The sequence below is a fragment of the Styela clava genome, chromosome 3, assembly GCF_964204865.1.
Source record: "Styela clava chromosome 3, kaStyClav1.hap1.2, whole genome shotgun sequence".
Classification (NCBI taxonomy): domain Eukaryota; kingdom Metazoa; phylum Chordata; class Ascidiacea; order Stolidobranchia; family Styelidae; genus Styela; species Styela clava.
This window is the reverse complement of record NC_135252.1, coordinates 13849470-13950453: the sequence shown is the minus strand read 5'-3', so window position 1 is coordinate 13950453 and position 100984 is coordinate 13849470. Positions and strand designations below refer to the sequence as shown.

Sequence of the window (100984 nt, the reverse complement as noted above, 5' to 3'; positions counted from 1 at the left end):
TTACTATCAATAGTTTCCAAAATGAGCAGTTGTACTTGTCAACCGTGGAAATTTAGATAAAAATCTCATCAATTATAAAATCTACAAATATAACGATTACTTCATGATAGCGATTCCGTAAGGTCAAGTCTGACGAGATTTACTTAGATAAGTTCGCGTTTAATTTAAAGGGAGAATGTATCTTCTCTTTGTCGAAGTTTATAAGAAACAGGATAATAATCGATTTGGAGATCCGCGGTCTGGGAATTCTCATATATATATATTTAAGATAGGGTAAAAAATCATTGACACTCCGGAGTCATACTTTATCGCCATCGTGACACCCAACTTATATCAAACCATTTTCCGTTGTTGATTGTATTGATGCATTATCGTGCACGGACTCCATGAATAGGAAATGCTGTGTATCGCAATACTCACATAACAATACAATTCATTATCACAAGCTTATTGAAATTAGTTGAAGGGCGTATAATTCCATGCGTGTGTAAACAGTATTTATCACTATAGTGAAAATTTCGTTGGAACAGACGGGGAAGCCAAAAATAATCCGAAAATGCAATATTTGTTGACAACAAAATTTAACCAATTTAGTATTTTCATTCTATCATTGGATAAAGAGTTTGATTGCATTTGTTTTCCTCGTCTATCCGGAATCAAAGGAAAATTAGCAACATATTAAAATTAGATTATGGGGGATTAACGCCAAATTATCCCCAAAAAATTGGGGAATCGTTATCATATCGATTTCATGCTATAATTACAGATTATTGTGAAATGGAATAAATACAAATCCCGTCAAGTTATCCACTCAGTACAAATTATTGGTCCAAATTGTAACAATACCAAATTAAACCTGAAATTTACCTACGATGTTGTTTTTCCCATTTCCCATTTATTTAATATAAAATTCTACTAAATTGAAATAAGCGTATTCGGGAAAATATCGTTCATTTAGATTTAAATATGCTGTGGATTAGCTATGTAAGTTACGTTGATGATGGGTGTGGCTTTAAATTTTTTTACAAAACACGTCATTCGCTATACATTTTTAAACTATGCATGAATTTGTCCTGTTTCCTTTCCCGGATTACAACTCGACCGGACATGCTATGTGACATCATGTATATAAAATTATAAGATTTAAAAATAACTGTGAATTATTGGGGCGTCACGCAACATTTGAATATGAAATTCAAGTTTTGTGACGTCATGACGGCGTAAATCATTTTTTAAACGAATTTGATATTTATGATATCACACACATCACGTACTGTCGTACCGTATATAAAATACACACAAATATTGATTGGATTTTCCTTGTAATTAATTAAAACGTCTTGTCTCAGCCAATGTAGGCGCCTAATGAGAAATGCTGAAAGAGTGCGGTTCAAATACGTTCACACGGTCTCAACGTTTTATTGAAAGTATTATAATTAACGTGTTCACGGAAGGCAATTTTCCTTCAAGCTTAGACAAGCTCTAACCTCAATAACTAGTTGTCATTTGCATCAACACTGCTGTATGGTAATTGGGAATATAATATGAGAAATGTTTTGTCCGATGAAATATCTAAGAGCACGTATGATACAAATGTGTTTTGTTCAGATTTGCTATTCTATTCTATTCAATTTTGGATAGCCAGCGTATTTCTACTCTTCATGTTTTGCTGTATTTAGATTAGATATTCACAGATCGACGGATACATTTAGTTTAGTTATAAACCTTTTTTCAAAATATGCCCTCTTGAGGTAGATTTTCCAGCTGCAACATATATCATGGTATCTGAAATCTCTACACATGTGTGGTCTTTTAATTGCTTGTAATTCTACGAAAAATAGATTTGTCAAATGTTGCACTAGTAGATCATTCTTTGCCGAGTATGACCTATAGATTTATGCGTTGATTTACGCTGGGCAACACATTTTCTATTGATCTCAATGTGACGTTCAAGGTTATTTCGATTCGTGACAAAATTTTGTTTAAAGCAGATGCATGAAACCATTTTACGGCGTTTTGCAATTTTGTCGCGTGTCTCACATGCTAATTAAAGCTGAAATTTTGTGTGTCGTCTTTAAATGATTACTTCCTTTGGAAAACCCAATAGAATGATTCATAGGATGTTAAATACTTATTACACTTACGAGCTAAGTGGTGATTAATGATTAGGTTTCCCGACATTTCATTTGGAATACCTAATTTGAATCATATGGTTATTCTTATGTACAACTATTATCTTCACATACACTAATGATTTTAGATATCTGATTTTCAGTAGCTATTCTTAGCTTAAGATTTAATGTTAATTATAGTGCCTAATTAAACATGAAAATTAAATGCTGCATTAGGGAGACATATATACTATTTGAAATTTGTAATACAACAACCAATGCGAGGAACGTCGAAGTTTGGTGCATTATGAGTCTGATCAATGTAACTTTTTTCTCAATTTGAAAACTTCAATATTTTAGAAATAAGGCAACGCTTTTCTTTTTCAAAAATCATTTACAATTCACGACAAAACACTTCAAGATAAGGTCAAAAGATGAACCAGCTCAGTTTGGGTAATAAAAGAAACGGCGTTTCTTCGGTTGTGGAGATTATTTCCATAACGTATAGAGCATTTTATGTAATTTTTAGCTATAATCGTGTTATATATGACCATTTTTCTTTGTTTTGGGCATAAATTTGTGAAACAAAACCCGACATAATACCTTTCCTGTAGAAACAATTTTAGCACATTAAAGTCTAGCATTCCAAATTGCTATCTTCAAACTGAATCTTCTATTCATAGATTATTGCTGCAAACAGGACAACGTGATGACAACGATGCTATAATAAATCATAGATTCCAATTTTAAAATATTCGTAAGCGTTTTTGAAAGTATTATTTCTGTATCGGTTCAATATGAAATCATTTTATTATTTTCAAAATATTGATTCCAGGATTCGGCTTCATGCTTTCACATCACTGGGTGTGGGTAATTACTAACTTTTATCTCCTTTTTCAAATGGGTAATTCCCATATTTATCTCCCACTGCCAAACGAATCAATTAGCTATGATATAATCAACCTCGTTTTTACCTAAACTAAAACTGTGTATCTAAATTTAAAAAATAGTATTAATGTGTTAAATAAGCTTTAACTCTAGTATTTCTTCTTTGATTTCTGAGGGCTTGTTTCCCCCGAATTTTCTAATACTATCGAACTTGAGAATGATGTACTGGTGATAATTTCTTCTTTATTTCTGAGGCAATTGTAAAACTTCAGTCATAGGCTGTTTATGATTCAGTTATTATCTTTAGTGACCACGCTCTTTTAAACTATCCTTTATCTTGTCCCTATTCAACTTTATACAATAAATGTTAGTCTCAATCAATTTTTCTAGGCTACTTGAATAGTTTGTTGATCACGACAATCAAAATTATATGGCATACTATGAATTAGTGCTATGAAGTTATAATATACGAGTACTTTGATTATTGCTAAAAAAATTTTAACAAATTGGGTGTAGCCTACAACTGTAATTTGGTCATACGTTATACCCATACAGTTTTTCTCCTAACTTTATATCATTTTTTGGAATTGCGTATTACAAAATAAATTTGTGTTGTTTTTAAAATTTGTCCTTTTTTTGAGTTACATAATACCTATTTTGCTTCATTTTCATCAATGAGATAGACATCATTAATTCTAATGTTAAAAAATCGAAGTGCACATATGGCTTAATTGCATGATAGTTTTCAATTTTGGAGGCTGTTAATGCTCGCACAATTTTGAACCTATGCTTTAGCATTTATTGTTTTCCGCCAAACCGATTACCTAAAAAGCGCACTTTCTTTTAAATTTACCTTGATCGTTTACTTAGCCTTGGCCATTACAAATTTGAAGCATTTTTGTTAAAATTGAATTTAATCTTCAGGTTGCAATAAAATGATTAAAGCTCTGTTGAACAATGAGAACATGTTTGCAGCAAATTGCTCTCTGTGATAAATATGCTTGAATGCAATTGGAGCAACTCGTTATTACTGTCTTTTTTGTTAGTTTCGGGTTGGATAGAACTCTTGCGCATACCTATTATATATACATATATTTTGTAGACTGTAAAATATCTGATCAAACTTTTTCTTTCATCGAATGGTCGTTTCCGATTGTAAAACCAGTATTCTTCATAGCGCCCTCTATATGCAATATGGAGTTCCACAAGGCTCAATTACCAGACTCGCATTGCGTTTCATTAACGACCTCGGATTGAAATTCGCTCTAGATGGCATAAGACTCATAGCATCACTTTATATTCATATCTCGATGTCATATTAAATTAGCAGCAATACTTACCTTGCTCAAATTTTTTTTTTTTTTTTTTTTTTCAACAGTTAAGCATGTATTGCCAATATCGCAAAAATTTAGCGAGGAAATCAGTGCTTATGGATCTTTCCCCGACATCTAAACATCCGCATCCTCAACCAATCACAAGCGAGCAGATGTAAACAAACATTCTCCGCTGAAATGTCGCTCAGACAACTTTGGACGCGATCGCACAGTTTGCTGGTGGTTTAGGCAGATCTTTGTCCTTTTTTTCGCTTTTTGTTTTCTTCACAGGGCTGCGAAAATTAGAAAGCTGTAATACTGTATGTTACTTGTTGCAAATCACGTTCACGAAATCTATATATCTACACTAAAAGGCTGTACCCGTTGCAGGCACCTTACATCAGTACAGGTACCGTACAGGTCAACCAACTGCTATTTCGAACCAAAAATAGTAGAAAGTCATGTTGATGCAATCAAGGGTACCGGTAGCCAACCGTATGTCAGTACGGAAGAATTCGCCTTCGATACGATGCTGCATTTTTATTAAACAGAATCTATTACTGTAGTAGTGAATTATTTTGGTAGACCAACTATGTGTAAACGCTGCGCATATGGTATTTGTGTATTTGCCCGCCTGAAAACCTGTACGGTACCCCTGTCGTTCAAATGGAGTAAGATTTGTAACTTTTCCGAAGCCACATATTGACCGCCAAAAAGCAATGAGATGGATAAAGATATGCAACAGGCCTCACAGTCAATTTTATCTTGGAAAAAATCACCAGAAATACCTACGTGTGTACCAAAGTAGACCAACATAAATATTGTTTTCGATACCAATGATATATTCAGTATGTTAATTCTTACATAAAACAAATTTTCATACAAGCAATGTGTTCCATCATGCATTTTCATGGAGGCTATGGACCAACTGATGAATACCCTGACCCTATATCAGATTCTTGTCGCCCAACAAAAAAGCACCATCAAATTGTAAGGTAAGGATTACTTATACCATAATTTAACTTTGTATCATAATTGAATAGGATCTGTCACCAGATACTTCGTTTGATACAGAGACATGCGAATCTGACAAAAGTGAGAAAGAATTGTCAGGAATCCAACCAGGTCTGCCCCCAGACTCTTTAGTTGAAACTACCTCAAGTGCCGCTGATGAAAATGACAGCGCTCTGTCAGACAGCAGAAAAATGTAAGCAAGCATCATCATCATCATGGTTCTCTGGCATAAAACAACATAAAAAGTCAACATACAAACAAAATGCAGAGAAAACTGGAACTCGAGCATAACTTAAAATAGATTTCAAAAAGGACGCGGCTACCTACTAGAAAAAGAAAAAATAAAAGGGCACGAAAGAATTAACAAGATTCAGAAACGGGCAACACTTTTAACGTAATTCAAAATGAGAAAACACATACTTCTTACAGAATTGTTGTCATATTTGTCGACTGTAAAAATGATGAATAAAGAAGGAAAATTAATATTGAAGACTTAGGTCTTCATGCAGAATCTTTTACAGTCCATTGGTGATAAAATGATGTTACTTTACGGAGGATGCTTCGCATGCATGCCATGTCCGGTGTGACCCTGGTGATTGCAATATCATTTTTTGTGCGAACTGCAAAGTCTGCTGCTCCTGATACCAGAAGTTGGCCCTGCTCTTGGTAGTAACTGTGGTGTGTGATAAATATCCTTATTTTGTTAGGTTGTTTTGCATTTATCACTGTCATATAAATTACAACTTGTTCATGATCACCTGATAGCTTTAGAACCGAATCAAGTGGTGGGTGTTTGCCCATCTGACTATATAACAATGAGGTATGGCTCAGTGAGCGCAATTCTTCCATATTATCAGAAGATGAAACTAGACAGCTTTAATAAAATAACTCAGCAGTAAAATCATTGTAATACATTATGTCTGTGAATGGAATTGTGAAATGAATTTAATTCTAACATTTTGACGTTTCATGGTTTTTGTTTGTTGTGCCCAAAAGCATATATCTGGTGTGTATTTTAAACCTATACAACACAATATCTGGAAAACTGTATAACTTGTAGTAATTTTCTTTCTTGTTCCTTCATCATATATTTTTTATAATCTGTTATATTCTATTTCTACACTGAATGAATAAACTATATTGTAAAACCTATCAGATACCCGACTGTTTTTGGTTGAACCGGTATGATTGGAACTCTGGCTCGATCTAACTTTGTGGGATTAGCACCAACTACAGACGACAAAACTGTTGGATCTATTTTGTTCCCTCCATATAGGTTGTTACCAATGCTGGGGAACTCTTGTACATGCTTGGCTCAGCGGAAAATCTTTTATTCCCCTCAATTTCATCTGTTGGATAGTCTTGGTTAGTCCAACGATATGGAAACAAGCACCAGTAGTTCTGATGAATATGTAACAATTTTTAAACCATATTTATCACTATAACATTATTGGTCTCGTAATTTTATGTGGTATGTAATCGATACATCAATAAACCTGTTGAATTTAATGTTTCGATAGTATATTTGCACCCATCTCACTGAGCTAATAAATCTGTGTTTCTATGATACGACATAAACTTAAGTGCCCTCACCATGCCTAGCATGTACAAATTGCATCAGAGACTTGGTGACTATCCAGCGACACCACTATTTGAAGATGATGTGGTGGCAGAGACTCCTGAACTTATTTATAGCACTTGTCTTTAAAATCTAGCGTTGAACCATCATGAATGTATCTGAAAAAAATATTCACCTGTTCATAATTACAGATTGCTGTAGCTTGTGCAATTTATCCAAGAATGCATTCAAAAGACTTTTTAACCTGCCCCTGCATTTTATTTGTTTCTATACTAAACCCACCAATTCAGTCCTAACTTGGACGTTATCTATTAGTCTATGAACCATGGGATACCGGTACGGTACCGGTAGTCACGCTGGTCTCCCAGTCCTCTAACATTCTTCAACCATTTCTCGCCATCACCAGAGAAATGCCATTCGAAGGCCTTTAAAACGAGCAACGTACCACTCTATCGCCCTACACAAACCTGAATATTTGCAATGTTTGTCTGAGCGACCAACTTCAAAACGATAAAGGTCGGGGAAAGGTCCATTCTTTGTGAAATCGGAAGAAACTACAATTTCGTTATCAATCATATAAAAATTGTTATTGTTAATTCTATCCAATTCAATATTTTATGAAATAAATAAGTTGTGTATAGTTATGAGTAATTATAAATGAAAATCTGTTTCTGTTAATGTGTGAAAGTGATCGCATTAAAGCATCGTGCCATCGGTTACATGGGACTTTTTTACCAATGCTCATCCCATTTTGATTGCAATAGTTTTAATCCTCATTCTGTAATACACGTTTAATTGCAATATTTTAAAAGAACGTGTTCAAAGAAGGAGAAAAATAAAATTCTCAAATAGAAAGAGAATCATCACTAGCGCATATAAGTTTGCTCTACATCACCTCTAGTGTTCGTGGTTTTAGCTTATTTAATTCTTAAAGTTTCCTTTTTTTGAAAAAAAAATAACAAAGCGTGTCAAACCTCCACACGTAACAGTAAAAATAAAAAGAGCTGTCTAAAACTTTCATACCCAAATAAATCAACGACAAATGTATACATCATTTAGTAGGGATTTGTAATATTATCCTTGAAATAGGAAAAATAAATTAAAATTGAATATTGGACTAGGATCGAATAAAAAAAATGTATATTCAAATACATTATTATTTTGGTGATTAAAAAAGTAAGAAAGTACGAGGCGAAAACGAAGTAGTATGGGTATGCAATCTTCCACAGTAGACTACCGGTAACGCAGCTTCCACGACTTCGCCTGACCACCAGATCGCGAACGCGGAACGCCAATTTTTTCATTTTAATGACGTCTCGAACAAATTACCGAATGTCTTAAAGCCCGCAGATACTCTTGAAATATATAAAAGTAATAACCTTCTAGCGAAAAATTGAATCGCGAAGCAATTGGAGCTGTAGATGAAAAGGAAGGCGATTTTTTCATACGGTAACAACAAGAATACATAACGACAACATCACAACACGATTCATGGATTCATTTCGTGTCCAATAAACGTTTCCAGTTGATATGGAAGATAGTTTTTATAATGTCGATAAGGCTTTGTCGTGTCAACAAAATTAAATATATTCTCGCTTGTGTTTTCAAGAACTTTCGCAGTGATGTTCCAGTCAGTTTTTTTTTTACAGTGTTGACAGCAACAGTTTCCTGAATGCAATGTCATGTGTCCCAACAGAGATTACAATTCACCACTTATAAAAGTCCATAGTTAATTGAAGAAGAATATTAGCAGTTTTCTGCAATAAACTTCAATCAAACATTCTTTTTGTGAAATTCTCTCGCAACAAACTGTTTCCATGGTTACAATTTCCCTAATAAACTCTAAGATAAAATATCGGCGCTAGATGTAGATAAAGAGTTCTCATTTTCAATTTTCACTCAATTTATTGTAATCATAAATATGAGTTGAAGATGATTGTAACAAAAAGATACAGCTAGAGAAAAAAGTTCAAACCAGTTGGAAGTTGTCAATGTGTATATCATGCACTTATGGAAAAAAGAATAATTATCCAACAAATGTCCTCAAGAAAAACATAACAATCTGTAGCAATGTCCATATTTGAAAAACTGCAGCAACATGAAACTTATATTGGAACAAGTGACCGTAAATTAAACAGAAATATTCGTATTATTTTACTTTCGAGTCGTATTATTTTATTTTGCCTTTTAAATGATCCGACCTCTTGGGTACAAAGTCATTTGAAAGACAGTACTATAAAGTATACAGATTCAAATTGTCATGTTAAAAATACCAAGTAATACTTGTATCATTTCTATCAGAATTATAATAATAAAAAAAACAAATCGAGTTATTTTAAAAGTAACCTAATTACACAAATATAGCAACATTGCAAACATGCAAAAATTGAGATTTTCTGTGTACTAGTTTCACAACAACATTTCAAATAAACCATGAAATTTGAAAATTGTACATCTGGAAAAATAAGCATTCATACGGCCCATGTTGTAACTCATGAGAAAATGCATAAAATGAATAGGGAATTCACATTCTAAGCAACATCATAAAACGGTTTTTGAAAATTCGTTTACTGCTTGTATACATCCCGATCTAATAAAATATTTTAAAGAGAGGTGTTATGCCAAAGTAAAAGTTTCAATAAATTTTTTTCGTCATCCATCAATTAAAATATGAAAAGAGATTTATTTTATGGTAAATTGGCCCATTAATTCTACCAATAGCAATTCATTCATTTAGATAGTTGCAACCTGGTCTCTCAAAATAAGAACTCCGTAATCCAGTGTGAATGGCTGAGAAATACATTTGTGTGTGAAAAGATTCTGCTTGAAACTGACAAAAAAAATCCTAAATCTTTAAATTGCCATCATTTCTAGTAACTGCATCTCAATCGATGATTTAAAAAAAAATTAGAACCAGGAGTTGAAAGCTGTTAAGGTGCAGATCATGCATTGCCCCATCATAATGTGTATATTTTACCTACTAAGTGTGACGGTGTATGTAATCAAAAACAATTATCTTCAAAATCCAACAGAAAAACACGGCAGTCTGTGGAAACGTTGATCATTAAAAATATATAGCAACATGAAACTGAAGCAAAGTACACAGAAACAGTGTTTCCCTGTGGTTTTGTGTCCGTTCAGTTGTAAAATCATTTAAAAGACAAGAAGATACAGAATCTAATTTTTAAAGCAGTAATTGTATTATACCTATCAAAATTCGTATCAGAATGATACTTAAAAAACCGAAATTAAGTTATCTAGTAACACAAATATTGCAATATTGCAAATATACATTATTGCAAATTTTCAAAAATAATGATATTAGGCTGAAGTGAAACTTTCATTTGATTTTTTATATTTAACAATGTCTTTTACACGAGCAAATTCTGGTAGGTTAAGATGGGTGTAGAATAGGCATTCCAGTATGAGATGACCAGCTTTTTATTTCATTATCACCTAAAATAAGAAAATGTTTCATGTTACAGTATAATATTATACTTCATATCACACAGGACTGAGGCTGCATGACCCGTTGGATAATTCATTCTGGCCCGCCTGATGCTACAACAACCAAACTAAAACTATATTTCGATGTTTTAGCTAAAAAATAGCTCAGGGAATTTGTTGAACTTGCAGATTAAATGTAGTTTTGCCACGAGGCTTATGTATCACACTTTTTCTTTTATAGCACGTTGAATAAAATTACATAAAATATAACATTTTACTTCACAATAGCACGGCCTGTTAGTCTAGTTGTAGAAAAATTTTGTCCCATGGTCAAAAAACTCTGCCCGTCCCTGCACTTTAGCACATAGAAATTTTGAATAAATGTTTCGCCCGACTTTCTTTTCCGCCGTGAAACGGAAATCACGTATTACGTCATGCTCATATGTAGAATAATGCAGCTTTGGAGAATAATGCAGAATTTGATGAAAAGATAGACACTTACTTATCAACGACCATGCTTGTTTCTGAATACAAAATGATAGATTACGTTAGGGTTAGATGATAATGTGAATATTATACCATTGCCTCATTTATTTTATTCACTTATTTAATTCGTCATCCATTTTCAAGGTGAATTGACGGATATGACAGTTGATTTATTGTTTGTACACAAAGACTAAACAGAAATTAGAAATATGTCAATTACAAAATAAATGATTGTAAACTCGTATATTTTATAGCGACAATTTAAAACCTATTCCCTTTTGGTATGAAAAGAAGCACATATTTCGCACATTTTCAACGAAAACCTGGATCATGTAATTTAACAATTATTAACTTTGTATCTTTGGCGAGACAACTTAGTTGCATTGTGATTTACATCTGAGTGAGTTACATTGTATATATATATATGTGTGTTTTTAAATTTTATTTTCTCAATATGTTGTTGACTATAACTATCTCCACAGCACAGATGAAAATAAAATTCAGTTTTTGTATATTTTTCGAAAAAATAACGACACTTACCAGTAGAATCTTGATAAACCTTGGTTCATAATTATTTCTTCTCAAATCAGCAGCATACAAAGCAAATTCTTTCAAGGATGGGAAGATCGGGATAGTCTGTGTAAAAACACAAATTTCACTTTCAGACATGTTATATCATATATATATACCTATATTATGGATGGCGGAAGCAAAATGACACACTGTACAATTTTCAAATAGTTGCGCTGTTTACGTGCCAGTATTACATTTTTTTGCATGCCTATTGAGTGTTTTGTGTAACGGTGTCATATCTGATCTGGTATATTCACTCTGCTAAATATGAACTAAGTAGAGACATTTGCTGAATCCTCATACTAGAATAACTAGATTGATACTTGAAATGTGAAATTGAAATGAAAACTCAGACAAAAGATGTTGAATTATGACAGAGCAACTCAGGGAGGCTAATCGGTTGCAAATTCTTTCTTTTTTGTAATACAGGGTGTCTCAAAAGTAGGTATACAAATTTGATTTCCTTTTCAGATACTCATCAATTTTTTCAAGGAACATAATATGGATAAGCAGTAAAATTTAGGTATCGTTTGCATTTTTCATCAACCCACAGAATGACAAGGTTATTAAGACAAAAATGAGGTGCAAAATTGCTACTTTGCAAGAAGCATATAAATTAGTAAGGCAAACTCAGCACCTCCTTAACAGAGAATTTGGAACTATACCGCAGTCACTGAAGTGGCGAAAAATTACCAATATCAATTGTATTGTATTGTTATGTCATAATCGCTGTAACTGCAGTATCTGCGTGCCAGTATAATATACCGGTAATTTAGTGGTGGTTTCCCTTATTGTCAGACTGGAATAAAGTTGGTTTTATTACCGATTTCTGTCACTGAAATGGTAGTATGTTTTCTTCCTTAATTCGTAAGTTGGTAGATCAATCGATGTAAAAAGTATGTTTAATTAATAAATTTTCCATTGTACTAAAATAAATTGTTCTCATCAAAAATCACGAAAAAAACTATATTTAGCTTAGCCTTCAATTAAAAATGATTACAGAAAAACTTACATATTCAATTTCATTAACATAGAACAACAATTTCATTTTCAATAATTTTAAATATAGGGCACCAACCAAAGTTCAAGTGCTCAGTGCATCTAAAATGCATGATCCGGTACGGGGTAGACACCATTAAAAGTAAAAATGTAAAATATGTCGGTCATACTATATATATAAATCAATTAATTTTGTGAATGGTCCAATATAATACAGTTTGGACCTGATAGTTTGTTTGGAAACCCCACAATAATATATTTACAACAGACGGAGATCTAATAAGATACGAACTATATCGTTCGAGTTTACTACCTAATACAGGGAGTTTCAAAATAAATGAAACCCATTAATTCGATTACTAATTTTGTTGGTTTCATTTATTTTGAAACGTCCTATATATTAAAATCTTATAAAAAGATATTTGAATAAATTATTGAATAAATAAGTGTCGATTTCTTTACCATAAACCTGCAACCCCGTATAAAGACAATTTGTGAATTCATTATAATATAACACAGAACTTACCATTTTGTTTTCCCCGGTTATGAAAATCTCCGGCAATAAAAATGAATTCTGATCTATTTACATAAAACACAAAACTCCGCGAGCCTTTGTTCACAGAGAAGTACTAACTGACATTGATGATAAATAAAACAAAAATTGAGAGGACACTATGGCCTACTTATATGCACACGAACTTTAAGTTCCAATGCTCAGGGTAGGTTTACATCTGCTACGCTTATGCGAGTGTCGCGACAGATTAAAAATGCTATTTTGAACGTCGGACATACTACGGGAGTCACTTGGCTAGTCTCCGAACTCGTAATAGAACTATAATAAGAAAAATTGTCAGTCTTATAAAAACAAATTTCAAAATTCTATTTCAATTAATTATGTTGATTTATAATTTTCAGCATAAGCATGCAGTCTATGTAAAAAGCTGAGTTGCAATTCATTGTAATATAACACCTAACCTCAACTTCTCGTTTTCTTCGGAAATAAAATTTAACTCTGAGCTTTTTAAACGGAACAAAAAATATAAGCCTTCATATACAGAATACAGATGCGTACTAACATGGATGATGAATAGAACAAAATTTGAGAGGCAGTACTATGGCTTGCTTACTTGTATGCACAACTGAGTTTACACATGGTGTAACTTTTTTCAAATTTATCATGTGAATCAGAAATGACAACACACCTAAAAAAGTTAAAAATATTGGAACTTCATTAATATCAATTTTTGTTATACCGCAATATAATCAGTCAATATCAGTATCTATTAGTCCAAAAGCGTAACAAACGAACATACAAATTTTAATAATAACCTGCTATATTCGCCGTTGTTTAAAAAATGATCATGTCTTGATGCACATTAATACCTATTCTCTCTTACGATGCGTGAAGAAATTCAAATATGTCACACGTCATATACGTTTGCTAAAGGCTGCTGGCATATGAACGAAAGTTTTGCGGCAGTTAGTGTCGATATATCAGTGGTTTGCAAATTTATTTGTATTGTGACACCCCGTGATAAATGTCAATAAAAGGAAAAATAGTCATCATCAAACGAAATCCAAAGACTACTTGCGAATCTCCTTTTCAGAATTTATTGTTCAGTATAATTATTTCTATTGTGTACTTCTGCAGTACAAGTTAATATTTAACCCATTTCGACTCCACGCGCGTCAAACAGGTGCGAATCCGCTAAAAACGACCTCCACTTTGAGAACCATGGTATTACGTATTAGTCATCACAAAAAAAGCGGTATGCTTATAAATGACAATTTCCCTTCTGCGTTTAGACCTGAGCAACTTTGAAATCAACGTTTTTTATTGTGTTAAAAACATCTCAAACAGACCGTAAATTGTGAAAAAGCAAGGTGAATGGCTCGCGTTAATATTGAAATAATGCTATTACAATAACAGATGATTGCTTCGATTGTGCCAAATTATTAAATTAAACATGAAATTACCGGGATGCACAAACCGTACAATCATTCCGCTTCATTCAAATTAGTGATATGCTATTTTATTTCATTTGTAAATAGCAAGAACATTTTGAGGATAGTTTTAATTTCTGTGTTATTTTTTGTGTTTTTTGTTATCTATGTGTTAACATAAACCTACAACCCTGTATAAAGCAAATTTGTAAATTCATCATAATATAACACAGAACTTTTGTTTTCTCCAGTTATAAAAATCTCCAGCAATAAAAATGAACTCTGAGCTTTTTGAATGAAACGAAAAATGCTGCGAGCCTCTGTTCACAATAACTAACATTCATGATACATAGAACAAAAATATGGAGCTTTTACTATAGCTTACGCTACATGTATGTACGTACACTAAGTTTAAGTTCCAATGCCCAAAAATGGGCTTACAACCGCTACACTTACGCGTTATGGCTGATTTCTCCCAATATATCACCACGATGGAACCGTTTATACACACATATTTTTTTTTTCAATTTCTGTAACTCTTCTTGCAGATCAGAGATTACAACACATATAAGAAAGTTGAAAATAAATAAACCGCATTAACTGCTATATCGCATTAATCATTCTTCAAATAAAATTATTATTCTCCGAGTCCAGAATGTGTAACAAACATATCTGTAACGATGTCCATCTACTAGTTTTAGATCCTGTTTGCAGAAAATGCAGATTACGCATTATATAAGGTTTTCACTCGCATGTGGAATATCTATTTGTTTAAACGCACTTTTCTCTACTTTCCACATAACACAATTAAACTTAATAGTGCCGGAATCTGCGTGCCTGCCTGGGAAAAACTAGAATGATCAAACTCGTACACGAAGTCATACCAGCAAACGCCCGAAAGTTCAATTCAAGCAGCAATTTCACTATGCTTTAACATTGATCCAACATCTCGAAAATGGTGCGTTCGATCAACAGTCTTTTCCACTTAAACTACGTTTTCAACAATTTTTTTTCGAATCGCTTTACCAAATCACTCCACTGACTGCGAGTCATCACACTGTCGTGGGTAAAATACAATGGCACCATAGATTTTGTTTTAGAACTCGTAATAGAACTAAAACAAGAGTGATACGCCCATATATATTGACACGTCTGTTCGCAGTACAGTACGGTTTACCGTACCGTCGATCAGCGTCATAGCAAACAAAAACAAATCTCACAGAGCTAACAGAAATATTTGAAATAAATAAAAGTAATAGTCTTCTGGAGAAAAATTTCGCTCTAAGTAAACAATGAATCTGTGATGTCAATTTTGAGATTCCCAGAGCATTACCCGTTTCTATACTGGAGAAGCCAGTTAAATTCTGCCAAATGTATTGCAATAAAATTACATAAATATATTCTATGAAGATTAGAATGTAAAGTGATTGTACTGGAAATTTACATAAAGTTGTATGCATTTGTGTTGGTTATGAAGAACATTGTTTCGAGTATGGAATAATTAATAAAATTCACAAACTCTGCTACAATTTCACAAAACATGTGTGGTGACAGCTTGCAGCTTTATATTGCAATACTAGTGTTATCGGATGTATTACTACCTTTGTTCTCAAAGTAAACATATCAGAATATTTTTTGAACATTTAGTATAATCAATATCATTCTGCAATGTAATTCATGCGCATTACAAAAGAAAGAAGGATAAATATTACCCTGCTACATTTTACACACTTACACATTTTTTCGCGTATGTCGCGTTTCGATTACTGTGATATTTCTGGTAGATATAATCACCCGACTTGAATATTAATCACCATATTACTACTAGAGACATTGCAAAGTAAATAGAGAATTGCCATTGCCAAATGTAAATAAAAAATTGATTTTCTTTCTTAAAGAGCTTGAATAACACTGATTGAAATGAAATAAAACTGGTTTGTATATGTCGAAAACGTACTTCATAAGAAATTGAAATTATAACGAAAGTTATAAATAATAATAAACTTATAAATTAAATCGATGTATTAAAGGTAAATTGTGAATCTGAATAATTAGGAATCGTCCACAGATTATACAAAAAACACAATCAATTTTTCAATAAGAGCATAGTCAAATAAATATCATCAGTGTACAGCTACACATTACGCATGTTTTATTGTGTCTATTAACATGGTAGAATAGTAGAGCTTCTGATGTCGGTTCCATTACATTTGAACCCATAAGCATGCAGTTTGTGGAAGAAGTCTGTGCAATTCATTATAATATACCATATTACTCAACATCTGTTTTTTTTTTCTGCAGTAAAATTTTCCAAAAATAAAAATTAGCTCTGAGCTTTTGAATTGAAACAAAAATAAAAGCAGTCGTAGGGATGGGCAATGTAGAATAATTTACTATTCTAGAACAGGGGTTCTCAAACTTTTGGTGTCGCGGAGCCCTCGAAATTGTTGACTATTATTCACGGAGCCCCAAAATAAATTTTAAAATTGTTGCTTTCAGAAATATTCTTGAGCAAGTTAAAAGTACTTTACTCAATTTAAATAGGGTTAATACAAGTCATAAATATATCTAAATTTCAAACATAAATTATATATACTAAAGCTGTAAATTTGACACTTGACAAACATACTAATATATTAGGGGTCGAATCTTTTCCCTTTTGACATTATTGGAAGACTTGAAAGGCCGCTAATAATGTGCGCAATTGCATTTTGTTACAATCGCCGATTTTTTTCTCAGCACGGCGGCGTGTTTTTGAATCTACAATCTTTACGCCGGTGTTTATTCTCCCTTAATCAAAAATTTCCCTCAGCATATACATGTATTGTTACACAATGACGACGTTAATTGCTTTTTTGTTCTGTGGGGAATTATGAGTTCAATGTGAAAAATATGTTACCTTTTTTTAGTCATCGGCGACGAAATGCTTAAAATAATAATTAATGAAGAGAACCGCAACTCAAATTTCTTGATTGAAAAGCGGCATTCCAAAATCATAAAACTAAAACTTAAAATGGGAGATCACAAAATTTGCTGTTATGTTGGATTTTCATCGTAGTAACTGCGAAATCGTCAATTGTGCGTGCGATGTACTTTTTTTTCCCATTTTGAAACTGCCATGGAGCCGCACCAATGAATTGTGCGCGCGATCGGCGATGTACCTTTTTTCATTCCGAAACGTTCGTTATCCATTTTTTAATCGCGAATGTTGCGCGGAAATTTCCGATTCTAATTTCGAACCACCTCCCTCTTAAGAATCCTGGCTGCGCTCCTGCTTACAAATAATGTCATTTTTTAATTCCGCCTCTTTGCCATATTTCGAGGCTATATTGTTGTTAGATTTTATCAAAGCTGTTATTGCTTCTTTGAACAATTACAAAATTAGTCAGTATTTTGAAAAGTAATCGAATAGCTCGCGGAGCCCCTGGGTTTCTCTCGCGGAGCCCTGGGGCTCCGTACGGAGCACTTTGAGAACCTATGTTCTAGAATATTCTAGAATAGTTAAATCGAATCCAGAATACCGAATCCTATTCTATTTTCATATTTGTTCAAATAGTGGGAATTTCCACATTGCTGGATTTAGATGTTGTAAAATTGCAAATATATTACTTACTAATTACTATGAATGTATAATTTATTTGGAAATGTCCTGAACATTGGATTTCATTTGATAGTAAACAGGCATTTCCCAGGACAATAAATTGAGAAATATTACAATCTTTTTTGCCTCCAATTGTTCCAAATGTATGTAATCCCTAAATACTGATATCCTAAATTAAGACACGCTTTACACACTTTAATAGTAAGCGGTTAAATACAAAAATAGTCATGAAACGGCGTTAAATCATTATTAATGTAAGTCTGCCGAGTGTACTGAAACGGTGACCGTACATTTGAACCCATGTACATTTGAACCCATGCGTATATCCACGGGTTCAATCTATATGCGGGTGCTAAAACCCATGGGTTAGGGTTAGTATGGGTTTAACTATCCGTGTAACAAAAAAATTCCATAGGTGCAATAGCATACAGGTGCAATTGTCATGGGTTCAAATGTACGTGGGTTCAAATGTAATGGAACCTACTGAAACACACCCGATGAGAATTAATTAGATGCAGAACCAGCGTGTGTCCACTGCAACCTAAGCGCCGTTGTAAAATATGAGAGAGATAACGAGAGAGATTTCCACGCGAGAAAAACGCTCGTCTATAATTGTTAAATTAGAAAGCCGAAATACAAAAATTGCCGCAAGGCGCCGGAGAGACGGAAACCGAATCCTGTTATCGAATCCCGTTGGATTCGAATACTTTGGGATTCGAATCCTCCGGATTCGGTATTCTATATTGCCCATCCCTAAGCAGTCGTATACAAAGGCGCACTTAATGAATAAAATAGAACGAAAATTGAGAGGTATTACTATTTGTATCTATGCACACTAACTTTACACATGATCCACATCCACTTCCTTTGATTTTATTACTGATTTCTCTCAATATTTCACCACGATGAAAGCGTTTATGTATCTAACTTTTTTCAAATTCATCATGTGAATCAGAGATTACAACACACATACATAATAAGATTAGAAATAAGGGAACCCCATTAATATCGATTTGTGCTATACCTTAATATCATCGGTTAAAATCAAAAAGCGTAACAAACGAACATACAAAATTAAATAATACCGTAACCTCCTATATTACCCATTGTTTGAAAAATTGCTATCTCTTGATGTACATTAATACCTATCCTATCTCTCTCTCGACGCGTGATAGCGAGATGTATTTTCACGACTGACTCTTTTACGTTCGCACTGGGATACAGGCAGAAATTTTTCTTTTATACGCAGCATACGGTAGGGAGAAATTGCGTGTCGTATCTTTGAATACTGTTAGTAAAATGCGACAAAAAACTCTTTCCAGCGGGATATTGGGGGCGTTTCTTGTACGTTTGATTAACTAGTTATTACATATTATAAAATGGGTACAAAAGTCTACTTGGAACAGCGGAAAAAGTGGGTTGCTAACCTTCCTAGTAGTTGAAGGTACAGAAAATTGTCCTTTCTGTGTTAATGATCTCACGGGGGCGTTATGGTTGAGGGTATGGGTGCTTGGAGGTTACTGCGGTAATTCAAATCAAAGCAGTAATTGTGTCTTTTAATTGCAAATGGAAAATAGAATAGGCTCTAATACCCTCAACTATAAAATCCCATATTTATTTCCCTTTTTCTACGAATTATGAACATTAATAAGTACGTATTGGAAATAGATTACCGGTACCACATACCGTAGCTGTGAACATTGCTCCACATCTTTAAAAGGGAAATATTGTTGTTATAGAAAAAAAAATGTTCATAATTTTATATGGGATATAGATTTTTTCAGGATGGAGACAGCAGCGCATGTGTATGTTATATGTGGTTTAGGGAAATTGTAAGGAAAGATGACGGTAAACGCCACTTTTATTGTCAATATATTCTTGTCGCATAATTATCTGCAAAAAAGCAAGCTCATTGGAGTCAATACCTTCTACGATTCGATACAAACTTTTAATAGGTAAATTCGTTGAAAATCAACACTCCATCCATCATTATCAGGAACTAAATAAGATATATAGATTAAAAAAAATTATTTGTTCTGTAATGTAAACCATGGCTCATAGTCATGAAAAGATCTCACTGAGACCGTACTGCATATACAAAGACGCGATGCGACTGGCCATAGATAAAATAATGTACATCCCTGATTTTGTGAGCCTCTTTTTCTTGTCAAATTTTTCGTGTAATTTTTTGAGCCCTGAAAGCAGTGGACCAGTCTTAGCTTTGAAACTGTACTTTACTTACTAAGTTTGTTACTTTGTTTTTACTATGATGTGGCCGAGTGGTTAATGCAATGAACTTGCATTGATTACCAGCAAAGCCTTTAGCGTATCATAGTATTCACCCGCAATCTCAAATACATTCTAATCAGTAATTTATTTCATTTATATCTTAGTAAAATGGTGAAGCACGGCAATTGGTAAACGAATTTTTTCGCTCAATTTATGGTTAAAAACTTTACCTGTATTGTTTATCAATATAGAAAATTGCCCAGTCCGTGAAGAGCGTTGAAGAGATTAAAATTAAGATTATTTCTATACAGGAAGCTGAGGCTGTAAATTTGTGTCCTGGATTTGGATGCTAAGTCAGTATAAAAACGTGACAGTGGATTGACGACGTCCGTTCTTATGTTGCATAAATACAGTAAAACACAATTTTATGTTTAATTCACTTTTAGTGTTTAGCAGTTCTGCTCTTATTTAGAACAACATTTTACTCATGTAACACTTCCCGTCCCTAACTGCACCGTCACAGCCGCTTCTGTGCTCAAGCATCAAAAAGGGGTTAACTATGAAATATGTGGCTGTGTGATTCCTATAAATCAAGACAAATGCTTTATTAAATTAATATGAAAACCCTGATAGGTTATTATCTGACACACAGTATCTCACGACATGGCATGTTTGCATTTATTTTACTAAAAAACACAGTAATCTCAGAATTTCAAAGAATATATGTTCGTTCTATTTGCAAAAGAAATGAGATAGAATATCGCTAATTTGAATGAGGCGTAATGATTGTACGGTTTCTGCACCCCGTTAATTTCATGTCCATAGATCTTCCTGTCTGCTTGAGATGTTTCTATCACAAAAAAAAAAACGCTGATACATAAGTTGCATACTGCATTTTTGTCCTGACCATTACAATAGATCTTCGACACGCCCCTGCGTCTCGGTCAGGAAACGACGACACTTCCGCCTGTATCCCAGTGCAAACGTAAAAGAGTCAGTCGTGAAAATACATCTCGCTATCACGCGTCGAGAGAGAGAGATAGGATAGGTATTAATGTACATCAAGAGATAGCAATTTTTCAAAAAAACCTAATTCGGCATGAAAATGGTTGATATAGTTCCAGTTTTTTCAATGTCAAAGGTGTATGAACATACAGAATGATATGAGATAATGGGCTGACTTATATCGAATTTTGATCAGATGAATTTTCCCATTTTATCCTTCATCAGTTTTGATTAAGCCATATAAGATTCATGTGAATTGCAGTAACATTTTTTGCAGAACAGAAGGCCAACTCTTGATATTCTTATCGGCCGTATTGTTTCTAGACTAATTGAGAAACAGTACTTCCTTACAAACAGTTTCTTCCCAAATGTTAAAACAAACATATCTTGGGCGAGGTATAGAAAATCAATCTGGTCAAATTAGTAATATTTCATATCTTTTGCAAATTGGAACATTATATATATTTATAGATAAGTTTATTATTCTTTTGGGGTAAGTATACTTCGCTTTTTGTTATTTCTTGAATAAGATGACAAAAGTTTTATCATTTTAAAGTAGATTACGCATAAAACGACCACTATTACGGTTTAATACAAATTAAGCTGGATTGAGACACACATACCCAGGGCACGCAATTGCAGCCTTAGATTCCTGAATTTAACCCCTTGGGTAGATTTCTTCGTTTGGACTGCTCCGCGTCTGAATATAATCTAAACAATTTAATGTCCTAAAAACTACTGGAGTAAATAGAGATGCTAGAGTTGCCACATTTTTGCCACTGCCATTCAATAGCTCAATCTGTGGGCCATTACTCCCTAAATTACCCAATTGCGTGAAAGACAAAATTTTAGTTCAGCAATTCGAGGCTGTGATAAAACTTTAGAGGAATAGAAAACCCGACGTCATACCCGTTTCCAGTCGGGAAGAATTATTAACCTGAATATAGAATTAAACGAATATCGGTTTTGTAATTTTTTTCAACCATTTTATTTTTAAAGAAGTCTTTAGAATTTAAAAGCGACTAAAACTGAATTATAGTTTAATAAATGTCAAAGCTTCTAAGGCAGGGGTGGGCAACCTTTTATGGATCGCGTGTCGCGTTAAATTTAACGACAAAATTCTACCGCGTGCCGACCAAAATTAAAAACAATTCTTTGCTACTTTCAAAACAAAGATACACAATAATAAACCTTTTGAACATGTACAGACAGATTCACTATTCGAGAAAATATCAGTCCGACAAATAGATTTCATTATTTTTCCTATTCTATATCTGTGAGACTTCTGCTGCTGCATTAACGTTGATAGAGATTTTACATTGGGTATATATTCTGTAACATTCAGAGAAATACACAAACTACTAGTTTCATCTTCAGGCTACCCCTATTACGAGACCTAATAAAGTTCATAACTGAGAACATAGATTCACAATCATATGTAGATGAAAACATGGGGAGTAAGGCAAGTTTTTAAGACATGAAAAATTTTCGGGAATGGCATCCCAATCACGCAATAGTTCGTTTTCTGCACTTCTCTCTTGTATTCCCTTCCCTATCGCTTATTTTCTTTCGAAATCAATTTATAACAGTAAGTTAGCAAGTAACTCTAATCAACATGAGCTTTACAACTCCACAAATCAAGCAGAAATGGAGAAAAAGGGTGGCACAGACGAATTATATTATGTAAGAATGCGACCAAATGAATGCTGCGCTATTCTTGAGAGATTACTCCATTGTTACGTCCTAATATATTTCTTTGTAGCCATACCGCCGGATGAGAACAGAACAGGCCTAAGTCACAATTTTGAGTTTTGAGAAAAACGCAACAAACAATTTGAAATTTTTTTATTTTTGAATTTCTAGATATTCACTCTTAGTAAAGACCTGAGCTCTGGTTATTTTAATGTGGATGTGAATATCTATGTAATCAATATTTTTTGGCACTTCAGCTTCAATTCCTTCCCGCATTTTTAACCCCATAATGGACTTTGGTTCATTCTGTTCTCAACAACTTCTGAATTTTTTTGTATGGTATGCAAGGTAAAACAAGGTGACTTAGGCCTAAGTTGCACTGAGGAAAGTAATGTAAGTTTCGGACATTTCATTTCTGATGTTCATGCCCATCATATTGGAACTTGGGACTATATTTTCCCAGTATTTTAGGGTTTTGAGCCATGCTCTACAATTGAAATTCTCAATAATAAAAATTTTAGCTGGACTTAGGACTGTAGAAGTTAAGAACAGAATGGGCCTAAGTCCGGCTAAAATTTTTAATATTATTAAATTCATAATTTCAAGACCGCCACCTCAAATTGACTTTTGACTTTTGACAAATTTGAGAATAGAATAAATTGTTAAATCAACTGTCCAATATTACAATACTTAATGAAGCAACTTTTGACGAATTTGAGAATAGAATAAATCGTTAACTCGACTGCCCGATATCACTTTACTTGATAAAGCAACCTGTGACAATTTGAGAAGAGAATAAATCGTTAACTCGACTGTCGGATATTGCTTTACACAAAAGGGAACTAGAAAAAGATAATAAAATCCATTATCACGTGTACTGCCTACCTCATATATTTGCAAAATTTTCTGCATACCGGTATCTCTTATACGCCAAACTTTTGCCAATAATTCTATGTATCTCCTAACATTCACGAATTTATGAGCTATTTCTGATAATATGACCTATCATATTGAATTTAACAGCAAAAATATTCATTACAAATGGTTCGAAAAGGCTGAAAAATGAGGAACATCAAAATACAAAATGGCGATCGATACTGACGATAGTAAATCGGCGACCCTTGCGAATGTATGATTATGATTTACGTTGCTGAATAGCAGCCTCTGGTGGCAGATGTTTGACAGAAAAACATGTTTCAACTACTTGGTATTCAGAGACGGAATAAGCCGCGAGTAAGATCTTTATTTTTGAATTATTTGTTTGCCCTATAGAGCCCGATATTTAAGTTTTATCTTAATTGTCACCCTTGTCCGCCAAATTATTCGGCAAAGTCGGTGCCCTGCTCATCGGTCTCAACTTTATGCTACTATAAATGATGAGAAAATTTATTTCGAACTCCGCCATTGTACAAAAAATGACAATTCAGGAGACAAGAACATGGGACGGAAAATCAGAAAAGCTGTCAAAACTTCGAACGAGGTTCAAACACATATCTTATATATTATATATCATATTAAATGTACCACATAGGCAATCTCAGGACGTGATACAGTATATAAATAAACAAAACACAATTAGTTACTCTTTAATCGCTTTTTAAAATTGTAGGAACTGAGATAATTGGTAATCGGAGTTTGAACTCAAGAACATTTTGACAATATGTGAATACAAACCCCAAAAAATACACACCGAGATGCTGTCGATGCGTGATTTTCGTGTTCATTTATTTTAGCATTGCTTCCTTTATAAAATTTTAATTCACACACGTTATTATTCAATATAATAAGACAAAGTCAGTCAGATCTAGTATCGAAATGTACTTGATAGCTGAAATAGATTTTTAACTAGTGTTTAGTGATTTAACAATGAAGGACATGTTGTTTTAGATCACCTAAAACAGAAAAATGCCGGCTGGTGCCTAGACAAGATAACACACAGAAAAAAATACAGGAATGTGGCATGAATCATTGAAATGCACTGTAAAACTAGGAGTGCCAACTGTGAAAATTTTACCTGTCACGCTGTTCCATTCAGTTGCGTCTGTTGGATTGCTGATGAAAAACCAAAAATCTATAAGAATATAATAAAATGTAGTTAGTGGTTAGTTGGCATATTCATGAAACTAAACGAAGATAAATATGGACAGGCAAGACACCGATTCTGATATAAGAATCGCATGATAACTCAGGTTATCCATTTGAGATGCAATATGCCAGCTACGTTCGCCGATTATTGCAAATTTGCAACTATCCGATTTAATCGACTCACCATTGCCAACTAACGGCTCAAAACTATGTCTAACCAATAAAACTATGTCTGGTTTTGTAGTAGTTGAATATTGTAATATTGTCTGACAGTTTTGTCACAGACAGTTATCTGTGTACTACTTGCATTTATCATTGCCAACAACATGTATAAGTATCCGGATATCGCACAAACACGCACAATGCTCAGATAAAACCTTAATATGCTCTTACAGGGGTCGGAGCGAAGGCCGTATTGTTACATCGAGAATCGCATTCACTTGATTTTTGTATTGACTTAAACATTGCGTCCGTTCAACTTGTGTAGTTATTACTTATCGATCAACTCTTTGAACCCTGAAAGCCGCTATAGCGGCTTTCCCGAGAAAGTCTTCTGACGCTGAAAGCCGCTTTAGCGGCTTTCGCATCCCGTAAGAGGTATGCAACTTTGAAACCTCATATCTCGCGAACCATTTAATATACTTAGACAAGTTTTACATCGTGTGAAAGATAATCTACAGGACTAAGTATAATTTTAAAATTGAGATAAAATATTGTGATCATCTTATGAAAATTGGCAAAATTAAAAAGCATAAAAAACTTCTGAAAATTGCTCAAATCTAATTGACAAAACTTCAATTTGTTTTCGATTAAACCTAGTACATTATCGACAAAATTTGTAGATTTTGAAGATAGCTTTCCAGTGATACCATTAGATTGAACTTATGTTGCACCATTCAAATTTTAGAAGCATTTTTATTCGTGATTTCCTTTGTCGCAAGATCGAGGCGACGTCATAACACATTTACGTCGTTACGCAGCAACGTTAACTCTTTGAACTCTGAATCAATCCCCAGAACGACGCTACCCTCTCACCCTGACCTTTGATGTTTCCTTGATGTTTCCGGCGGAACCTCATAAATGCATGAGGATCAAATATTTCGTTTTGGCCATTCATTTTCGTCCCATATCCAAATAGTAAACGTATATAAAATGGCCTTTATATTCTAGCAATTTTACTATGTTCGATCAAAATTCGTCTGAAAGGGTTTTATCTGCGGCTGAGGATATGATACTGATGCAATGATGACACAATCTGCACTCAAGCTGTGAACGACCAGATGTGCAATTGCGCAATATACCTCACGCAAAGAGTTACGCACGATACGTCGCATGAACGTTATCACGACAATGTCGTCGTCGCCCTTTGCGTCCTTACGCAAACTTGGCGTCAAAATAGTTGATCAATTTTGTTCGCAAACCATTTGAATCGATAGTACAAATTCTGCACTAAAATGAGTTATGCGTATGTTAAGAAAGTCATCCGTATATTCTCCGAAAGGTAATTTTGTATACTTTTCAAAATTTTACTTATATTGATGATACATTTCTAAAAAATGTATTAAATATTACCAAAATACAAAAAAATAGTAGATGGGGCTAAAAATATGCTTACACATCTCATCAAAACATCTCGTGAAAAATAATGCCAGTTAAAAATAAAAGACTAGGTAAGCTTTTATATGACACATTACAGACCATCTGATATCTAATGGTTTAGAAGTTATTTTGATTTGAAATTAGGGATATTACAATTTTTTAACACGTCAAATCGATGCGACGGCGTGGGAGGTCAGGGTGAGAGAGTAGCATCGTTCTGGGGATTCAGAGTTCAAAGAGTTAAGACTTGGGGCTTGAAAGACCGCGTTATTGAACTGTTAATAAATATCTAGTGTGCAGTCGGTGTCGTCCAGGTCACAAAGAACGGCTGTTACAGTATACTATAGACCAGGGATGGCGAACCACTGACCCACCGCGTTTTATTCGTGACCCGCCAAGGCACGAATAAAATAAAATGCTAATATAACAGTGATAAAAATTGATCAAACCGGCCTTAAATTAATCTAACAATAACTGAACTATTACAATGTACCGTCAGTTTGGTAGCCAGGTCTGCGATCGCTCATACTCAAATTGTTAATTTTCGGGCCGGTATGGTAATTTTCAAAACTCCTAATCTGGATGCCGTGTCTGCACTCTGCACCGCTGTGAAACGTTATTCAGCTATTGGCTCTGAGATCGTTTATGACATAACAATGCAATTGATCTGTTTATTTCTCACAACATCTCGTCTTTTTCGGAGGTCCATTTGCAGATTGTTTTAGGGGTTATACGAGAACCAGATGCTACTTTGCAGTTTATTAGTTTCTCGCCTACAATGCGGTTGAGAAAACAAAATCTTTCAGATTTGAAATAAAAACCTAGAAATCTGAAATAACAATGGGGCGGTACAAAATGCCCTAATGTGGTTGAAAGCTGATCGAAAAATATAACACTATCAGAATGGAATTTCCTCCAAACCCTTTGGAACCGTAAAATAATTTGCCGCATCATCCTAAACGTTTTCGTTAACTCATATGCGTGAATTCGTACTCTAATTTCATAAAATCGAGAGCCATAAAAAATCCCTGATAAAAGTGCTGCATAAATAAAGCCCAAAACTACACCAAAAGAAGATAAGATTTGTTTCGGAAGTTTCCTATTGACATACCATTGATTATATATCTGGGACCCACTCCATTCTGTTCCGCGATAAAAATATATTTTTTGACCCATTCATTGAAAAAGGTTCGCCATCCCTGCTATAGACTGGGAGGGTTGTATAAAAAAAAACTTCGAAAGAACCTCTGTTGGGTATATGGTCTTATTATATCTACTTTGAAACACATTTATTATTAGATTTTGTGCTTTGTTATCTAATTGATAATAATACTTGAGTCAAAGTAAATTTTTATTATGCTTATTTGTTTAACTAAAAGTGTTTATTTTCATTGTGACGGAAGTACGGACTGACATTGATTATTCTACTTACGTTTATTTTTCTATATTGACTTTTAGTGCTTTATACAGGGTGCTCCATAATATATGAAACCCACAAAATTGGTAATCGAATTATTGGGTTTCATTTATTTTGGGACACCCTATATCAGAACCTACGATTGAAAATAATAAAAATACCTCATTTCCACGTATTCTGTAATATCATATTCAGATTTCAGCTACGTCCGAAAGATTCATATTTTGATATTTTATTTCTATATCTGCAGGAAGAAGTCTGACAATTACCATATATTAAATTACATGAATATATTTATACTAGTCTAACAAAGAAACAAAGATAGAAGCGTACACTTGTTAATAACGTAATTTTGTGTAACCTAGAGTGAATACAGGCTTTCAATAGAGCAGTCAATATGCTAATTTGCTGTTGCAATTCCATGAAACGAGTCATAACGTCAAGACATAAATGTATTCACCAAAAGGAAGTGACTCAAGTCGAAGAAAGTGATTCAACGTCGACATTATAGTTTACCATGTTTTTAAAGAAATACCATATGTTATATTACACAGAAAATTACATAAATCAAATAGAGCCTGAAAGGTGTCAACCTAATACAACATAGAACCCATGCAAACCGTATAGAAGAAAATTTTATATATATATAGAATTTTATTCGTGATCTCATCTAGTTTTTATGAAACAGTAAATCGTATTAGACGCATTCATCAACATATTTATTAAATCTGTCGAAAAAAATCCAAAATATTTTACTAATACAAGAACGTTTTCGACATATGATCAATTTCCATCAACCCATCTAATATAAACATAACAACAGGTATTCAATTAAATAACATAGGCCATCAGTAGTAAGTAATCATCTCCATCTTTCCAATAACCAAATAACTATTTGTCATTTAAGAACAGACAAAACCCTTGGTCGAGTTACTTTTTTTCCCCGAAGATACAAAATTTATAACCGCTTTATAATAATAAGTATTTTACTGTGAACTTATTTCAATTGGTGCGAACATGGTGGAAGCTGACTCTGATGACCGCATGGTCGTATCGCTCCCTCCAGTCCAAACCGAAGAAACGTTATTCCTATTGCTTTATATTTATTATTATTATTACCATTGTATTATGTTTTTTCTGGTTGACAAATAATAAATCTCTCTCTCTCTCTCCATTACTTATATATATACTTCTCCTATATACGATTGTGACAGGGCCAATACACCCAAAAATGAGGTATAAAGAATCACTGTACCGATCGAAAAACAAAGGGGGAGGTATAATATAACTATGTATCCGTTACTACTTCGTGTACACCAAAGTGACTTTGAATAGAAGGGACAATAGATTGCGTGCGAACTTCCAAAGACTGTGTTTCTGGTAGACTGTTTCACAGTCTAGTAGGCTAAATAGCTTGCTTTTTATGGGCCAGCTGAAATTTTCCCATGAAATGACCACACCAATTTTTCAAACAAGGCAAATAGTTTTGACGTTTTACTGTTCTACACAAACTGATTAATAGCAAAATACATTGACAAATGAAGCAATCTGCCAAAGCATTATCTGCTGACTAAATCGCTATAGGTATTATGCTCTTAAAATAGGAACTCGAATTTAATTAAATGCTTTTTAATCGGAAGTTTAACATGTTTAATTTTTCGAAACATTATTTAGCAGCTAAGACCAATCATCTATTTGCTCGTATAATATTTAATACAATAAATTTAACAATCAAAAGTAAAGTTAAATCATTAGATTATAAATCACATCATTATAAATTACCTCAGATAGGGAAATACTCGATCGCCATCATGTTCAGCTAAAATGGTAATTTGTCGGTTGAACTCAACTAATTGATTTTGTTTTGTAATCCTCTAAAATTTTCTACCCGCTCGGCTCTTCCTCTTCATTTGTAAGTTTTTTGAAAAAAGTAAAGACTTCCAGACCAATCAGAAACTGTTCGTTTTCTTTGAGAGAAATTTTAGATCGAGAAATGATGATTTGTTTCACGCCAATTTGCCATTGGTATCGAAGTCTGGCATTGCATCAAATTGTTACTTCATTACGTAATCGAGAAAATTCAGATTCAGAGACAAATTGAAGTTATAGTTATAGTTCAATATCCAATTTATAATGACAAATAAGCGATACACCTGTTACAAAAAACACATTAGGTTAACTCGTATCATAGTGCCGTGTATAAACTTTTGTTTATTTATCAAATACTTAATTACTGCTTATTAAAAGCGTTTTTTTTTACACGGATGTGAATATCTTCCACGTGTCATGTATTTCTGAAGAAACATATTAATTTCATTAGAATGTAAATTTCCCCCCATAGTCCACTTTGATATCATCGAATGCAGTACGGTTACCATCGACCGCTAACTGTCGTTAAGGTTCAATGGGTTATATTTAAATGCGTAAAATTTCCGAGCTCTGATTTTATGTCTTATCGTTTGTCATTCCACCTAGATATCAATTTTAGATATATTAACACTTAGATATATATTTTGTTTTTCTATACCACCAATACACACTATTATGTATGGTACTATGCCATCCTATTAGCCCAAAATTGCTCTTCTTGAATTGCAATTCAGATACATATGATCGGGGTTCTACAAGCATAAATTTATTACATTATTATTTGTTGTGGAACGTTTAATTTCCTTGCTATTTTTTTTAAACTTATCCTATATATTTTAACTTGTATATAGAAGAAGGTAACAGAAAATAGATTAAATGTTTTGACTCATATACTGTACTTATAAATTAATAAAGGGTATTAAATTCTTAATTTTTGGAATATTTGCTTCAGGAATTAGAAATTCGTTTAATAAAATTCCCTGTCCTGATTAGATTACTCCGAAATTCGTCTTCTCCCAATCAAATCACGTTTTTGTACATAGTGTAAATAGATTTTAATAAACCAAGAGTGCTGGAACCAAACAAAACCTGTGTTTATCTATTTATTTATTTATTGGACACGTAGTGGACATAACGATCGTTTCAAAATTTTGGTATTGTTATTATTATTTGTCTCCATCATTTTTGAATCGCTTTTCTCTTCGAATACTGAATTCGAATTTTGAAATTTTCAGTGGTTGAAGATAAAATTTTTCCCCAGAAGGCTATTACTTTTATTCATTTTAAATATTTCTGTTAGCTCTGTGAGATTTGTTTTTGTTTGCTATGACGTCATTAAACGTTCCTGGATATCGGACGCCATTTTGTGTCCTACTGTACTGCTTCGCTTGGTGTGAATATATTTGCAGACTGCGATCTGACGGTACGGTAAACCGCACTGTACTGCGAACAGACGTGTTCATATATTTGGGCGTAGCTCTCTTGTTTATTCATGTGTTTGTAGTGAGTGGGAACTGACTCAGATGACCGTGAATGGCCGTATCTTTACCATTCAGCCAACTACCGAAAACTCTCGAATCTCTTGTTTTATTCTCATTTATATTTATTATATGTTTTCTGGTTTGACAGAAAAAATAAATTTCCCCTATCTTTCTCTAACCAAAGCCTCTCGTAAGGTTAGCAGTCCATGACGGGTATGAGAGTAGTTATAAGGGATTACATCGTCAAGGTATAAATCTTTTTCCAATTTATTCCAGTTTTTTCTTTCAAATGTTTTTGTTATTGTTTGGTATGTTGTTTGTTTGGTACAAAAGTGTCTGAGCGACCGCTGGACCTCTATTGTTACAACTTTTTTTTTGTATTTTGCTGATTAGCCAATGTTACGGAAGAAAAACAAAGAAGTCGATGCTCGGGGGGAACACCCATACTCAAAAATTAGTCTCATAAAATATCTGGTATTCTAGGCTAAAAGTAGCTATGAATACTTGTAATCGGCATGTGGTCGAATGGATTTCTAGAATATGATAGATTTGATGAACATTTAAAACAGTTTTTAACCCCCTACTCACTAAAACACTATCGAAGTAAGCGTTTCCAATTTTTCAATTGTCAAGTAAAGGGATAAGTTTTCTGTGGGTAAGAGTCGGCAGAGCGACTCCGGTAAAGTATTGTTCACGGAGAATTTTATGGAGTCGATGGTCGGAAAAACAACCCTGAGAGAATTCCGAATACTTGTTCAACCGTAAATGAATAACTACTGTTTTTAACTCGACCGCCAGATGACGCTCAATAGGCAAACAAACTACGGGAATGCCCCGATAGTGTGCAGCAAATCCAAAGATGTGAAATGGTCATAATGCTAATTCAGTAATTGGTGTATTCATAGAGAAAGGTAAACCGATAATACCGCAAAGACGTAAATAAAAGAAAAATATTTAAGGCTTATCTTTATTTTTGGATACTTGGTAATCTGGTGGGGTACTGTAATACAGTAATGTACTAATTTTTCCGAGGAAATTGATACCCGTACGGAATACGGTATTGATTTTGTACACGACCAGCAGGCGTACTCTGTAGTGTACAGACTGACAGATGTAGGAACTATCTACATTGTGACAGTTGTAACCTCCAAGTTACCGTTTTTCTGTTTGTACGGTACCGGTACTTATTATGAATCAGCTTTCAACTTCGTTTCAGTTTATTTTTAAATGTTGTTTTGTTATTCAATCAAAAAATTTTACCGGTACCAATTGCAAATGTAATCAATTTATAATGTCATGAATTTATAATATAGATTGATTTGGAAAGTCATTTTTTATTCTTGAAACAATTAACTGATTTATTCCATTTTATAAAGCTAAGAATATTCAGCGTTCATCAGGACTTATAGCAATGATCTATTATTCAGATATGACTCGTTAAACAACCACAACACTACCGTACAACATTTATAAATATGCCGATATTATTAACAAAATATCAAGGAATGAATGCAAAAAAATAGTTCCTTGTATAATTTCCATTTCACTTCAACTAAATCCCTGATATTTTATAATAATATAGACTTATCTATTTTGAACTTTGTCAATTTTATCTCCTTTTTAATGATTCTTCCAAAATCCTGGCATCATCGCTGGTACTGTTTGTTTCCATTTTTTTTTTTGAAAAGTAGGAGTAAATTAAATCTCTGACTTCTACTTCTAGTGTTGTTTAAATTCTGTCATCCAACTGCAATTGTGTGTATTCTTCTCTTAACACATGAAATAAAGGATCTGAGTAGTTGAAAAGTTCATTTTAATAAAGCCAGTAAGAGACAGTGTGAGAGAGAATTTAATCTGTTCAACAAGTATTCAAATGCCAACACATATTCCCTTTTCAGTTCTCGGTACCTTAAACTTAAATTATTGTATTTCTAATTTGATTCTGCGGACCTAATCTCAGCAAGCACAAATTTGAAGCATATGTCGTCTGTCTTAGGTAGAGATTTGTGAAAATGTCCCAGCAACTAAGGGAATTTCTTTATTAAGGATGGACTGAATGAACTTTCAGAATTTATTCTACTTAAGGTGAGTGATATGTTCTATTTCTTGATTTGCCATCTTAGGTCCTATTAAGTTTATGGGTGACGGTGTGGATTATGATACCAGAATAAACCTGAAATAATTATATTTGATACGAAGCGTAAGTCTCGTCAAAGTTTAATTGATTTTTATCATTTTGTCTGTCTACTATTTAAACTCATATTTACATTTATTTGTTTAGGAACTCACGTTAACATCAGTTAATCAGTCTACTGTAACTTGTTTTTGTAGAGTCAATCTTAGATGAAGTTATGTTTCATCCTGTTGAAATTTCACTCTTTCCACCTATGATGACAAGGAGACCATTTATCAAGAATTGCACTGTATCACAAGAATTGCAAGATCTTACTGATGACAGGTAATAAAATTTAGATAATTTGTGAATTACCGGAAATTTAATATGATATATGTGGAGCTAGTAGACTGTGGTAGTATATACCATACTTTTTCTGCTTGGAGGTGACTTACCAATCCTATTTCTTATGAGAATTTGTAGTTTGACAACATTATTTCTCCTAATTCTTTTGACCAGTCTGTTTCTGACCCTTTGATTTAATAAAATGAAGAATTATTAATTGACGAGAACGAAATAAAAACAATTACCATTTTTCTTATGACAAAAAAGTTTTGGTACTCAGATCAGAAAATCAGTATTTAAACACCAATCCAGAATGAATTATCGTATGTTCGACTACCGAGGGATTACTGTTATTAGAAAGACAGTAGGGCGATATTTGTAACAGAGAAATCTATAATTTACAATACATTGAAGAAATTTTTAATAGCAACTACTTTCATTCTACTACCTTTCTGTCACCATTGAACAAATAAAACTACCATAGTACCATAACGCCCACTCAACACATCTTGGTGTTTCTTGCCCTAACTTTTTTTTTCAAATTGTGTAGAGTAACATTCTTCCCCTCCCTACATATCTATTGGAATTTTAATTCGCCGATGTGAGACGAGTTTTATTTATTCACAATTGCATGTGTTTGTGATGTATATTCCAATGCTAACATAAAAAATTTTCATTCAGATATCGAGATTTGCGAAGACCACGGGTTGTAACATTTTACAAAAATGGAGACAGGTAGTCTGTTTGTGTTGTCTCATTTATTTTTTTCTAGTTGGTAACAATAACATGCTATACCCAACCTGCTAGCCTGATTTTCTTGGAATTTCTAAGACAAAGTAAAGTGCCTATTGTCTGATAAAAAAAAATATTGTTGTCCGGGAAATTTTTCATATTATTTAGAGCAGTGATTCCCAACCTGTGGTACGCGAAGGTCTTCCAGGTGGTACGCGAGTACATTCTGTTAGATCCCTGGCTGCTAATTTTCCATTCTACGCGGAAGTACGAGCAAAGATTTTCATCCCAGGTGTTGTTCAAGTCGAAAAACGAGATCGACATGTTGAGCTTATGCATGAATTTCGATGCGCTGTGAGCAAATGTATGCCACAAATCGTCCAGCTAGTGGATAATAAAAAGAATGCAATCAATGCAGAAAATAAAGTAACATTTCTAGTTATTTCATTATGTTGTTCTTCTTGTGACTGGCGGAGAAAAAATATTCCTATCAACCTTGAATGATGTTGCTTATAGTTTAAAGAATTGTAATTACCCTTCTATGGATCCAATGTGTGATTATGACATCATAAAGGTTGGAGAAATTTGACCTACTTCGGCGCGCAAAATCTATGTAGCTGGTACGAGAGTGCTACATAGATGGAATAAGGTTGGGAAACACTGATTTAGAATAAGATTAAACAATGTACAATATAGAAACTTTATTTGGGCCATTAAGAACCCCTGAATACTTTACCCCCCTGTTTATACTTTACTGTTTTAGGGTCATGAAAAGCCTCGGATGAATATTATTTTCCTCAACATGATTGTATAAATTTATCTCCAAAAAAAGACAGAGCAATGTTCAATATGAGTCTATGCTCAACTGTACTTGTTATTATATCAATCCGATTTAAATATACTATTTTATCTACTAATACTACTATTAATCAATTATTACCTTTAAAATTGATATTCCAGATATTTCAAAGGCAAAACTCTTCATATAACTCCACATCGGTATTTGCATTTTGATGAATTGCTTGCTGATCTGACAAAATCGATGTCACTTCCGTATGGTGTTCGAAGAATTTATACCCCAATAGGCAAGTGAATTTTCCCCCATTTTTGAAGCTTTTTCACATATCATTGCTCTCTACGAATGATGACCTGAAAGTTGTAAAATAAAAATTAATAGACATTTCTATGAATGACTGTGATTAATGGTAAACTATTCTAAATGTACTTATTTTTACAGAAAAAAAAATCTATCACAAATTTTTGTTTGGCTCTGATTAAATTTTGTTTTTCCTTTGCTACCATTTAAATGTGAAATTTTATTCTTTTTTATTACAGGTGGAACTCTCATTGAAGACATAGAAGATTTAAAAGATGGGGAATCATATGTGTGTGCCTCCTTCGAAAAATTTCAGCGAATCAAATATGGTGCAATGGAAAAAGATGCATTCGCAACTTTCAGTAAGTTGCAGTTGTACTAAGTGCATGAGTAGGCCTACAGCTCACAAGTTACATTTTAATGGTCCGGTATGGCAGTATCGAATTTTGAAGCAGAAGGATTTTAGGTGGAATGTTTCTATTTAAAGCAAATATTGTAGGCCTCATTAGTTGAACATGGAAACTTGGAAAATGATGAATTTTTCATCATGTGTATGATTAAGAACTTGAAGGCTCTCCTATATTAAATGGAATTAAATAGCCCATAACAATGGAAGTTTTCAACTTTGATTCGGTTTTTCTATTTCATGAGTTTATTTTTACTAATTCATTAAATAAGGCAATCAATTGTTAAATATAGAGAGATTATTTGAGTTTTGAAAGATACTTGGCATTCGTTTTATAATAATTTTGATGATTCATTATAACATGATTTTTATACTTGACGCAGAATAAGGGCTATTCATCTCAGTTTTTTAAAAAAACTTGATTTATATCAATATTGTGCAGTACTAGTCAATATAAAATTGATGACTTTATAATCCCCATCACCGAGTGCCTAAATAATCTTTTGAAGAGGGAGCAAGAATCAAGTTCATGACATCAAGACAGACAGCGGTTATCAAACTTTCATGTTCCCTGGTCCCCTTCTGAAGACTCTCAACCCCTTGCTTTTCTTTGAAAATATTCAGTTTTGTTTTTAACGAATTTTCATCAGGTATTTTATATAGGCTATGCAACGTGACTATCTGATATGAAAAAGTCAACAAACGAAACAAAATAAGAATAGCATTATGGTCAAATAATTTAACTACAGTCAATTTACTTTAAATTATTGTATGCATCATGATTACCCCATAGGGGAGCTCAGAGGCAAATTTGAGTTTCTGTTGTTCGACGGGGCCAATTTCTCAGTTTGCGAAGTCCTGATCCAGACTAAGGTTCGAGATTGTTTGTTATAAAAACATCACAGATTGATAATTTGTTTCTTTTGCCGATTGTGGGTAATACGGTTGCCCTTGCTATCCTATAAATCTAGATGATTTTATAGTTTTTTTTATTCTTTATTGTTTTTTGAGAATCATTCAGTCTGGAATGGAGGATTTTGCCACATGATGAATAATAATTTGTTACCGGTACTTGTTGTCAATTCTGAGTTGTGGCAAATATTTAGGAATGAATAAATACCTCTCCTTTATGATGGTTAGTGGATATATATTGAAGGCATTCTTTTCTATTTAAACCAACCGTTTATCATTGACCACCTGACATTTTAGAGTTTGGTTGTTTCTTGATTCAAATCTCATTCGATGAGGGAATAAACTTGTGTCTTATCGTTACATCAACCTCTCTTTGGTTTTAACTAAGCAACAATGACAATTGCGTTATAGAGTGGATTGAGTTCTTGATAAACATGTTGTTGTTTTATCTAGTAGAAAATCGTTTTGTTAACTTTGTTCCTTTTTGCTGGGGGTAAAAGCAACAACGCTTGATTCCGCGCCGATAAACCGATTAACGAGTACTTGGGACAAGGTTGCCAAGGCACTGATGTTCATTTTAAATATAAATGCTTTTATCTTCCGAATATATTCCCCTTTTTCAATATTTTACAACCAAACCGTAATAAGCTCGTTGTTAATCGAAAATTTTCATTGCATTTGATCGCGTGTAATTTCATGTTCACAGCCTGTTGTCATGGCTAGCGCCAAAATTACTTCCAATTAAGTTGTTTTTTCGTTGGGGATAATAACGTTCGAGAAGATTGCTGGGATATTCGCCGTAGTCGGCGGTTCGCGTAATCGTTGTTTGTTTACGGCTTCTTCACCACCGAGTCCGTGCATATGAAACCAATACCTGGTTATAGTTATTACCAAACCCGATTAAGATAAACTGGTTAAACGGGCGGGAGGCCGTGCTTTGGGGTAACATGAAAATCCTCTATCTTTTCAAGCGAAAGTCGAGTTTATATTCGTTTTTGTCAAAAGAAATTAGAACGGTCAACTTGTTAGTGAGTTCAAAACGTTAAAATTGTAAAAAAAAAATTGAAATATATTAATGGATATTCTCATATAATCCTATTTGCTTTTTCTTGACAAAGACTTCAACAGAAATCACAATGTTGGTGCGGTTTGATCGTTGTCCAACATGTTTCAAAAGTTAAAAACAACAAAGTAGCCATGACGCTTGTGATGATATATTGAAGTGATATAATTGCGAATTCGGGTAGCCCAATATCACCAAATTCAACCACCAAACAAACCTATTTTCGTCATATAAAAGCTTGTTTCTATCAGTTTATAATGCAAAATATTTGCTATATCCTAGTAGAGCGTCCATTCTAGTTTTACCGTATTTAAAAATAAATGGATTAAAATATGTAATCGAATACGAAGTACCGAACTTCAATGGAATGAGTTCAGGGACAATTTGATGATTTAGTTTAGTGGTTCCCCAACTATTCGTCGCGAAATATCAATACATTTCCTCAAAGAGCCAGTATTCTTATCTGCTCACTTCTAGGACTTGGCATGATATGATTAAAAATTTCGACATTTGATAGATGAGTAGGACTGATTATATCTGGCATAAAGTTATGGTCGTTTTCACAAAAAAAATCACAGGTCCAGTTAGTTTAATGGGCGATCCAGATGTGTGTGTACCAAGATGATAACTAATTTTGTTCGCCTACTTCACATCAAGTTGTGTAAAAGGACTGAAAACTATGGGAAGTGGTATATTCACTTGACTATCACAGACAGCCCCGAACTCGTAATGGAACTAAAATAAGGAAATCGGAATAAAATTATGGCTTAGCCCTAACCTGGTACACAAACTAAAGGAGTGCCAATATGTTGTGTGTATGAAACTTATTCTTGTTGTTATGTTATTGAAGTAAAATTTCTTTCTAAAAAGTCCGCAATTTTTGCGTCGGAGAAAATGAGTTTGAAAAGTTTGGGAACCTCTTGTCGAATAGCATGTATGTTCACTGAGTGATTAATCTACTCTTTTAAAACTATTTTTATGTACTCTTGCAGAAGCTAGATTCATCAAGTAGATTATCTAAGGCTAATGTATTAATTTTTAAGCTATATGTTGTGATGTTATGTAGTTAATATTTTACAATGTACTTGAAAGAGATTTAGTTTCAACGCAATTCAAGGCAATTGAAGCGGAATTAACAATTAATCACCCCTGATTAATAGAAACGACGCGATTCAAATCGGTGTGAACGTATTATCTCCTTATGTTGATGGCGCGTTACTTGCGTGAATTCCCATATCACATGCCTACTACGGGTTTAGCGGCGAAGTTTTCTCGTTTGAAGTGGATGCCCCTTTCAATACCGAGTCCTCGACGAGAAACACGTAGTTGATAGCTTAATACAATAATAAGGACGACTCTATAGATCGTCATCGCTTTTTAACTGTGGCCAGAAATATTTTGTGCCCTTAAAATATTGAGTTGTGACCACAAAGGCGGTCATCGTTGTCATGGTAACAAGTTTGTGTGTTAATCATAAGCGGTATGAGTCGAGGCGATCGTAGTGATTTGAACCGCTTATGACTTTTATTGTATTGTGATATCGATAAAATATGATCGAATGAAACTCTGATACATTTACACAAATAACAAAACGACATCGACATTGTCTTATACAGCATCATTAATCACCTGCTATCTGTTAGAATATTTCTCATTTGTGCAATAAAATTGAAAAATAAAAGGAATTGTACATTTTGATGTTTTCAATGTGACCTCTGAAAAGCAATATCTGAACAACTAAGGATTGCGAATTTCTAGTTTTATCGCTGAAAATTTTAAAGCATTTTAGTACTTCATGTATTCACTCCTCCTCAACTTCCCGTGTTTCACCTTTGCTATTTCCTAAATAAGAAAATAGATTTCGTAATTTTTCAATTTTCAAATTTTCAAATTTTGGCAACGGCAATTTTTTGAACGATCATTTAAAACATGAAAGATATCTCCTCAAAATACAATTTGAACATGATCCACGCATCGTTGTTTATAAACTTGATTTTGAGAATAGAAACATTATGGCTCATAGGCAAGATTCTCATAACTAGTATTGGTAAGATTTTAAGAACGGTTTTTCTTATCCGTGATAAATTATTGCCTTCTGTTTATAAAAATATTTGTATTTCACGTGTAATTAAGGAAATTTGCTATTTTCTCTTAAGCCGAACTGTTTCGAAAACGCTGCAAAATCTAAACTAAATCTGAATATAGTTAACAGCATCGCTGTCTGTCGCTTTATTATAACAAGGTAGCATTTGTGGAGATCGTTTTTCCAAAATATATTCTTACTTTTTTATTTATTTCAAAATACTTAATAATGGCGTCGCTTATTGATCGAAAGATACAGTTTCGAGCTCATTATCATCATCTAGCGACATTGGTTCCTCTCTTTTATAATCTGTGAATTTTTTCAACGCCGAGGGAAGTGTTGTTATATTATTACGAGCTTGTACAAAGCAAGGTACTAATCAGTTACCCACGTAAAAAGCTTAGCCAAAAGCAAGCCGTATATAAGTACCAATTGTACCTCGTACAGATATACACCGTTCCGTGCGCTAGTCTAGCCCAAATCTAGACCAGTAAGACGTGCTGGCAATGAAAACTTCCCTTTTAAGGGACACGAAGTGTACCTATGGATGGTTTTGTTATTATTATGTTGTGTTGTTTATTATTTAGTTGATTATTTAACTAAATTTTCTAGTATGTACTATACTTTTAACTTCTTACTAAAACGCTACAAAAATTTAATTATTAACCATACGTACCTTAGCGCTCACTATTGTTGGTGCAGTTTCGCATGCGATTTTTCTTGTTGGAGCTGTGTGCTATCAGCCTATTCCTATGCAGTCGACATCCTATCAAGTTATATATATCCTCTGCTGTCCACAAAAAAATATCAAAACCTATTTCTCTGGTTGTCAGACCTATCATTTTGTAGCCACATAGAATTAGAAATATCCCTGCGTTTCTGAGGTTGATAATATTTAATCAAGGGGCGAGTGACAATATTTGCATTGACGTGGAATGAAACTATAAAAAACATCCATAGTTTCCATAACAAAGCTCAGATCGAGCTTAGGCGGCATAATAAGGGACCATATTATACTCGTTTTTATATTCACATACTTGGTGAATTGATATGTTAGTTTTTATCAGACGCCTTGGAGATGCTCTATTTGTATGTCTTCGGTGACAAAGCTTGTAAATCTTGGTTGAAAGCGCTGTTAATGGGTGCAAATATTTGATTAAAACTAAAGCAAGAATAACCCGTTTTCATTTTCGCAGATTTGGTACGTTGTAAAGAAACTCTTTTTTGTACATTGTCTTCTAAGGGTTAGATTAACAAATAAAAGAATATGGTTTGATATTTGTAATGGAATCGTAATAGCATTATTGATGAGAATATCTATGACCTACTGTAGTGAGGTTTCAAACTTGTACCAATGTATTTGTCAGTCAAGTCGCTTTGTAGTTCTAATTTTTTTCTAAATGTATATTGAACCCCAACTACTCAAAAGTAACCTTAAAATACTTGCTAAAAACCAGTCCAAGACTGCCAAAGCAAGGACGAATAAGTCCCGTTATTAGTAGTATAAGACTTACCGGTAAGTGATCTTCAGGTTCTATCAAGAATATACGAATCGTCAATTTTTAGTTCGCTCGTGCTTAGTACATTCAACTGAGCAAGTACAACAACGATTAAGATGCTCTTCCAAATTTAGCGACTGTAGTTTTGGTAAAATGAATTATAACTTGTGTATAGATGTTGTAATGTATGTTAATCAGAGAAGTAGAAGAGATCACGGTTCAGAATCCGATTACCAATTAAGATTTCAGAAATCGGATAATCGATAATGTATGTGCTCGTTACATTTGTTATCGTGAATTCTGATAGGGAACTGGCATGTTTCTCGGCTATTAAGTTCGTCATATGATTATGGCAGTGTACTGAATATAACTGGACGATTAACTCGTCCTTTATTTTGCCTTATATTATCAATTTACGTTCATAGTTTACATTGCCATGCTTTCAAGATCTACAATTTGGCTAAAATTTGTGAATACCTGCTTTCGTTCAAGACGACTGATTTCATTGATCGAACCTATAATCATTGAATTTATTTCTTTTGACAACGGACTGTTCATGTCTCTTGTTGCTCATTTCATCCAGAATGGTGTATCAGTGTTAGCGTTCTTTAAAGTAAATGTTTTAGCGGGTTTGCGTTAAAATACTCATCTTGTAGCAGTGGCAGTATTCAGAAACCGTACCTTCAATGATTGAGTTGTTCTACGCGTTCGAACCATGACTTGCGTTTGAGAACGTCTTGTATTGTTTCGCTGTCTTTATTAATGAACAATGCATTACAATGTAACGTTTCCATCGTTTATCGCTGTTCAGTTGCAGGAATCTAATGTAGATCGTAGGTTGTAGAAATCTGCCCAATGAAAGACCCACATTTAATACAGCTACCTCCTTTGCGAAATCCGAAGAAAGCCGTTTACATCGGTTCTTACCTGGGCTCAGATTCGGAAGGTGAAAGCAAGGTAACTCCTATGAAGCAGACAAATAAGGATGTTACACCTACACAACCGAAGCTACGTCGTAATAAGAAGTACGCCCATGTGAAATCAAAAATTAACTCTTTTCGTACTGCTCCACTGCCTCCGATATCGAAAGAAAAGGGAAATCCCGATGCGAAAAATATTATTAGTAAAGATAGGAAAACTAGGATATCTGTTGTTGAACCTAATTTTGACGACAAAACACATGAAGATTCAGGTAAGGGTTTAACTATTCTTAAGATATTAGGCCGCATAGTTTTGGTAGATTTTTGATTAAACCAGATTGTTATATGTATATGCTATTTCAATCTCATTTTACATACATTTGTACTGTACAACAACAGTCATACGGTGTTGGAAAGAGCTCTCGTGAATATTATTTTAGCATCAATTACATTTTTATGAGTATAAATTAAATATGTGAGAACATTCAAGTTACGTCACCCAAGCCCTGGGTTTCCCATACTCGGTCCCACTAGGTGGCCGCGGAACGGTTCTCTTGTGGACACGAGCAAAGGTCTTTACGTTCACGGGTATCATTCTCGGTGGCCACATTTATGTAGAGTAGAGCAAATTGAGTGTGATTTGTTACATTTTTGACTGCAATACAATTATTCTTTTGCTTTTGTTTGTTGTCTTGTTACTTTTAAACATGACGCATGAAATAACTTATGGGAACTTGTTGAAAGCAAAAGTATGTGGTCTTTCAGAAAAGCATAGAACGACGAATCACGAAAATTTGAGAACTACTGCAGCACTTATTTCATTTAGATTTTCGTAGTGCAAATGACTGCTTACTCCTGTAACTTTATTTCCATGTTGTTGTTATGGTGTTTTTTCTTTTTATAAACAGTCCTTATCGGGGTAGGTTGGAGAAAAGTGACATATATGACTGTCAAATTTAGTGTTATATTTATGGCTTGTGTTTCATGGAGATTCTTTATACCTCATATTCTATTGTAATTGTGGAATTATCCCGAGGAATACGAATTTTTTCTGATGTTCAATACCAGGACTACTCAACTATTTTTACCAAAGATCCGCATACAAAACTTCAAAATTATTTGTTTCCGGTCTTTTTAGAAATTATATTTCGGCAACCTCAAACACGCACTTCCTCGGTCGGCAAATGATTATTAGAAAATCAAGATTGCTTATTATGAGGTTATAGTTCTTTTCGTATATATATATTTAAAACTGTAAAAGTCATTTTATGAAAGGAAACTGCGAAAGTGGGGCTTATGATCCAAAATAAAGAATTAGGTGCGGTCAAATTCCAATACTCGGTCCAGATTCGGAGTTGAGTAGCCTTGTTCTATACCACCACTAATGTATTCCCGTCATAAAATAATAATATATATGAGAAATTGTGCAATACCTCTAAATCAGTATTCATTATCAATTCACACACATTTCATGCTCTTCCCAAAAGGTTGATGCTTATCATGTATTGTCGGAATTCATTGTCGTAAGCGTTATATGTGATTATAGAATATTTGATAAAATTATATAAACCACGTCATTCGTCTACAAATGTCGCTCAATATCTTTGTAGGTTTTGCCCATTGTGTTTTCCGAAAGTAGCTACAGAATGTAAAATGCGTTATTATATAGCTCAAAAACACATTTCTATTGCTATAAAAACAATTTCTGTTCCGTTGCCAACAGCTATGGCGATTATATTGTGGCTTTGTTATCGAGAAATTAGAAGCTGAAAATTTTGGTAATACAATATCGTTGTAACCTATTATGTGCACTTTCTACTATGAAACTAGATGTCTTCAAGTAATGACGTAAATTTGAAGTAATTGTAATTTGAAGCAAGGCCGAAACGGATTTATTACTCGAATGCATTAGACGTTGAACATATATTTTTCATATATAAAATATTCCATATTTTAAATTTTTCAATATTATTTTAGCGTCGGCTAGTTTTTGAATTTGAACAACGGAATTAGTAATAATCAGTATTGCATAACCGCTGATATAATTACAAAAACCACCAGAATAGAGACAGTTATGATATCTCTGCAATTTAATATGGAGATAATATAGAGATAAACTGGGAACTGTATTTTCGTCGCTTTCTGTTAATTTAATTATATTTTAGTCCTATTTTCTCCAAGATGTAATCTACACGGTGAACTCATCGAATTTGTTTACTGTATGTTGCGGAGATAAAATAAAAATGCAAATCATCCTGAAGTGGGTGAAATAATTTTTGTTATTTTGACACGCGTTCGCCTATAACCCCTTTAAATGGGTTATTCCAATTCATCGCACAGTCTTGCGATTGTCAGTTTTACAACTTATGAGTGTACGAGGTATTTTGAGTTGAAGTGGATTATTCTTCGTTCCATTGTCGCTTTCACTTGTCGCTTGTTTAAAACGTTTTTTCTATCACATTAGGCTTAACGGCACGTGTTAGTGGGTTCTGATACTTTCAATTCTAGTTTTAGAGAAGCGAAACGGATGTACGACATGCTCACCGCCGAGGGCTGTCGAGCTTACTTAGTACGTATTCTGTGACAATGTGGACGTGTTTATAGCTATAATTAATATACTACTGTACCTGTAATATTAAAATTGTCGTATTGTTAGAGATTAATTAGTTGATATATTAGCAAGTATTTAGTTATTTGCTAAAGATTACATATCTGGTTTCTTCTAGAGCATAAGTTATTTGGTATATAAGTTATTAGTTCGATTTGTGCTGTCGCTATCGCTGTTTTCAAAAACAAAGTTATATTCAATCTCAACTTCTGTTATTGCTGTATAATAGCAAGTACTAATTTTATCTTCAAAGTAAGCCAGAGGCAGATTATTGATTATTATTAATCTTGTTTTGTCGATTCAATTTTTTCCTCAGTTCCGTCCCGAAGAAATAGCTGATTTGGTTGGTTTTCTCCAAATAATTATTAGACTAAATGCTGCTAATACAGAGTTCGTGTTGGTCGGATATTCAATAAAAGTAGAAGTTTGAAGTGCAATAGCATGGTAAGAAGCACAATGCCCATATTTCTCGAATCAGATGACGGAACAGAAGATAGTCCATTTTTGTACAAGAAGTATGTTTGGGGACGCACAAGTGAGTATTTCCAAAACATGAAATTAATATACCGTGAATCGCATTTTTGATTGCTAATTTTCTTCAAAGGTCAAAGACGACAATTCGAATCAATATTTGAATATATTACTCTTGCTATAGGTTTATACCATTATAGTATGTTTTGCTGATGACGCCAAGCGTTGAACTTAACAAGTCTCCGTCGACTTGGATAACGGCTATACCGAGTTATGTTGTTTTCATCGCCATCAATTGTCACATTTGCGGTCGCCAATTGATGATTTCTGGCATCGCATTGGGCAAGTCGTTGATCACCAAGTATTTAATATATAGTCATATTGGATTATTCCTTCCTTTACTTTAGCAGATGTATCTAAAAAATTAGATGTATTTGGTTTTCAAAACCTTTCATTTTAGTTGGTGTTGACGTGATTGTACCCAAACTTTCTCCAAAACGATATATTCGTTGCACTTGTGGGATATTTCGACAACGGCATTTGATTGGGCTCGTTGGTTCAAGGTACTACCATATCCCGGAGAGTATATATTTTTCAAGCGCGCGTCAATTTGTTTATCAATTTAATGTTCCTGATTGTAAAGTCATAACATATGTTCAATGTCACTCGCACTTCCTATGCCTTACATCGAATTTTTCATTGGTATACATTGGTATTGTAGTATTTCCAACTGATGTGCTGAACCACTCTGGTGTTTTTTGAAGAATCATGGGACTTTATTCGTTTTCGTGCCATTTCCGACACATGACAATGCATATTTAACCTTTGCACCCTCGATCTAGATTCTCGATATTACTATGATTTTCTTTAAATTATAGCGTTGCTCAAACTGAAATGAATTACTTATTTTCATGTTGGAGAACCTGGCTATTAGTCTAATATGAAACTATATACTGTATGCACTTTTAAATAGAAATTGATTAATTTATATATAATGTGGTGATTTCATATTGTGTGAAAAGTTAGAAATTTCCGATCTGTACGAAGGAGCGAAATATTACTCAGTTCAAATTGCAAGGACACTGCACGATTTTCCCCTCCCTCTAGTCTTTGGAAGCTCATGATTGCGTTGACGTGACAATTATCACACAACATTTAAGGCTTGTAGCCCTTTACATCTCCCTTCGTACTTGCCCACAGCGTTTTTCGGTGCGCTTGAGTGAAACATCTCGAAAATTACAGTTATTTGAGTTAGAACCCCATAATGCATTGCATATGCTCATATATATGCATATCTGCAAATATCGATAAACTTGGTTCATCTTAGTTTTCTTTGTAGCGTTTGACTTCTAGCCCCTGAAAAACTTTTTTAAAATAATCATTTTAGGCATCATGTGCACTTGGAATCACCAGTTGTAAAGTTGGTTTAATACGAGCATGATTATTCAAAACCATGATTTTCGAATTGAGGTATAGCAAAGATTTTTCATACAGCGTTATGGATTTATGATTGTTGGACCAGAATCCAAGATTTATCATTTTTAAGTATTAAGATATTTTACTCTGAAGTTCTCATTGTATGAACGATAAATTTTTTTGAGAGAGAAGTATTTAGAATTTGTAGTCTTAATTGAGTATTTGATAATATTATGTTCTCGATAATTCTGTCATATTTTGATATTTTGCGCACATTATGCGTCATTTCCATATCAACCTGTTTCATCGAACCAAGTTACTTGATGGCTTAGTTAGCCTTAGTCCAATGGTACTCAACCTTCTTTTCTCTCGTCGCCCATTACTGTTGCGAAAAATTTTGTTGTCCATTTTGAGTTTTTCATGTAGGAGAAAAACTACAAGATAAATAAAAAGTTCTTTCTGCCAAAACAGACAATTACAATTTTATAATTAGAATGAAAATTGCCCCTGTCGCAAAAAAAGCATCAGTAATCATTGCTACTACAATCTAATGTACCTGAATTGATAACAACTCTAGCAGTTTGCAGTAAGTTTGTTGCTCATCTGAATTTGTTTCTGTCGCCCAGGTTGAGTATCGGTGCCGTTGTCTGTATCAAATGTTGTGGATATCTTTTTAGTCGGTGTTGGGTTGATGTCGATGCTGTTTTTTGAAGGTGCCTTGTTGTTTGTATGTGGGAATTTATTTCGACAGCGAATGTTCTCCCGCGAGATAAACGACTGAATATGCTTCAGTTTCCGCCAACAATTAACACGAATAAAAAAATGGGATCGCCAACGCAATTTTGCTACTACTACTTTGCTACTACTCACGTATAAATCCAAATAATAAGATTCTCCTGATATGTGTATATATGATATTTAACAATGATTTTATTGGACTGATCTTTTATGCTGCGGCAGGAATTTATCGGGGCATTACAAAATATTTGGTATACTGATTTCAAGTATACTTATATCTACTTATCATATCGAACGTTCCATCGTCGTTGTTCATCCAATTATTTGTCAATTTTGCCTTGCCACCAGAGGCGCTTCCGTAATACAATCATCAGGTTTAACGACACATAATTTTCGTTATACTTCTCAGTCTCTAGATGGCGCTACTGAACCCTGCGATTGTTGCTTATAGTAATCAGTAAACAGAGTAATATAATCGGAGTAATAATGCAATATGTGTTTATTATGATGAATTTCTGTTATTGTTATTGATGAATATTGTTTTATTTTATAAAAAACCTCAATAAAAAAATTAAAAAAAATCAGTAAACAGAGATCTGGACAACAGGGCAAATATGTTTACTCCAACATAAAATTATTGTTAAAAATCAATTACCAGTTACCTCATAATATTGTAATATTCAAAGAGTGAAGATCATTGATTTCGCTATTCTCACCTAATGCATATAGTTATATGAGATATTTACTGTTATATTAAAGATACATGCCACATTGACTTATAGCACATAACAAAGTGATATTTGAAATTGTGTAGTTTGTTATCCGTGCTTTTTGTTATTAAATTTTATTCTTTTTTGTTTATTTGAACTTTCAATCGTATATTTAAAATCTGTATATTCAAATATGGAAAATATTAAAAATTGTTGTTTTTCGTTCAATGTGTAATAGTTAAACATTGATTGTTGCCTGATTGTTCACAGCTTGGATAAAAAAAAAATTCTTCCGATATACCTCTTCGATAAACACAAATAAACTGCACAATAAATATGCCACATATGACAAATAAAATTGCGTTTTATTATATCGATTACATATAATTTCATAATTGTCACAAGTGTCATTGAAATTGCGCATCATGAATTTTGTTCACCCGGTAGTTTCAGTAGATATCTGGACTTCGTCTTGTTTCTTTCAGTGGTGCGATCTGGGACACAACGGGTCATTTATACTGGTCAAACCACAAGTAACACTTCATGCTATCAAACAAGGAATGGTCGCTTTATATTGATTTGAAACCCTTAACCCTAATTTCCTTCAAACTTAGTGTCATGTAACAATCATAGATTTCATATAGCTATTCAATCCGATATGTGTCATTGGGAGTATAAGGGTGCTTCATAGATGGATTTGTTTCCGTAGCAACGCGTAATTTATCCAATCAAGTGGGGTTGATTAAGCTACAAGTACGCTGAGAATTGATACATGCTGTAGCCCTTCATCATCGACGTATTTACTTGTCGATTAAATGAGTGTAGTCTTGGATATTCAATAAGTTAAAATTGCCAATAGCGTAGTTGTGACCAAGTATTGCTTTAGTATGCTTTGCTGAATGGAGAATGACTTGTGATTTGGGTCACTGAGAGAAACTCAAGCAAGGTGTTTCTTAAAAACTACGGTATGCCTGTCGCAATTTCCTATGGTCCAAGTAAACGCACAAAGAAACCATCGAACAGTATACATGACAGGCCGAAGTGGAATCAAAATCAACCTAAGAAAAGGACTCCCGAAACATCGGATGATACGCCTGGACATTGTGGTGCTTGTAGTGTAACTAGGTATCGCAAACAGACAGTTGCGGAAATATTAGAACAAGGGACTGTTAGAAAACAACAAGTCGCAAATCATATTTCTACCAGATTTAGAAAGATACGTAGCAGCAGCCCTCCGCTCTCGAAAATAGCAACAAATGATAGAATATTGTATCAAGAAACGCAGATGGAGGTGATCGCCGAAAGAGATGAAGATATTAATATACCCAGACTTGAACTTACTCCTGGAAGTACGTCTGGCTGTGGGACTCTCCGAGAATGGATTTCTCCTGCAACAGAAAGAGACTTAGAATCTATAACCGATTCCAAAAATCCAATTATATCTGTAAAGTGCACGGCGCGATCTATTCACTCCGGTGAAGAAACGCCATACTATTCTTCTGTTTCTCAAGGTGCTCTACCATTTACAAATACGGAATTGTCGTCTGATGCGGACGGAATTCCATTTGACCGCTACCCCAGTTCTGTTGTCACGCATTCAATGCATACCCCAGCACCTCTACCGCAGTCAGAGCCAGTTATATCTCAATGTGAAATGTATCGAGATGACATCTCACTTCCACCGAACTTGGATATATATTTCAAGCCGATACATCCGCCACAAAATTCCCCTGAACGACCAGCGACGGTCACAAATCCCCTACAGCCAGACGAAAAGTACGGGTTTATAACAGCATCACAACGACGATATTCTGTCGATGAGCCACTCACTGAGAACTATTCTAAACGATTTAAACCATATTCTATGCCACACAGACGATGTTCGTCGTTAGTAAGCCCTGATGTTTCTTCCAGATATTGCCCTGAGATGCAACATGAAAATGATTTCCTCAACCTGTTGAATTCGTTATCTAGTCCATCTACATACAATAGAGTCCCATCTGAAAACTCATGCCGGCTTACCGTTCCTCAACCAATAGCTCATGGACAAATTGGTTTATTGAATAATACCGGTAATATAAAAATTAACAAGGAGAGTTGTGATACCTCACCAGTTCTTGATCTGCATACCGTACCCGAAGAAGACGAGGAGGTTTCTCCACCACAAACTACAGATTCTCATAATAAGCATCATTCCAGAAGCAGATCTTTTTGCACATCCAGATCTTCGCTGAGAGATGCCTTTAAAAACTTGACACTGCGAAAACCAAAAGCTTCTGACTGCAATAAGACTGAGAATGTATCTGAATCCAAAGAAAGCAAAACTGTAAAACGAACAAAAAAAATTTCCGACTCCAAGAAGAAAAAATCAGATACCTCAAGAATGATCTGCACAAGAAATAACAAAGTGAATTCGAATCAATCCAAAGAAATTAAAGATTTTTCCAAACAGGCCAAACAAAACGGTAAAACTTCAACCAAGTCAAAATCTTTAAATGAGCCGTGTGCAAAGTTCGGCGATATCACTTCTGTTTCCGCATTGAGTGTTCATTCGTCGTCAACTTTTACAGATGTTACAACAGACAGAAAACCCCCACTTAAGACGGAAAAGAAGCCTGGCCGAGGATCGAATAATCTCCATAATGGTAATATGAGTAAGGCAGCTTTGACTTCACAAAGTAAGTGGAAATTTAATCCTATGATACTTATCTACGGAAATAAAGAGAAGAAGCAAAAAGCAGTTATGAAAAAGAAGAAAACGGTGAAAAAACAACCGAAAACTAGGCCCAGTCCTTCTTCAGGAAGCACTACCAGCACTGCTCTTACTAGTTCAGCAGATGGATGCAGGTCGAATAATAAAGATCCAAGTTATGCTAGACCAGTCAGGCGACCTAAGACAAAGTCAAATGAAATATCAGACTCTCTCAAACCTTCCTCTACAACGCAAACTGAGACCAAAAGTGCAAAATCTAACAAGCATGCAGTTCCAAAATCGGATGTTATGGGAGAGGAATCGAATAAATCTGTGAAAAGCAAATTTGGCATTTCAACCCGCCCTGCTCCGTACGTTGCGCATTTAATACCGCCCCGATCAGCTGTGCTTAAAACTCACAGTAAACCAGTTGACGAACCGAAAGACAATGTGAAACAATCTCTTCATACAAATGCAGAAAAAAATTTCAAAACTGCTAAACTCGGTGGATATCTCGGACCGAGCACACCTTGGACCAATATATTTGGAAATATGGACGTAGCGTGGACGCAAGATCCTCAGTCCCGCTATGCTATAACCGAATGTGCACGGTTTCCTGCGCCCCAACGATACTTTCAACACTCGAGATATCCTACACACAAATTCCCCAATGGGTACATGTCGGATACCCCTCATTCATCCCGAAATCCGCCGAATGGCTTTCCTAAACCTACACCAATGACGGATGATGAATGCTACTACAAAGATCAAAGACCTTTAACAAGATTACAAATGATGTTTGCTTGTCGCCCAAGGGAAGAATCATATGCGCCGCCTGATAGATCGCCAGAAGCACCACGGCGTGTTGTCCGTTTTAAAGCAAATCCCACTACCATAAATGGAGAAAGAAACATTCCCCAATTTCACAACGATGACGCTAGTAACAGGTATCACATGCAGCCCAAACCATCCAAATTTCTTTACCAGACGCCAAATCATAATCATCACGCTTCTGTCAGAGCAGAAGACCGGTACATATCTTTTGAAAACAAGATCAACCAAGGCCGAGATATTCGTTTTTCTCTTAGGAATAAACGTATAAAAGCGAATGAATACTCCGAAAATTATTATCCTCCGTATGCTACAATGGCATCTAGGACTGATGCAGGTAAGAAGCATCTTAGTTATTTTCAATGTTCCCGCTTTGCGTAGCTCTATCACACAACTTTGTTGCGATTGTCGATAGTAGTATATTAGGGAAAACTTGTAGTTTGTGTAGTTTAATAGGTAATAACCACGTTGTATATGTACGCGAATAGACGACGATTTATACGCAATAAACAAGTATATGTGCCACACGAATGTAGGCGAGGAAACTTCACTCATCACGATGGTAGATATATACTATCTAACACTATTTCTCATTGTACACTCATATTGTGTTAGGGGAATTGTTATACATTATTTAGCTTGGTTGTTTTTCTTTGGTCCTTCCATATGTATAGTGCATTTGATCGTGTTACGAAAGGTGTAGATTAGTTCAAGTTGCTTGTTTGATATCGATTTACAAGTGTGCAGCTAGACAAGAGTTGTGAGCCAGAATTGTAAGAAAGCGAATATTTCGCACAAACCCATTATAAATGTTAAAACCAAATTGTGAGCGTCGTGTTTTCTCAACATATTTACGTGGTCAATCAGCGATACCTTACCGCGTTGGAAATATGCATTTCTCCCACGTTTATGGAAGATATTTGGTTTCACTTAACATCTTATACTGTACGTATTTTCGATATCTTTCTTATGTTGTCCTTCTCGCTCAAGCAAAAGGTATTCAGTGGCACTCTAATGACGCCACGGAAAATAAACCTCTTGACATGTCTCCTGAGTCACAGGTTTCTTCATTTGTTTCCAATCATAGTCGGATGAGTATTGTACTGTACCAAGTATGTGTCAAGTGGTTTATTTGTGCTCTTCAAACTGGCTCCTCCCGGCTTACTATCACCATGACGACGGATTTAATAGCCTGGTGAAAGTGAGTTGAAGTTGTATATAGAAACCAGTTGTCAACCAGTTCCCAGCGTAGGGGAGCAAAATTGGTTACTGTTCCATCATAGGGATTTCAATCGATTGAGTTCATACATATTCTGAATTGCTTAACAACACATTGTTGGAGGTCTAACTTAATAGTATATTGTCGAAATTATTGCCGCGTATTCTATGTTTATGTTAAGGCTGGTTAAAGAAATATGACATTTCCAGTTATGGAATAACAATTGCGAAACGTAGGACATGACGTCACCAGAATGCGACAGTACAAAAAGCGATTTAGATCAATTGTCGGATATAGATGAACATGACGCAAATTACGAAGCAGCATCTGAATTTTCTGTGGAATCAGAAAAAGAAACGGGCGTAAATAACGATATTTCAGAAAGAGAATATAGAAAAAATAAGCCAATTGAGTACGGGTGCATGAGACATGAAACCAGGAATTCTAGAATCCGACGGTTTCTCTTTTCTGACAACGAAGCGACTGGCCAGACAAGAGAAGGAGTTGTTAAAGGAAGAGTGTTTGACGTTACGGAGTATAATCCACCTGAGTTATCTGATATGGAGAAATGGCGGAAGGAAAATGAGCAACGCGTTTTGAAAGCCGCTGCTGAAGCCGAAAGTAGTCCTGTAGCAATTGAGTTGAAAAATTCGTCACCTTATTCTGTTAAAATGGATAGACCTAGACGAAAGATATCGTTATTGACAGGCAGAAGACGCGTGATGTCAAAGTACGCGAAATATTTTAGTCTAAACAAAGAAACGAATCCTCCAAGGAAATGGCCGAGGAGGTTAGTTGTAAAAGGAAATATAGATTTTTGCTTTAAAACTTATAAAAAAGACTTCGATGCTGAGTTTATCAAGAATAAAGCAAGAAATTCGAATGATGTCACTTACGAGGAATATGGAAGTGACAAAGAAAACAATTTCAATAATAATTTGCTCACGAGATCAACGAGTCGAAACGAGAAAGCATTCGCTATTGAAAGTAAGCAACCAGATGAAGACTTGGAAATTTTACACAGAAGTTCAGGAGGCATAGGTTTACTGGAGAAACTTCTGGGAAATCCAACTGAAATTCTGAAGTCGCATAGCAACCCAATATCCACGAATCATCTCGCCAATAGAAATTTTTGGTATCCTGCTCTCAGAACAGGAAAACAAGATATTCACGACGGTACGGTAAAATGTTACTGTGTATTATCTGAATGAGACAAGATTTCTCGATATTGCTAGTTTAGGTCTTAGCGGAATGTGATTACGTGTCTTTTTCAGAATTTTTAGTAGTATTATTGATTTTATCTTGAAAGCTATCAAGGGTTGATAACGCCTGATTTTTCCAGTCCATTTGTGCCGGATTTCCGATTCTACTTCTAACTATACGGTTTCGAATTATTGCAAACATAACTCACTTGTATTTGGCTATTTATGTCATATTTATATCCTTGTGTTATTTCTGACCGAATATCGGTAAATTTGACACTCTTTTCAGCGGCGTGTACTTGTTCATACGAAATAATGTGGGGACAGTGGCTTTAAATGCCATTGCGTTTTTATGATATATACTTCTGAAGTGCTCATTATTTTACTATCTTGTCTGATACATATCTAGGTGATGTTTTAATGTGGTACTACATAGTTGAACGATTTGAGTTTTTTTTTTTTAATTTTCAGTTTTCTTTCTTTTTGGATTGCGTCACGAAAAATGTCTTAAATGTATGTCATGGGATATAAGAATAAATTTATGAAGTTTTAGTAAAAGAATAGTAAACATATTTTGAGTAGCGGGCTTTTTGAGCACTATGAAATGACTCTGAACCCGCTTAGGTTAATTCTTAGCAGAGAGGTAGATGAGGATTGTATTCTACTTTAAAATCCCCATGCATTTTGTCGTGGCATACCAATTCAAAAAAATATATAGATGAAAAAATCAAGATAAAAAACTTCTTACGGTGACTTGCTACAAATTTGAACAACCCCAAGTCAACAATTCCGACGTTATTAGAAGTTTTTAATTTTAAGGAAGCTCTTAAGAAGTAGTCAGCTGCGACCGAGGGTCGCACACTTATCTTCCTATAACGAGACTGTTAATCTGGTAATAACCGATTCTCGCGGGCAACGATATCTTTGTTGAACACTGTCTAGCATAGTACTATGGGAAGACAATTGGCGCATTCTTGGACATCATTTCGTGGATATATTTGCAGTGCCTTACTTATTGATTTTTGGAAACTTATGTGTGATCGAACCACTCTCGCTTCCCAAGAAGTACCTCGCTTTACCATCAACACAATTCATTGCCTCGTTTACTTTTTAAAATACAACAATGGAACGGTTGGTGGCGAACGCTGAGCACCCTACGTCGCTAAGTAAACACTCGTGTCCGTTTTAATATTATATTCCAACCCATTGAAGATGGTCGAAAGTTTGGTTTTGTGGCTCTTGGCTCCGTGCTATTAATCGAGTTACATTGTCCAACATGGTAGTTTCAGGCGTTTGAGATGTAGTTTTAAATACTATGTTGGGTTTTGTCAATGTCCGTTTTATTACAGCATAGATAAATGAAGCCTTTGGTTTTGAGGATATTGCTGTATGTATACGTCGTTTTAGGATTTTAATTCTGATAGAAATTCTGACTATTTGATATTTATTGTCGTTTGCCATATACTCTGGTGGTGTTTGTTTAAAATTTATAATTACTATATTCATTATTTAATGATCTTCGGCGCACTTAGGATACTTCTTGTAAGACATGCAGAAAATGGAGTCGAAATATATTTCTTGAGATGACATCTCACTTGAGATAGATGGTGGTGTTGCCGCATATAATTTCTAGTTTACGATGCCCCAATGTACGCTATGCAAAAATTCCCCTTCCTTGTGATTTCAAGCACGAGTATTTGTCATCGTCTAAGCAAATTACTCGAAAAAGATCAGGCTACATGTTGAGACCGATAATTGTTGCTAGGCAAGTGAAGGGTGCCACTATATGGGATTATCAGGGTGCTGATAAGAAAGGTGTGTAGATGCGTTTTTTCTTTCCTTCCAACATGCCCTCAAACGCGGAATTTTTTCGGAATTGTAGGTGTACAGAAGCCGGAAATTGCATCATTTTAGGCTTTTTTGACAAATAAGAGTTATTAAACCTCTCTAATATTTTGCCCGCCGTTCTTCACATATCTGTTTACCTGTTAGAAACCACTTAATGGTTCACATCCATTTTTAGGACAACCTCGTATGCCCAACTTCCACAATGGAGACGCGATGTACGATCGACCTAACGGTGGACCATATGCATCCTATACTACTAATGGTGCGCGAGGAATGCGATCTACGTATCCTCCAACAGGAAGAGGAGGCTTCGGCAAAGGGAATCTAAGTAAACAGGTCAGATCAGCAACACTAACCTAGCTTATGCATATCTGGGATGTTTTTGAATTTTCTAAATGTTTTTTTACTGAATACCATCAAAGTTACTCTACTTGAATAATTATAACCCGTGGTACTTTTTGTAATTGTAAAACTTGTTTTGATAACCTATTCCCATCGTCACATTCATTTCTCATTGATGCGATGTGTTTACAGTTTCAAAGGACAAAGAAAAGAAATAAAGTACGTTCGATCCGAGCATTGCGTAATATACAAATGGTGTGGGGTTGTAGTGTGAATCATTTTTGGCATGGTATTTAATACGTGACTATAAAGTCACTATTTCATCAGTGCATCCACTATAGTTTTTTTTTCTATGGATCTAAATATAGTAGTCATTTTATAGACTTATTTAGTCTTTTCTATAGTCACATTACTCATAGACTTCCGGGTCTTGGTAGGTTCTTATATTTTATTATTAATATTCGTTAATGGAATTATTGAAATTCCGTGGTTAATTCATTTTTGTGTGAAGAAAAATCCATCGAATATGTCAAGTCGTACTTTAGGAATTCTTAAACACTCTTTTTCGAATTTCTCCAAAAAAATTTTCTGAACTACCCTGGGTAACCAATACTGATTTACTGCTAAAGGTAGTTTGAGTATTTCTAGTATTGGTTTAATGTATGTATTTGAATGCTGCTTTCTGGAGTTTTCTGAAAAGAATCCAGTATTAGCTTCTAGATATATAAATGCCAAAGTGTTTGGTATTCGAATTGATTTTGCTGACTATCTGCCAAAGTTTATAAAACTATCTCATTTGTGAATACCACATTACTAAATTTGTTTCAACATCATCTCATAGTTCCGTCCTATGACATTTGGAACGGCGCCGAGGTCAGATTACTCTCATACAACTCACCCAGATAATTCACCAATGAAACCGAAAGTCGTTACCGTCGTAAGGGCGGGACAAATCCGTCCTCACAAAAAGATAACAATTTTGTTGAATAGGAGATCGGTAAGTGATCGTTTTGATTGAGGTATTTTTCGTTTTTTACTGTACTTCAGTTTTTACAATCGAGTTACGGAGTTATCAAATAATTGCACAAATATCGGAAGTTTTAATGCATATATATCGATCTTCATTCACAGGTTCAAACGTTTGAACAACTTGTTGCCGATATATCAGAAGCACTCGGACAACCTAAATGGAAAAACGACCATATACGGAAGTTAGTACTACTATTTGTGGCAAATAAACAAACTCTTTAATATCGTTAATGAATTGCTCCATATATGCGATATTTTTTTTCTTTCTTTAACACAGCTCAAACAGAGGTTTACAAGAACAGTGTATAAATTAAGCTATACTGACTTACGGAAATGTGTTTTTTGTTTCTATTACAAAACTAAAATCTACCATTCGATCACCATTTTCAGGTTGTATACTTTGAAAGGTCGGGAAGTGAAATCCGTTTCAGATTTCTTCCGCGAAGACGATGTTTTTATCGCTGTTGGCAAAGAACAATTAACAACGATGGATGTGCAGGTGACAATGATTTCATTTTTTGCATTTCTTTGTCATTCATTTGAAATGCAATTCTGACAAATTAAAGAAATTTTAATATATTTCTTCCAATTCATGCTCATCATGCAACTCCGTTGTTTTTTAGGAAGTCTTAGAAGAACTTTATCCTGATTCACCTTACGCACAAAATTTAATTCGACAAAACCTAGAAAAAGCCTATAAAAACAAAGGTGCAAGACGGCAACCTTTCACGATTGCCGAAGGAACCAAAGGTTCTAAGTCTGACTCCGGTCTAGGCGATTCAACGGAGGGAGACAGGTAATTCATATCAATTTCAATTTTTCTCGAATTGAAACTTTCCTTTTTTCTGATTCATTTCTCTCCGTTTTTGCAATCCTTTCATCATTTATTCATTTACTTTATTTTTTTCAAACTTTCCGTGGCAAACCTTATTGTATTTTTTATATATGTTTTATGTTTCCATATTTATGTTGGTTCTCCCGAATATTTTTGCTAGGAGGTTTAATGATGTTGGCACAAACAAATCTCCTCGAGATAAAGCCAGGGGTCGTCATTTATTAAATGAAAGAAGAAAATTTCAAGAGGAAGATAGACAACGAGCGAAAAAGTGGGAAAGAGAAAGAATGGAAAGAGAACAAGAGGAACTCGAGGAAGAGCTGAGGTGAAAAATCACTTTAAGTCAGATTTTTTTAACAAAATCACCATTTTCTGGTAATTCCGATTTCGCAACATGAATATTTAAATTTTTATTACTCAGGCGACGAGGTCGTGGCCGAGGCAGAGTTGGGGGTGCTTCAAATGGAATCGCCCCAGCCTCAGACGTTGAAGTGAAAACCTCAATTCGCGATGCTGAAAGGAGGAGAAAAGAACGACAGCAATGGGAGGCAGAAGAGAGAGAAAGACAACATAGAAAACAGAGAGAGGAAGACGAAAAAAGAAGAAGGCAGTTGGATGATAATAAACGAGAGAGAGAAAAATTACAGTATGTTTAATTTCCGTTTGTCCCATTAAAGCTTCGTATAATTTAGTACATTGAGTAACTTCCGACAATAAATGGCGTTTGATAAACTTAGTAAATATAGAGTGGGAACGCAATCTAACCACTAATGTTCAATATGCAACTATTTGTTTTTTGCACCCAAAGCATCAAAATTTTAAATGATCACATTTTCCGGTTCAACTTGGCGAGTTGATTTGCTCTGAAGTTTTTTAATGACATAAACTAATGCATTTTATTATTTAGGTGCCTACTTTTAAATCAAAGTCGAAACATAACTTCATTTAATCGTGACTTAATTGATTAATATTGACTTAGTTTTAAACAAAATAACAAACTTCAGGAGAGAAAAAGAAGAGGAAGAACGGCGTAGACTGAACGCTGAAGAAGATGCCCGAAGAAAGAGAGAGGAGGCAGAGCAAGAGAAACGAAGGCGGAAAGCTGAAGACGAGGAAAGAGAGAGGCGGAGAAGAGAAGCCGATAAACTACGAAAGGAGGAAGAGGTTCGAGATTTAAAACGTTGTTCGCAATGTCAACCTGTAGCCAAGATTTCAATACCAGGCAATATTTTATATTTTATGTTTGATACAGGCGCGAATAAAACGAGAGGAAGAGGAACGGCGGATACGTGAGGAAGATGCTGAACGAGAGAGAGAAAAAAGAAGGAAGGAAGAAGAAGCGCGTAGAAGAAGAGAGGTATCGCATTTCTCTCATATTTGACTTGCCAATTGAAACGTCATTGTGCAAGATTGTCACAATGTTGAAATTCTTTTGGACAATAAAAACAGTCAGTTGTTACTTTTTCTCTCGTTTACAGGAAGAGGAAGAGGAGCGTCGAAAACGAGAGGAAGAACGTAGGAATCGTGACCGAGAACGTGAGCGTGAGAGAGAAAGGAAACGTGAAAGAGAAGAGAGAGAACGAGAAGAAGAATTGCGAAGACGGGAGGAGGAAAATAGCACACGAAGCACACCTCAAAGAAAACAACCTTTTCACAAGGTTGACGACACTGATCGATCACGAAAAGTTCAGAAATACAAGGTAGGTATCAAAAATTTATCAAATAATTTTATCTCCAGCACTCTGTAAGAATATATTTGTTTGGGCCAGTGATTGGGGTTCCAGGGGTCAAACAAATTACCAAATGGTGTACCATAAATAGAGTGCTGTAAAGGAGCAGTTATACATAAACGACGGAGAACCGCTCGTTTAGGCTCTATGTCAAGTATAGAAATTGGCGACTCCTCGTTTCCAACGAATTAGCGTTTTTCAATCAAATTAGATTGTGAATTGACCAACTTAAATCAATCACTTGATTGAGATTGTTGGAATAAAGATGTTTCATGAAATGCCATTGCTTTTGCGTGGATCACGATATTGTGACAGGAACAGCTAACGATTTTTACTATTTTATTCACTGTTTCATTCGACTGTCCTAGGCGCCTTCACGTGGCATGATTACCAGAAGTGATATTGAAACGAGGTATGAGATTGGGAAAACGATCGGTGACGGCAATTTCGCGATCGTTAAAGAATCTCGACTACGAAATACCGAAGCTGAATATGCGATGAAAATTATTGATAAATCAAAATTAAAAGGAAAGGAAGATATGATTGGTTAGTCAACTTGATATTGAACATTTTGGTGTTACGTAATTTCATTTTATTTTTTATAAAACATTCATACTAAACTACACATTTATTAAGTAATCATCAATCACTATAAAAGCCCGTTATTTAATTCAAAAAAATGAAAATGAAGTAAGGTTCAGTTTACTTTATGTGTAAACAGTCATTATGCATCGTAGTTTTATGGTGAGCCTATCTGGAAATCAGTAATATAGTTCATGTCTCAATTCTGCATAGTGTACAGTAATAGTTCTCTATTTTTATATGTCAAATTGGCACTGTATTGTCTTCGCATACCACACGTGCGTATTCCTTTCGGTATTTAAGCTAATAATTCAATATTTAACAGAATTTTCATTTACTTGCTTCACGTTTTCAACCTATTTATAACCTATTTCAACCTATTCCTCATCGTCCATAACTGTAAAATATTAGATAAGTAAAAACTCCTTTGATTGCCCTTGAGTCAATGTTACACATAAAAAATCGTTTGGGTTTAGAAAATGAAATCGCAATTATGAAGAACTGTATCCATCCTAATATCGTTCGGTTAGTTGAAGAGTTCGAAACGGAAGACGAGATTTACCTCATGTTGGAATACGTCAAGGTATTTTGCCTCCATTTTGATTTTCGCGGTAGAATGTAGAAAAAAATGTACATTTTTATGTAATTTGCCTTTTTGAAATTTTGTGTAATTCGATCCGTATATGTGTATTTTAATATTTCAAAAATTTACGATAATTCTTGTAATTTTATTTTATTTTTGGGTTTACCTTTTGAGACATGATGTTTCTTTTAGGGCGGTGACCTCTTCGACGCCATTACCGAAAGTGTAAAATTCACGGAACGTGATGCTGCAAACATGGTCGCTGACTTATGTGAAGCGTTGGCGTTTTTACACGACAAAAATATTGTGCACAGAGACTTGAAACCGGAAAATTTATTGGTATGATTTTGTTCTTAATTGGAGCTATTTGCCCCTCGTTTTAAAAGATTGTTGCAGGAAACCTTGATATGAACACATATGTATACGAAATAGCTTTATAAAAATTTTGTAATGTCATTTGGACTCTCATCTAGGTCGGAAATGTATTCCCCTAGTACATGGTTTCTAAACCTTAATTGTCTCGTAGGCGCTCCGGAAGTAATCGTACCAAGATGACGCACAACCTGAACTACCCTAACCCGGTACACATACTATGTTCAGGTTGTGCGCCATCTTGGTACGATTACTTCGGGAGCACCGTCTCGTCTACCCCTTGACGAATTTTAGAAGTATAATTTACCCACACCGTGTTTCTTCCATGTTAATATGAAAATCCCAATATTGGCACATAGCCATTCTCGTAGCAGAGAGAAATAAAGGTTCGTTGCTTGCAAGGAAAGTAAAATTTACACACCCCGCCTGAAATGTAATGGAAAATTATTTAATCTTCAATCTACCACAGCTCAATCCATCTATATTAGTGCCTTTGAACCTTTATATAGGTCGTACTCGACTCTTTTCTGTAGCTCTCAACTCAAAAAAACGTTCAAATACGTTCATTAGGTCTCCAGAAATAAAGACGGCAGCATGACTCTGAAATTAGCTGATTTCGGTCTTGCAATGGAAGTCACTGAACCTATTTATACTGTCTGCGGGACACCTACATACGTCGCTCCTGAAATATTGGCTGAAACCGGTACGTTAGTATCTTATATATAAATTTTATATAGAGAAAAAAGGAACATGGAAGCGAAAACAGCACAATTTTATGAGATTCCGCTATTTGTTATTTTACCTTGTTTATTTTCAGGTTATGGACTGGAAGTCGACATGTGGGCAACTGGAGTTATCACGTATATTCTTCTATGCGGATTCCCACCGTTCCGTTCACATGATAGGAACCAAGAAGAATTGTTTGAAATTATACAACTCGGGGAATATGAATTTTTGTCGCCGTATTGGGATAGCATTTCAGACGGTATGATTAGGATTTTTTCAGAACTCTTTTTACGATGACATGGCATGGCTTCTTAATTGATTGTTCATTGTTAAATTCGGGTTTGATTTAGTTTAAAATTGAACATATTGGTTTTTCATAATATTTCATTTTATCGACATTTGCTGAAAGCAGGGTGACTTGTACTCAGAAATTAGGGAGATTGATCTTTGAGCGAATTTACGACAAACCACTATAGCTACTGGGATTGTAGAGAATCATATCATAGAATCGCGTGCTTTTGATTACCGATTGGCGCGCACAAAACAACAGCTGCTATAGAATAGTGAATTCTGAAGTTCCTAACTGAAGTTTTTAGAATAAAAATTTTTCGTATGTTTTCAATTTGCCAGCTTGATCGAATATTTGCGGCCTTATTCAGTCTTTTCATAATTATTTTTTAACTTTTCGTCTCTTCGTCGTCTCTTTTAGTAGCCCTGCCTAAAATTTTAATGTTAAAATAATGTTAATGTTTCGATACAGCCGCCAAAGATCTTATTTTCAAACTTCTGGTTGTCGACACAAAACGAAGATATACCGCAGAACAAGTATTACAACACCCGTGGATAAAAAGCGAAGGTTCCTGTAAAAAAATCAACCTTCAGAGAGAAATAACAATGAATTTGGAAAGAAACTTTGGAGCAGATAGAAGCAGACGTAAAGCTGGGTTGGCCGGAGCAACATAGTATATCAGAAGTTCTGAATACTTCAGATTATTAGTTATTTCAAAGCGCGATTATTAGTTATTCCAAAGCGTGTGCCAAAAATACATTCGCCTTATGCATGGAAAAAAAAGTTTGGATTGAACAATTCATCCCTTCCAAACCAAATTTTAGTTTCGAGCCTTTAAATGATAAAATCACAATTCAAATATTAATTCTTTTTCAATATGTAATAGACGTTCGCTGTCCTCAAGTCGCTTCGAAATCGTGTAAATTTATTCAATGGTAAACGGTTATTTGATGGTCAATACCGCGTTATAACAAAGCCTGATTAAAACTAGTTCCCGCATATTATTGAATTTTATGGAGTCTCATAATATATTTTGAAGAAAACAAATTACAGTCACACATTACTGTTCACACTTGGATGTAGCTTTTCTTTGGTCGCTCTGGATTAAAAATTATCGGTATGTCTGTTGATCATACCCCACTGTATTTGCGACGTTACAGCGACCAATTTCTAACCGTTAAAATTTATTTAAACTTAAACAGGGCGCCCACTGTCTTTTTTAGCATTTGGCAATCTTGTAGTCTTCCGCCAAAGATACTTTCTATATTATTTAATATTACTTCATTTTGTTAATATTTATCATATTATAAGTAATTGGGTAGATAGTATGTATAATTTCTGCTACCTCATAATAATTTGGCACTCAATTTTTCATTCTTTTTTTCCGATTTGTCAAATAATGGATGTCAAACAAACTGGATCATGTTCGAAATCTCAATAGACTCTTGATTTGTTTGGTTTTGTTACTAAACTCAGACCATTTATGAACCGTGCGTCAGAATCAATATTGGTTATTCAACACAATTCCTTGGAATTGTAATTTATCCTAATTTGAGAAAACATGTTTTTTTGAAAGTCGAAACAAATTGGTCCACTTTGTTATAATTGCCATCATAGAATTATGACACCGATATATTTTGAATTTTAAATATTTTGTCGCCTAGCTAGTTCCTAAATTATCAATTAGGTTTAGCACGTTTGCACACCACTGAAATTACCAGTATTTGTTTGATTGGTGTATTTTAATCCTGGCCTACTTTAAAACGGTATGCGTGGCTTTCAATTACATACGGGTCAATAATGGGAAGTCTTCTTACTACACCGTTGGATATTCTGAAACGTGAAAAATATTTGCCCGCTTCGAATGAATATGATGCAATATGAAATCCTAATTTTATTTGCTGTCGTCGCACCCACTTTCTTACTAATCTCTTACTCGATTTTGATTTCAATAGCAATACAATCGCTTGTTTTTAGCATTTTGCAATCTTACATTCCGTTGCATTACACATAATAAACGATCGATATTAAAATCATCACTCATGAAAATCATAACAACACAACCAAATTGCAGTAGTATGTAAAATCAATGTATATTTTGTCTTTCAATTTTGCGTCACCAATTTTGTTCATATCTGCCAAAAGTTAAAATTTAATTATTTCTGCACTTCGACATCATGTAATGCCTTACTGTCTTGACCCTGGTTGGATGCTATTTTCTAGAAAAATCAGGTTTGGAATTGTTTTACTCACAATTAAACATGTTAATACCAGCCAGATCTATTTGAATGTATGCTTGGGCTGTAATGCTAATCGTTTTGAAATCTATCAAGCTAAACCAAGTCCACTTAAGTCAGCGGTTTTCAAACTTTCGTATTCCGTGGCTCCCTTCCAAAGACTCTCAACAATTGTGCCTCCTGCTCTTCCATAAAAATACCTAATTTTGCTTTTAAGGCGTTTTCATCAGTTATTTCATGCACCACGTTTAAAGCTAAAAAAGCGGATGAATAAATGCGTTATACTCAAAAGAATCTAACAAATCCGGTCAATTTTCTTCAAATAAAGGTCGTCATCAAAGCCTCTGCCCGCGAACCACAGCGAACCAATCCGTGACCGAGGTCAGTTTGGGAAATCCCGACCTAGGTAGTTAATACCCTCTTTGCTTTTCGATGATTTATTATTTACAAATTTATTTCCACCTTTTTAAATATATTGATAACCGACGTGTGGCCTGGGAACCTTTTTCCGCGAAAATGATACAGGCCATAATGTAAATTTGACATAATCCAAATTCGAATTTGGAAATAAACAAGTTGGACTTAATGGTATAGACTTTATACAGTTTTCGGCAATTTGATTCGATATTGATCGAATTAATTTTTTGATCACGGAGTTTTTACTTTTTTTCTGCCTTTTTTTAGACAAGTGAATTTTTTTACGAAAAAGAGTTCTATTTTCTATGATTTTGTTTTTGATAATTTTTTTTTGCCTTTCCACTGTATATACCTGATTCTTTTAAAATATTGTATTGTAATTTTGATGAAGTAGAACGACTTTTCTATATTTTTGCGTTAAAATAAAAATCTGTAAATCTGTACATTTCACAATTTTTTTCATAATTTGAGCTATTCGCATTTCAAAATGGTAGTATCACCTGAATTTCGTGACTGGCATTTTACCGCAAGCAAACGAAAATTTTTGTAATTGTTTGTTTTTTGCGTGAACGCTACTATGTTACATTATAATTGCGTGAATTGCGGTCTTTTCACAATAATTAGGACATTTTAAGACAGTTTCTTAGCAAAAATGTGAGACTATTACCAGTACGAAATCACAACATCAGCGTATTTGTACTTCAGTATTGGAATACTTTTTCGATTGGCCAGAAGTAAGTCGTCGATACTTTGATTAAGGAATGAAATTTAACATCATGAATGAACATACAACTTGATTTGGAATATCGATATTAGAACGAAATCTATCTAGTTATGCCGGGTAATGCGAGCAACATCGTGCGACCTGCTCGTATTATAATTGTGGATATTTCTGACAGTTACTTTTCATGGAACAAGCTTATCAGTTGATTTTGGCTTGTAATGTGTTCTTAAAAATCCTTTTCAGTAAATTCCGTTGAGCAGTTTGGTCCCTGTGTCAGTGTACGCAGAATATTAATGCAATGCATTCGCCTCAACGCTTATATTTATCCACATCATACGGTGTTATGAGCTTGGTACCAATATTTATGATTTTGATGCCAAAGGCTATTTGCAATTGATGCTATAAACATCAGAATCAATTAAACGGAACGGAGTTTCAAATAAAAAAACACGTTTGTTGGATCGAAGAAAACGTTAGCTAAAAGCTAAGCTGATCACATAAGAATTACAAAACACTTTCTTCTTTCTGTTGTTAAGACGTCGGCCATTCCAAGATGTTGATGTCAACGACACTATGTAGAGGGAATTTTGATCTGAGGGGAAGGAACATATTTTGCTATAAATGCACTTTTCTTAATCACCACCTACAAAAGAGTTTGCATTTCATCGCAAAATAGTATGGTACGAAGCATGCATTATTGAAAACTTTCCTGGCCGAACGAACAGAAAAATGTATTTTGAAACTTGTAGTTGCAGTCAAAGTAATTAAAAATGTAGATAACTTGATCTTCTACTTCCTAAAAAAATCTAAAACGTTAAAATTTACCTTCGAATTAAACAATTCAGTTTTGTTTATTATTAGCGATTTGTAGTCGTCGGTTAAAGTGATCATATCTATGGACAGAAATGCGTAATATAGTGCAAATTTATAATCTTCACGCTTGCGGCTTGCGCGATTTGCTGCGATATTCGGAAGACACCAAGTACTTTTTACTTACGATTTCTTGGTTCTTTTTAAAACAAATTGTAACATGTTTTTGTCGATTACGGCTTTATCTTATTTATTTGCGCTCAAACAAAATACTGTATTGTCCTATTGTATAAAAGAATCCTTCCTCTTTATGATTGGGTAATCTTTTAATTGTTCTCTTGCTTCGCCTTCGAGTCGAGCATTGTCTTGCTGCTGGGTGGACAATGATGTATCATAACGGTAAGTCAGATTTCGATGGTACTCAAACCAAGGTGTAGTTTTGGTGTAATTGAAACTAAATCGTCTTATGGGTAGACAGATGTGCCTATATGCTTCCTGTACGTGCAGTCTTTAATCTAGTTTCAAATTTATAGCTGCGCGAATAATAACGTAATAAATTCTAAATGTTCGGACGTAATACCGATGCGGCCCAGTTATTTACCTATTTAACCTCAGCGACTAGTCATCTATGAGTAAGTTTTAAGTTATTAGTGATTATCCAGTTGGGATTAGAAATGATTTAAAAATTTGAGTTGCCAGCTAAATCTGCATTCCTAACTCAAACCCTAACTGGATAATTTTATGCGTTGGCGGGGCTCTCCTTGATTATTCTCGAAATAGATTGTTAATACATAATAGTGATAATACAAAACTTAATTTTTCCGTGGTGGGCGTGTGGTGCTTCAGTATTTTGTCAGAATTTGATGAGTTGAAGTTTTCTCAACCGCATATATATATATAGCCAGTGTTCCCTCTAAAGTGTGCGCGTGTGCGCGCGCACATAGCTTTCACAGGCTGCGCACACTTATAGATTTACTGCGCACAGACGTATTTCGATGTAATGTAACAATGTTCTCGGTTGGCAGGTTGAGAAAGTTTGTTGTTGGCCCACTTATTACCCGGTTAGAACGCCAAAATTTCTTCATTGATTTTTGCACAAATATCAGTCATTTTCAAAAAAGTGCGCACAGACCAAAATTTCTGCCCACACATACTACAAAACTTTTTAGAGGGAACATTGTATATAGCTATGACGAATTTTCGTAGTGGTCGGTGTGATACATTATCTTTGTAATGATTGGACAATTGTTACAATCAATTCACATATTTTATAAATAGTAAAGAATTCTGCTACGACGGTAAATCACAGCAGCGCTATGATATCATGCTTGCGTAGGGGAAATCCGTTTATGCTTGTTTTATGCGCCAGTAATGAAAGAATAAGCAGAATTAATAATATCTAATTGTCGTTTAGTATTTCCACGTACGTTTTTCGCTTAGGACCTATTTTTTAGCGAGGCATACGTACGGATCAACAGCGCTTTGTGCTTTGCTTGCTGTTTAGGTTGTATTGTCAGGAGTTCAGAACTAATAGGATCATACTATAAATGATGTGATGGTATAATTACAAAATCGCGACACGCCGAACATGATTTTTATCATTATATATATCGGGTTATGTACGTGGAACCATAATTAGTTCACTGTAATACTTCTTAATGCCAACAATCGTAATGCCTAGGTAAGTAAGACTGGAGCAGTTAGGTTTGAATTTTTGCAGTTAATGTCAAAGTTCTATTTATAGTGTATTTTTGTTTATAATATAGCATATGATTCTATTTTTTAATAAAATCTTATCAAAGCCTGTACTACGTGAAACGAGAACCGGTATGAAACACTGTCAAATGTTCAGAAAAAATCCCTAAGTAACGGAAACAAAGTTTGCTTCATCTATCGTGGGGTGATCCCAAGTAAGTGTAATATATGTATGATTTGATATAAAGAGTGGTTGGCCACCAACACATACATAGGCGTATGGCAGTGGTTCTCAACCTGTGGTACGCGTACCACTAGTGGTACGCGGGAGCTTTTCAAGTGGTACGCGAGCAGATTTTAGTTATTGCAACAATTAACCTTTAGTTGGCTAAAATATGCCGTTCATGAAGATTTCCCCAAGCATCAGTTTCTTTGTTTATTTCCGTAACTATAACCAATCAGCAATAAGTCAATAATGGAGCAACACATAACAATTGCAATTTCTGCACCCAGCCGATTAGGCACTTCTGTCGCTCAAACAGATATTCAAGCATGGTTTCAAACATTGCCTCGTTTTTGTGGTTTTAAGTGATATTTGTCAGTTTTCAGTTGTATTTCAATAAAATAATTGTGAATTAATTAACTTAATTGTCATTATGTCTTCCGCGAAAATTTACGTTAGTTGCAGTAATCGAAATTGAATCTCGCAAATGCTGCGATGGACAAAGCTAAACTTAGCTATATCCAAGGCTGCCATCGATATGAACCTAAAAATCAGGGAAATATAATAATAGAATAACTAGAATATCGGTTAGAAACCGAAGACTTATTGATCGAAGGTTAGGGGATCCCCCAAAACAGTGGTCTTACTTCATAGTGACACCGTGTGTCCCATCACTAATTAATCAATACCTCACCAATTATAAGACATAATCCACCCAAAATCAATAGGTTTCTGATCCAAGATATGATGAATGTACATGCAAAATTTGGAGCAGATTCAACCTCGCTTTCGTGAGATATCGCGTGCATCTAACACACAGACAGATAAATACCTATCAACATACTTACCGATCTTAAGATCGATAAGTAACAAACAACGAAATGTAATAAACAAAATGTAATCATGCTAGTGCGACCCATGTCCAATCATACTTTGCAAAGGATTTGCTCCAGCATTTCTTTATTCTTAGAAACGAATTGTTCCATCTCACTTTTAAGTTGTATTTTGATTCAGGTTACACGCAGTGATTTTGGTCGGTAGGCTATTGTTTTGTCACTGTGTCAATTAATTTGCTTTTAATACGTAATGAATGCACGTAGCAATCAATGAAGTTGTAAAATATCATTTCTAGCAAATCAATCATTCGATTTGACCAATCTAAGAGCCTGATATTTGAACCTCTACCCATAAAATAAGGTCACATGTCGAAATAATGATGGTTTCAAACACTTGAACCATTTTATATTCGCCGACGGAACAAACCACTCTCAGAATAAGCATAAAGTTTACACTTGTAAAGTATAGGGGTAATTTTTCCGGAGTCAATGGTCGGGGAAACGTCAATAGCGCTGGTGCGCTATCAGTCCATGTCTCTAGAGATCGCCCTCGCTCGCTATTGCCCACCTTATATGGGCATGTTTTTGTCCGTTTCGCGTGTTACGCCACAAAGGATGTAGTGCCACATTATAAAATACTCCCATAGCACGTTTCTTGTGTCTTTTTCCCCAGGTCAAAAAAGGAGCTTTGTCGGTGGTACGCGGCCATAGTAAAAAACAGTAAAGTGGTACGCGGTCAGTAAAAGGTTGAGAACCACTGGCGTATTTGCATCGTTTAGGAGTCGATTGGCACCAGCGTCTACACAACGTGAGTTTTAGTATCTCATTCGTCTCCACCTACTAACTAGTAACTATACTTGTGAACAGGTTCAGTTACTGCATTCAATTTAATCAACTCAAACTAAATTTTTAGTTGCATTACCAGACGAGGTGTAAAAATATTTGTTTATGCTTGCTCAATGTTATATTTCCGAGCTATCACATATGCCAAATATTCATGGTTATAAAATACGTGCTTATCTCTCTACAGGGCGTCATGGCAGATTATACTGGCGGATCTTATGTCTGGGGTTTGGACGCCTCTTTTGGAACTTATGTCACTAATTACATTATTGTAATTCCCTGCTTGATTTATGGTTATCTTATGTTGACATTGTACAATAGCCCAACACAGCCGAATGAACTGGACAACAACAAATGCACACATCAGCACAAATGCAACAAAACAGTACAGGATTCTCTGAGAAATGCAATTCGTCTTGCATCTTCCATGGCTTTCATTTCATGCGCAGGAATGAGTGCAATAGGAGGAGTCATTCACCAGGTCGTACCCTCTATAGATCCACTGACAAGTTCATCAAATTTTCTTAACGACTATGCCAAAGATTTACATTTTTGGAATGTTGTGCGTTTATACATTTATCCATGGTACGCAATATGGCAAATTGCCGATATTCTGGCTGTTGTATTTGGATGTACCATGATTTTATTGGCATATTTAACGGTTAAGTTGGACCAAAATAGTAACCTGAGATTTTTAGCGAGCAACGGAAACAAGTTTTGCAATTCTGATTCGTACACTTTACAAATGGTCGATAGAAAGATTGGACGTTCCGTGCATTCATTTCTGACGGCGATATTCTTATATACCATCTGGCGTTTGCTGAAAATATACCAATACAGACAAGATATATATTGTTCTCGGACGAACGATGAGGTAGTAGATATCGAGGAAGCAAGGTATGACAAGGATAAAATGGACATTTGGTCAACTGTTGAGGCCGGTGCGGTATTTGCTGGTTCTACGTTTCTGTATGCAACTGTTATGCTTTATCTGTTACATAAATCTTACAAGTATGACAAAGGTACTGGAGAAGCAATTTACAGTCCAAATCAGTATTTGTTGAAGTTCTTTGGTTCGATTTTAGTGCTTATTGGGGGTTTGATTCAGATAATATTGAGTTTTTCGTGTGGCAAGAACAATCCAATTTACTGCCCATTACCCATTGAATTTAATCATAACGCGGTATATCATGTTTTCTTAGGTCTTGGTGTAAGTTTATTGTTTTTGGCTGATTACTCATATTTTGAACAGTTTATACATACGTCACCTTCGCGAACATTAAAAAGTGATTAATTTATATTATTCATTCCGTTATTTTATATCACCGGTGAATAGTTAGAAGCTTGTATATCACACTACTTTTGCTTCCTATATACTTATATATACATTGAGTATTAGCACGAATATACTATAGGAATACGTCAGCAAATATAAAGACGATTAAAAACGAATTTAGGTGTGTTGTTCCAACCTTCTTTCCATGGTTCTGACTGCCAGATTCAGACTTTTCGGGTAATTATTTTTACGGCCACTATGGTGAATTCAGCAAGCAAACGTTTTTAATTTATTCTCCCACACTCCTCTTTAGTGCAGTTGAGTATGTATATTTAACGATTGGGGTTGTTCAACTTTTCGGCCGACTTCAAGATAAAGCATAAAGTAAAAGCAGTTCGGGTTGGGATTTTGTTTTGAAATGTAATTTCAATTTAACGTCATCCCGATTATATCCCAGATAGGTACTAGGCGACGATAGCATGTCGGCCGCATTAAAGTGCTTTAGCCTCTAACGTATACAAACGGTTCACAGATTGGTCGCTATTCGAATACACAAATATTTGTAGCACTATATAGGAATATCCTCTGTATCAATTTAACGTTTCTATTTACACAATAAAATACATTCTCGGGGAGTTAATGGAAGTTTGTATTTTACCTTTCTGAGAATGAAATTATGCAGAAATAAAAAGTTTCAATAAAGGTTATCTCAAATATACGCTGCCATATTGTATTTCCAGGAGTGGAACAGAGCGTGTCATGCAATAAATTTGAAGAAATTTTTACCCTAATTCTTAAAACTCTCTATATAGCATGTTAGCACGTTGTTTTCAATTTTATCGTACATTTTGCCTCTGTATGCAGTGCATCGTGCGCTTCCTTGTAACCAATCATTGTAGACCCATTATTACCCAAATCAGCATATCCCATGCTAAATTCTCCGATTATTTTTTCTCAATACATAAACATAAACAGTTGTCGTTTACCTTTTGTCGCCGTATTGGCTGGCGGCTTTATGGGTTTATCTTGTGCACCTATGCGTTATGAACGTACTTATAAGGATGAATAACAAAAGCTATTCAACAATTAAAAATAATAAAAATCTAGTCTAGGTCATCATGTAATCCGTCGCTGCATCAAATAAAGTTAATAAAGATAGTCCGTATGTGATATATGTCGTAAATTTTTCGGATGTGTCCGCAGTCAGCTATACTTGAAACAAATTCATGAAATGCTGATACTGTTACTAAGAAGACATATTATAGATGCAGTGTGTTATTTGGCGACGTTTTAATGTCAGAAATATACGAAGACTACCCATATACCGAAAATAGATAAGATAGAATGTCACTTGTCCACAAGTGTCGAATTTCGATGTTCCAAATCTTGATGAAAGTCCCATTGCCATTCATATCATGACATCACAATGTAGCTGACGCATTTGATTTCAATCTGATGGTGATTGCACGAGTTTCTGTCAAAAAATCCATATTAGGTGAAACAAGATCATTGATAAAAAAATCTGGATTACGACTCAACATTGTACCATGCTCAATATAATCTTTATCAAGTAAAACATCACATTGTGGTGTATCTAGAAAAAATGCCATTGAGAAATATATCTTAATCTACCTTCGGGCTAAGCCACAAAACGTGTTGATGAATCCGTAAACACTTATACATTATGCGATATATTTCACGTTTTCAGTTTGAGATTTTCTCTAGTATCACATTGCAGTATAAGGAATCAAAGAGTGCTGACAAAACTTTTTGATTGCTTTTTCTTTTTCTCAGTGTTATTCTGATATCATGTTTATTCGGATATTTTTAGGGACCCCCTCAGTGACGTATTTTGTAACGCCTATTATTACTACTAAACTGCCAGGTCATTAGTTTTGCATGAAATAAAAGTCACAGCCTAGTAAACTTATTAGAAAATTGAACCTTCCTTCAAAAGATCAGTTTTTTTACAGTTTGTCGAGGAAATAATGAGGAATAATATTAGCTCCTATTGCGTTCGAGTTTTATAGTCACATTCCCATCATGAACCTTTTCATAGTTACAGAACACGCAAAAATCGGTACTCCCGTAGTATGTGTACCAGGTTAGGGTTAGGCCATAATTTTATTCCGATTTTCCTTTTTTTACTTCTATTAGGAGTGTGGACTGCCTGTGTTAGCCAAGTGACTATAGTATAGTGAATGTAGGTTTCAGTCCCTTTACACAACTTGATGTAAAATAGGCGAACAAAACTAGTTATTCCCATACTGGTACACACACTTCTGGAAAGACCCAAAAATCTACATGAAAACGTTTTTACATAAGAGCTTAGTCTTATTTTAGTACTCTTTGAAGAAAACTATAATATAATGTTACGAATTTTATATTTTTTCCTGTGTTCGATGTGTGCTAGAAAAATCCCGTGAACATTATTTTATGAACAGTGATAGAGGTTAAATAATGAGACAGAGTTTGTTATTTTAAGCGACTACGGTGAACTTTAATAAATGTCACTGAAAAATGTCAATTGTAGGGTTTTCAAAACTCGTAAAAAAATAGTTTCTCTCTAGAGCAAAGTATATTTAAAATGCGAGATGCGCAAAACAGAATTAAATCCTGCATACATTCAAAAAAATTTATATATACCATGGTCTGAATTTGAAATATATTTTACCGTATTGAAAATCGTGCTGTAATTTGGCACAAACACTGAGTATATGGAAACGGTCATGTTCATCAATTTGTGACGTAATAATGATAACTATACACAAATTCGAAACAAAAGTTTTGTGTTACTAATTACCGTTTGCTGCTGAAGTCGCCGATATCAAAAATTTCGGCACAAACACTGCTATGAATATTTGATTCTCTTATCATTGTCTTTGCATAATTTTAGACTATTATGGATATATACGTGTAAACACAATGTAAGCGCGTTTTATACACATGTTTTAATAGCAATCAGTGATTATGACTGTTTATGGCAGATGAATGATAAATTCAAAACAGTAGCGGCCCGGAGTAGTAATTATAAACGGCGCAATGTTAAACACATGAAGTGGACAAATTAAAAGAAGATTAAAAATTTCGTTATAACGTGAGAACAATATTTCCTCATAAATGCCGGGCCAGATAAAACTTTGCACAAAACGAAAGCGACTTGTCAGTGTGTCATCTGCTGTCGTCAACGACAGAGTCAAATGAGTGTTTAGTGATTTTGTTTTTTTCCGGGTATAGAAGAATTAAATACGAACGATGATTCGATACAGTCGCAATTGTCTGTAAACTTGTGGCGAAGCCGTAAAATATAGGCTTCTGACTTATACTCCCCCAATCAGTTCGAATAAATAAATATTCAATTCGAATGAAAACAAATCAGTAAATATGGCAACGGTCATGTTCATCAATTTGTGACGTAATAATGATAAATATACACGAATTCGAAAAAAGGGTTTTGTGTTATTAATTGCTGTTTGCTGCTGAAGTCGCCGATATCGAAAATTTCGATCAACTTTTAATTTCGAGTAATTTCGTTTACAAAACTGCCATGGAATGTTCTGATTTTGACTCAGCAGGTATGGTGCATAATGTTTTTGCCGCTGCCACTCTTTTCACGTTTTTAGAAAATAATTATAAGGTTTCAAACAAATTTTGTTCGTTCTAGGTTGGTCATCCAGGGTCATGATTTCTGATTAAAAATCCGCACCTGATATAATTTTATACTATAAGCATAACTGTTTGTTTAATGGATATTATCCCGAATTTTAAGTTCTTTGAATTGAATTGAATCAAAAAGAGTGTATGTGCCCTCTGCATCTAAATTGTTTTTGCCTTTTATAGACTATAATTGAACCCACTATTTTCAGCGAAACAATTTTGAGGAAAATTAATACGCATGCAATTTACTAATTTGAATTTGCACATAAAAATCGTATTGACAGTATCATATTATATAATTATCAAGAAAAATATCATTCAACGAAAACAATTTTCAGAAATGAAAATATACAATAATTTATTTAATATAGAAAATGTATATTTTTATCTCAAGAGGGCCCCGAGGCGATACTTAAAACCAGGCGTTTTAATTCTAATCGAGGTCAAATAGCTTTTTAATAATCAGGAATTGCCAATTAGTTGAGGAAAATGGTCTGAGAGCTTCATGATCCAGCACGTTGAACTGTTTGACAAAAAAGACGTTTCAATACTGACTATCTTTGATTTATAATGCTATTTAAATACTATAAGAAGTTTTACAACCATTATACTCATCTAGTGGGTCAGGAAGGTTCCATCCAAATTATTATATAAGCGGTAACAATAGTAGTTAGTATCAGATGAGTGTTATTAGTTTGTTGTTATATCCAAATGTACTTTACCTCATAGTCTCCTAAAGTAATTTTACTTATAAAGCTATATCGGCATTCCCAATAAAAGTTCTTTTTAAAAAATTTTGGACTTGAATTAGAATAATTTCAGAAGGTTTACAAATTAGTCGATATACATATGTTAATAACACCTAAATTCGCTCGATTTTAAAATAATATCAATTAAATTTACATATATACTTAGTTCCGATATTTGATATGAAATAAATTATGCGCAGTACATGGATTTTTTTATTTGAATTGGAAACACATTGAAAGAAATTGATAAACGCTCTGAGACGCTTACTGTAACTTTTAATGTATTCATAGCATTTACAAGTGCCGATTAATGAAAATAAAACTCAATATACTTTATCGATAATGTTTAGTGAACAATTCTTGATTTATTCCTGCAAAAAATTGCATAAAATCTTGCCTGAGTTGTGAGTGAGATCTTGCGTGTTGCCTTATATTTTTATTGCAAAAAATAATTACCTAGATTACGAATACTTGATGGGAAAATTTTGAAAGTTTTATACCACTTCGAATTCCTTTTCTAAACTTTGTGAAAGAAATATAGTTATTTTTTTTCTCGAAATCGATCAGTTCACAAATAAAAATAAAACATTGAACAAAGTGTAGAATTGATAAAACATAATTTATAATATAATGATGTTTTTGGTTTAAATCTTTTTTTGGAACATTTTTTTTTTGAGCAAATAGATATGCACTTGGTACATTCTCTGACACCCCATGCAATTTTATCTTCGACCTATTGCTGTTATTCTGCATATGGTAATTATTGACGACCTAATTGTGCATTTGCGCTCAGATTGTCTATGGAGTCATCGTACTTTCTAAACCAATTATTTTATTCCTTTCTAATTCAGATTTCTCATGCACGAGAAACATGCCTTTCATTGAAACGTCTACACTTAAGTATATTAATGACAGTACATCAGATATCGTTTCCTACCCCAGACAACTTGACGCAACTTTTGGCACATACTTCACGAATTATCTTTGCGGAATATGCTGTTTCATATACGGATTGCTACTGTACTTACCAACGATTAGGCTAAAAGTTCTGAAAAAATCCAGGGGGAAAAAAGGAATACATCACGAAACTCGTATTGACAATGTCGCAAAAAATCAACTGTGCAATATTCGTAAACTGGTGCGATCAATTTCAGCTTCTCTTATAACTTGTGGATTAATGAATGTATTGTCCGGATTTGTTCACCATCACGAACAGTATGTTAATCCCGATTTACCACCATGTACCTATGGTTCTGCCAAGGATCCAAAGCAGATAAATGAAACTGATATGGACTGTTTGGATGAATACGACGCTTTACGTCCATTTCTCGTGCCGTGGTTTATGATCTGGCAGATGGCTAATATCTCGGGCTCAATATTCGCTGGTTTCATGCTTTTCAACGCTTTTCTTACGATAATATGTGAATCTGCTAATTTTTCAAAAACTTCAACTACATTTCGCGTAACAACAAAATTTCAAAACAATTTATATACTGCAAGCGTATTTTTTGGTATTTTCGTCTTGATCCAAGTGGTTGCACACGTATGGAAAGCAGCGGATTATGCATTAGGTGATTTGAACTCGGGCACTGTTTCAATTTCTACAGATGGTGGAAGCATTGTGACTCATGATAAAGATTACCATATTGAAATCAAATCCGTCGAAGAAAAATTCAAAGAACTCTGGACTCTGAATATTGTTATAAAATCCTTAGCGGTCAGTGTATTGACATACTGTGTCATTGTCACAACATTATGCATATTGCACTATAAGAGTCCAGAATTTGGTAATGAAACAACTCCATCGCATTCTACTCACACCGCCCGGTGTTCAGCAAATACCTTCGGACAAGATTTATTACAACCCTCAAGAAATGAATCATTATCGACCCAATCGTCCAATAATGAAGAGCAAACCAATAACATTGATTCAACTAATCTATCCACATCTTTTGAAGTTTTCCAACATGATATCGAGATGCATGCGCGCCAAAATCGGATTTTGATACCATTGTTACGATGTATGAGTATGTGGACAATCTTTTTTAGTGGAGTAACTCAACTAATATTTGCAGCACGTTGTGGTGTGGACGATGGAAAAGATTGCCCGCTCCCTAAAAACTTCAACCACAATGCAGTTTTTCACACCATTTTAACTTTGGGGATGACATTTTGGTTCTTTACTGAATATGTTAACTACAATCAACAAGCTAAATTTATTAGGGAACAAATCTATAAAGTTCAAGACAAACACTAATTTTAGCTTATTTGTAATTTATATTAATTTTGTAAAATATATGAAATCGAAGAGTTGCTGATTGCTCATTGCACTAGGTAATCTTGAGAAGTGAGTGGGTTTGGACAAAATTAAACAAAATGTTTTGTTTAAATATTTAGGAGTGATAAAACAAAAACATTATTGAAAGCGCGAGACTTACTAAAGCATGTCATAACTACATGCATGTTTGTTCCAACCTAATGCGGTAAAATATATATTGCAAATACTATTTGGATAACCTTTTAGTGAGCGAGTAATTCGAATGTTCTAAAGGACAAAAGTAACATGTTCGTTATAATAATTAAACTCACATAGAGCAAATTTCTTTTATCCCATTTGGTTGCGTTGTTAGAACATTATTTAAATTTACTAACTGTTATCTTTATGACATTGGAATTTTGAGATAATCCAAATTCAAGCAAATTCAATTCAATTTCAAGGACTTAATGTTTACAAAATAAACCTGACATCGGAAAAGTGGTAACATATAAAAGTTTTCGTCCAACAGTGGCAGGTTGGCGACGGGTTGTTTACTGAATTTTGATGGCAATAGATAATTAGATAAATTTCTTCTAACTCATGCCATATGAACGTTGGGCCGTTATAAATATCACGTTTAAAGGCGTTAAACAACAAATAAGCGTACGCCATTATGTTATACTTAAATCATATAAAAAATAATTGAGACTGAACGATATTTTCTGTTTGTTTGAGGAAATGAATATTTTTTCCTGATACTCATTTTTCGCAATAGTTCTCACGGTTATCCCCTGAACCAAATAAAATTTATAAGAACTCACAGCTTAGCGATTGAAACGGATAACGATCGAGATACAAATTTCGTGTCCATATACTGAGCATTACTCTATTGTCGTCAGTAAACATGCTGCAACTACAACCATTCATTGTCTTTACCTTCCAATTTAGAAAAGACAATTAATAAGAGTTGCTCTTTGAGTCATTCTTTGATAGACAGTGGTTGTCGCCTTTTATTTATCAAACGTGGAAACATTGCCAGGTCTTACAAGCTGTCTTCTACCATGTTTAGTGCAGTATAAGCATATCCGCAAAAGTTGCAGCTCTATAGCTTGGAAATCCTTTACTCTAAGTCAGTAATGTCTGTCCCACATTATCAACTCATTATGAAATCATTCATTATATTTTTCTGTTCCCCGCATGAAAAGTTTTTACCCTAAAATCAGACAGCACGTTGGAGAAATATTTTATATCAGTCATCATTTTCGGGTCTATTATCAATATCAATACAAATTTTATATGTTTTAGCATTGTCATATAATATCTGACATTAACATTAGCTTTGTAAGAAATGTCGGCTTAATCCAAAATATCTGCATAGACATTCAGTGGCGTTTCTACGTAGAATGGCGCCCATAGCAAAGTGTAAAAATGCGCCCCCCTTGATAGTTGTTTGGGAATTTATAATGACTCTTATTGAATTGAAGTACTTGTACATTATTATGTGTCTAAAAATACGAGTTTCAATTATTCCCAATTTGAAATTATTTTATTGAAACGTTTTTATGATTATTACTTTTTGCAGGCTTTGCGCCCCTGTTCAAACAGCGCCCATGGCACGAGCCATGGCTGCCACACCCTGGATACGCCACTGTAGACATTGAAGAAGAACTGGAATTTAAAAAAATTTCAAATCTTATTGTTGAATATTGGTATTCAAAACTTTTTTCGGGAAAGTTCAAAATATCAAAAACGTAGAATATGGAAAATTCCAACGGTAAACAGAATTTCATTTTGAATAAAATTAAATACAAAATATAGATAAAGAAACAGTGGCTGGCCCTTACCAGAATAATTAAGTTCTCGACAGATCTTAATTTCATGAAAGTTACATTGAATAATTCAAAATGTGCTTTTTGGCTACATTTTATTAGTTTGTCCCATGTTGCGTTACTGCCGGGAGCGTTTTGAATCCCAAAACATTCAACTAATCACTTCCCAGCAGTCAGACGTTGTCAGGCAGCACGAAACATTCAAAATACCTTCTGCATATCGTCTTACGCAAACGAATTGCTACGTAAACAAACGTTAGACTCTTCGTGACATTGGCCAATCAGCGAGATGCAAAAAGTAACGAAACAATGCCACTTTTCGCACCCGCTCAGACACTTTTCTCACTCAGACAGATTTTCAGACTTGGTCGTAAACATTACCTCGTTTTCGCGATTTTGAATTCTATTCGTTAGGTTTCAGTTGTGTTTCGGAAATTTAAAATTTAAATCAAATAATTCAATGATCACTTTGTCTTCTTAGGAGTTTCAGTTTAATTGCAGTTATCAAAAAATCAGTGTAGAAGTTGCGCGATAGACTAGGCTAAAAGTCTTTACCGGTACTTTTAAAAACAGATTGTTGAATGCTATGAATCAGAATGATGGTTTGAAACAAATACCCCATGTTACAGGCGCCAACTCTCGAAACCACTCTCAAAATAAGCGCCGAAAATTTTGCAATGGTAATTGGTAAAGTATGGGAAGAATTTTCCGGGGTCCAAAGATCGGGGAAAGGTCCATTAGCGTTTTGTCAATGCAACGCAAACCGCGTTTTCTAGATGTGGAGCGATTTCCTCTTACAGGGGAATGAAATAAATGGATTTGCTGGCACAATTGCTGTCGAATACATTTCAGGGTAGATTTGCCAATAAACCATACTGAATCTTTCAATGCTATAACGTTGATACCGCACTACAGGATGTTTTTTTTACGCCAGGCCCATTGGAGCATTTGTATTGCTACAGGGTTGATCTTACAGATAATCACTTGGTGTCGTCAATTATTGCGCGGGAAGCCAGCACAACCTCAACTAGTTGCGCCATTTGCATTTTAGCTAACGGTATGTCTTCTGAATAACGGTACATTCAGCACAATATTCAGGTAAGTAAAATGTACTCGAGTTATGCTGTTATATTATTTTGCCTTTTTGATTGTATGAGTGATAAATTGGAGGTTTTCGGGCCAATAATTCGTATCTTAATAGAAAAATGGATTCGGATCAATGAAAATTAAATCTTGCTTATTTTATTCAATAAAGATTCAATCCATGCTTTACAAAGGTACTTTCAATAAATTGTATTTTCCACTTAAGATTTCAGCTACATATTTTATTGACGTGGTAATGATCGTGAGAATAGTTTTCCTGTTTCACCCTCGGCCTGTATCAACATCTGCAAGGGTCCCACGCTACCTATGCATTGTTGGTGCTCCCGAAGTATGCGAACCAAGATGGCGGACATCGGAACGTAACATGGGTTAGGCGATAATTTTTTTCCAATTTTCCTTATTTTAGTCCTATTATCAGTTCGAAGACTAGCCAAGAGCCTCCCGTAGTATTTATACATAAAATTATGGCCTAACCCTAACCTAGTACACATATTACATTCAGATGTCCGCCATCTTGGTTCGCATACTTCGGGAGTCCCGCATTGTTTTTGTATTTTCACTGTAAAAGTTGTACTTTTTAGAAAGAGCCATGGATCATAGGGTGTCACAGCTCTGATAACGTCCACAGTTTTCTGTGATTCACTTCAACTGTGACAAATGTTTTTTTTTGCTTCTTTTTGTTAAGAACTGTTCATTGCTTTCAAAGGTAATGAAATAATAGGCCTACAACCTTTTCTATTTTCAAAGTATATCACCATTGTTGAGCAAAGTTCTTCGTGATTGCTATGTAAAAAACATCATCTGCTCTGTTTGCCAGTTATACCATATTGTCAACTTTGTATGAAATCTCATCACAGTTGGGCTGCTACATGTTTTCACCTATTCTTCTAGTTAATTTTCTATACAACACCCAGCTGTTTTTTGTAATAAATTTGTAGAGATATTTCGGACTTTGTTGACCAAAACAAGTATATGATTTGTCCCAAACTGGGACTGAAGGCTTTCGGTTTAGTTTTTGTCATATTCGCGTCATAACCGACAGCATAGACGCTTTGAAAATCTACTAAGATAAAATGGGCACATACATTATAATTAGGTTCTTACTCCATAGTGACACCTTGTGTCTCATCACTAATTAATTAATAACTCGCTAATTATACGACATAATTTATCAATAGGCTTCTGGTACGACATATGATGAATGAACATGCAAAATTTGGAGCAGATTCAATCTAGCTTTCGTGAGATATTGCGTGCATCTAACAGACAAACAGACAGACAAATACCTATCAACATACTTACCGATTAAAATCGATAAGTAATAAACTAGGGTTGCCATACCGTCCGGAAAATTCCGGACATGTCCGGAATTTAGGGTTAAATTTTGCGTACGGGAAGAATTTAAAAAAAATGCTTAAAATCCCGGAATCTGGAATTTTACTGCATCTGCAATCGTATTGTGCACACTGATAATACAGAACATTTTTATTTCGTGCCGTATGCATATTTTTTACTACGAGGTCATGAAAATAGTCATTCACTGTCCGGAATTTTGCATTTTCAAATATGGTGACCCTATAATAAACTAAAAAAGTATTGTGAAGAATGACAATTAATTATTACTAATATATAAATAGAACAAAAAATTAAAAGCTCGTTAGCAGTGACATTACAATATGAGCCACAACGTAAAAATCGCATGGCGTTATTGTAATGATAGTTTATTTGAAACATAAATAGAAGAAATAGAACTCAAAATAAATTGCAGACTGCCATTTATAAATACAATAGTAGTTAGAATGCATGGAAGAGAGAAAAAGCAGAATAAAAACCAATACAAAACGGATTTGTACTTTTTACGGCCAAATTTTCAATCAAAATATTGTAATTTTCAAATATTAAAACATTGATTTTAATAAACTTTTTTCTAGTTGAACCGTTAGCCGCGTTATCAAATGGACACGTGTTTTAAATTCACTACCGATCTAAACAGATTTTATTTACTGCCAAGAATTTATATTCGATCAAAATATCTGTGAACTGTGTTTTCAAATTTGATAAATTGGACAGTCTGTTTGATATTCCAATATAGTCGTGGGACTTAGTCGCTCAGCTATTTAAAACGTGATTTTTCTGTTAAAAAATGTTATAAATCACTGAATGAACTGAGAAAATCTCCAAAATATAGCAGTTGCAAATTATCATAAGCATGTTCACACAACTAACCAACCAACTGAGTATAAGATTTAAATACAGGATCGTATAAAACTATACAGTTTTTCATTTATTCGTCCCTGGTTATGTGAATGTAATGCGAGTCTTAAAAAATATTGCAGAATAATTTCGATGAATGCACAAAACACGAGATTGCAGACATATTTATATTCAATTACAAGGGTCGACTATTGTTTAATATTGTATTAAGATTTAATATCCAACTCATGGTACATTGTACTACTTAAATAGAAACGAATTTATTATTTGAAGTAAGAAACTTCATCAGCAAGCAATTGTGCGAGCATCAGTCTGTCTTTGTATCCCGACACTGACACAATCAGTACAACTGATCAATATATACGTGTGTACCTGAAGAGTTTTATATACATATACAGCCTATGAGAAATTGCAATCAACAGCTCGTATGAACGTTAAGCATTTAGACTCAAGATCAATTAAACAGTCGTGTTAGAAATCGAAACCGTTTTCCTAAGAACTTATATAAAACTGAAAATAGACAAAATCAATACAATTGCGAAATTCAGTTCTAGTGCGCTGCAAAAAATAATTGAATATGATGTCATTTATCAGTAAGTATCACTGGTCACGGGTAAATGACACTGGTCACTTTTACCAAATATATTAAGCGTTATACTTGAATAGAGAGAAGCAGGTGGATTTTAGCCAAACGACCAGTACTTATTGATAAGAAAACTCGTGTTTAATTATTTTTTTCACGACTTTTCAACAGTGTACTAGATGGAAAAGTGTGATGTCAAATTTCCTAAAACGCGATAAGAACATTCAGTCGTTACAGCAGCAAAGTATTTCGACTTCAATTATATCTTTTTTTTATTATTATAGCTTGTAACAATGGTTTTATTGTCCATCGCAATAAGAATGCGGCTGGTACTAACGCAACAGATATCGAAGGGCCGTGAAAAATCTAATTGTTTTTCAATTTAATTTTCTATATGAATGGATAAATATATTCTGTTAGGTGTCGTTGCTTTAATTTGCTCTCCCCTTCTATACAGCTCATTATTTTCAGAATTATTTATTTTAGGGTTTGTTTCATTTCTTGGCATCTTGGCATACATATTGATTCTGCTTTAAAAGCTTTTACAATTCAGTTCAATCCAGACCCTAAATATTTCGAAGCCCGGCTTAAGTGTGAACGGTAATTATAGGCATGTTTTGTAGCAAGTACGCTACATCGCATCTGATCTTCCCGCATCTTCATAATATATTACAATTGGAGCAATTATTGAATAGAACAGGAGATTTCCCAGAGTTATTGTTCGTGTCAAGTCCGACCGCAAGTCTTGACACAACTCGAAAAACGTTATCGACATTGTCTGTCGTTTTTGCTGAACATTCCAGAAAGTTATTAACTCCGATATCTTTTGCAAGCTTTTGCCCCTGGAGTAGAATGAAAAAAAAAGATAAAATTGAATCCATGATGTGTTTGCCATCTTTATCATGAAACCGAGACAAACAATTTATAAAAGCAAAAAATTGAGTGACTTACGAGAAGTATTAACACGAACCTTCAAATCATTTTTTTTATATCGAAAAGAAAACTTTCATAAACAGTCTTACTTTTTCAGTCGTTATGATTTCTCTGCCCTGTTGTTTTAAGCTCTGCTCCAAATCTACGTCACGTCTTAAGTCTGTCTTACAACCTACGAGAATTGCGGGAACGCCAGGACAAAAATGACGTATTTCTGGAGCCCATCGAATAGAAATATTTTCAAAACTTGAAATGCTCATAACGTCATAACACATTATGATTACGTCAGCACGGTCATATGAAAGAGGTCGCAGACGATCGTAGTCTTCTTGGCCTGTGAAATATATTTATAGAATTTTTCTTAAAGAGTTTTCACGTACACTTGTTTTGCTAAATATTCGTGTATGAATTGAACTCATAGAATAGTAAATGTTAACAAGTCATAGCAAATGCGTAAGATTGAAACCCCCTAAGATTATAACATGATCACAAACATGCCGTGGGGATTGAGTATTTTTTTAGTCTAAACGGTATATCAAGAATATATCTAAATAACAACATTTACAAAACTGTCTCGTGATAAATCAAAAATGTTTATACCTGCTGTATCCCATAGTAGTAAATGCACTCGTTGATCTTCGACTTTTGTTTCTGCTGTGTAGTTCTCAAAAACCGTCGGTACGTATTCCTGTAAAATACGATATTTCAATACAGAATTTAAATACTTTTTAAATGTAAATACTGATATATTCAATTCAAAATTCGTTGGTCGAGTACATTTAGTTGAACTAGTTTTACGAATCATTTCGCGTCTTCCAAATGGCGATTTAAGATAACTTTGTTTAGTTTACTCAGCATTCAAAGGCTAGGGGTTCTAATGGACATTGCAACGATATGGTACGAATTAATACAAAATGTTTACGTGAATTCAATGTTAAGATTGCAGACATAATATATGCACGTCGTTTCATTAACAAATGATCCCGTGCTATGCCATGAAATGAATCATCAATCGTTTATACATTTAAAATTCCTGAATCAATTACTTGCGCATCCTGCCAGAAATTACATCATTAATAAATTTTGTACTTGTCTGTTTTGTTATGTATTTTGAAAAAAATTCGAAATGTTTTAAACGGCTACTGCTATATTTGATCACGTGTTGATTGGAAAAATCACTTACAATAGATGAATTCAAGAATATCAATAAAATAAATACTTTGAACAGTTGAGTGTTCTGAAATTTAGTGTTTCTAGAACAAAGCTCCGGATGTTTGCGGTTCTGTTAAATGCTAATTATTTGTAATAGTGGATGAACCGGAAAGACTCCCGAGCAGTAGGATTTATGCCAGAATATTGGCCGGATGATCAATACATAATTAATTTTTTTTTTCGTTTTTGATTTTTAAATTTTCCCTTGTTTGTACACCAAAAATTTTAAGCGGTATAATATCATTAATAATTTGTGTAGAGTTTTTCTGAAATGCTATAAGCGATTTGAAAAATAATTATATATATTCGATTATAGTTATCTGAAAGTTTCTCAAACTAAGCATCCATTCGTCCATAGTCTTCAGGGCCGCCAAAGAATTGCACAACATGACTGGCACGAAATTAGTTATTTGGAAATTAAACTGTCCACAGGCTGGACTATAAATAACGTCATTTGCGTGATCAACACACTGCAGATATTTGATGTATTCAACAGTATTTGTTTTATATTGATTAACAGAGGTGTGCTCGAATAGGTTAACAGTGATCAATAGTAAAAGATGTGACATTTTTCCAGACGATGAGAAAATGAATGTTCACAGAAACAGATAAAGGTACATTAAAAGAAATATTTTTAACAAGAAAATGTCAACCAGCTTGAATTACCAACAGAAACTTTGTAAAACAAAGCACTGTTGTATTTCAATGGTTAAAATGACTCTTGAATGAGTTAAAAATTGTTTGTAATAGATTTGAAAATTGAATATATTATATTTTATACGAAAAATATCAAAATGTACGAGTCAAATTTTAATGAATCAAAGCTCCATTTAACGTATGAATAAGCAAATTTACTTGCATAAGAGTATTTTAAAATGTCAATCTATGGGCTTCTATTAATTTTTTATTAAAGAATTGGATCAACACGGTTAAACTTTTTGAATATTTTGTAAAAGTATTTATTTTATCACGACCTGGCACGAACAATCATTGGAGTGCCGCAGTTTAAACAAGGTCCATGATCTATCGACAAAATCGTTACCATCATTTAGATTACTTTTATATTTCCACTATTTTAAATGAAAATATTCATGCAACAAAAAGGAAGAAAAAACGAGCTAATTGCTGATTTGTCATATTTTATTCCATTAAAAATGCATAATTAGTTTTCAAATAATGCTGCCAAAGCATGACAAATTTTGATACAATTCATACGTCACAGGTTTAGCAAAAACTTATAACATTGACAAATTTACAAACGTCATAATCATTAAAGGGTGCATCATATTCCAAGCCCATGAATACGATTACATTTATATTAAACTACATTTAAATCCATATATTTCAGTTTATTAGACGAGGGCCCGTGGTTTGAATATAGTTAAGCCATCCTATTATCTTCTCTCTTCTCTATGTGAACAAGAATTGTAAATTATATAAGGATTCGAAAATAATGTACTCAGTTTCAAAAAGCTATTTAAAAGCTAACTTTTACGTTTGTATCTATCACTTTGATGTTTACGACATACAATACAATGATCACGAAGCCACATATATCTCTATGTTGTCGAATACCTCAAGTCAGGTAAATTATACAAAGGATTTAAAGTTAGTTTATTACGTTTAGTATATTAATTATTAGACAAACCTCTGGAAACTCTCCCTGCGTGAAAACAATTAGTAAAGACGTTTTCCCACTTCCTCCATCACCGACTATAACAACTTTCGAACGTGGAACTTCACCAGAATTTATTCGTCCGTTCATTTTTATTGGAGTATTTTTATCAACACTTTTTCTATATCCATTCGCTTCGTATCCCATATCACCTGAGGTAATGATGCCACAGATCTTCTTCCCCTTGCTTTAACATGCGCCTCGTCGAGTAAAGATCAAACCAAAGATTAAATTTGCCTACCTTCTTTCAGATAAATTAAAGAATAAATTAATTTTTGATTCTATTATGTTAAATAACTTTTCTAAAATCGAAATTGCGGGCTTGAATTTCGTGAAAACGAGCCTGCTCTATGCTATAGAGAAGCAAACTTAATGGCAATTCAATGCTGATCCTTTCCAGCTTTTTCTTTGGAAAGATTGTTCTAAAAACAAACGTCACGCTGCGAATATGTTCCGCCATGACAGTTTTTGAAAATGTCATAAATCCATGTATTTAGACAAAAATCGAACTATGAATATATACATTATGATTCTGTTACAAAATAATGTTTTCAATGCTATTCATCCTATCTCTAAAATGCATGAAATTTTGTTTCCAAAATATAGGCATTCATTTTTGAAAATCAACGGTAGAGAAACACGTCAAAACAGAATAGAATGAAATGACTATTATTGAATGCTACTTTTAAGGTAACAAAAATTTCAATGCAAAGGTAAGGTCACGCCACTCAAGACGGAATAATTATATTATAATAAATTATCAGTAACATTTCATGCACTTTTATGTGATATCGGGCTTAATATTGGTCACAGGTCAAGAATTTCATGCTCATTTCAATACCTAAAAATTAAGGGCCAATACCTAAAAATATGGCGCAGCAATAGGTTATGCAAGCCAATTAAACCATGCCATTGAAAATGAGAAGCAAGTAGCCTACATAGTTATTAATTTTTAGAATATATCAATGCAAATGAGTACTGAGGTAAATGGCACATCAGGAAACGAATGTTAATGTTTTAATTAGTTCATTCAACTTTCGAAACGATGCAAAACCGTGAATCAGCGTACAGATGTCAGATGCATCTACTATGAACTAATTTACACTGGAGCCTGGCACAAGAATCAAAGTTCTTACGCAACAAAAGTTGTCATAGAAAAAATTGGTGATTGGGGGACAAACCTTCTCCAAATTTACAACTTAAAGCTAGTCTTCATCTTTTTTGACTCTAGCCTCATAATATTAATGCTCAACAATTACTTCTATTTATCTTCCTTATTTTTTTTTCATTTCTCTGGTCAAGAGTCATATTATCATATAGATCATCATATTATTACGCAATATAATATCAAAACATAAATTTTTTTATGTACAATTTTCAGTATTTTAAACTCCGAATAGAACAAAATAGTTTTATTTAAAGTTTGTTCGAATGAAATTACTTTGATATTTGAGACAAAAAGATTAAATAGGGCTTGAAACCTTGATTACCATCTAGAAAAACTATGTCTGTTTATAGCAATATTTCACTTTGATGAGAGAACTTACCTTTAAAATCTTCATAAATTATCTCCCACTATTTCCTATTCTGATACACGTTTTAAGTATAATGAGACTATAATCTATCTGCAACTTATGGAGTCAACCAACTCGCAATGTAGCTTGTATTCAATTAAGAAAATCAAGATTCATGTGATTTAATACAATGAAAGTACCATATATCACATGAAATTCTAAAGTCATTGGCAGTTGCGTCCGTGCTTGAAAAGGAAAATGCTGAGTAGTGAAATAGCGGCAGCACATAGAGTCAGCACTTCAGCGTGTTCTAACAGATTTCCACAACTCACAGAGACATGCAATATATATATATATACTATCCTGCTGTTTTACAGTGATTTAATAAAAATCAATTTTCCACAAACAATTGGTAAAAACGGAAATATTTCAAACCAATATTTATCGGGTTGCTGCATCTGTTTTTTGCTATACGCAGCAATATCCCATATTGAATAAAGTAATGGTTGTTTTTTTCATCAAGGTGTAATTTATATCTAATGAAATGCATGGCAAATCAAATGTCATTAGATACAGCGGTGTGCTACCTACCAATGCATTTTGCAGCACATGAGAGCTATACACAAAGAATCAAATTTACGACGCTGGCTTATTACAAACAAATACCAGATATATACCCACGGATACATAAATTCATCATCAATTTAAATGATAAAATGATACATAATATTTAGCTGTTTTAAGTATTTTACTAATCTTCAATCACCGCTGATTTTACATGAAGATCTCCGTACGTAAGGGTTTATTGTTGAGTTGCCAGGATCGTATTCGTTCCGTACTTTAGTGTGAAAAATCCTATTTGTTTTGATGGTTTCATCATCTACGAACTTCTACAACGTTTACCGGAAATGGCAATCAAGAGTAGCCAGTACTGGTATCAAGCCAAAGAACGAATGGATCGTATTGATTAACAATCTAATGTAATTCAAATCAATTTAAGCAAATGAATTTCCCTTTTCTGCTGTTTTGGAATAAACAATTGTAGGTTAACTGCTCTTATAGACTGTTGATAGTAGTGTGCCATTGAATTCAAAGGTTGTTTGTCAATATTTTGCTTGAATTTGACAGCATGTGATAAACTGTGCTGCAAAAATAGCATGCGTTCTTTACTTAATAAACACCTGCGATAAAGTGAGTTTCATAAAGGAAGTACGTTTTTATACTGTTGACAGCGTCTGCATTGCTTATAATGTTGCGGTATGTTTCACAGTCACCTCGGCGCTTATTGTTATGAAGCACAACAAAACGTCGATGAGATGATAATTGAAAGTGCTAGATAGACACGATAAGATTAATTTATTCAACTTCTACATTGGTTAGCAATTTCCCTTTAATTTCCGATATGATTCACAGTCTTTTAAACTCATGCGGAAAAACTTGATTATTACGCGTTGAGTGAAGTATGTATTCCGTATCGGGAAGCTGTGGAATCGTTACGTTAAGTGACTTAGTAATTACGGATATTTTGCAGAGAGCTCCCGTCAAAAAAAAAAACTCTCGCCACCGCTCAAAACGCAAAGAAAATAGTAATTATCCAGTTAGGGTTAGGATAAGGAATACAGATTGCGCTGCAAATTCAAGTTTTCAAATCATTTAACTTTTTTAACCTTAATTGGTTAATTACTGATTCTTTTTTAAACCGTAGCGGGGTTGTTTTTCTCGAATCTCACAATTTTTTTTATTAGTGGCCGGGGCTTTCTACATCCGTAATCATAATATAAGACAGAACCGTAAAAGTTACCCCCATTCAATAGTAAATAACACCCGTGAGTAAATCTGGAATTCTTACAAATTTTTGTATTTTCTCTGGCCATCTATAGCAACTCTAGTGTTAGTATGTGTACTGTACACTATACAAAAAAACTTTTTAATACGACAAAATTTACTTTCATAAATCTATTTCTGCATTCAGCTACTTGAATATTGAATGAATAATGATTCAACTTTAGCGTAATTTACCCTGTGTCTGTTTACATATGACATTTAGTTTTGGCAACCTTCAATATGCCACATGGTTGCTTATGCCATATAATATCTCTTGATCGATCCTAACTGTGCCATCAAAACATACCGTACATCGATACAGACTATAGCTATACTGAAAATGACTCAGACTGTCACGTCACTCAACGCACGTTTTGTTACATGCAGATTCCGAATCAATAGCAGACAAAGAAAACAATATAATACAAGCTAATTTATATAACATAATGATGTGAAAACGCATCGCCTTTAAGCCATAGATTAATTCAGTGGCCATTTCAGAACGACCTCTAAACACATATGGTGCGTAGAATTCGAAAATAATATATATATATTCATAATACGTGCCAATGCCAACGTAAATATTATTTTAGTAGTGGAATATTGTTTTTAAATTAATATCGTAAATATACCTGGTTGAAATTAATGCATTGAAATTGCCGAAAATTCATTCCTAGCTCTAAATAATTCCAATCATTTCAAAAATAAATAGGAATAGCACAATCTCTTTCTATGAAATAGCAATTGCATTAGTAAGCTTTCGTTGGATCATAGTCTACGGATGTTAGACAAAACGAGACATAACTTAATGAAACACAGTACTATTAGTGCCCTCTGTATTTCAAAAATATCAGCAACATGGCTAAATCCACTTTTATAATGACTAGAATTGTTATACTGTATTTTATATCAGTGGCGAATCCTTGATGTACAAACACTAATCCACACCATAAAGCAGTTTCTAACATAATATACTTCTTGAATGGATCAGATTATTTCATACACAGGAATTTACTATATTATTGGTCTTTTCGATAGGAAATAATAAGAAGCAATCATTGCGGGGGACTGTAGACTTATTACGCCACTATTCAGTTCCACGTTGTGAGTCTCTTCAACCGGCTATGTATCGGATGTTTACCTAATAATGTGAACATGTTGGTTCATATACAGGAGGTTAATAATATAACAGTCCGATTGTTTCCTGGTTTGTTTGAATATAGTTTCGTGTAACTAGAATCAGTAAGATATCTGCAAAACACTTACTGTTAATAATTCGCATCGATTTTTAATTTAGATATATAACCAACAAGATAACAGTTTACGTGTATTTTTTGACAAAAATGACTTAGATATTTGTTATATATATATATTGTTTTTCAATAAGATTGCGTTTGCCAATCAATATTTCCCTTCTGTCGGAACGCAAATACGAAGAAAGTGCCGTATTTTATATTACCAAATATCTATACTAAGACGACTTCTCAGACTCTATATACTGTGGTGCTCAAAATTATCAATTGAATATCTCTAAGCTTAAGTAATAAAAATATAATCATCATTGTACGAGCTATTTTTCCAATAGAAGCTCTTTAACAGGAAAAAATAATTAAAGTAAGGTAATAAATGACAAGTTCGCCTACATTACTGTTTATTTATGTATTGACATTATCTGATTTCTGAATCTATATAAAAAACATTCGTTCTCAACATTATCTCCCTTCTGTTTATTCTTTGCTTATCGTTGGAGCTCACAGATTATTCCGACATATCTTTGACAATAATCAGTGAACTAATTTTAGTTTCAGATACCTGTGAAGTGAAAACCCTGAGATCAATCAGTACATATACCAGACGTCAATGAATCACAATGACTGGCAGGCATGTATGCATTCCATTGAACACACATCAACTTTCATTAATGTGACGAAACAAGTTATGACGACATTCATGCTTCCTGTTTCACCAGAGGTGGTATGGTCTTTTATCTAGGCAAAATTCACCGCGTTTGGCTTCTACTTTGACTCATTATTATGACGAAAAAGTCAGATGTTTGTCAATGCTATAGACTTTTATACATACCTAAATATAAGCTACATGTATTTTCAGACATGGATAGGATTTAACGAAAACAATTTTTCAGTATTAAAAACCTCCTGTTCAGTACCTCACTGACCAATATAACTTCGTCATACCACTGATAGGTTAGGACATGTATACTGACCTTGTTTTTTTTTTATTTCTCGGTGTTTACAAGCATATCGAAGACTAATCAAAAATCGCCATTCATTATCAATTCAAGACATGTATACTGACCTTGTTTTTTTTTTATTTCTCGGTGTTTACAAGCATATCGAAGACTAATCAAAAATCGCCATTCATTATCAATTCAAAAACTACAATATAGCGCTATTTGTTACGCCCCCTTAACAGTAACCTGATTTTTGAAATTTACCCAAATACATTTCTGTGGATTTACCCAAACACTGAAATTACAGCTTGAATTGATGTTCATTGGAGTAAAATCTAAAGTATGCCCGGACTGAATCATGAACAACGTCATTTTGAATGCGAATAATTAATGAAAACAGCAACACACAGCCGCAATTAAAATTGCACGATTTAGAATAATCATAAACGATTTATATATGTGATTGCACAAAAATCCACCTATTCAACCAGTGATGGGTTTCAGGAGTTTCACGCGACACCGTTCTAAAAGTTAAAGATAAGACGAGCGCAACAAATGGGTAATGAACGCTGCTGACGACCAGTTGTATATTCGACGTTTCGAAAGTTATGTAGCCCATTAGATTTATGTGAGGGAAGCATTTCATGTTAATGGAGCTCACGTTGTGACATACATGTATTTTCGGAAATGGGGGAACCTGTTGTTAGTGAGTTCGATACAAAAAAGAACCTACTCTTGAACTTTTGAATCCCACCACCGTATTCAATATATCATTTCCCGCATACAGGCGTTTGCCTATGTTTCCGCGTGCTTGCATGTAACATTTTGTATTCTGTATTTTAAATTCATATCAAAAATGCCTAACATCTTTAAAGTAGAAAGTATGAAAACTACTGAGAACTCGTTTTTTATTCATTTATTTATGATTGTTATAATAAAATATTGATCAAAAAAAGTATTGGACAATATAACGCTGCAATTGTTCGATACGTGGACGAAGATCGTTGAAGTCAGATTTCTTTTTTCCATTCGGTTTACTCTTCATCGAGATGAACTACCTTTTCAGAACTACGCTCAATGAATTTCTTCTCTTCACTGTATATCCCCAAATTGATAGCAGCCCTTTGTTGACCCTTCTCAGCCCTTCTTGACAAAACACTGTTAACACTTGTAGTTGTCATTATTGCTCTTCTCGTTGTTGTCGTCATTGCCGTGGACATTATGATAAAAACATTTCAACAAGAACACATTACAGCAAGAGAAATGTATTTATATTAGTATGCTCAAATCGTTGATGACTCAAGTTGTTCAATTCAAACTGAGAACACTCCACGAATGAGTATTGCATGCTTATACCAATACAAACCAGGTCTGGTCTTTTTAATGTTCCAATTATACGCTGTTCAAGAGTCAGAAGATAATGTATCAATTTATGTTCTATCAGTTTGTATATTACTCAGCCTTATATACTCAGAAATGAATAAAAATCAATCGAATCAACTAAATTTTAGACGACTCATGCCGCATTTCCTAGCATGAATGACTGCTCTACAAATACGTTTATAAATTGCCACAATGCCTTTAAATAAATTAATCTAGTGGATTTTGAAGGATCGCTTAGCTTATTTGTGTACCGGATTCAAGAGCTCATAAATGAAACGTTTTGCATTTGATATTAGAGAAATATTCATCATAAATGATGAGTAACTATGTAAAATAACTATCGGAAAAACCGGTAAGATAAATAAAAATTATACAGTACTTTATTCTCCTCGCACATATCCTCGCATCCGTCAAAATCAAATTTATTTCCACTTGTTTGGTTGATGCAGAATCGAGCACTACAGTTCAAATACAGCTGTAATATTGAGATGGTCCATATTATGATCATAATTTTTTAAACAGTTTGACTATTTCACATTTACTTATGTTTTGTTTTTACTATGGTATACTAACTTTACCAGATCGTTCTTTAAAAGAAAAAGATTTAAAGCTAAAGTATGCTTGACGCTCATATGCAGCAGATTGCCAATTGTGGGTTTTCCTAATTTCGTATCGAAATGTCTCGTCTCTCAAGCAACTGAGATGATAATGTAAAGATTGTTTTGAAATCGTATTGTCATTTTAATAGAAAACCGTCAAAGCCTTTTTGCTGCCATGGTACAGAGGTTCACTCATTCATTGAAAGACGAAATAAATATTTTAGAATGAATAGAAAACTACGTTTCATTTTACTTATCAATATAGGATAAGATTTACATATTTATCCCGGGGGAGAGTAAAGCCGATATGACGGCCTAATAATATGGCGAACCACGGCCTCTCGTTCGGTTACCAGTTCACGTCGATGTTGGATTGGGTAGACAGTTATTGGGCACGTCAGTGGACGATCGTTTCACAATTAAGTTGTTCTTAGTCTTGTTCTTATCCTTGTTCTTTGACACGTTCTGAAAAAGTCGCTTTTCTCTTTGATTACTAGACCAACTGCTTTAAAATTTTCAGTGAGTAAAGATTATATTTTTCGCTCGAAGGTTATTACTTTTTTTTGCTGTGACGCAATCAAAATGTGGCGCTACATGTCCATATATTTGAGCATAGCTCTCTTGTTTATTTTCGGAAGCATGGACTTGATGGTGGAGGAAGCTGTAACCGACTAGAGGTTACGTGAACCACCCTACGGTGGCGAGGAATCCAGTAATTCTGTCGCACATAATTATCCCCGCATGGGGTTCGAACAAAGGGTAATCAGAGGTGCGGTGTCGAGCGTATTCGTAACGCTTAGCACGATGCGCCACATCGCCGAGCTTTGAGTACAACTGTCAAATATTTGAGGTAGAAGAGCAGTTGGATGGATGTGTTATTTTGTCAAAAAATGCATATTCTGAAAACCCGTTGTGAAAGAATTTTTTAGGTGGTTATATTTATAGTTGATCTTAATACTCTATTTGTATTTTGTTGTTTTTTGCATAATTTTTAATATTAATGAAATAAGCTCAACATATGTCATAAGATACTTGCCCGTTTTCAAGTATGTAATATCGAGGGCCAAAAACCTTCTTTATTAGGAGTTGCATAACAAGTAACCGGTTTAAGAAATCCATATTTTGACAATATTTCATTTGAAGTTTCTCGTTCTAGCCATATCTGTTAAAACAATATCAAAGTCATTACGGATTCTCCATCAAATTAAATTCAAAGATCAAAGGTCATCGATATGAAAAAAACAATAGTATTCTTTAATTTGTATTGAAATTTATTATACAAAAATATGTTATGTCAAGCTGAATCTCGATTTTTATAAAAGATAGCTAGAGCTCAACTTTTCTATTTTAAATTTGACCTATTTAGACTCCGATTTATATATTCCTGAAGTTCTCCCCAGATAACTTCGATGCGAAAAAGGGAGACTATATACCAAATAAATGTGAATAATACTTTTTGTTCCACGAACACAGAAGTAAGTTGGAAGCATTAGAAAATTTCAAATACATTTTAAATGGGATACTACTGTTTTTAGGGTGGTTAATATGGCCAACGTATATGTTTCAATATCGTTTATAGTAATATGTTCGTTTTAATAATATGACACTTACTTCAACATACAGACGTTCTCCGACCATATAACTGTATAAAGAATTCCAATTGGAACTGTTAATAAATGAAAATGGTATTAGTGGTACAACAAGCAATGAATACCGAACCAAGTCGCATATCAATATTGTATTATTTCTATTTGGCCAAGTATGTTCATTGCTGATTCTATTATGAATATTTGTTTATTGTATATCTTGAGTCCTTGACGCAATACATGAACAGGTATAGGGTGTTTTGGATAACCTACTTTCTGAATTCAACTTTGACCTTCAACGATTTTGTTTTTCCTTTTACCAATTTCTCAATATCCATCGTCTCGTTCATACTCAGTGATATATCAGTGATATCATCTGAAGTGTAGTTGAACGAGGTCGGCACTCTGCATTCCACGTGAAACTTGGAGAATAAAACAATATGATAATATTGAAATTGTGTTAAATATTTTGCTTTGGGATAGTTTATTGAAGTTGAAACTTTGTCTTGTTTTTATTTGATATATATACAGGGTGTCTCAAAAGTAAGTATACACTTTTAATTTTGATTTACTTTTCGGGTACTCATCATAGAGCGTTCATTTCTTCAAAAAATACAGTATAGATGAGTAGTAAAATTTAGGTTTTGTTTGCATTTTTTTTATCAACCCACAAAATGGCAAGAAGATTAAACCAAAAATGAGGTGCAAAATTGCGGTTTGGCAAGAAGCTGGCAAACTCAGCGCCTCTTTAACAGAGAATTTGGAAGTAATTTGGTTCCTACACAACGAACAATTCATCGTAAATTTATAAAAACTGGATCTGTAGTTGATTAACAAAGATCCGGAAAACCAAGGAGCGGACGCTTTGAGGAAAACATTCAGAGCCAATTTAATTCCAAATTCTCTGTTAAAGAGGAGCTGAGTATGCCAGCTTCTTGCCAAACCGCACCTCATTTTTAGTTTAATCTCCCTGTCATTCTGTGGGTTGATAAAAATGCAAACAATGCCTAAATTTTACTACTTATCTATATTATTTTTTTCTGTAAAAATGAACGCTCTATGATGAGTACCCGAAAAGTAAACCAAATTTAAAAGTGTATACTTACTTTTGAGACACCCTGTATATTTTTATTATACATACCCGAAAATATCCTGACAGACGAGTAATGATGCTATTTTCTTTCTCTTTATCTTTAAATAAACCAGCAAGTATCGTGTTACGATAAATGATGCTATCGTTTCCATTCTGCAAAAACACAATTGGTAAGATAGTTGCAGATAAATGATGAGATGCACCTTTTGTGACCAACAATAAGAAAATTATCTCGTTTACAGGATTCAAAGGTAAAACCTACGAACGTGAAGCCTGTATGCCATCAAGTTGCCACGGTCGAGGAAATTTTTCAGAGACTACTAATGGAAAAGTTGTATGCGACTGCCGATTCAATCGTGCTGGGAAATATTACTGACAAATTAAGTAAACACTGACGCTTTCTTATGCTACGCTTGATATATGTATTCATATTTAACTGCATGCAACTACCCGTTTTACATACCTCTATATTATTCCAAGTGTGTAAATTCATAACTTCTCCAACCAGGCATGCAAAATGAGATGGTCGCTATAATCACCACCGGGATAATCACAAAATTGCTGTGCATAATGTTTCAAATACTAATTTTAACGGTTCTTTCATTTGTGATAATATTGTTGTCTTGTAATACTCATGGCTTCTATGGAATACTTACGCTTGTAAAAGTTTTGGCAATGTTGTTTATTTAAACACATTTGATATATATAACAATAAAAAAGTAGTCGTAACATAACAGAACGCATTTGGTTGTTATTGCACGTCTTGGGTAGCTAGCTGCTTTGAGAATCGATGGCAAACGAATATGACTTCTATAGATTTTACAATTATTTCAATTTTTACCAACCTCCATCTTTGTTCCACAATCATTATATGAGAATTGTTTGGTAGCCGTCCTGCCATGGTTATATAATTTGCAATCGTTATTTTTGATGTTGAGATGAATCGGAATTTGCTTTAGTTTGGAGCTTAAGAATCTCATGTCACAACTCACTTCCATGGTTGCATCATAACAACTGACACTGCATGGATCTGAATAAAATAAAAAGATTTTTTTCGATACATACTTTTTTCAGATATGACAACTAAATAATATGACAGAATTCTGTGAAATAGCCAAACTTACCTTTTTTGTATTGACATTTGTCCCCGGTTTGTCCTTGTGGGCAATTAATGCATTAATAACCTTTAGGCAAATCGATGCATCTGCCACCATATTCGTGACATGTCTTGAAAGTAATTACAAGAACAGTTTTAATATGAGAATAGGTCAATGCGTACGTTAGCAAGCTAATTTGACTTAAACGAGAAGAACATATCATTAGGTTTGACTGAAGTAAATAAATAAGTCAGCATGAGTACGCATCTCAAAAAATACGAGTCAAAACACAAGCTGCAAACTGCTAGGTTACTGAAATGACATAGAAACCAGTATGTTCCCCAGCTTTTCATTTTAGGGGGGGGGGGGGTGTTTCGAAATTTAGGGGGTGGTAAATAATTTGCTATCAGCGATAAAACTATTTGTATTTTTCAAAAATTGGTATGTATTCAAGAAACGATGTACATGGGGGGTCCCCCGAGTTGATTGACGGCGAGCCAAAATACACAGCAGAATAAAATTGTAGGGCCAGAAAACGGGAGCGAGGAAAAGTGCGCGACGACACGACTGGGGTTCTGGGCGCGCTTAAGCGTCCTGAGCAAATTTTGAGAAATAGGCTCTAAGCTTGATTTTAGATACACCTAGCATCACAGTTTGTTATGTAATGAAATTAATAATTATAATATTTAGCTGGTTGAATTCAAGAGAAATAAATAACAAGCACGGCTTTCAGCAAGTAATTTGCAACTGATAGTGACTAATGAAGTTACTTGCTCATCTAGCATATGGCATCGTATGAATGGCTACTTATGGCTTGTTTTGTTTGTTACACATTTCACATTTTTTTGAACATGTTCGTTTGACTTTTGTATGAATTAAATTTTGAAATACGCGCGTCAACTGATCATAATGGCGCATAATGTTGTATTCCTTCAGAACTGAAATATTTTGTTGGCAAGGAAGACAAATCGCTGAAGTTTGATTCTTTCCAACAAATGAATTAAAACGCAGCCATTCATCTAAAAAATGTCTATTTTTAGTGCCTAGTTTTCGTTTTGTGACATCTTTAAGCTTTCTTAATGGAGGGCTGATATCTAAAATACTGCAGTGTGTAATCTCAATACCCATACGTATACATAAGATACCGGTATGATTCAATTGTTACGAAATAAACGTGCTCAAACTGCTTAACTGTGATAATGATGTTACGATAGACGGTATCTAAAACTCAAAAGGTACCACATGAAGTGTTAAACTATTTCACTCAAGTTCGGCGGGCCATTTCAAATCGTTACGCGGGCCGTAATTGGCCCGCAGACTGCGGTTTGGAACCCCTTTATCTACACTGATAAATATGCCATAGTCGTTATATTTGAGTTAGAAATTACAGTGTGGAATCGCACCTCAAAATTAGGGGGGGGGGGTGAAAAAATTTTAGGGGGGTGTTCACCCCCTATTTTGTGTAGGGAAATCACTGGTCTGACGGCATTCCTTAAACTCTTAAAGCAACTATGTCCGGGTGCCTAAAAGCTACATATTGCGAGGCCATCATAACTAGCTTGGATTTAGAAACAACTAAAACTTGTACATTATCATAGCTCCGTATGCACTCGTCTAATAATTCGCAATTTTTTCCGGATGAATAGGAATTGCATCGGCAGCTGTAAACGTACGTCCGTTCAATACATTTTTCACGGTT

The 100984-nt window shown here is 34.3% G+C and overlaps 5 protein-coding genes and 1 long non-coding RNA gene across 13 annotated transcripts; 3 read left to right on the top strand and 3 right to left on the bottom strand.

The window, feature by feature from the left end:
- Nucleotides 1-8297: 8297 nt before the first annotated feature.
- On the bottom strand, nt 8298-28498 carry LOC120335260 (uncharacterized). Of its 3 annotated transcripts, XR_005568657.2 has the most exons (5): nt 28144-28498; nt 24896-24952; nt 11379-11474; nt 10855-10876; nt 8300-10361 (listed from the first exon to the last, which is right to left on the bottom strand). It is a non-coding gene; the product is annotated as an uncharacterized LOC120335260 (long non-coding RNA). The 3 variants fall into 3 exon arrangements; XR_013474902.1 differs by lacking the exons at nt 24896-24952; nt 28144-28498 and adding an exon at nt 12937-13637 and having other exon boundaries at nt 8298-10361; XR_013474903.1 differs by lacking the exons at nt 24896-24952; nt 28144-28498 and adding an exon at nt 12235-12856 and having other exon boundaries at nt 8298-10361.
- A 5169-nt stretch (nt 28499-33667) lies between these two features.
- Nucleotides 33668-65669, top strand: LOC120342771 (serine/threonine-protein kinase DCLK3-like). 4 transcript variants are annotated; one of them, XM_078110339.1, is made up of 20 exons: nt 33668-33790; nt 34472-34525; nt 35483-35607; nt 35858-35980; nt 56412-56572; nt 57420-57575; nt 57710-57789; nt 57998-58106; nt 58231-58403; nt 58603-58767; nt 58864-59088; nt 59447-59606; nt 59695-59799; nt 59921-60142; nt 60541-60718; nt 61231-61337; nt 61530-61676; nt 62280-62412; nt 62527-62694; nt 63196-65669. In XM_078110339.1, the coding sequence occupies exons 1-20, from the start codon at nt 33684-33686 to the stop codon at nt 63396-63398; spliced, it is 2901 nt and encodes a 966-aa protein (XP_077966465.1). In that variant the 5' UTR covers nt 33668-33683; the 3' UTR covers nt 63399-65669. The 4 variants fall into 4 exon arrangements, with proteins under 4 accessions (XP_077966465.1, XP_077966466.1, XP_039267675.2 ...); XM_078110340.1 differs by lacking the exons at nt 33668-33790; nt 34472-34525; nt 35483-35607; nt 35858-35980 and adding an exon at nt 42383-42773; XM_039411741.2 differs by lacking the exons at nt 33668-33790; nt 34472-34525; nt 35483-35607; nt 35858-35980 and adding an exon at nt 49209-52304.
- Nucleotides 65670-67423: 1754 nt separating this feature from the next.
- On the top strand, nt 67424-71969 carry LOC120342803 (uncharacterized). Of its 2 annotated transcripts, XM_078111168.1 has the most exons (3): nt 67424-68822; nt 70340-70474; nt 70697-71969. In XM_078111168.1, exon 3 carries the CDS (start codon nt 70703-70705, stop codon nt 71801-71803), a length of 1101 nt encoding a protein of 366 aa, XP_077967294.1. In that variant the 5' UTR covers nt 67424-68822; nt 70340-70474; nt 70697-70702; the 3' UTR covers nt 71804-71969. The 2 variants fall into 2 exon arrangements, with proteins under 2 accessions (XP_077967294.1, XP_039267718.2); XM_039411784.2 differs by lacking the exon at nt 70340-70474 and having other exon boundaries at nt 67437-68822.
- Nucleotides 71970-74771: 2802 nt separating this feature from the next.
- On the top strand, nt 74772-78507 carry LOC120342790 (uncharacterized). The gene is made up of 2 exons (XM_039411771.2): nt 74772-75360; nt 77043-78507. Exons 1-2 carry the CDS (start codon nt 75333-75335, stop codon nt 78446-78448), a joined length of 1434 nt encoding a protein of 477 aa, XP_039267705.2. The 5' UTR covers nt 74772-75332; the 3' UTR covers nt 78449-78507.
- Nucleotides 78508-83038: 4531 nt separating this feature from the next.
- LOC120342814 (ras-like GTP-binding protein RHO) lies at nt 83039-88267 on the bottom strand. The gene is made up of 4 exons (XM_039411800.2): nt 87972-88267; nt 85712-85799; nt 85201-85445; nt 83039-85020 (listed from the first exon to the last, which is right to left on the bottom strand). Exons 1-4 carry the CDS (start codon nt 88143-88145, stop codon nt 84838-84840), a joined length of 690 nt encoding a protein of 229 aa, XP_039267734.1. The 5' UTR covers nt 88146-88267; the 3' UTR covers nt 83039-84837.
- An 8098-nt stretch (nt 88268-96365) lies between these two features.
- On the bottom strand, nt 96366-99412 carry LOC120342818 (uncharacterized). Of its 2 annotated transcripts, none has more exons than XM_078111356.1 (6): nt 99313-99412; nt 99034-99218; nt 98237-98341; nt 97369-97517; nt 97121-97175; nt 96366-96671 (listed from the first exon to the last, which is right to left on the bottom strand). In XM_078111356.1, the coding sequence occupies exons 2-6, from the start codon at nt 99184-99186 to the stop codon at nt 96552-96554; spliced, it is 582 nt and encodes a 193-aa protein (XP_077967482.1). In that variant the 5' UTR covers nt 99187-99218; nt 99313-99412; the 3' UTR covers nt 96366-96551. The 2 variants fall into 2 exon arrangements, with proteins under 2 accessions (XP_077967482.1, XP_077967483.1); XM_078111357.1 differs by having other exon boundaries at nt 96372-96671; nt 98652-99218.
- Nucleotides 99413-100984: the final 1572 nt, after the last annotated feature.

Bases quoted from the DNA above. Each gene is read 5' to 3' on its own strand.
- LOC120342771 (XM_039411741.2), top strand. From the start codon at position 49,412: ATGCCTGTCGCAATTTCCTATGGTCCAAGTAAACGCACAAAGAAACCA. The intron at 52,305-56,411 runs GTAAGAAGCATC...ATCCATTTTTAG, and splicing joins GGCATCTAGGACTGATGCAG to GACAACCTCGTATGCCCAAC. The intron at 61,338-61,529 runs GTATTTTGCCTC...TGTTTCTTTTAG, and splicing joins TCATGTTGGAATACGTCAAG to GGCGGTGACCTCTTCGACGC.
- LOC120342803 (XM_078111168.1), top strand. From the start codon at position 70,703: ATGGCAGATTATACTGGCGGATCTTATGTCTGGGGTTTGGACGCCTCT.
- LOC120342790 (XM_039411771.2), top strand. From the start codon at position 75,333: ATGGAATGTTCTGATTTTGACTCAGCAG. The intron at 75,361-77,042 runs GTATGGTGCATA...TTTCTAATTCAG, and splicing joins TTCTGATTTTGACTCAGCAG to ATTTCTCATGCACGAGAAAC.
- LOC120342814 (XM_039411800.2), bottom strand. From the start codon at position 88,145: ATGGGATACGAAGCGAATGGATATAGAAAAAGTGTTGATAAAAATACT. The intron at 85,800-87,971 runs GTTTGTCTAATA...CGTATTTTACAG, and splicing joins CGCAGGGAGAGTTTCCAGAG to GAATACGTACCGACGGTTTT. The intron at 85,021-85,200 runs GTAAGACTGTTT...ATTCTACTCCAG, and splicing joins AAATCATAACGACTGAAAAA to GGGCAAAAGCTTGCAAAAGA.
- LOC120342818 (XM_078111356.1), bottom strand. From the start codon at position 99,186: ATGGAAGTGAGTTGTGACATGAGATTCTTAAGCTCCAAACTAAAGCAA. The intron at 97,518-98,236 runs GTATGTATAATA...TTATTCTCCAAG, and splicing joins GTCTGTCAGGATATTTTCGG to TTTCACGTGGAATGCAGAGT. The intron at 96,672-97,120 runs GTAAGTGTCATA...TTGTTTTAACAG, and splicing joins GAGAACGTCTGTATGTTGAA to ATATGGCTAGAACGAGAAAC.